We start from the raw sequence: 121,896 nt of genomic DNA, 5'->3' as shown, positions 1-121,896 counted from the left end.
CTGGAGGACACTACATAACTCTTGGATAATTGATCTCATGTATGTACCATCACTGCTGTTGCTGAAGGAAGAGAAGGATGAAATCTGGGCAAGGAAGCAATACACCTTGGGCTTAAACAGAGGTTTCTTATTCACTTCTTTTGGTGACAGAAGTCTGTGACATCAATAAAAAGCATGAAGAATGTAATTTCATGTGGTAGATGCTCAAATCACCTAAATAAGCCAACATTCAAAACAAAGGTAGCAGTGCTTCCACTTCAGTGGCTTCAGAGCTCTTCAAGGCTCCACTTACCAGGGTTTGTGAGGCTCTCTGGACACAAAAAATACTGGTTTTGTTCCTCATTATCCAAAAATAGCAGTTTAACATTATTTCCTCAGACAATATGTAAATATATATGTAAACACTACAGCATGTGTCTACACACAACTCCTTGGTACAGCATGACAGTGCATGGCAGATTCAAGTTGTATTCAAAACATTATGAAAAAGTGAAAAGAAAAGGCTCACAAAATCCAGACTATCTGAAGACAAGCCCTTCCTCCCTGATGCTGACACCGGGTTTCTGCAGCTATAATACAAAGACCTTTCACTTTTAATTAAGCAGGTGCAATTTTTCTGTTGTTCCTGTCTCATATATAATTTGTACCCACAGGGCAGATTCCCAAATGTAACATTTTGTGTGTTTAAAAAAAAAATAAATTATAATTGAAATTTAAAACACTGGAGGGAGTGTGAGATGTAGGGAAACAGCAGTCTTTAATTGGTTGCTCTTAGGAACAGTATTTGAAAATCTGAAGTACAAAATCTTTTCTCTTTCCAACAGAGTTGGAGTATTTCATCAAACTTATCTGCATTCAGCCAAGGTAAATGGCAGGTCAGGAGGCAATGGAAAAACAACTCTCCTTCCCAAGAAGCCAAAACACTTCCTTTATTGTAGAGCATGTGGCCATGAGAAGGGTATAAAAACTGGAAACAAATATCAAGCTTTCTGCTCATGAATTAACCTGCTAATTTTTAAAATTCCTGATGAGCAATATTGCTGCCTAGACAACGGCTCGTGGGACTGTGGAGGAAACTGTCTGGGTAATGATATAATCTCTTTTGGCTTTGCAGCATACTTTATTTTCTACTTTGTTTGGGAGAAAAGTATTGGTCCAAGAAAAAAGAGAGATCAATTTACAAAACACTTTGGAGAAGTGCAAGCTTACTGGAATTTTCTGAGTATGGCATGTTTTTCTCACCAAATCTTGAAATCTGTCTTAAAAACAAACATATTTCAGTGTGTGTAGTTTCTTTGTTCCTTTTTTCATGAAGTCTCTCACCTGGGCTTGACCTGCAGTATGTGTGGCACCTACTGGGGTAGAATTCCTTATGAGAAGGGAGAAGGAATGAAAATATTTCAAAATTATTATTAAAGATTGGAGATTTACTTCCATGGAATTTTCTCCTGAGTGGAAGGAATGTAGACTGGCAGGCAGGCGGAAGGAAGGAAGGAAGGAAGGAAGGTTGGTTTTATTGAAATGGTCTTTTGATAGTACCCTGATGAAACACTGGCTGTGATCAGAGCTATAATGAGTATCTAGTCCTTAGTCAACTTAATTGTTACACATGCAGACTAGACTGCACACAGAAAGGAAAACACTATCTAAAATCTGCTTCAAAAGTTATTTAACCAGAACAAATCATCTGGGAAAGTAAAAATTTTTCTAACTGGAAAAATATTTCTCTATAGCTGAGCTAGGCCTGACAGCAAACCTTAATGAATTATTAGTACCTTTATTGTTTTCTTTGGCCCCTGTGCACTATATTTGTAAAAAAAGTCAGTAAAAAAAAGAGAACAATTGTAAAAAGCAAATATTTTGTACAAAAATACAAAGTTTTAAAAGCTCTTAAAAGTATATTCCATATTATTGATAAGAGTTGGACTATATATATATATTTATATAAAATCTATATATTCGTGTATCTGTATAATTTTCCTACATTTGGGATTTTAGCAAATGAAGCAACTGTTTACACAGTTGCTTTATATGTTTTTCTATATGAGTGACCAACAATGTTACTTAGATTGACAGAATGTCTTAGAAGACACAAGCTGTTTATGGATGTGGTTACTGGTTGGGAAGAAAATCTAAAACAGAGTAAGTCCAACAGTATTTCCTGACGCTGAGGGTCGAAAGGCCTTAAATAATTACAGGATGGTGGAGAAGAGTTACTGCTGAATTCCTTCATGCTTTAAAATCAGTTTTCAGTGCTTGCTTTTTCCTGTTTTTTTTTTTTTTTTCAATTTTGGAAGTCAGTGTTGCTCTTTCCCAGGATTTTCTTCTTCTTTACATAAATTTCCTTAATATGAAGGTATCTGTAAAGTCACAGCCTATTACACTCCAAGAATTTGCCCTACAGTATGAGAGAAAAAAAGAAAAACAAGGTAAAAAAAAAAAAGCCTGTAAAAAGCCTGTGAAGATTAAACAAATTTCCAAAAAGAAAACTTAGAGTGATTAAGATATGTAAAAAATGTGAGCATACTCGTATTCAGATCCTTTAAGTCCTGGAGGACAAATATTTGTAAGCCTTGAAGTTTTCTTAAAATAACAAATGTATGTAGGAAAACCAGGTTAAATCATGTTTTTGCTTACACATGGTCCTTCACTCTGGACATCCAAACAGAATTATCATATATCATCCAAACACACAAAGCTTGTTCAGCACTTGGTTTTGTCTTAGGGGTCTATGGGTGGGATGTAATTTTGACTCTAGCTGACATTCATATCTGCCTTCACTGAAATTCAGCCGACAAGTTTCCAACTGCAGGAGCCAGGCACCCTTGGCAAAGCAATGTTTAAACAGGTTGTATGGAGGAGATAACATTTCAGGCAGAGCCCCACCATGAACACAAACACCAGCCTTGACCACGTTCTGTGACGATGGGGCCGGGCTCAAAGCAGCCATGGGAACCACCTGCCCTCTGCTCCTGCAGAAATGCCTGTGTCAACAGAAAGAGATGTTTGCCCTGTGGCAAACACCTGGCTGACTGCTGGGCCACACTGGCAGTTTATGAGTCCTTCACTCCAGCTGCAACAGATGAGATGCTTATGGACCCAGCTTCTCAGTCCCATGGGACATCTCTTGGCAGTGATGGGAACTTGAAGAACTCCTTAGCAATCACCAAGTGTCTCCTATTGCACAAACTTTCAAAACAAAGTATTTTTGGTTTTTGAAGGCTGGTTCCTGAACCACCCTAAGGCCAGCTTTCCCTGTTGTGTGGCCACTGACCCTATAAAGACAGCTTCCAGTGTGGGTAGAATCTGGACCATGTGCCAAATCATGCCCAAAATTTTAGGCATGTTTAAAGCCTACAGGAAATGGTCAAGATGTTGAGCATGCCATGGCTATAGCCAGTTTCGAGGCTGCTTTTTCCAAGAGCAGTAAATCCAGCACTTGCATCTGGATCCGAGCAAAAGTTCTCCACATGTAATTCCCCCTCTTCCTCAACAAAGCACTGCTGTAGCATTTAGCCAAGATCTCACCTCTAGCTGTGGGACATTTACTATGGGCAAGATGAAATAATCAAACCAAGGACCTTACTTACCTTTGTCCATGTCTTTTTCACAAATGAAATTGTTAACATCTTCACAGTAGAAGTCATTCCAGAGCCCAGCATAGATCAATCCGGCACAATCTTCCCCTGGCCCGTGCCCATGACTCCAGTTATCAGGCTGCCCAGTTTTCCAGTTTCTTTCCACAAAAAAGCAAGAGATATGATTGCACAACACAGCACACATGGCAGGTTTTCACCACAAGAAATTAACAAAAACATCATGAGATCTGTTCTGAACGGGAAATACACATTGAAACAAACAATACATGACTCTTGCTGAAAATGGAAAACAGATGTGTTACAGAGAAGGGAATCTATTCGGCCTCAGGCTGCCAAAACTCAGAGACCTAAATTTAGACCAATGAACTTTATTTTAGTTTCTGAGTGTACATGCACACACAGTAGGAGTGCTCCATGCTCCATGTACATTGCTCCAAGCCTGCAAAACCTGCACACTGCATTCCCATTGGCAGATGGGATTGAGAAGAGCCCATGGGTTCAGAGGTACTGCCAAGAGGGAACAGCCGGTCCTTGCTCACTGCAAAGGCACTCAGCCCTCTGACTGCACCAAATGTGCACATCTTGGGAGGAACAGCAAAGATCCATGTGTTTTAGGGCCACGTGCTCAGATGGGAAGGGAATTCTTTAACGACTTTTAAGAAATGCACATAGTATATTTATACACATCTTTTGAGATCATTAGCTTTGATGGCGAAGTTGAACATAGCAAGTAAAAAAATCTTGCAGCAAGTGTTTCCTCATCCTGCTTTTATTTAATGAGTGAGAAACGCTTCCAAACTCAGGACTTAAAAGCTCCATTTTCCTGAAGGAACAGGTTGTTGAAGGGAGCCTGTGATTGCTGGCTGACACAGTCCATGCTCAGCTGAAAAACATGCCTGCCTGACGTAGAGTGTCCAACCAGGCACTTGGGAGGACACACAGCTTTCCAGAAATAATGAAATACTCCAAAAATCTGTAACCAAGAGCTCTGAGGTTATGACAGGGCACCTAAAATCATGGTGTAGTGGAAATCTACTAAAAGCAGCAACCTTAAGTAGGATCAGTCACAGTACTGCCATAAAGAGGAAGAAAAATGAAAACGGGAAAGGAGAAAAAGGGGAAAATATTACGGCTCATTTGAAATGAATCTGACTTTTTCCATGTTTTTCATCTAAATGAACACCAGTGAGATCACAGCTAATCATTTCGTAACATCTGACTGACTGTGTAGCCTGTTTTTCTGAAGCACAGCATGTTCAGATCTATAAACTCTTTAGTCTACTCCTCAGTATTAAAAATTTGGGTGGTTGCAATCTGTTCCATTTAGGACAAATTAGGTGTAGCCCTAGGATTCCTGGAAAGCTGCCAATTCAATTCTCAGCTGGCCAAAGTATAGACGTCCTCATTTCATGCATTTTCCTTGTGTTGAATGCTTTCCACTTAGATTTGGGCTTTATCTAAAGACTGGTCATTTTTATCAGAACGAGTACTCTATTTATAGCCAGTTGTAATGCAAATAAGGAAAATTCAAACCAAAACAGTAAAACTGTGCTTTCCATCTCAACTTCATAATAAAAGTCAGAAGCAAAAGCTTTGGCAAGAAACACTGCGCTGCGTAGTTATGTGATTCTTTCATTCAACATTCAGTTTTCTTCCTGGCAAGGAAAGGAATCCTTGTGCATGGAGAAGGCAGAGAGAAAGAACCCCAGCACCTTGAGTAACAAATTAAATTATTGGCATCTACAACCTTCTGGATCTGCTAGATAGTTTCTAGATGCTGCCTTTAGGAGTGTCAGCAAGAGTGATAGCATTGATTTTTATTTACGTACGTGTAAACTGGTAAGGATCCATCCAACCATCTCCATTCATTTTCCTTCTCTGAATCTGTTAGTCCAATCCAGAAGCTGCCTTTCCCAAAAATCTGCCTTTTTATCCATTGCTGTGAAAGAAAGATCTTAGTCCATAACAAAGACAATGGTCTTTGGAGCCAATAAACTACAATGGTTTCATAAGCCTCTTGTTACCAGAATAGGGAGATCCAGAGAATTTTTTCTAAGCTAAAGATATGCTTCAGGACTTGGCTGTGGGACTCCTTGCCCAGACTGGAATTCCTTTCAGTGTTTGCAAGAAGGTAGAGATAGATAGGCATGAAAATTAGGTTGACATAAAGTCACAGCTAATATCTTATAGATACAAATTGAAAAAAACCCAAAGAATAAGGAACTGTATCTTGACATCCCCACTGCCATGTTGAATAGTATTAAAAAGTATAGTTAGATTAAAGATACTTTTAGTCACACTAGTCCTAGGTTGCATGTATTAAATCAGATAATTTAAATTATATTCACTGCTGCAAAAAATATTTTGATAGTACAAAAGGCATAATGGATTCCATCTTTAAAGGTTCAAAACTCCTACAGTTCTCAGCAGGTTTTCTGACTGCTCTGTCCCTACCACCTTCAGGGTCAGCATTCGTTCTGCTCACACTAGCCTTCTGCAGAGGGAGAAGCTGCTGATCAGGCAAAGGGTCAATCAATGTGTTTACTTCTACTATATGAATTAATGGTGCTCTAAGCTTCCCACTATCATGTGGTTTCCACATGTTAAACAACTTCAAACTCCCTCCTTGAGAAACAGTAAGAAAAGGTAATTACCTGCTCCTCTTTGTTATTGATGATAACCAAGCGTGATGCCTTCTCTTCACAGAATAACTTTGCCTCTTCAAAAATTTCTCTTTCAATTGAAAAGTAGTAGCACTTTTCCGTGTAGTTCTTCCAGTGGGGAGAACAACCTGTGATGTGAGTATTTTTGTGTTAAGCCTGTTACTGGTAACTCAACGGAGCAGTAATAGGGCCAGTAATAAATAGAGGAACCCAAACCCATCTGCAGCGTGCAGCGTGCTGATGGCTTACCATTAGCCTCGGGTGTGGGCGTAGGTTCACTCTGCAGTGCCATTGGCATCCCTGGACCTGGTGGCCCTGGTGGGCCAGGTGGGCCCTTTGGACCAGGCAGCCCAGGGACTCCAGGTAGTCCAGTTATTCCTCGCGGTCCTGGTAAGCCCGGGCTTCCCACTGTTCCTTGCAGGCCTTGGAATCCTGGTGGGCCTTGAGGCCCTGGTGGACCATCCTTGCCTGGTGGCCCTGGTGGCCCTGGGTCTCCATTTGGTCCAGGCAAACCTGTCTTGCCGGGAGAACCTCTCTGACCTTTGGAGCCAGGTGATCCTCTTGAACCTTTCCCTCCTTTTTCTCCTGGTGGCCCGGCTGGCCCAGGCGGGCCCTTCTCACCCGCAGGTCCTGGTGGTCCGGGCTCTCCTTTCTCTCCTTTTTGTCCTTTTAGGCCAGCGGGGCCAAGAGGACCTTGAGGGCCTCTGTCACCTTTAGGTCCCCTTGGACCAGGAGGGCCTGAAACAATGTAAGCATGCAGAATGGGGATATGCACAGAAAACAAAACAAAAATGATACGTGGGGTGGGCTTGTTTTAATATATCTCAGACCAGTGCCACTGGATATTTAACAACACAGAAACTGGGCTAACAGCTGCTTTCATCAGTGCCTGTAACAGTGCAGCTGTTTTCCAGGCTCTATATATACTGTTGTTCTTTCCTTGACCTTCACTCTGATACACCCAGTCATGTGAACTGGACAGTGACACCATGCCCCAGGTGACCACTCAGGGTGCCAGTCCCTGCAAAACTTTGTGCACTAGTCTATATGAGATTATGCACTAGTCCTGTGTATTGATGGTCCCGTTCACTCACTCTGCCATGCTCCATTCTCCTTCTAATTTCATCTCTCTGCTCTTAGACCCAGGACTTTATCTCCTGATCCTGTTTGTTGGTCTGTCAATAACAGGGTGTCAAAAAGAGACAAAATGATGGCTAGTGAGCAAAAGGCCAACTGTGGAAAAGACCAGAAGTTGCAAACTGGCCAGCTCTTCCAAGACAGGGAACAATAACCCATGACAGGAAATGGCAATGCTGTGACAGCAATAAGCAACCAAACAATTTGGGATTCTGTATGTAGATGAGTAAATCCCTTGTCAATACCTTCCCACCCCCGGCACCAATCTACATAACTCAAACTCTTCCAGAGATAGATTTCCAAGCTGGAATCATTTAGGCCGGGTTGAAATGAGAATGGTTAAGGTTACTGACATGTAATCTTGGCTCTAATGCAGCCTTAGTTTATTTGGAGCAATAGATTTATATTTGTGATTAGAGTTTTAGGCTGGTTCACATCTGATTGGAAATATGAGTGCTCTTTTCATTTGGGATAATATTTGGCTGGGAGAAACCTCCTAAACCTGATGCTGTTTATTTCTGGAGAAAATAAAGTATCTCAAGATTAAAAACTAAGCAAAGTAGGATGTTTTCTGGCAGACTAACAACTGGCTTAAAGTGAAATAGCAACTTGTTTTTCAGTAAGGGCGGACCTTTCTGGGAATAGGCCAACATATATTTTTTAGCCATTTCCTCCTTACTGGGGATTGGTTTCTTGAGGTTCCACACCTTCACTCGCTTATTTTAGAAACTAAATCAAAAGCAGATCCAGTCAGTCAGTCAGTCAGTAAGACAGAATAAAATTTTGCTAAGTCAGAACCTTCTTTCATAACATCTCTATTTTATCTATGTAAAAAAGGGATAGAAAAATTCAAGCTAGATGTACATATCCAAAGTTTAGGATTAGATAATGGACAGGAGTCTGTACCAGCATGAACTTCCACAGAACTAAAGAAGTCATGCAACCAGGAATTCAGCACACACACATTAGGGAAGCTGCATACCTTGTAGAATAGTGAAGTTCTTGATGAGCTGGCCATGTTTGGAATCCACCAGCTTCATTTCTTCCATGATTACTGACAAATTGGCAACTTCAACATCTAGCCTTGACCTCATCAAATCCTGTTGCACCTTGAGAGATGCAGAGTCTATGCGAATATTGGCTAGTGTGCTGTTCATAAAAATCAGCTCATCTGAGTGTTTACTTAAGGTGTCCGTACAAGTTGTCCTGACCTCATTGAGATTGCTCGTCAGTGTCCGTAGGTGATGAGCAGTGTAGCTGATGTTGCTAATGATATTGACTATATCGGTTTCAAAGATCTGGAACCTTTCTTCTAGATGGCTGAATTTGGCAGCAGTTCTGTTTTCATCTCCTTTATGCTGCTCCTGGAGATCCTTTAGACTTTGTTCGTTGGCTTGGGCAATTGTGGTGATGTTTTCCATCTGCCCACTGAAGGAGCTGAGCTGATTGTTCATGTCTTCAAGTGTATCATTGTTGGCTTTTGCCATTGCTGAGTTGTTGGCAGCCAAAGCCAGTAAATTGTGTACTTTCTCCTTAAGCCAGTCAGTGTCCTTCCGGGCCTGAAGGACAACTTGCTGCAGATTTTGAAAGTCATTCCTGATTCTTAGAATAGCTGAACTTGTATCTTCCACTGACTTCTGTAAGACACTGATAAGATTTCTTTGCTGTATTTGAGTCAGGTTTAAGTTGTTCAGGCTCATGATGATCACATTATGAGAATGCTCTTGGCTTTGCAAGTTTGTTTGTATATTACTTGTGTCTTGTTGAAGATTGTTGATATAGCCAGTATATGCCTGAAGAGTCTTATTGACACTGATGATCATGAAAGAGTTACTATCTAAGGCACTTTTCATTTGGTTCTGTCTATCATCTAATACATTTCCAGATTCTTGCAGCTTCTCCAGTGTATCTTTGTTTCTGGTAGTTTTCTCTGCAATGTCATGAAGTTGCTGACGAAGAGCCAGAATGTCAGATCTGAAGCTGGACAGTTCAGTGTTAGTATTCAAGGCTTTTTGTCCAGCTTGGTCATCTGTGGGACAGGGAAAAAAAAAAAGAAAGAAAAAAAGAAAAAGGAAAGGCTTTAGGTTTTTGGTTTTTTTAAAACACTGTATAAAACAGCACAGTATATTTTAGGAACAGTCAGGTTGTCAAACTGTTTAGTAGAACTTTTATACTATCTTTTCCAGAAAAGAGAAACCACTAAGCAAAGTTCTGCCTGTAGACAGAGAAAAAAAGCAAAGAGGGATTGATGAAGACCTTGTGTCTTGCTGAGGAGAACAAAACGGTGATTCTGTCATCACAAATGGGAAAAACTATTGTTAGAAACTGATGAGTATATGCAGTCAAGTAAAGCTGTGTTCTGAATGCAAACTGAATGGAAAACAGAATTCAAAACATTAAACAGGTATCAGCAAGTGTAGGCTTTGAAGTTAAAACTGGATTTTGATGAAAGCTCAGAAGTTTCTTTTAACTGTTAATGTTTTCTTCTTTCTTCTCATTGCAGGCAGAATACCTTCATTGTGATTTAGTGCATATAATTCCAATTTTTAAAATCTTGGGTTTAGTTTTAAGTAAGTTCTCATATTTATTTTAAAATCTTGGGTTAGAGACAAAAGCTTTGCCATCAGGCTACTTCAGATATGTCAGGATAAGATATATTTCTGGTTTTCTCTCTAATACATTACTATTGCTTTTAATGACATTTATTTTGCCATTACTGTTCCCTCATGTTCTTAGTTTGAGGAAGGCAAAACCTTTAATATTTGAGGAACATCTCTGCTTGTGCTTACATTGCCCTATGGAATACTTCTGGAAGCTTGTCCAAGTATGATAAAGCATTTGAGATTACACAGCCTATCATCCAGGACATAGAAACCAAGGAAATAAGCAATCAACACTTGCTTTCAGGGAAGACTCCCTTGAGTGACCTCAATCACTTCACTATCCTGCTCACAGTCCATATATTTTTGTCCTCATCTAAGTATAGCTATATTTATGAATTAGACAGTCTGAAGTCCATAATTTCAGATGATGCCAAGAGAGAGCAGTATGGTTTTCATAAATTACAGTGAATACAGCTGTGTATGGTGCTTTTGTCTGGTGTGATTGAATGAGTCATGATGGCAAATGTCAAATGATGGCTTGTGAGGCTTCAGCCTGAAGTGTTTATGGAGTCTTTTGTGGACTGACATCTTCCTGAGCACAGTTCCTCTCCTTGCCACTTCTCTCACTCCCAGATCTTCTCAGCTCTGACTCTCTGTTTACCTCTTGGCTGTAGCTCAAATTATACTGTGTTCATCACACAGCTCTGACAACTGCCAGGTCCATGTACAGCTAATCCCTGAAGGCCTGTCTTCCATTCACCACACACTTTTATCCTTCTGGTCCTACAGCACTTCTCTTACTCTTATGTCCCCTACTCAAAGCGCTCCAGAACTTCCCTAACTTCCTCCATGGCAAGTCCACTTACATGGAAACTGATGATCCTGAGCATCTCACTGAGCATCCATCCAGCAGTGTGTAAAAATGCGTGGGCAAGAAAGAGGCAAAGGTGCTCTAAGTTGTGAAAATTTAATCAGCATAATATAATAACCGAAATAGAATTCAAAAGGTTGCATGAGCTTTAAAACGTAACATTTTCTTCTGTAGTTGTGTCAGTAAAAGAACATTTCACTGAATTACCCTATGTCTTCAAACTAAATGCAGTGTGAAAATAGTTTAGAAACAAGCTCCTTTTTGAGCGAAAAAAATTGTAAAAATTTATAATCAAGCTGCAAGCAAGGAAGTTTACCTAAAAATATATGTCTCAATATATGGTTTATGAAACTAGACAAAATTTATTTAAATTAATATACACATTATTTCAATTAATCTACACATCCATGTAAGTGTATATTAATACTTCTACAGTGAAACGATATGTCCATGTATAGGAAGAAAAGTAAAAATATACACTTAGAGAGTAGAATCTTTATCCATTTTTTTTTACATCTTTCTGAAAATTGAGAACTTTGGTAGCACTTGGAGACCCAAACAGATAACAATCTATATCCTCTATTCCCATAGATAATCAAGAAACAATTTATGGAAGTAATACACTTACCTCAGACATAAGAATTTTGAATAACTGATTATTTGTGTACCTCATAAAATGGCCTTCAGTTTTGAATCTTAATTGCTAAAACAGCATCAAGATGACTGGGTGACAAATGCACATTTTATGTAGAATCTTTTGTGCTGTAGAACAGCTTCTGCTGTTTTACATCTCTACCTCAGAGAAGATTCTCTCCTGAGGACAATATTTAACTGTGTTTATTTAAGTATAAATGCTTTCAGAGTGACTTCAGTGAGAACTGTAAATTTTGAAGTATTCTTAAAATGCTATTCTAAGTAGAGCTAATCTGAACTATTTTTAAGTACTTTCCCAAGTACTTGAGAAACTGGAATGGAAGTGCTGTATCTTGTCATAGGCAGAGATTTTTCAGACAAATTTCCTGTCTCAATCTGCCAGGAGAACACCCCAGATTCATAATGCAAAGGGGCTTTGCTTGTGTGTAGATTACCTAATTTCTTCAGATCACTCTCCACTTCTGTGAGTTTTTCTGTGTATCTTCTGTGGGATGTTTCCAGGCCACCTGTCACATTGTCCATTTTTTCTACAACTAGGGAAGAGAGAACAGCATGTTATGGAAAGAAGAAAAGGGAAATGATGAAAAAAGACTAGTAAACAATAAAGCAACCAAAACCCCACACCACTGCCACCAGTAAAAAAGAAAACACCTTAAAATTGCCTTGCTTGCCATTACACTCTGCTGTTGCTCTGTGACATGTTGGAAGGATGAGCTCCTATTTGCTGGTGGACTCAGAATTCTTCCACTTCTTCAGTCTGCCAGCAGTCCCCAAACATTTATTTTGCCCATGAGCAATCTCTGTCCTGAATGAGGAAATCCCTCTTTGTGGGTTTTCCTCACAGTGTCTCTTTCTTTTAACAGTATTTCCATGCTTCAAGCACAGTGCTGTGTGGCAAGGAAAACTGATTGCTAAAGGCTCAGATGTGTGAAAGAAGACTTCCTTTAATTTTCCTACGAGCCATTTCTCCTTGAAAAGAACTTTTTCTTGTGCCTTTTCATCATTGAAAGTTGCCACCTGGACAGCAAACTCAGGACTGAGATAGTAACTACTAAACATTTCGGAGGGTTTAAACATATTGATAATGGTACAGATCACTCAAAACAGTCTTTAAACAATTCTGGCCCATTAAGATTGAAAGGATGGTCATTCAGGAAGTGAAGATTTATGACTGATGTGCCCTTTATTTTGTAACACCCAAGTACTTTTCTTGTCACTGAGATATTCAATTATTTGATGAAATTAATATGGGAATGGAAAAAGCAGAGCAACAAATAAACAGCCTGGGGTGGCTTCCAGTGGCAAAAATGTGAAATGCTTGCAAGGTTAGAGGTTAGCCTACAGATTTCACACCAAACTTTGTCTAATACCCTTTTGTAATCAAGCCACAACTAGGGGTAGAAATTGCTTCTCATAATGTGATTATTTAGTCCTTTTGCTACTCTGGGAGTGGAATGGGTCTGTAACAACCCTGGGAGAGGCTACATGAGTTATTGTGCCAGCTCCATCTTTCAAACAGAAGAAATGAAGTGTTTCCCATGTTTTGAGGCTCTGTAAACCTGTGTGGGGTAGGGGTACCTCTAACTCTTTCTGTCTGTGAAATGATCTGCAGCTAGGAAAGAGTCTCATAAAAATTGTTGCCATGTAAAGATTTGGGTTTTCACAAGAAGCGAAAATTTAGGGATCTTTTGCTGCTCATGAGTGACCACATGAATCTCAGACCTTTAAAGTGTAGTCTATCAGGTGCTCCTTCTTCATTAACTTCTGTATTTGTTTTTCTGATTCTGGGTACTGCAGTTACATAGGAGGCTTTTGCTGCTTCCCCAAAACCAACATGAGAAAAACAGATAAATGCAACAGCACCGAGGAGTTACAATAGAGAAAAAGTCTCAGGGTCTTCAGAGAGACCATACACCCTTTGGTGAATTACCTGCCTGCTCCTTTCCAGGCTGCTAACAAGCCAGTAAAACAGAGACTCTACTGTGTGTGCAGTCAGTCAGAGTGTGGCTTTCTGTATTTGAGATGATGACAGATTGCTTGCTAAACAGCAGACCCAGGCTACAATAACGGCTTTGCTTTTTCAGAGGGACAGTTGCTCAATACCTTCTGCTTTAGAAAGCATTTTTCTCCCCATTATAACACTAATTTTTCACTGGTTCTTCTGCCCATTAAACTTGTCAAAATGCCATATGCCATTTTTTCTAAATGAAGACAGAGTTGATTCTCTGATTGTCCTGCCTTGCTGTCTTCCAGGCTGGAGCCCAGAACAGCAAAGGTCCTTCAGCTACTTCTGACACTCCACTGATCCATGTATACACCTATGCATCACGTGCAGTGAGAGTGAGGACTTGGCTTTTCCTTCTGGCTCTAGGCAGCTCCTTGCTCAGTCTGTGCTGTTCTCCTTTGTCTACAGATAGTCACTGCCAGGGCATGGCTCACTCTGGGCACTTAGAGGGACCTTATGAAATCATCTGCATTTAAAAAACAGGCCTAATTCAAGTGTTTCTGCTGAACCTGTACCTTGACTAGCAATGTCACATCACCTATGGCTCTTGTTAAATCAGACTTAGTGTAATATTCAACTGTTTCCCCCAGTTACTCAAAATGCTTGGAGCTGGCAAATGAATATATATTACTGGTAATTAAATGAAAAATGTGATTTCTTCCTTTTGCTGTCTAAACTAATGCCAGTTTGTACTTCAGATCTCAAGTTTGTAAAACTAAACTACCATATAACAAGTATGTTTTCATGGTTGAACGAAATCTAACACTGGAAGCTTGAGTTAAAATATAACCCTGAAGAGTCCAAAGCAAATGAAAACAGCAGTAATCCTATCCATAAGTAGTTGTCTGGCAGTTAAATGAGACTGAACAGAAGTAATTATACAACAGCATAGGGTATTTTCATTCTTCAAAGTGAAAAAAAACCAAAAAAAACCCAAACCAACCAACTGTAGCAGCAGAAACAGAAGAGGTCTCTGCAAACATGACTGCAGGATTAGCTCAAGGGCTAAGCTGCCATCCCACAGATAAACCAGTGCATGTATTTGCTTTATACTGAGATGGGATCTTAGCCTCCATGGTCAAATAAATCATGGGTTTGCGGAACTTGATCCCCTGCCCAAACTCCTTCCCAAAGCAAGTGGTAGCTTATTTGCTTTTCTTGCTATTGCCCTGCAAGTGGAAAGGATGAATTTGTGAGAGAATGAATAGCAAGAGGCCAATGTTGGGTCACAAAATGTCATATGGACCTATGTCCTGTTATTGGGAATGTCTTTCCTTCCTTGGTAGTAGCTCCCACCACCACCTCTGGATGGAGCCTTCAGTAGTAGGTGAGCATGTGGAACACTCTCAGAAGTGAAAGTCAGCCTCTAGTGAGCGCCCCAGACTTGAACAGCCACTTTCCACCTTCTCCAGAAAAGGCAAACGGGCAGATCAGTGTAATATCCCACACAAAAGGCCACTCTGCTGCTCCCAACCATCTGCCTCCTCTTTGAAAAGGCAAAGTTGTATATGTCTTGTTTTTGGTTAACTTCACCTAATTCAGAGCTTAGTCTCTCTGCATTGCCATCTCAATTTCTGACAAAATCACAGTGGAAAACCCTCTAAAGGAAGTCAAACGTTTCAAGTAGTTGCTGACTAGAACAATGAGGACTGTCTGCATCTAAGCCACTATGACAAGATGTGCCATCTCACCAGGATGTGTTGGACCCAGGTAATGGCAGGCAAACTATGTCTGGGAGACAGATAAAAGAAGTAGATGAAAGTTGTGGTGGGCATTACTCAAGAAACTTAAAAACAAGGACTGACTAGAGAATAAAAACTACCAGAAATTCAAGCTGCAAGCATTCCCTTAGCAGAATAAGTCAGAAGAAGATCATTCATCTTTAATAGACTAATCTGACACTGGCTGGTGCCAGAAAAATTGCAACTTTGTATTTTTCATTTAATTTAATAAAGTATGTGCAAAAATTACAGATTGCTTCATTAGTGTTTTAGATAATAATTTGTCTTCTCAAAGCAGAAGAATACTAAACTTGCCTCATTATTCCTTCATGTTTTGTCTCTTTGTTATTCCTTCATGTTTTGGTTTCAGGTTTCTCCAACATACTGTGTAATTTTTACCACTAGTTTGGCGGTTTGTTCTGTGTTGACTTTGCCTCCCATTGAGTTACGTCTTTGCTTGCCATATTTAATCCTCTGATTAGTAGTTTTAACATTTTAAATCACAAAGGATATTTAAAAGCGACATAGGAAATGAAAGTTTTAAAAGTAGTTTTGGGCTTTATAAACATACGTGTGGGAGGCAAATTTAATGGAAACTTAGCTAAGAGACTGAAAGAATCCCTGATGCCAGCAGAATTCCTTCTTTCAGTGTAGTATTGCAGTTAAAAGGACAAGCCAAATTCCGATACAGAGAGGAGAGTTCAAGAACTCTATACTTGTATTCTGAGTTTTTTTCTTCCTTTAAGGCCTAATCCCTTCTCAACAATCAAAAATTGTAGTAATTAATTTGAATATGTACTGTCAGCTGGGGTTTTAGCTAACTTATGTTTTCCCTGCAAATTAGCACGTAGGTACCCTGAAGACAAAGCTCCTAAACTGCAGGTACAAAGGGCAGAATTAATGCCTGACATATGACCACTTGCTGCTTGGTGTTACAGAAGGAATACTTGAATTCAACAAGACTTTTATCTCTTTGCCTCTTTTCCTTGGCACTCAAATCTTGCAGTCACCAAACTAGTGAGCAGAGAAGCAGTGGTCACCAAAATAGCTTAGGGTCTGCGAGCAAGATATGCATCACCTACCTTCCTACAATTCCTTTTACATTTATTTGTGGAAGAGGGAATTCTTTTGTCCTTATCCTGGATAACTGTGATTTGGTACTGCTGTGACAGAAAGACTCATTGCTGGTGAATGACTGCTCATTAAAGAAGGAAGTTCAGAAATGAGTGAAGCAAAGCCTTCTTTCTTGAGCCTCAAGAATAGAGCAAAGCCTGGGGAAAATATGGTGCCAGGGGCTCCTATAGAGAAAGAAGCTTGAAAACTAGATTGAAATGAGGAAGACAAACTCCTTCTCCCAAAGTCTTCTAGACAGTTTCCTTAACTGCTACTGCTTCCTGCACACATGCAATCATTTGCCAAAGCAAGATGAAGAGCAGTAGTCTCTCCAACTTGATACTACGCATCTGATGCTGAGTGAGAGCTGAGTCCTCCGGGAAGCCCCAGAACTGACAGCCTTATATAAAACCCTTGAGGGAAATTCTGCTAAATCCCAGTCCTTTAGTGGCTGGGTTAAGTCTGGAAAGATCCCATTCTAATCTGATGTAAGCAGACCTCTGCAGATTTATATCTGCAAAAGGCCTCCACTAATCCATGTGACCAAATGGTCTTGTATTTATAGATCAATAAGAAGTTTTTGAATCCTGAAAGGCTTTTTGTTCCTCAAAGTCTGACTTTCAGAGACCAGTTACTTTTGGAGATGTATTCACATATATGTACTGCATTTTTTTTTTGTTTTACATTTGATGTAAATTTGCCACCTTCTGTCTGCTTTATCATGAAACAGGATTACTTAAGTCTCTTTATGTGTTCCTCACATTCTCTCTCTTCCCTGGATGAATCTTCCATCTAAACCAAACAATCTTCTCCCACTCAAAACTGTGCCAAATCATCTTAAATAATTATTTATCCCTTCTATTTCTACAATTTCCTTTTCTTTCCCTGGCAAAGGACCAGAGGTGATGTCAGCTCTGCTATGAGTGCAGCTGTTGGCAGCACAGGATGCACTGCATGCTAATCACATGAATATTTACCCAGCTCCTTAGAAGGGTTTTGGAGCTACTCTCAGAGCCATACTCAGACAGGTAGTTTAGAGCTAGTTTGGTTTTCTCTGCAACAAGCTATGATGCCCTGTTATAGTGCTCACAATGATGTTGTTCACTTTCCTTTTCATACCCGAAATCCACATCTTATTTATTTAAATTATTATAGCTGTAACAGCACAATAAGCAGGTTTTTACATTAAAAAAATTCTACAAATGCCTAAGTGGCTAAAGTTAATTAGTGATAAGAATTTATGGGAATTTTAAGCCATGTTTTTCAATGTGCCCAACCAATAATTTGCACAAATTAAATTCTCTCCATTACTGGGTTGGTCAACTACCAGAATATTTGAAATTGCTGTTAAAAGCATCTAAGTGGCTTTGCTCATCACAATTATTGTGGATAGTCAATACTCTGGCACCTCCTGGTTTAATTTTTCTCCTTCCAGATATTTCAAAATAATATTGATACTACTTTTTGTTCTTGTGATAAATATTATGTTACTAGGATATTCCTGGCTGTTGCACATGTTACACAGCTTTGCGTCTTCCAGTACTCCTTCTTGGTGGAGGAATGATCATTTTGTTTTAGCTTTCCTTTTAAGTGTCTAATCTAGTTTCAAAATTTCATGGTTGTTTGAAAGTGAAATTCTAAGGTTGCAGTTTGTTGTTACGTATGTACAAAAAGCCAACATTGCTCAAGTACTGATATTTAGGCTAAAATGTGACAAATTGCCTGGCTAGCTGATAAGTGACAATGTGTTTGGACGCTTGTCTGAAAGTGAAATGTTGGTCTTAATGCATACATACCTTTGTATCCCAGAATGGCTACTGTGATTGTTAATAGGGCACATAAAATGTATAATAAGATGATGGAGAACTTCAGTGCCCAGTTATTTTTACACTTGGTACATTGGCTCCCCTCCTGAATACCTGCAACAGAAGATTTAAAGAAATTTAAAACAATGGCAAAGAACACATTGCTGGGTTTGTCTCCCCATTTCCTTTCCTCTGTTTTCCAAAGAGTAAATTATTTATCTAAGCAGATGATGCTTACATATGGTGTGCCCATTTGCCTATGCTGCCAGGATAGAACACCATGGTGATTAAAGCATCTGCTCAGTGAAACAATCACAATTTTAGCATGTGTAAGAGAAGTAGGTTCTGCTTCACTGGAAAACCTGTGGCTTTCCTGAGAGGTGGTTATTTTCTGATTGTGCTAACAAGGCTATGGTGATCTTTGGAAATAAAATCTTTATTAGCATGTCCTCTGTCAGGCATCACACTGCAGCAGCTCTTTCTTAGCATTTGGTATCCCTTTGGAGGCAATAGGACACAACAAATATTCTGGCAGAAAAAAGCCACAGAAATAAAAGGGCATTGTGAAAACTTGTTAGGAGCAATTCTGCTTTGTAACAATCACCACAGATAGTTACCATGCAAGCACTTCCCACAACGAGAGAGACTTCTTGCATATTTTTGGGGGTTTTGGAGAACACTCTTTCCCCAGAAAAGAAGGGGTGCTTTACTGATACAGCCATACATTCATCCACAGAAAAAATGCTGGTGAATTTCTCTTTGTGGACAAGCTTAATAAAAATGGCCTCAAACTGATGAAAGAAAACAGAGCTTTACTATACTATATTTAAACTTTTTTTTGCAGAACACCTTGATGCCTTTGAGTCTATTAGGTAAACAATTTTCCTCTTTTGTGCTCCTTGGGAATAGCTTAAGAGCATTGGAAGCATGGATTATTAATTAGAAGCACAAATGTGTAAACACCTGAAAACTGGACCGACGTGCTAGAAGAAACAGGCAGGATTTATGTATCTTTCCAAGGTGCGTTAAGCAGGGCAGGATTAATGTAACTTTCTGTGTCTGTCAGAAAATGCATTTCTTTGATATTTCACTCTATTTGTATACTATTAGGGGAGTCCCACAGGACAGCTTTAAGCTCTAATAAATTCTGTGTACCAGATTACTTAACTAATCAAAACTTGCTCTGTAGCTTTTTATGAGTAACTTATATTTCTCCTGAGGCCAAACACACAGATGATTTTACTTTTCAAAATTCATGACCTTCTGCAGAGTGGTTTTTTATTTTTCATTTTTTAAGAGAAAAGCACAGGCCGCTTCCCTGTGATGAAGGAGGATGGGTGACCAACATTATGAGTTAAGTCAACTGCATTTCTCTCTCAAATGACATTGTCCAATGACTTCCTTTAAACCTAAAGTACTTGAAGAAGGAAGGGTTACCATACTGGAGCAATGGAGGAAGAGGATTTATACAAAGTTTCTTTCAACAAGGCATTTTCTTCAATCCTCTCTGCACATATACTCTTGGCTAAGGCAGAAATGTATCTTTTGCAGGTCTTTTCCACATTACATCATCACATGTTTTTGCTAAACTTTTCAGGTGTGACATCAACATTCTGTGCCATGTGATGAAAGTGATGTCACAGATTTGGTTTCCTCGTGGTTTAGGCATAAGACCAGCTGTGAACATCTGGTTCTTTTTTCAAGAACATTATGGGAAAATGAGACAAAGGCTTGTAAGCATAAACTCAAGAACATAAATTGCAGAGGCTAAAGGCTTCTCTTCTTTCTGCCTGTGAGCTGGGAAGGGAGGGACCTGGCATGGAGACATAGCCCACTTGCTGGTGATTTGGAAGGGTGGTAACTCCTGCACCACAGAAGAAAAGGTGAAGGGTCCATAATTCAGTCGTCAGGTTTACCTATGGATTTTGATGCATGGGCTGGCTTGCTTTCTTTGGTTTACAGTCTCAAGGTGTTTGCTGGTGAGGAATTTTTAACTGCTGAAAAAGCAGGGAAGGGGAAGTTCGGTTTTCAATAGGTATTCAGAGACTGAAATGATTTCACAGTGGGAACTTGGTGGTGTCTGGATCACCATTTTGCTGGTCTTAGCCAGTACTAATGGGCTCATTGAGCCCCTGTGCCCTATATGCAAGGTTTCTTCACTGAGGTGTTTAAAATTGAGATTCAGATTTGGTTGTCTTGAAAGTCCCACATATTCTAAAAGAAGCTCAGGTCAAATCACACATCATATTCACTTTCTAAATCCACAGATAAACAGAAAGCTTGATCCTCCTTATTTTAACGTTAATTGAAGCAGGCCTAGATCCTTATCTGGGAAGAATGATGGAGTGCAGTGGTACAAAACACAGAGAAAGGCAGAATTAAAAACAAAGCCTTTGGCAGCAATTGCACAAGGAAAAGTCTCACTTGATAAGTGTCTCATAGAAAGATTGCTCATTTTATGACATGACCTGCTTTCTGTCACTGTACTCCGGCTTCCTGGGTAGTGTAATGAGCTGAAACTTCACCGATGTCACTGGATGTACTGCAGTTCAGCATCAAGCATCATGTATGTTCCACTGCTTCACAGGGATCGAGTTTCACTTGTCTCAAGCCTCTCTACCTCTGGTTCAATAAAACAGCACTTTGGCTTTTCAGAACTTTTAGTTTCAGTGTATTTCAAACTGACATCAGAACAGCATCCCAACAAAAGCCAGACCTTTCCATCCTTTAACAGTCCAGCATGGTTGGTATCAATAACAGGCACATCACACTAAAACGAACATACAGGCTGGAGTGATTCCATTAACTAACTGGCCTGGAACTGTGTATTGCATTCCTTGCTGGGGCTTTCTGCCTGTCAGCCTAAAACTACATCTGATTGCCAATGAACCCCTGCTACCCTCACATGACCCAGGTCCAGGGCTGGAGTGAAAAGCCAGGGAGCTTTAAGAGGCTCCTTTGTTTTCTTTTACTTAGGATGCAGTAAAGTCTTCCAGAACAATTATACTTGCTCTTTATTGCAAACATGCAGCGCTTAACTATGCTGCTAGTAACACATGATTTTCTAGTTTACTAAACATATAAAAACTACTACAAAAATACCAAACATATAGGTACCCCTTGAAGAAAAGATTTGGAAGACCATTCTGATGTCTTTCTGAGCAATTAAATATATCAGGCTATATGCAAAGCCAAAAGCCAGGAATGCAGCTCTCTTCTGTATAGGGATGAACTACAGTAAACTCAGGGCTCCCCAAACTCCCCAGCACATATCCTGACTTCAACTTGCCCCGTTATTCTTCTTCACTACCTTGCTTACAGATCACCCTCAAATAAGATTGTTCTGATATAGGAGATGCATTTAGTCCATATTGTGAGGACACATTTTTATTCAAAGGTCGTTCTGAAAAGATGTGATAGCCAATTATTAAGCATGGGAGACAGAAATGCTTACTGTGATTACACAAAACCCAGCAGGCTGGCATAAAATCATGCAGGTTTACCACAAAAGCTGTGATTTGAGGCTTGAAGGAGCCCATGCTTGGGCTTTAATTTCACAGAACTTCCCCAATTTTATCCACTAGACTGCTTGCTGTTACGACTGAACTAAAATGAAAATTTTTCCAGGAGATGCATCACATCTCATCTAGAAAGCTGTGGACTAAATGGAAAGGGAAAGACCCTACACACACATCCCACTGACAGAACAAACATAAAACCTGCACAAGGACATTCTTGGCTGAAGTCAGCTCTTCTCCATTTGTTAATGATGCTCGTAGTGCAGCACCCTCCTCTTCTCTGTGTCCTGTACACGTGTTTTCAATGTTGGTCTGCTCCCAGACATTTGCCACTGACTTCCAAACCCAGGGAGCCGGGGTCACTTCTGCATGACGCGCATTTCTCACTGTCGATTTGATCAATGTTTAATAAATATCAGATGGGACACAATGTGCCGCATTTCACTGGACATATGCTTTTTTCCATTCCTTTCCCTCACTTATTTTAATAAGAGCACTGTTTTTTCTGCCTCACTGTTGGGAAGACATCTGGCCAAACAGACAGCAACCTAGTACAAAGAGATCCTGCTGGCTCACATGCTTTGGGGACCCCCTTCTCTGCAAACCAAAATGCTCACAAAAAATATGCAAGTGAGACATCCCCCTGTTACCAGGCTTTGTAGTATTTGTTTTTATAGCGTTGCATTCCAGTGACTGAAGACTTTGTTCTCACGCAGGGGGTATACATCTGCAGATTCCTTCTGGACTCCAAGAAGAGGTTTTGCTGAAGGAGGAGCTGGGTTTTTTGGGTTTTGTTTGGGGGATTTTTGTTGTTGTTGTTGTTGTTTCGTTCCATGGTTTTAATGGGAGACTAAATATCTTTGCTCTTTGTAACCACCTTGCAAAGTGCTTGACTCCTCAACTGTATTACTCTTCAGAAGCACATCTTTGAACACTGGAATATGACATGGACACACTTTTTTTTTTCCTGAATAATTCTCTTAAAAGTATTTGCCTCTCTCTTCTTTTCTTGGCTCTGGCTGCAGGATCATAGGTGGCCTCATAATATTTCTGCTAGCAAATCAATTTTGACAAAGATGCAAGGTTTTCTTCATAACCCTGACAAGAAATGTACTGATAAGAAAAAGAAATGTAGTGCAGGAAACCAAAATACATTAATTTGTGGAGGTTTTCCCCAGTGTGATTCACTGAAAAGTGATAACATCCCTTGAATTTCAGAAGGAAGACTGCAAGCCTGTTTGCAGCCTTCAAATGGTTGTTTTCTCAAAGCTAATGTTTTCGAAACATCAGTGGATCTAATACTTATATTTAAAGGGACCTGAGCAAACTACATACATCTAATTCAGGCCTCCTGCCCTGGAAGGTGCCCCTGCCCATGGCAGGGAGGCAGAAACCACATGATCTTGGAGTTTCCTTCCAACATGAACCATTCTGTGATTCATTGTGTAACTAGGGGTCAAATACTGAGAGGTACTCGACGTTGAAGAGTTGCAACAAACTCCCAGTGGTGTCTATCTCACTAGCAAAAGTAGGTCGTCACCTGAGGAGTCAACCTCTAGGTTTAAATACCTAAATGTTTTGAAAAACTTGGCTGTAAGTGCTTAAATTCAGGCACCCAAGTGTAAAATGGTAGATGTTCACTAATATGCATGACTAGCAATTATGGAAGTAAGTTTGTCTCATACAACAGAGAGGATTTTGAAGTTCAGACATATAATTGTTCTCATATATACAAACACACAAACACGTTCAAATAGGTGGAAAAATATGTGTATGTGTATTTTTTTTACAGAGAAGCTTCGGTAATGACAAAACTCCAGCATATTATATCAACACACTAAGAAAAAGCAGGCAGCAGCATCTTTGACAACAATAATTTTGTATAGGTTTGAGATTACTGGATCCAGCAAGCCAAAAAATGCACTGTGAGGTTCTTGTTTTCTCTTATGTATTGTGTCACAGGTTATTAACCTACCTCTCATGAAAAAAATTCCCACAATCCTTCAGGAATGGTTTTGTTGCAGTAAGAAAAACTGATGATTCGATGGTTTCATATGCTGGCCTACTTTAGAAAGCAATTGTTTTTTATAAAGGTCACAAATAGCAAAAATTGAAACTGCTTCATGCCTTTTAAAATTATTGTTTTGAGATAAAACTAATATCTTCAGTTTAGAGTCGATTCCCACACTGTAAAAGCCATAATTTGAACTACACATAAATAGACGCTCTACATATTTCCTAGCTAATGTGTAAAGGTCCACACCTTTTCCCATTCCACAGTTTTGGCAAGCCCTGTCTCCACCATGGCAATAGTCCTGCTCACCCAAATAGTGCAGTGCTGGCTTGTGGGCAGGTGGATTGCAACAGCCTGCTTAACTTAATAACCAGATTTTTACAATGCCATTGGAAAAATATTTAGCACAAACATGTTGTCATTTGTCCTGGAATTTGCTAGTTTTGCTTCTGGTTTTGTAATCAAATAGGGATAAATGCTTGCGTTGAAAAAGTTTCTGGTTATTTATTAGGAAGCAATTAAAGCAGCTAAACTTGAAATCTAGGTAGTGGGTACGTACTCATCTAACTCGTGCCAGTTTTCCTATGTCAGGTGGAAAATCATGAAGCATGGCAGCAAGACACAGGCTGAGACAGCCACTCTATACTTCAAGTAAACACTGCAAGACACAGAGCTTCTTTCTTCCAAAATTAATAAATAAATGGACCCAACCCAACCCACTCCATCTCCACAGGTTTCTACAGTGTTCAGCATAATCTGATTGCCCTGCTACACTGCTGGGACTTGTGCAAATAACCTCTGGAGAGAAGACAACACACCTCAAAAGCTCAGTGTGAGAATTTGTGCCTCGTGAGGCTGTACAACCCCTACCAGGGCCAGGGGTACCAACTCCTGTGATTTTATCCTGAACTTCACATTCAAGATTTCTGATTCACCTGGTACCCCTTTCTTTCCAAGTACAAGGTTGGGGCAATCCTTGGTATCAATGTTGGGGGTTGGTTCTTTCCCTTTTTCCCCTCTGTGGAATTTTCCCCATTGTCATGCTAAGATACCTGTTGACTGGGCCCTGGTGACAAGGGGGGAGGGAGAGAGAGGAGGGAAACCCCGCGAGTTTCAAACAGCCAGAAAAGGAAGCAGAAGGCTCTGGCTCGGCCCATTTCCCCCGTGGAGTTTGGACGAGAAGGACGATCGCCGCCTGTGTCCCATCCCTGCCATCCCAGCATCGGGAGCTATCCTCACTGCTGTCAGACCCTACCCTGCTGTCTTCTCGCTGTAACCTGCCACCATCCAGCACTCTGCTGAGCATCAGGATCCACACCGTGAGCGGAGAGCTCTCTCTCCATCTCTCTCTCCCCCTGGGACAGCGCTGCCATCACCCCCAGCCCTCCTGCGGCTCTGCGGGACCCGCCCGCCCCCAGCACCGGGAACTGCAGCTCAGGGAAAAGGTGCCTGCAGCCAAAAATCACTGGGACTGAGTTACTGTTCTGTTTGTGGGTAATTTCATAGCTGTTGTTGTTCTTGTTTGTCTTGTTAGATATACTAGTAAAGAACTGTTATTCCTACCCCTGTATCTTTGCCTGAGAGCTCCCTTAATTTCAAAATCATAATAATCTGTAGGAAGGAAGGATCACATTTTTCAGTCCAAAGGGAGGCTTCTGCTTTCCTTAGCAAACACCTGTCTTTCAAACCAGGACAATCAATATAGGCTGAGGCAGATCAAGATCATGAACAGATCAAGACCAGCCTTGCCAAGAAGGACTTGGGGATGCTTGTGTACAAAAGCTGCATATGGGCAGGCAGTGTGCTCTTGCGACCCAGAAAGCTGAACACATCCTGGGCTGCATCAAAAGCAGTGTGGCCAGCAGTGGAGGGAGGCGATTCTGATCTGGTGAGACCCCACCTGTGTACAGTTCTGGGGTCCCCAGCACATGAAAGACATGGACCTTTTGGAGTGGGTCTAGAGGAGGAGCATGAAGGTGATCAGAAGGGCTGGAACACCTCTTCTATGAAGACAGGATGAGAGAGTTGGGACTGTTCAACCTGGAGAAGAGAAGGCTTCAAAGGAACTTTATTATGGCAGTACTTAAAGGGGACTGATAAGAAAGATGGGGACAAATTGTTTAGCATGGCCTCTTGTGACAGGACAAGAGGAAATGGCTTTAAATCAAAAGAAGGTAGATTCAGATTGATTAAAAGAAAGATTTTTACAATGAGTGTGGTGAAACAGGAACAGATTGCTCAGAGAGGTGGTAGATATCCCATCCCTGGAAACATTCAAGGTCAGGGTGAACAAAGCTCTGAGCAAACTGATCTTGATGAAGATGCCCTTGATCAATGAGAAGCATTTGGACTAGAATACTAACTTTAAGGGTCCCTTGCAACCCAAACTGCTCTATGATTGTTCCAGCTATGTAATTATGTGGGACTTTCAGCTTGCACTCTAGGAGAACAACACATTCCTAGACTCCTAAAAAATAGAAGTGGGGAGGATTTGTTCCTCAAGGTTTAAGAAAATCGAAGACTTCACCAGGACTTTCATAATCCCACCTTTACAGAGCAATTCAACACTGACTGAGCAATGCTGGGGCTGGGGCTGGAAGGGCTCACCCTGTCCCTCATCCCATGAAGTGGAATGGGTATACTTTGCCCAAAAAGCCATGGGTATTGCAGTAAACGTGAGGGATTTCCTTCTCTGGGATGCCTTGGGAAAATCCAGCCCTTGATGATCTGCACACTGAAGTCCAAAGCTCTGCAGAAAGGGACCATCAAGCAAATTCTCCTCCACACACCAGACTGAGTCTGTTGGAGGCAGCGGCCACTTCCCATAAATCAGAATCCCACATCTGACATAATAAAGAGCCTCAGAGGGCCAACACTATTATCTCTGGAAAGCTTTCAACCTAAGAAATACTTTATTCTATGTAATGTACACAAACCCTTTCATTAAAGGCGGGGAGAACCCTCATTTTCAGCCTGACCATCATCTCTCACTTATTTATATAACCCAGACAGCATTTTCTCTCTGGCTTTGTTCTTCTTTGCAGCAGTCCAGAGAATCACAATGAATTGTCAGAAACCCTAATTATACACTTCAACAACCACCACCATTTAATTATATAGTATTACCAAACAATGTCCTACTGTGATTAAACACTAAATATTTTAATTGAAAGGATACAAAAAGCCCAACCACAACACAGGGTAAGCAAAGACTGCTGAGTATCTGAACTGTATGTTAGGCAAATATTACAAACAGAGCTGGAGAACCAGTGTGGTAAATTTTATGAAGAATCAAGGATTTGCAATAGCTTAAGGTCCAGCCATAACCATGTGGTAAGAATATCACACCAGCAGAGGGTCCAGCATCCCATAGGCTATTAGATTTAAAGACAAACTCAAACCAGAACAAACCTCAGAAAGTGCTGGTGCTTTTAAACACCTGTCTGGACTAAGAGAGATGTGTCTGTCCTCAGTTACTGAAAATCAAGTAAGGGATCACTCAGTGCATATATCTGGAAGTAAACCCAAAAATCTAATAAGGCTGTTCAAAAGATGAGAGAAAAACTAGGACAGTTAAAAGAAGATAGAAATTATGTATGAATTAAAGACCTGTTCAATGACAGGCATGACAGCCATGATACATGACCATAAAGAGCCTCTTTCAAACTCTGTCTCAATACAGAAGAATTTTGATTGACTTGCAAGAAGAAATATAGCCAGATCTATAAGGAGATCAAAGCCAGATTTCTGGTTTGTGAAACAGCTTCCTAAGACAACCTGAAGATATTCTATTCAATGTTTTAAATAAAACCAGAGGTAACAAAGCATTAGCAAGTCATGGAAGGGATCTGTCCTTCAGAGTTGTGCCAAATGGTGAAGTAATGCCATTTTTGTCAAAGACCAGGCCTTCCATTCTGAAATAAATATGGTTCCTAATGAAACATAGATCCTAATTAAGATTATATAATTTGATGACTAATGTAACATGATTTTCAAACTTAATTCAATTTACATTCGACTGAAAGGATGAAAAAAGCTAACACACCCAAAGTGTTTATTTTCCTTAAGATTCTCTAATGTTATAACACAGTATTTAGGTGTTAGGGACCCTAGTAATGGTAAAAAGTGGTGGCTTTTGAGATATATTTCTTGAAGAGGGCAACGGGATCCCCTCCATGGTTGTGAGTGTGGTAGGTGCCAAACCCACGGCAGTGCCACCTGTGCTGCAGGGCCACTCACCAAGGACATGATGAAGTCATCCAGAGCACAGGTGCAAAAACTATGCTCTTCACAGAAAGCTGTCACCTGCTCTCTTACCATCTTCTGCAACTTTTAAATTTAAGGGCAACGCTAAAAACATTGGATTCCTGTTTTAAAGAGCAAGAAACAATGGAAACTCTAGCCATGCGCAACAAATCAACATTTCTGTATCCACTGATGTTGCCACAAATGCTATTCCATTTAACTACAGAAATTAATTTTTTTTATGTGCCTTCACAAGTTAAGTATTTGGCAGCCATCTGTTCCATGTAAATTTCTGTGCACACATGCACCCCTGACATGGCTGAGGCGGGTCATTCATTTAAGAGCATTGTAAAATACCATGTGTCACAGCAAAGTGTGCTTTTAAACTCTTGTAGCTCATAAGAATTGAAACCAATTTTCACTCAGTAGACATAAGCACAACCAGCATGCCCTTCTCATCAGGATTTCTTCTCTCACCTACTACCCAGTGCAACAGAACAAAATAGGGTTTCAATCATATTTGATAGCAAAAAATGGTATTTACCTTTTTTATTAGGGAAAAATACAGAGATACTTTTGACGAGGTTTTCTGCAGGGAAAAAATAGCTTCCTGAGACTGATCAAGTATACCAAACTTCATGCAGAAAATCAAACCTGCAGATGTTATCTGTAACTAGAGGTTTTGTTACATTCCAGCTGAAATGCTGCAATAAATGCTGGCACTAACAGAATTGAAAAATATTAGTCAATATTTGATGCTCAAATTAATATACAGACATTTATACGCCTTTTTTTTCTGGATTTAGTGGTAATGCTCCTGTTGCCTTCATTAAGAGCCACCCTAATAGAAAAATTATCTCTTTTCCAACTGAAAAGTCTCTCTGAATACATTATTTGGAATTTAAAAGATTAATGTGCATGAAAAAAAGAAGTGAAAATGTTTCTATCCATGCTGGATACTTAGCAGTTACATAGACCTCTTATTTGGAAGCTGACCCTAATAATGAAGAGGGCCACAAGGAAGAATGCAGTAGGACCTCAAAAAAAAGTGAGTTCAGAAAACAGTAGGTATAAAGAAGCCTGCTCTACTCTTTTAATTATGCAAATCACCACATCTGATTAGCCATTTCCCTGTGATATCAAGAATGCTTGGCTGAGATACCAATATCAAACTGAGAAGAAAACATCCCCACAGGCACTGCACTGAACATAGCTCATGGTCACAAATCCACTGGCTGTAAATTCATTCTTAATCTCCTGAGGCTACACGTTCAACTACAGGAGAGAAATTACGTCTAGGTATAAACACTGTTCCTCTGGAAGTGTGCTGCCTTACTCCCCTCAGCTGAATTGAGACTCAGCACTAAATTACCTCCAAAGGAGAGGAGCTGTCAGAGCCACGATTTATTTTTCACCTCACTGCCCTTCTAAAACCACTTTCTAAAGGTAGGGCTTTTTCCACAGAAATATTGCAGGCTTGATGGCAGACACAATAAATCCTGTTTCCACCCTCCAACATAACCAACCTCCCCCTCTGCCTCCTTTTCCAGAATCTTTTCTTCTCAAAGTGGAAGTTTTTCTCTGCGAAGCTGAATCTCCAGGTTAAGGAATGATTATGACCCAAAGCAGCTCCCATCTTTCAGTTTTCTGATATTGTTCTTCCCTTTTCCCCCTCTCCTGTCTTTTTGTGTCCTGACTTCTGAGGTCTCCCTAACCTGCCTCATTCACACCTCACTAACATCCAATTTCCTGGATAAAAAGCAGACTTAGAATGAATTCCTCAGGCAACCAGAACATTTTTTTCAAACACTTGTGCCAATGTGTAATGACTGTGCAATGTAAGGAGGAAACAGCCCTGATAAATGGATTTTTTTTCCACCTAATACCATCACAATTTCTAGGATTTTTCCCTGGTTAATATTCACCCTTATCTAGAGAGGAAATTTTCATTCTGCAAATTACTATAAGTTTCCTGTACAGGGGTGGGAGTGCGGTTGGTGAACATAATTTGTGTTTTACTTTCTAATAAAACAATAAGCAGATATGCACTATCTTGACAAATGCTAGGAAATTATTAATTAAATCTGCTTGTTACAAGTGAGGAAAAGCCATGCAGAAGGACATCCAGAGCATTGCAGTCACAAAGACAAGGAATTAACCAACAATTAGACAACCAAACATTACCTGCCTACATAGCACCTACCCCACTGCCCTCCCAATGTCAATGCAATCACTGTGTTAAGTAGGTGAAAACTCAACTGCAATCACGGAAATACAGAAGCTGGCAAATCCATTATCTGTGAAAACATTTACTACACTTTCAACAGCAACAACAATAATAACAATACCTGCAAAAATAATTATCTTCCTGAAACATATATTCCTTGCTACAATCCTTTTCCTGACAGCTTATAAAATCATGGAAAAGCAAGTCTTTGCAAAATATTTTTTAACAGAGTCTGGCAATTTTAGGGTCTCTGTCTTCAGAGCAGTACAAGGGGAGGGCAGTTGCCATGAGGCCAGGGTCTCCTGAGATTCATGTGCAGATGGAGTACTAAGAATGTCAGAATCACAGAATCATTTTGGTTGGAAAAGACCTCCAAGTTCATTGAGTCCAGCCTTTGACGCATCTCCACTTTGTCACCTACAACATGGCACCCAGTGCCACATTCAGCTGTTTCTTGAGGACCTTCAGAGATGGTGACTCCAGCACCTCCCCTGGCAGTCCATTCCAATACTTGACAACCCGCTCAGTGAAAAATTCCTCCTGATGTCCAGCCTGAACCTCCCTTGGCAGGGGACACAGCTTGAGGCCATGTCCTCTTGTCCTGTCACTTGTTGCCTGGGAGAAGAGGCTGACCTCCAGCAGGCTACAGCCATCTTCCAGGTTGTTGAAGAGAGAGATAAGGTCACTCCTGAGCCTCCTTTTCTCCAGGCTAAACAACTCCAGCTCCCTCAGTCATGCCTCAAAGGACTTACAGGTCTTTAGATTTAAAGTCTGACTTAGGTCAAGACTGAGGCATGACTTACTAGTCTTTAGTGGGTAAGGCTCAATTCTTACCATGCATTTCAGGCTCATTGCTACAAGCTTTATCAGGGGATTGAAGCTGGCAGTGAAAGGCTTAAATTGAACAAAATAATTTTCTTACCCAGACTAAATGAAAAACTTACAACTTTTCAATATAAAATGCATGTGCTTTAATGGAGAGAAAATCCCAGGGCATTTAAATTAAGAGGTAGAAGACATAATATAAATCTATAGTTACAAGTAAATTTTAATTCAGACAAAAGAATTGTAAAGGAGACCTTGGGGTTTTTGTTCCCCTAATTAATACATAAATATATTATTAAAAGTTCTTGTGAAAGGAACAACCCTATGCAATAAAAAAACCCCAAACTCAAATATTAGCTTGTGTTTCAGTGAAAGCAATCCCAAGGCGACTGAAAATTTGAAGAACAACTATTTGGGGAAGAAGGAAACTGAGTGAACTCAAACAGTCAAGATGTCTAAACTCATTTTGAAAAAGTATTCTGCCTGAAGGTAATGCCACAGACTTTTGGACTGCAACCTACATATCTGCTTTAGAACTTTCTCACTGGTTTCTGATGTTCTTCTACACTTGTAACTTTATCACACTTTTAACTGTCTGAGGAATGTTGAAGTTCTCAAATAATAGCTGCAATAATCAGTTTCCTTGTTCTGATATGATATACCACTAAAAATACAAAGAAAATAGCCCCTTTCTGTGCTTTATGTAAAAGGTGGCAAGAACTTGGAAAGCTAATAGAATTGAGCATATTTGTGTCAAACCTGAATTTGCATTTTCATTCTTGGGTTTTGTTTTTTTTTTTTTTTGACAAATACCAAGATTTATTGGTCCTTGAAGAAAAAAAAAAAAAAGACTGAAACAAATCTGGGGTCAATATTTGACTTCAGGGTCAATATATCTTGCCTTTTCACTCTCAAAGAGGTCAATATCTGCTGTTATTTATGCCATACTCTGCAGCTGCTCTTTTGAACTCCAGCAGAGAAATACATCACACCCTTGACCCACAGCCTTTCCAACTAAGTGTGGAGACACTGTAATTTATTTGTTCAAAGCAAGTGTCAAATGTTTTTAGCACTAAACTGCACTAAACACTCTTGTTCCTTATCACAGCTTCAGTTACACAAGTGCAACTTCTCTGGTTTGCATTTTTTTTACATGCAATTTACATCACTGCAGGTGTATCACTCAGCCAGGGAGCTGGAATATGTTTTTTGTACCATGTCAAGCTAAAAGCATAAAACAGAAGAGCAGGTAAAGCAGCCAAACTGGCAGCTCAGTGGAAACTTTGTATTAAAAAAAAATTAACACACGGTACTATAACCTATTTAGGGAAAATCCAATAAAATAAAAAATAATTCTTCCTTGTGTCTTTGGAATCCACAGTCACTAAATCCCTGTAGTGCTCTGAGGTTTATATGTAATAGGCTGAAAAATAATTTTCGCGTATTAAGAGTAAAAATATTTTCTAAAAATTCTGTTTTGTAGCAGTTTTATTTGACTTAGTACATTTATTTCTTGGCTAGCTCCATGTATGGTAAGTTTCAGTCCAGTACAAATTTTTTTTCCATGGCTGTACTACTATAACCTCCTGAAAAGCAGAGTTGGAAATGTTGAAAACCATAAACTATAGCTAAAGGCACACATCACAAAAAGCAGAGTTCTCAGTGTGTGCAGAACCTTATTTTTCAATGAAATATGGACTTTGTTAAGCACACTTCATACCTCTTCATACTTTGAATCTTACTCCAGCCCCCAAAAGGAAGGATTATTTGAACACATTTGCTGTAGCCTTTTCACTCAAGAGACAGAGTTTTCACTACTTTTCATATAACTCTTGTTCTGCACTTCTTTCCCAATCCACAAGAAAAGATGGTGTCTTTTTTTGCTTGTTTGAACAACACATCACTCTATTTAAATATAGCTTAGCCAAGACTTTACAGCTGTGAAAACTAAGACTTTCAAAAACATTTTTAAGAAGAATTAATGTATTCAGTTTCTTCATATCCTACTATATGAATACTATTTTTTGCTGGTGATATAAATGTCTGTAAATTTTTAGATGAACTGTGTTGCACAGTTGTGCGCATGACCCTAACATAGATTAAACTGCTTGACAAATGTTCTGGTAGCTCTTGTGCCAAAAGATGAGAGAGGATATGCCCAGCAAAAACTGTTACACTCCTGTAGAATTTGGGTAGTATAATTTGTTATGCAGGTTCTTCTCTCTTCCACTCCTTGTTTTGCTGAGTGCTTCGTTAAAGGAATTGAAATGCACTTACAGAAATTTCCTCTCAATGTTCTGCCAAGGTGCATGAGCAAACTCAGGTCAAAATTTTACTGTACATGGACAGAAGCCAGAGGACAGAACAGCACTTAATTTTTAATCATTATTTCATTAGTTAGTAAACTGCTTAGCTGCTCCATAATATTTTGGATTGTCTGAAAATGGCATACAGCTTTGGAGGAAATCCTTCTTTGGCCTCTCTCAGTCACAGACACAGACCTTATAGGTTTTCCCAAGAGAGCACAAAACTTAGTGCATAGCTAAACATAACAATGAATACAGGGCAGCCATTCAAGGAAGCCGAGTCACAGGATAAGCCAGGACTACATACAGGAAAGTGAATATCAGGGTATATAGGAGTATGGTGGAAACAAAAATCACAAATCCCATGTGCTGTGTGTGGAGAGCAGTGGCTCCAAAAAAGATAATGAGTGAAATGACAAGAAGGCCACCAAAGCGTTGCCACCACGATGTCAAGGACGAAAGGGCAGAGCCAGCTTCTGGGCTTGCTGCAGTGAGCTGGCAGCTGGACCAGCCTCAGGCATCACAGCATGGATGAGAACTCAGCTCAAAACAGAGACTGGAAAAGCCCAACTCACTGCTGTGGCTTCCAGCCTTCTGATGCTGGAGACAGGACTTGGAGGCTGGACAGCCTTGGAGACCAACTCTACAGCTCAGGGCCAGGCCAGTCATCCAAAGACTGAGAGAAAAGGTCTCCAGGATCTGGTGACCAAGGGCAGCTCCTGATGGAGTCAGGAGTCTTGAGGACCATTGGCTCCAAGGCAGCATATGCAGGAGGGAGCTGCTATTGAGCTAATGACCTAGTGTCCCTTGTGGGGACACTCCCTGTGGAGAGGCTGCAAGTCACACCAGGTGTTTCCACCACTATAAGTCTTACCAGGAGCCTGGGGTTTACAGTGAGAGGCTTGAATTGAGCCAGATGCTTCTCATACTTGGAAGAAAACAGTAATTAAAAGAAAACCAGAAGACCTGGCTGCAAACCTGTGTGCTTTAATAGAGCACTGTAACTAAAGGGAACTCTTATGAAGAGGTAGGAGTAACATACGTTCCTGGCTGCAAGTTGGAGGCAGAGACCCTTCTGGGAAAAAAAGCAAAAACTGAAGTAGGGGGGGTGATTACAACTGGAACAAATTACCATCACAGGGGATTCCCTGTACTTTAATGCCTTCAGATCAAGCCCGACTCCTCATTTCAAAGATATGCTTTAGCCAAAAAACAAAGCCATTGGACTTTGTACAGGAGTAACTGGATAGAATTGCACAGCCTATTGTGTACACACACGAGGTCAGAGTAGTTAAGTGCCTTGGCTCTAATCCCTACAGATGGAAATACGTGTGGCTCTGCTCTGGCCCGCTGCACCGAAAATATCTGTCTCCAGGGGAAGTTCATGGTGATGACAAGATGCCTCACTGCCCCAAGGGGGATGTGTCTTTCAGATTCAGCTGAGCTCAGAATTAAAGCAGATAACCCTCCCAGATGTTTTATGGCACTGGATGGAGACAGCAAATAATAAGGTTCAGTGTATGCTGGAAGACAAGAGGGTTTGTTTTTTCCTTATAAAGCAGGTAATAAGTATGTTCAAGAAACAAAATAAAATTAATCCAAAGGAATAAAGGCTGGAGACTAATTAAAAGCCTGCTTCTATTAATACAGGGGGAGAAACTGCTCAGGGATAGTTCATTATATTGAATCATGGCCCTCTAATACTGCCAGAAAATGCTAAGGGCTTTGGTGGGTTATCTTGACCCGGTTTGTTAAACAAAACTACCATGTTGTTGCTTTTCCCCAGAGTGGGCACAGATATCAACCTTGGGAGGCAACAGCCAAGTCAAGTATTTGTCTCTTATGCAGGGGTGAAAAGACACATTTCTCATCTTGATCCTTTTTCTTGACCCTTTTATTTTTTTTTTTTTCTTTAAAGCTGTTTCTTCCAGTCTGCTGGACTTTCTTCAGAGCTCTCAGCCAAATTCTGGAGGAAAACTCTTTCTGCCCTAGTGCAATTTTTCCCTTGAAGAGTATAGCAAGTGTGGAAAAGTACAAGAGAAGAACAATATTTCAGTCAATTAATACAGCCTTGGAGAACATAATCATACTAAATTTTTACTACTTTTACTAGTATAATTTACTACTTAAACCAATGAAAATTTGCTGATAATGCTGATAATGACTACTAAAAAAAACACAGTAAAGAAAGTAAGGATTTAGGACCAGGATATGAAACAGAAACATTATCTAGAAAACTGTAAAGGGCTAACTTGGACAGGCTTGTAGAAGCTGTTTACTGAAGTACTACTTAAGATGAAGCTTACTTGACATTCACAGAAAACTTCTGAGATGCAGCTGGTCCCTGCAGTCCCTATCCTGAGCACCTCTTCTGTTGTATTGGCATCATTACTTCTAGAAATAAATTATATATTGCATTTTGGGGCAATTTAGTTACAACCAAAAAAGGATGATACAATAAATCAAACACTGGAAGATTGCTGGAAGTACTGGACAACCGTGCACGAAAGCTGAACCATTAAAACTTGTTTTCTTGCAAACTTTCCTTTAAGTTCTTGGAATTTGCAAGAGAACAGAGACAGAAATGGAGGGGGGGGGGTGCTGTTCAGCTTTTCATGGCATAGGTTAATCAACACATCAGCCTTTTACAGCCAAGAAAACTGCCTCCCTGTGAGCTGTAACTTGAATCACGCCCATGTAAGTCACAGCTTGGGGTGGCTTCTGCTCTGCTTCCAGCGGTGCTGGGGGAAGGGGTAAGGGAGCTTTTGGGAATCTGCAGCGATTCTGTCGTGGACAGGGGATGGTGACTGCAGAGAATGTGGGGCCACCTTCACTTCAGGGCACTGCTTGAGGGATGCTCATACTCATGCTGAATTTTTCTGCAGCCTGTAGGTATGTTACTGTTTTAGCACCTTTTTCCAGTAGGCAGCAAACTGTGGAAGGCTCAGCACCCAGATATTCTATATTATCCAGTTGGACACTTATTCACAGAGAAAATGCCACTGTAATACTGAGGGTGCTTCTTAAATGAGCACTATTACATTTCAACACTGTTACATTTCAGCAAGGATGCTTGATGTATTGCAAAAAGGATGACTGAGGGTCTGTGTTTTCTTAATTCATCTGAACAGTACCTGGCAATCTTACAATGAGAAAAAAAGCCCCAAACATTGCCTTGAATTTTCATTAAGGCTCAGTGTTTGGATTCAGTGCCAGCTCTCACTCACTCATCCTGTCTTCAAGGTAAGTTGCAGACTAATCTATTTTACTTCAATACAGCAGTGAGGCCAAATTACCTTTGTACCTGCTCCAGTGGAGCCTCACAGAGTTACTGTCATCACACAGATAAAACTCAGCCCAAAATTTGGTGCGCTGACTGATGCCCATTTCCAGGTTTTCCACCCTTTATCCAAAGAAAGAGAGCTGCTCATCCTTCTGCTGAACAGCTGTGTGTGACAACTAGCAAAGACACAAGTTCCAAAATTTGTATTTTTTACTTAGCTTGATTGAGACTCTTTAGCGCATGTACATTTATTTTAACAGACTGAATTTGCTTAGCAGCTACTAAAGACTGAAACTCAGCTCTAAAAGATTATTACCATGAATTAAGACAATTTTCTGTAGTGGAAATTCACCTCATAAATCAAGTCTGGTATTCATACGGCAGCACAGATGTGCCAACTCAACTTGCAGCTGTAGGCACTCAGAAAGCAGCAGAATTTGTCCCTAAATTTGCAATTGTTTGATGACAAAATGGATATATTTTGACTTTCAAGTGAACAGAATATCAGAAGATGTTTTCTAATACAGAATTCCAGGATATCTAGTCCAAAACACCACTGTTGGTAAAAATGAGGAGACAGTGGAAATTAAAGGGTTTTCCTAGTTCTGCCCATATTGCAGTTTTTCAAATATATGTTCCACTGCCTCTAACATGCTGGTCAGCAGGACAAGCATTTCTTCAGTATTGACACACCGTTAGGCTCTATGTCAAATATGGAAAAGAGTTGGTTTTGCCCCACAGGAATGTAAAGCACTTCCAGGTCCAGAGGAGTTACTAAATAAACAGGTTACATTTCAAAATTACCTGGGAACTCCTGCTGAAATTGGGACCATTCATCAAAGATAGAGTTTTAAATTAAATACCTGGGTTAACTGCAGTTGTTGGCAGTTCAGCTCTTCTGAAATTTGGTTTATTATTACTGTATAGCCAAGGTCCCTGTTTTGAAGACTCTAGACTAATCCCACTTACTTACTTATTTTTGTCAATCAAAAAGTGTCAGAGATCCTGATTTCAGCTGACTGGACGGAATAACACCAAAAGCTCTAGAAAAAGAAAATTGTCCCCTACATGTCTGGAATGAACATAGGACTCACAAGAAAAGAAATTCTGTGATTCAGCGGCCACAGAAAACGGAAGATTTTTTTCCTACAGTTACGACATTTTTTCCCAACTGAAAATTCTTTATTCACAATAATTTTTTCTTCAGATTTAGATTTTTAGCATAATCCAATTTTCCACCCTAAAATATGACACATTGGCCATTCTGTTAAGCTTGATGGTGAAATTTTGACTCTACTATTTTGTATCCCTAAATAGAGACTGCCAGTCATGCTGTTCACCTTAAATTGCACAGAAACAACTCCCATCAGGTAATAGTTTTAAATATGTGGTCCCTCCAGTGCTGAGACTGAACAAAGTCCTAATTGCAGATTTTCCACGGAATTTGCTGCCTTCCTGAGTAATTTTTTTTTTTTTACTTCCATACGAAAATTTCAACGCTTACATCAATGTGAATCCAGGATAAATTCAGTATAGTAACTCTAGATCTAAATTAGTACAAGTGAAAACAGAACAACATTAGAATATTATACTGCAATTAAAATGTTACTTGTTGAAATGGACTGTAGAAGCCATGTCCAAAATGCCTGGTTTTGTTGCCTTAATATATTTTGTGGAATATTCAAAGGTACTTCAAAAAAGAGGTCTCTAATTCAGAACAAGAACTGTGTTAAAAATCAGCTTGTATTTTCCCAGTCTTTCTGTAGCTCTTCCTGCTTCCCAGTCAAGGCAGTGCTTTCAAGAACACCCTCATAAACTCTGAAAACATCAATATAAAGCTTGGGTTGTGGGGAACAATATCATTAGGAGAAATTAATGCAAAAGGATGCCTTTTTGCAAATTCAACATGCACAACTGGAACGTCTCCTGTACGTAAAATTCCTGCTTTATGAAAGTGGCATATGAGGAAAATCTAAAAGCTCATTTAACAGTTTGAGGAAGTGATCTTCACTCAGAACATGTCATAATTAACACCACATCATTTACCCAAGTAAGGCTGAAGAGTAATGGGATCCTGGCTCACATGTTTCCATCCTGACAGCTTCCCTACTTCTCCTGTCCCAGGCCTCTCGTCTAACTCAGCTAGTCAGCTTGGTAGATACCAGACACTTAGGAACCAGGCTGGGATAAATTAACTCTCTGAAACCAATTTGAGTTTTAGCCAGATGAGGTAAAAACAGTGTGACTCATGTATTGTGCAATAACTCCCTCTTCAGCTATCTCCAGCCTTCTCCACACATCCCTATCTGCCCTCTCACAAACACCTTGAGAACTTTGCAGGTCTTGGACCTTTTACCTGCCATGCCTATCACACACCAAAGTTCCCCTGGACGAACATACATACACAGCTAGATATTACACAGTTCCTGTTGGTACTGCCCAGCACTTCCAGCTGTCCCCATGAAAACGTGTGGAATGTGAGGTTAAAACTGCCAGACAGCCTTCTATATGCACTTACAACAAAGTGTTATTTTTCCACATTGTCAAAGGGGTGCATATCAACAGTTCATTCCTTGCTGGTTTATAAATACATCTCACATTTGTAACTCAGGCTGAAGCTGCCATTAAGTTGCACAAGTTCTTTCTTTAGAAGTTTCTACAGTTAACTTTGTCCACATTTTTACTACTGAAATTTTGGACCCTAGGTTGGCCACTCCTAGAATCAAAGATTAAAATCCCTTTGCCACTGGATGCCTTACATTTCTTTTTCTGACCTCTTCCAGAAGAGCTCCAAAGCAGCTGCTACCTCCCTTTCCCCCATGTGACTCCTTCATATTTCCTGCATCCCTCTGCTATGTTCCACTTCCCCATCTCCACAACACACACATATGGTCTGTCAGTAACTCCAGATGTCCTGTGGAGGCATCCTTCCCTAATGTTCCTCTTTTCATACCCTGGCCTTTCCCTCCCTCCTCTCACCTGTAGAACTTCTTATGTACAAGGGAATCTCTCCATTTCTCAAGAGCCAAGCAGCACCTGGTCCTCGTGCAAAGAGCCCCAGACCTGTTCCATCACATTCTTCTCCTTCTGACTCCCCTGCAGAAATCCCTGGTGGCCTCAAGATTCAGTGGCTGCACTGCACATGAGTCTGCCACCTGGCTGCCTTCTGGGTCAGCTCATGTCAAACACCCCCCTGTCCTTAACCTGGAAGTGATTCTGGACAGGGACTGCACTGAATATGTTACTGTTTGAATGGTGTGACCTAAAAACGTATTACAAATTACTTGGTGAGTACAGTATTTACAGCTACTTTGCCTGGAGTCTGGTAGCGAAGGCTTTTGAAACACTACAGAACAGTTTTCTAAAAACCCACCCCTCTAAACTTCCTCCTCTCTCAGTCCCTGAAAAAGCAGGAGATACAGTCAGTCCACCCATTTTTCATGACAATACCACTTTAACAAAGGTTCAGAGGAGTATCTGCCTTCCTCATATAACATCGTGTCATGTAAGGAGGCTGTGACAGAAACAGATGTTGACTCTATATCAAAAGGAGGTTACCACCATGCTGATACACTTGTTATCTGAAGGCTGCAGTTGTCAGAAGTTTTGTACAGACTGCAAGCCCACCTGGCTATTGAATGAGGACACATCAGAGGTACTATGCCAGAAACAGCCTGATGTGAAGCCTGCATTCAGCATCACATCCTTGCAAATGGCAATATTATTTCCAAAAAGATGCATGAGGATATAGTGAATATGTCTGTACAGCATAAAATATCTGGCAGTTGTAGTGGGCTCACCTGTCTGTGAATCATGGCTGAAAAACCCACCAGAGGACACAAACTTTGGAAAACAAAGAGAAGTCAGAACTACAATGCAATTGTGAGGCAACTGGCTTTGCTCATCCAATACTGTCTTTCTTTTAAAATACTGCCAACAAAATATAAAAGGCAAGAGCCCAGTCATGTAGGAGGGATAGGTAACTGTGTCTTAGCAAGCAGGGAAGACAGTGTGGGTAACCACCAGAACCTGACAGGAGGAAACCTTGTAACTGAGGAAAAAGTAAATTAGGAGAAAGAAAATACAATGGCTAAGTCTGTAAGCAAAATTAGAGATATGGTATAACTGTGCCTGGTGATGGTACTGGAATAGTTTATGCTGTTTTGCATCCACTCATTGAGCAACTGAAATGCAACAAAGAATTGCACAGTACAGATGAAAGGATGATTAAAACTTTCCTTAAAATGAGGGGTTAAAGAAAACATAATTTTACTGAGTTTATCAAAGAGGGGACTAAGCTGACTTATTCATGTTTTGTTCATAAATGAAACCCTTTCTGACAATACATGGCTTTCAAACAAGCAAAACATGATAAGAGCCAATGTGGTAGACAGTGAAGTTAAACATATTACATATTCCAAGTAGACACAAACTGATAATTCTCTTAAGAGATGATGATTAACCATGGGAAACATTTTGGGAAAAATACATAAAAGGGATTTGCTGCTGCATGAAATGTTACAATTAGGTCTCATGCCTTTTATTAAGATATACTCTAGCTACAGGAAAGAAAAATGGCGATTGTTCAGTAATTCTGCTGTCTTGTATTTTGTAAAAGGCCAGGTTTCATTATCATAATGGTCCCCTCTAATGGTAAAGTTATGAGCCTATGCATTTTTAAAGCCATTAATTGCACCAAACTATATGACTATTAAAAAAGGAACTTAGATGGACGGGCTGAAGAGAGTATCTCACAATAGCCACTAACCAGCTGCTTGTGCTTATGGAAACCAACTCAACAACAAAGAGCAAACATATAGATGCCCCAGGGATAACTTCCTGAGTACACAGAGGCTGCCCAAGCCATTCTGGGATCATCTTTGGGTAGAAGATCAGAAAGGAGAGTAATAATATTATACCATGCTTGTTCCCTTAATGCATTTGAAGAGACGTTTTATCTGAATTCAGTTTTCCTGTTGCACCAGGAAAGTCACCCCAGGTACTCTGGCTTGCAGTACCTGTGCTTCAGCTGGCACTTGTGCTAGTGAAACTAGGTGTGTCAGGCCAGTCATGTTCACATTGTGCCCCACTGTACCTGAAGACCTGGCTCCTTCCACCCCCAGACAAGGGGCGAGCTCCCACACAGGCATGTACATCCCCAGGGTGCACCTTCAGCTTGGGAGCTCACGTCACAGGAGGAACAAGTGCATTTCCCTTGGGAAATCTGGGACAGAGCAGAAACTGAAGAGGCACCAGACACATATGGCAACTGATGAACCCCAGTACACTTTGGTGATTTCTTTTCATTTCTCTCCTTCTCTGGCCCCTCAAGGAAGGGTGGGGGAGACACGTTTCCTCTTCTACTGCTGTTTCAAGAAAAAAAAAAAAAAAAAAACAACAAAAGGGGGTTTTACAGTATCGTGAGGCATAAGAATAAGCTATTTAAATGGAAACTCCTAAACACATAGAAAAACTGTTTTTTAAAAAAATCCATCCCTACAACTATTCCAACATGTTTCAAAGAAGTCACTGTGGATTAATGATGTCTGCAAACACTTTTCTTACTAAATAGTTCACTTTCTCCTTGAACACTGAAACAGCTTTCATCTCACCTTTCAGTTTGATGTGAACTCCTATAATTAAGGAAAGAATACTGACACGGTCTTTGGCTTTTTAAGTAACGCCAAGAGATGCAGTTTCTTTATATTCTCCACTTGTGCAATATTAGCAAAACTCCAAACATCCCTGAGAAGGAATGGAGAACCTGACTGGGAAGACTGACAGATTTGCTCTGATGCCTCTCAAATGCACCATCCTGCTGCTCGTGTATCACTGCTGATAATTTGAAACACAGGTCTGGGAGCTCCAAGTTAGCCCTGAGCCTCTCTCTGCACTCCCAGCATCACAGCATTACTGCACCTGTACCACTGAAGGCAGGCACATCAGCTCAGCACCTTTGTTTTGTGTCCTCCTGCCTGGTATGATGAAATACATCCTTCAACACTTAGGCACCCTCTAAATAAATTAAAAGGAAAAAAAAAAAAAAAAGACTTAACCATATGCAAGTTTTGAGAAAGCTTTTAAAGAGGCACTCATAAAATAGGTTTTGAAATTATACAACATTCCTAATCCTGAAAAGTGAGGCGCCACTTTTGTCTTCAGGTTTAAGCTCAGAGAAAGCTTTGTCTACATTTATTCCACTAGCCCTGAGAAGAACAAGGTTTAAAACAGCATTACCTTCATCAGATACAACTGAGTTCCTCCTCCGAGGGAAAAGAAAAGGCTTTAATGATCTTCAAATATCAGGTTTTCTGAGGACCATAAGCCAAAATCTACTTGACTTTCCCCCTCAGCCTCCCTGTCTTAAAAAGCAAACCTCACATCTGCTTGTTATCAGTAGTTATCTCACAGCATGCCTCTGAATCATTTAGAAAACTCAAAGCACATGTTTATCCCTGCTGAGGAACCAGTCATTATGATGCTATTTACAGGCCCTTGGTGACCCAAGCTCACTACATGGTGTAGAAAACTGCCAAAGATTTTGTCTCAGGGGTTCTCACTGCTGCTAGGTTTAATTACTTACCATCAGCTTTCAGCCAGGAGGCTGCACTCACTCCTTTCAAGCTGCATTGAGGCATGCCTGTATGAGGACATGTGGGAAAGCTAAGATAAATCAATTAGACATATGAAGCATGTTGCATGTGACTTAAAGCACGTTAAGTCCTCATGTGGTTACTCTTAGTCAGAAGAATAAAAAGAACTTTCCTGTGCAGACAACTTCAAAGCTGCACCATTTTACAATTGTAGCGCGTAGTTAAAAGCAATGAGGGGCTAGGAAGAGATGCCAACAGTCTTGGGCAAATTAATTTAAACCTAAAAATGAAAACACTGGTTGTTTAGTAAAGTGGAAGGATGATATGTCCTTCTGAGACCAAATGTGCTTCTCCCAAGACATTGTGCACATAACATCTCCAGAGCCTTTCTGCCTAGATGGCCAGGCAAACCCTGCATTTGTCTTAGCACAAGGGTAAATGACTATGTCACTACAAGACACTCAAAATAAGCCTAGTTTTTTTGTGGGACGTCAAGGTTCATGCAAGTCTGCACTTCCCCTGGCTGTTCAGAGTCAGAAGTTTTGCTCAGTATTTTCAATATTCAAGAAAACAATATAAAGATCTGATCCCACAGCCAGCATCCAGTTTGCAAGTGCTCCTTACTATACCACAGGGGAAAATCCACAACATCAAACCCAAACCTTTGCCACTCTGGGACAAAAGGCTAAGAATACTGGTTCCTCCTTGTGCAAAGAGCAGAAATCTCTTAATACAATTCTTCTTAACCCTCTTGAAAAATCTGTGCAGGGCTAGTACCACGTTATTTTTCTTGATTTTGAATCAAAATGGAGCCCTATGTTTTTTGCTTTTCACTGAGTAATTTCAGCAGTGAGCCACATTTTTTATTTTTCTTTGGCTAAAACTGTTCCAACAAGTTAAAAAAAGGTCTTTCTAAAGCCTTAGAACACTTCAGAAACAGAGGAATGCCAACACAGCCTCCTTGTCTCATTTTGCTAAAGAATCTTTTGGAAAGGTAACAGCATCAGACGGGGATGTTGCAGCTTTGGCTGCTTTCAGAGAATGTCTCTGTGAGGGGACATACAGAGAAGTGACCTACAACTCCAAACCCCTCAAGTCTTACATGTGGAAACTCATCTGAAGCTACCTGCTGTGGCATATCTGTGTGAAGTACCAAGTGCAGACAGAGCCATCCACTATAAATTCCATGCTGTAAGAAGTTGTAAGGTGTCTGTCATCTTAATTAAACTAAACCCAAAAACAGTAATAAAAAAACCTAACCCCAAACAAAAATACCTCAGCAGACCAAAAACAGCTGAATGTCACCAGTATTTCCATTCCTGCATGTGGGTAAGTATCTGCAGCTGACAATTTCAACCACACATTCTGCAGGCTGCCTTGTTCCACGCTGTTGGGGGGATGTTTATATATCCACTCACATGCGTTATGTTCTTTAATAACATAATACACAGAACTGGGAAAATTTAAAGAGAAAGCACTTGGCTACAGCTAGATCCAAACCAAAGTTATGTTCAAACTAACTATGCCTCAATTCCTTGTGTTCCTGTCACCAAACTAGTATAAAATTTGACTAGACTTAACATTTCTGGCTTTATCTTGAGAAAACCATGGAAACCTGGAGTTGGATTAAAAAAAAAAAAGCTTCAACTGCAGTGCAATGTGACACTGGAAAAAAAAATCTAGAGGCTCTAAGTGTATACAAAATATATGCCCTCTAAATAGATATTAAAAGCTCAGTTAAAATTTCACTGTGGTTTGACAAGAGTCTTTGAAGAAATTAAATCAGAAGTGAAAAATATGTAAGCAATTTATTTTGCACATCTTAGTGCCATAGGTCCAAGTCATTAAGTGTGAGGAGCCTGCTACATTACTCAGAGATGAAATGAGTACTTCAAATCTGCCTTCATTTAAGCAGTGCAGTTCAGTTTCCTCTGATTCTCCAGTTTCTGGCTCACATTTGGACTGGACTGACTCTTTCTGCTGAAGTGTACCTTGACTTGGGATTGAGCTCCAGGTGTCTACATCACTGACACAGGAGGGAAAGACAGTGATGCCCTGGAAGGGGCTGTTTCTGCTGCTGCTGAAGACTGCCACTCTCTTCTCATGCAAGAAGGTAATGATTTTGAGGTGACACTAATCTTCTGGTTAGGTCTCAACACAGTATTTGCTTTGCTGAAGGCTTAAGAACCTTTTGTTCAGGCCCATGTCCTGGCACAGTTAGCCAAAGCCTTCTACTTCCATTTAATTTTTCTTCAAGATGTAATTACTGCAATGCACTCAGGCTTGGAGCTACCCTTGAAGATCAGTCAGAGGCAAGAGCTGCCACACACTGTGGCTTCCCACTTGCTAGGAATTGCTCACCACAGGCGACATGTCACAACAGCTCTTTCAACACACTGTACAGATTTGCATTTCTCATGTTCAAAGTTGCATTCATCTGGATTAGCAGTGACATGGGGACGCTGGCACCGCTGTGCTAGCTTGCTGAGGCTGGAAAACCAAGGGCTTGGTTCACACATAGATTAGGCACTTCTGGGTCCAATGTATTTCCAAGCCTTTTAAAGATGGACCTCATAACTTTTCTCCTGTCCTTTGCTGGTTCTTTACTCCAGGATCATCTTGGCGTCACCTCCTGCACTGACCTCATCAGCAAGCTCCTCTGGTACCCCTCTGCCATGGCCCTGTGTGCCTTGCTGTATCCTTGCCACACCAGGATGAAATAAATCAATGGCCCTGCAGAGCTGGCAATCTGTAACTCAGGCTGTGGGTACCTTACTCACCTTGGGAAATCGGGATACAACTCAGAGTAGGCACTGTCTCAGGTACTCAGCTACCACCTCAAGAGGTGGGACGTGGTTATCTGTAAGGTGTTGTGCCAGAACCAAAGAGCCAAAGCTGAGCCACAGCTTCTCAGGGCTGTACTCTAACCTCCAGTTCACCTTAACTGCAGCTCCTGACAGTAAACACCATAATGGAAGTCCTGGCATAGCAATGCAGGGATAGGGTCATTCCGACTACAAACCAACCTCTTTTGCATAAGAATGCAACCATAACTGTTTGAATTTATCTAGCCCTTGTTTTGATCAGAACGCAGCCTGTTTATACTCTTTAATTGTAGTCATTCCTGTGGCTTTGTTTGTTTGTTTACAACAGTACTCCAAAGTTTGGGAAAATGTTGCAAAAGTTTCAAATAGCAAACATGGTAGTCATTCTTAAACCTCATGTTTATCGTTTATGGGAGGACTTCAACATGCATTATAATATTGCAAAACCCGCATGTCTTTGCACAGTTTGTCAGTATCAATCTGGGGACAATTTATGCAGTGCTGAGAAACAGCTACTTCTGGTACAGCTGTAAGTTTTTGCAGACACACAAGACAAATCACCTACTCAAAGATGATGGAAACACTCCCAAGAGTTTCAAACAAGTTTACAATTAATTAACATCTACCATCATCAAAAATCTGTAAAAACAATTCTGAAAATAAAAAAAAAAAAGAAGAAAAGGATGTGACACCACCTTCCTGTTATGTCCCCACATAGTACTTGCATCAATGAAGGACTTACAGCAGCATTACATCCTCTTTTTTTTTCTCCAAAACAAATGTCCTGAGCTAAGTCCATATGTTGTATTTCTTGTGCTTTAGTATATATATTCCAAAAGTATCCCTTTTCCCAAGATTTGTCAGTCTTACTGATACATCAAGCTAAAGAATCTCAACCTTTTCATAGTCTGGCTGATGCTACACCTGTTCACTTGAAGAAGCAAAGGTCTGGCATCTAATTTAGCAAGGATCAGTAGGATAGTTCAGGAACAGGGAGTTTGAGGAGCTCTTTGAAGGCCAGGAACTCCAATCCAGCAGAATTTGAAGAGGGTACTTAACTTCTACATTCACTGGGTATATACACCTGAAAATTTTCCTTGCCTTCTGATGCAGGGCCCTAAAATGTACAATTCTGGTACCAGGAAACTGGAACAGTTCTTGAAGTGGGACATGTTTCTTTTAACAGCAGATAAGGGCTCTGAGACATACCAAACCACAGGATCTTTCTAAATAACCTCCTTGTGAATTCTTTCAGGTGAGATGCTCTTTTCATACCCTTTGATCTCCTCTAGCCTAAATTCTATATTTACACAGCGCAGACAACTTTTTGATGTGACACTGATGACATTAACTTAGTGTGCATGGTGTATTTTATATAAGGCATGAATATTTTATTTACAGTATCTGTTCTCTGTTGCCTGAACTGGGAATTTTAACTCAGAATTGCACTGGGGTTTGCCTTGCCTCCTTTTGCCCTTTATTTTGTAGAACCTCAGTGTGTTGAGATTTGCAACTTCATGTTCCCCCTCAGTACCGGGGATTTCACTGGCTTGTGGTGAAATATCCATCTTACATTTTCTTTCCTCTCTGTTCACATCTGGAGCGAGGCATGATGTCATCAGTATAGTATGTCATCTGCCTCATCTCCCCGGATAAAAATGAGAAAATTTGCTTGATTTTCAAGCATTAATTCAAGAGTCCGAATGCAACACGAAGCTGCTCGGAGTGGCCAACCCGTTCTGGTCAGTCTGATTAATCTGCACCATCACACAGCTCTCGGGGAGGATTTCAACAGCCACTGCCTTGTTCTTAGAAAAAAAACCAAAAAACTCACAAAGTCGTATTCCTCTCTGCCCTTCCCCTAGCCTCGAATCCCATTTCTGTGCCTTTAAAGGTGAATTATTTTTTTTTTCCCTTTCATTCCAGCAGAAAGATGACCCCTTTTCTGTTTCAATGGGACCCAGGCCTTCCTGCTGCAGCTGCTCCCTCCTGGCCAGCGGCCGACTGCCTCATCCGAGCTCAATCTTAATGTAGTTTATTTTTCTCCTCCTTAGTTGTTTTGTTCTTTGCCTTTTCTTTGGGTTGGACCTCTCTTAATCAATCTCAGTCTTAGCCCTTTTCCCTTTCAATTCAGCCTTTTTTGCTCTGCTGTGTTTGGGGTAAAGGAAACAAGGCTTCCTTAGAGTGATTTTCTTACTCTCCTTTTTCTTGATTTCCTTACCCTTCTCTTCCTCTGCCAGGGAGGTCAGGTGAGCTCTGACCTTGGGTAACAGTGCAAACTGGAACATTTGCGATTGCAACAGAAGCAATCTTTTAATTAATTAAACAATCCAGCAGTTGTAGAAGGAAGCCAGCAGGGCTCTCCTGCCTGTTGGGTCCCGCTACATGAGGTCCTACATCGCCTTCCAGGCTGAAGTTCACTCTCAGGGAATGAACTCATGTCTCTGATACATCCCTCCTTGTCAGTCAGCAGCAATACAAGTCAAACATCTTTATTTATGTAAATTTGTTTTTATCTCTAAAAAAGAAAAAAATAAAATTATCCCTTAAAACTCAAGTTGTATTGTTGTGAACCCTTGCTTTGCTTCATGTGACTTTTGTTTATAAAAGCTGAAGAGCCCTGAAAAGAGTAACAAAGACTCTTCAGCTGAAGAGTCACAAAGTCAATGAACTTGAAATTTATGAAAAATTCTGTAAGAAATTACAACATGAAACCCTAATTGGAAAAAAGTAGTGTGTTTGCTTGTTGCTATGGATGGCAGCAGGGCACATACCATTGAGTCCTATGCAAACAGAATGCAGCCCCACAGTTTCCAACTGGAATGTTTAAAACTGTATGGGCCTGAATGGGGTCTGAAAATTTGTCCTATGCATAAGAGAAGGAAATTGTTTTAAGAAGACTTTTTCATCTGTTTAACAGATGTTCATAGGGATCGAGACACACTTTCTAGGAGGGTCAGGGCCACTGAACCAAGTAAATGATACAGGGAAAATTGTGTCAAAACACCATTTGCTTTTATGGTGGAGGGTTATCTCACCAGCTCTCAAGCATCTAAGCCAACATTTTCAGCAATGCCAGCTGACATAGAATTTAGGGCTGACCATTCTGATATAAAAATGTAGTGACTGGAAATCATGAAAAATCCATGGAGAAACCCATGTCCTTAACTCACAATCACATTTCTTTAGATCCTCAAGTTTGCCATGTGGCGTTCAGTAGTCTCCTTTTATGAGTAGCCACACTTCATCATGCCATCTGCAGAAGAAAATAACTGCATTTAACAGAAGCCTCTCTTTATTTAGAGCTGCAGGGGGAACTAATTAAAGGTAACTGAAACCACAGCTGCTAAAATAATTATATGGCATCTAAACTATTTTGGAAAGCTCTCATTGATTCTCAGAATGACAAAGCAGAGTGAGATTGAAAATCTACCATCACCTTAAACAACATATTTGTGGTAAATCATGTACCTGGAACTCCACAGGATACTCCCTAACACAGGCATATGTAACACCCAGGAATGTTTTACATGTATGTATACACAAACACACACACATATTGTATAACTGGACATTTTTTAGTACTCTTACTAGCTGAATATAGTTTTCAAGACTTAGAAGAGAGAAAGAGGTACTGGCATTATAAAATTGTAATAAAGAGATGCCCACATTATTTTGCAAAGAAAAGCATTTTTAATCACATATGGAACTGATTGTTTGGAATTTAATAGACTAAATATTATTCAACCGGTCTTCACTGAAAAAACATTTATTTCAATAATTTTCATGTAAGAAAAAGACTTGAACTTCATATACATACACATACATACACAGAATGGCAGTACTGAAGCTTGGAAAAAGAGTTTCAGATGAGGTTTGAATTATTCCAAACTCAGGACTCAGTGGGGAGCTCAGATTTTACATTTGCACAGGGATGTCAAAAAGAAGAAAAAATCAATTGACAAAAAGCACCAGCAAACCAATCTGATTGTTTGTGCCATTTGGAACTTATTCATGAGAAGTTCTTTAAAATGAAATAGAGGAAGGATGTGCATTTGAACTCCCTTCTACTTCAATTTGTTTCTCTCCAAATGATGTTCATCATCACGGTGTTACAGTCTCTTTTTAAACTGATTAATACAAGCAAGTCTGAAAAAGGCAGGCATTATCACAGAGTGATTCAAAGCTAGACCTGGCTTTAATTTTACAAGTACATTCTTTCCAACACCCTTTCCAATGCTTATTATAGATCATACTAAATGTTTTGAGACAACAGTTTTCCCAAAAAAGCGTGGTGCACTCTCCTGATGGTGCACACACTCCCTAGCCCTCCTAAAATGAAGCATTCTGCTTCACAAAACCAAAGTATGAATAGTCTGTTATAGAAAAAAACCTCCTACAAAGCAATGATATCCTCAATGACATCTTAGAGGAAATACTACTTGGAAATAGGCATGGATACCAGATATTAAATAATTTCCACACCTTGGAAACAACATATTATCCCTCTGAGATGCAGAAAAGGAGATGAGGCCAACTTCTTTGATAGGATATCAATTGATAGGGCAACAGCCACATTTACCATCTTAAATAATATTTGGTTAGCAAACTTCTATTATTAAAAGACCAAAGTACAATCTCCAACTCAGATATTACTTCTGTCATCATATGTGGATATGAAAGAGGGAAATCTATGAAAATCACAGGCAGACTCTGAATGATTCTTTAAAAAATGCCTCAAAAAATACTAGGCATTAAATGGATTTCAGGGATAATATATAACAAGATATACCAGAGCATCCAACAGCTAGTTATGTCTTGAGTGAACTACAAAAAGCCCCTAATGAACAATGACAGGCAAATGGTGAGGAAATATGTAAAGAATGAAGCTGATTTGTTTGCCATAAGAGACATTGCATAGGCCAGTGGGTAAACCCTGAGAAGGCCTGACTGAAAGAATACCCTCCTTCGAGCCTGTTGAAGGAAGGGGACTGCACTTAGGAACACGCTCAGCGTGAAAGCAGGAATTTCAGTTAGTCACGGGCTGCAATGACTCTTAAGTTCCCTAAAAAATGTTGTGTGGCTCAAGAAAGAATTGGGACCCAGGTGTGACAACTTTCACAAAGTAATTTGCCTTGTTAATTTTTTTCATAAAAAGTTTGAGTTTTCCCATTGCCCTCTTGTACCTTACCTAGTTCCCTTGACATGGTCAAGCAAAGAGAGGCCAGGAGCCACGATGTTGGCCTTGAATGGAAAATTCCTTTCACTGGCTAGTACTGGGGCTCAGAGCAAGTCATGCAGGCACAGGCTACTTTAGGGCATGGTATCATCTAAAGATGCAGGTGCAAACCTCCTGTGACTTTAAAATGTTCCTTAGAAACTGAGTCTTGTTGATATCAAAGAGGGACTGAAGGGCAAACAAAAGCTACCACCCAGGCTTGAAAGCAAGCATGAATTAAAAATGAAAAATTTCTTCAGGGTCCTGTAGTCAAACAGTCTGTCAAAGCAAAATGTATTCTGCACGTTTTCTTTATTTTCCCCCAAACTTCTCTCTTGTTGCCACTCTAACGGACCCTGTGTGAAAGCAGGAAGCACAAAGGCCTAAAAGAGGTATATGGAAGCTCTAGATAGACTGCATGAGGCTGCTCTCAATTACAGCCAAGCTGGAAGGAGCACAAATGAAAACCAGACTGACAATCTGGCTATTTTATGTCTCAATGAGACCTGAAAATTTAGATAGTTTCAAGAATATCACATATGAAGAATATCATATATTTGATTGATAAACAGCTCAGAGACTGAGTGGTCCCAACTCGTAGTCATCATTTTGACCTGATTGAAAACATCCTCCCCTATCTCGGATGGTATGTGGGTCACATCAGTGGAAGGATATTAAGTTCACCCTGTTGGTGCCCTTTCACATTGAATGTGTTAAGAATGACCCTGACATGCCAGAAGCGTTGACTGACAGTCTCTTTCAGGCAGATGCTGGAGAGGTTATGCAAATCATGGTGTTTATGAGCTGCTACACAAGACCCGAGCCAAGTCTGGTAGAAACCACCCCTTCATTCTGCAGGCTTGTGAGCCCACCCAGAGTAGCTGAAAACCTCAGACAGTGCTCCTTTCTTATGGAATGAGAAAATACCGCACTGAATTGAAAAACTAAGATTGACTTGGACTTCTGTGCCAAGATCTTTATGTTTGCTTCAATTGCCTTTTTAATGGAACAGCAGATAGTTTCCATTTTCCGTGAGGCCATTTGCAAACAGGAGAAAGGGTCTGAAGAGTGAATTACAGCCTGTGCCAGCAGAGAAGATTAAAGTTGTCAAGATACTATGATAAAAATTATGTTACTTTTACACTAGGATTTGGGATTGAAAGTATTAAAAGAAGGCCCTTACAGAGAAACTTGGGGCCTACCCTCATTTCCCCTACTACACACTGTTCAGAGCTGCCCCCCTTTGTAACACAATGATGATTAGACTAGAGAAGCTGATGGTTTTAGTTTGGAAATCAAGCAAATATCAATAAAACACCAAGAAGATGTAGTTGAATACATTCTTTAAATTTCTAAATGTGGAGAAAATTTTCCATTAAGAGTGATAGCACTGAAATGAATGCATACCACTTGTGCAGAGGTAAGGACTGGCACCACTCAGAAAATGTCTGGCAGAGCACAGGCATTTTTTGCACAAAATATCTCATCACTCAGCTCTGTGCTCTCTCTATCTCATCTCATCTCATCTCATCTCATCTCATCTCATCTCATCTCATCTCATCTCATCTCATCTCATCTCATCTCATCTCATCTCATCTTGTCCGTCTTTCCTTGTATTTCAGCTACAGCCATACCAGTGCTGATCAGTGTAAAGTCTAACTTCAAGTGCTAGAGTGATAGCAAACAGTCCTATTTATGTGTCACTACATGAGACTGACATGGAAATATCTGGGCATTCTCCATGCTACATTAGCCATGCTCACAGGCTAATGGACAAACAAATTGAGGCACTGAAACAGACTCTGGTCTCAATCAAACTCAGACCCTATGAATTACAGTATGTGACAATGGTGCTTCTAAACTTGTATCTAAATGATGAAACAATTTTGAAGTCTCTAGAAAATCGCCTGCAAACAAAAAGGTATTTTCCTGTTGAATATCAAGCTATGAAGCTGGGATCCTGCCTGTGTGGGTAAATGATTAAAACAATCAAAAAGAACTGAACAATTCAACTATGCAGTCAATCATACAGCTGCTTGAATAACAAAAGCATTCAGAGAGAAATATTTCTGAATAAGGAGTAAAAATACTGTCAGTATTTCTGAATAAAGAATCTCTAATGATTAACTTAACCCATAAATTAATTCCATTTAAAAAGTGACTTGGAAAAGCTTGGAAGTCAAAGGAAGTAGAAGAAGGATGCAGAAGTTTGGCATTTAAGCAGACTGATAAATAGAAGACACGTGGCCTTGGATGAACAACGAATTCCCTTAAGATGCTGGTTTTCTAAAGAGAAAATAGCTGCAAGTATTTTAGATGTTTTCAGGACAGGCCACTATGGTTAGGGTCTTCAATTTTGCAAAGCAAAACAAAAAAAGGAAAAAGCAAGACATTGGCTATATGCACAGCATTATGAAGATAAAGCAGATCTAGGAGTGAAAATTCTTCTTGCCATGAAACCATTAGTGTCTTGAACATCAAGGAGAATATAATTTCAAAAAGCATGACCTCCCTGTGATGCAAAAGGTGCAAAACAGCTGGCAGGATGTGCCAGGCTGATTTGCCCCCCCTGGGCTCCACACCCCACAGCCTCACCCAGAGGCCAGAAGCAGCAATAAGCTAAATCCTGGGATCCTCATGATGCCTTCAACTCACACCTAGCCTTTCACTGATGACTTCCAGGCTGGCCCTTTCCAGCACCTAGTCTGTAGCCATGGGCTTGCAGGAGGGCACAGTCAGTGAGTACTTCCTGCACGTGTGCTGAGCCTCACAGGGTCAAGGAAGATGGGTCTTACCCAGCCAGATGAGCAGTAGGGCTAGAATGGGAATCATGAAAACTTGGTCCTTCCCAGCTGAAATAAGAGCTAATAAAGAAAGCAACAGTGGCTCTAATGTATGGTAATAATTAAAATGTATTCAAATGGCAAATGAAAAGGGTTGTTGAAGATTAAAGAAGTAAAATTGTAATTGTAAGTAGCTGAGCTTCCACTTCGTACAAAAACAAGAGAGACACTATGAAGGATGCCATATTGCACTTGGCTCCTGTCCTAAAATAATTCCACATTATAAATATTTGACACAGCACTTAAGACTATTGCCTCTACAGGATTTAATGCAGTATAATGTAACACATCTGTTAGCTACCCACATGGCATGAAAAGAGTGAATGGGGAAGACAGGAACAAAAAGTTCAAAAAACATATTGTATACTATTACTTCTGTGTTGGTGCAGATCATGCTGCATTCATTACCTATTGAACTAGGGTGACAGAAAATGCTTCACAATACCTGAACAGCACAATCTTGTCCATTGTTTTTTTGATGTGTGAGACTACATCAACCCTGTTCCTGCCTTTACCGTCTGCACTCCTGGAAAGTACCATGAGAAGTCATGACTTGCATGGATACTAGATGATATAATGTGAAAAATTGGAGTACCTGTATAAAAATGCAGCAGCATAAGACACGTAAGGTCAAGTAACCTGGGGAAATGCACCCACTTTTTATGTCTTCAATTTAAGTACTAAAAATCAATTGTCAACAGTTTACAGTACCTGAAAAACTGTAAATTTAAGAGATGTGTTAACCAAGTTAACAAACCTTTTTGTCAACCACATTGTAGCTAAGTAACACTTCCTTGCTCTACTTTGAAGAGTTGCAGGATTGCCATACTTTGACAGTTATCTCCTGTGCAAGTTCCTCTCCTCAGCATCCTTCTCGCTTACAGGGAAACCTTTCTTAAGGGTATCTTTCTCAGGAGAAACTCACAGAGTATCTTTTGTAAATTTTAAGTGCTGTAGTCAAAGAAAAACGTGTAAAAGCCACAGGTCATATTAACAAGTACACAATCAATGTGCAAACAACGCATAAGGGTTGACACGCACTTTCATTACTGCAGGTCTGTCAGTCTGCTGGTAACAAACTCCACACCACCTTTTTGTTCTCCTGACAGCAGCCTAGATTAGTTTTGGAGTGACCATGCACTGGAACAGATTGCCTACAAAGGTTATGGAGTCTCACTGACTGGAGATATTCAAGAACTGTCTGGATGCAGCTCTGTGCTGTGTGTTCTAGGATGGCCCTGCTTGAGCAGGGAGGTTGGACCAGATGGGTCTTTTCCAACCTTAGCCACCCTGTAATTCTGTGAAAAGAAAGCTACACTGAAAAAGTAATTACAGAACAAACCTTTGGTTTTCTCATGTTTCCATAATAGAAGTGCCAAGCTCTGTTCCCAAATTTAACAGTTAAAAAACAAAACAGAACAAAACAAACAAAAACTCCAACAAACAAACAAAAACAAACCAAAGAAAGTCTTACTGTGGGATAGAGTTCAAAATCTTTCCAGAGGATGGAGTTTATCTTCATTCAGGTTTTACTTTCATCAAAGCATTTTCATATGGTGGTAGACTGAACCAGGATTTTCAAAGCTGCAAACCAGCCTTGATGTCTTTTGTCCATTTGAAAAGGTCAGTGTTGAGCTTCAGAGAGACTATGCACAGTCTGGGCACTGCTTTACATGTGCTCCAGCTCTGCTGGGGGCAGCCAAAAAGCAGGAGGTGGCCAGGGGACATAGGTTCAGCCAGGAGCTACATCTGTGCCAGGCTCCCAGGTGCCACCAACACTGGCTAACCTCCTTCTGAGGATTCTGAGAACTCACAATGGGTGCACTTTGGTAAGCTCAGTATCTCTGTGACCATCTTTCTCCATGTCTAAACCACAACATTTTGTTTTCTCTGAAAGCTGCTGATGAAGCAAACATTAGCTTTTTTTGGGAAATTGCTTTGGCATTTGTCAGAACATCAAAATGAGTAAATCATTTAGCAGAGAAAAACAGATCTAGGCACAATTTTGCATACCATTATCTTGATTCCTCTGTATGACTTTTCATAACTCTGCCTCATCTGGGAAAAGTCACAAATCTGTTGTTTGTGGGAAGCTAGATAATTAGACACTCTAAATGACAACATACAAACTATAGCTAAAAGCTAACCAGACTGGTAAACAGGATGTGCAAGACTGATTTTGGTTCTTTACCCAGAGATTCACACAGATGAAATAAATGCTTAATTCAGCCCTTCTCTAGCAGCAGTTCACAAAACAGGGGTGGTTTGTGAAACCACACAGCTTGCTTGTGGGGCCATGTCATATCGTAACACTTCCCAGTTTTATCTGTTTGCAATAGTCATCCCTCCCAGACACTTGCTATGTGCTGGTTCATTCATCCACAACTTGGAGATTCATAGGTTTCAGTCAGGTCTAATGACCAGAAGTGTAACCAGTTGTTCATAAACAATTTCCCAGTCAAAATCACAAGAGCCTGACTAGGCAGCCCCTTGAGCCAACAGCACACCTCCTAAAAGAGCTCAGAAACCAAGGTAACAGCATCTAGAATAAAGTATTAATTTTTTTTTACAGTGCTAAATGTTTACATTTTCCCTAACAAATAACCCTTGCATACGTACTTGGTTATGAATTTCTGATTTCACAGACACTGTGGGCAAACCCTGTGGTCAGAGGTTGCTAGGAGCACAAATGTGTATAGCTGCTTGACATCACATCCTCCTGCCTCTGTAGAGAACAAAATTAAGACTGTATTATTCACCTCTTTAGTTTGAATTATGGATGGACCTGGCTGAGAGCAGCAGGAATGAACTCAAAACTTGGGTCACGAATGTGAACGATTAGAAGAAGGATCTCAGCTAGTATATTTGATCTCCTGAGCTTGGAGGACAATTAGAGCAAAACTGAATGGCTGAAGTTTTCTTTAATTAGCTGACAGTCTGCAGTGTATGGAGGTTCAGAGCTTAAATAAATTCTTACATAACTCAAGGTCCTCTTTTCTTTTTCCATCAATATTACTATTTCCATTGAAAAATATTTAGGTTTTAGAAAGGAGGGAAATGTGATAGTCATTTATTGCCCCCACACTGCTAAGAAATTCCATGCTTTTATGTGCAGGAAGCATTGTGTTGACGTTGGCTTCCCCATGAGTTAAAAATCTTGTTTAAATGTTGCAGAATCTAAATGCTCTTTGAGGTTTTTCTGTGTTGTTTTATGGAAAGGCTTCTGCCTGATTATTTACAGATGCTGTCTCTGAGAAAGCCAAAAATAGTTCTCTACTAATTCAAAATTTAAACTACATTTTTATTATTTTATTGTGTAACCAAGGAACCCTGCTCTGGGGTCCTCAGTTCAAAGAGGAGAACGAGCCCTTCGGCTCTCTGTTGGCATCACAAGCAGCGACGTTCCCGTCCAGCCAACAGCAGTGCCAAGCCTTGGCAGACCACACAGTCCACTCCAGCAGAAATGCAGCCTCCAGAGCATCCTGCAGCACAGACTCCCTAGGTTACATGACCATGAGGGACTCCCATTGTTTCAAAAGTTACTTCTCCTACAGTAGCCCAGGGTGCTTAAAGCAATTTTAGGAATTATGACAGCCGTTGAAGCCATGCTGCTTTTCCATGGCCACCTTGGCCAAGCATCAGTAAGGGATTTTTTTCAACAGTTCATGAAGTGCTAAGATGTATCTTGAGTTTAACACACAAGACACCTCACTCAGCCAGCTCAGCAAGGAAGCATTTCATCAGATGAAACACTTTCAAAGTTTCTCTTCTCCAAGGCTAAGGAGAGTGGTGAACACCAACAAACAGGGTGAGTAACCTTGTTAAAGAGAAGCCAAGGAGCTTGGATCTCATCCTTGCCAGTCTAAAGACAGATTTTACTCTTTATTCTCTCAGCAACCAGGGCCAGAGGAGTTGCACTTCCCTTGCTGCCTGAAGCTATGGCTTTTCCATCCTAAGTCCTAGATATACCTTGCTGGTGGGTGGTTTCACTAATCTGGAGACCACGTGCAAGACTTCTCCCATCCTATGGACATGTCAGTCTCAGCAATCCTGGGAAGGAACTGGGGACCAGCACAAACTCAGAATATGAGAGAGAAGTGGGTAACCAAACATTATTTCTGCCTCACAAAGAGCATGGTTCATAGCTTTCCTGACCCACATGAATCCCTCAGCTTCTCCAAATCCATGAATGGTGAGATGGTTAAGGAAGGAGAGTTATGTATCAAAAATACGCATTGCAATAAACAAGAAGCTGCATTACTGTTTTCATTACAAAAGGTTCTGCATAAGATATTGTTGATAAAACATTTGTAAATGTAATTTTCTGCCTGTCAGCAGGTACTCATACCAGCAGTAAGCTGCTCCTAACTCAGTCTGCACAAACACTTGCCTACTTCGATGTGGCTTTGAAACAAAATAGGAGCTGTTTGTGAACCACTACTTGTCTCAACCCCCAAGTAAACAAGAAAGTACCACACAGATACAGGACAAATCTGTGGACTTACATGGTAGATTTAATTGTCTTCTAACAGACTGGCCTTCAGTCTGGATAGCTCTCAAACACATGGCTTGGGAAGTTTGTGTTTATTTCCTATAGTTTAACTTCTTATCTAAAAACTAGCACTATGGATTTTATGAAAACAGCAGCAAACACTCCACGCCCTGGGGGATTTCGTTACAGATTTCTTTAGTTGGTACAGCATTTGTATTTAGATGTACTGTACTTTCACTAAAAAAAAATAAATAAAGAGAGAGAGAGAAAGAAGACTCAGCAACACCTATTTCCTCCACTGAAAATTTCCTTAATCTCAGAGAGACACAGCTACCAGAGAAGATTGGAGAACTTGGTACTGTGACAAATAAATTAGGTTCTTATTTACATGCTACAAAATATTATAATTTACTTTGAATAGCAGAAACCTCAGCATTTTAAGGTGTTGACTCTTTACAAACTATAGATATTTCCCAGACATGAAACCACTTGAGAATCAAGATCACATGGTCAAATTTGACCTAAAATTGAGTTATCTTTCTTTCCTGAAACACATTGGAGCTTGCATTCCTACTGGTTCTGGCTACTCATCTCTAGCACTGATAACAACTGGCATCAGCTCCTTCTAAATGTGGAATTCTTCTACAGGGAAGGCCTGTACAATACATTTAATTATGACAGGTTTCTTAGCCATAGCACAGCCTGGCCACATAGTTACTTCTCTTCCTTGCATCTACATATGGCAAGACAACTCATAAGAGTGGTAATTAGCACTGGGAATTGAGTTTGCATGGCCTTGTTACTTTTTATCCAATAATTTTACATGCTCTAGAAATGTCAATAAATTTTCCTAACAGTGCCATTTCCTACCATTGCTGCAATTTAAGAATCTCCCACAGCAACACTAAACTTTTAATAAGTGCCCAAAATTATTTTGGCACTTACCTCTTCAGTTATAAATCACTTGTTCAATGTGTTTTGCATTTTATTTCCATGCTGGGAGCATGGATCTAAAATGTAATTGGGTAAAGTTACCTGGATGCCCCCCACCAGACTTGCTTTGTCTCCAGTTCCCTCACTTTCTCCTGACATCTGTGGTCTGCTGTTCTCAGAGGCAAAGAACCACACAATCTGGAAAGTGTGTTTTCTCCTTCTTACTTTTTCAAATGGAGATTATGTGAATTTTCTAGCACAACACAGACATTTGCACTAGAGCTGGAAGAACATGAGGACTTTCCTCCTGTCTCGTATCAGAGCACAAATTAATTGCTCTCTACATGTTCCTCAGAAAGGCTGATCTGTCATGACCACAAGCAAATTTCTTGCCTTGGTTTCAGTCTCATCTCCATACCAAAAGGATGATGACACACATCTCCCTTGCTGAAAAGATCAGTGATGACTGAGAAATGACCAGTGAACCTCTGCTGTTGTTAAGGAAAATATTTTCATAAAAACCCTTCACCTCTCCTCACTTTGTTGATGAATATGCAGCTTATCCATGACAAGAAAACAACATAATTATGCTGAAGACAGTGTGATTTCTCTTTTTCTAATAAAAAAGAGGAATGACTAGCAAAATTTTTATTTGGCCTCCAATGTCTTTATTAAAGCAAATGGATGTACAAGATGTAACTACGCATCTTCCCCCGGTGAAAATTTTCTGAAATACAGTTCGATAAAGAAAACTCCTCAATCAGTTTGGAAATCCAGTTCTGAAAGAAAAACTGCAGTACAATGACATCTGATGAAATAATAATAATAATAATAATAATAATAATAATAATAATAATAATAATAATAATAATAATAATTCCCTAATTCTACCAGTATTATTTCCATCATCATTGCATTCAGTACTTGTGCCTGTTGGCCTTAATTCCTACAATATTTCACTGTGCTGGAACACATTGTGCTGGCTTGCAATGGGGGTAGAGCTAATTTTCTTCCTAGTAGCTGATAGGGGGCTGTGGTGTGGATTTCTGCTGAAGATAGTGTTGATAACACAGGGACATTTTCATTATTGCTGAACATCATTTATGCAGAGTCAAGGCCTTTTCTGCTCCTCACACCCCACCAGTGGGCAGGCTGCGGGTGCACAAGGAGCTGGGAGGGAACACAGCCAGGAGAGCTGATCCCAACTGACCACTGGGATATTCCATAGCATATGGTATCATGCTCAGCATATAGAGCTGGGGGAAGATGGGGGCATTTAGAGTATGGTGTTTACCTTCCCAAGTCACTGTTACACATGATGGAGCCCAGCTTTTCTGGAGATGGTCAAACACTTGCCTGACCAGGGGAAATAAATGATCTCCCAGATATTTCACAGAATATTAAGAGTTGGAAGGCACTTGCAAGGATCATTGAGTCCAGATCTCAAGTGAATGGACAGTGATCAAATATGTGACATTGGTGCTATCACACCAATGCTCTAACCTACTGAGCTAGTATCAGGTGGTGAATTAATTCCTTGCTTTGCTTTGCCTGTGCACAGCTTCTGCTTTCCCCTATTAAACTGTCTTTATCTCCACCCACAAGTTTTCTCATTTTTACTTTTCTGATTCTCTGCCTGATCCTGCTAATGGGGAAGTGAACGTGTGGCTGTGTGTGGCTTAGCTGCCACCTGGGGTTAAGCCACAACATTTAATATAAAGAACAGGAAGCTTCTTTTAACAACCATATCAACAAGGAAATTTTGCACAATTGACCAAAAGAAACCTGAAAACTGTATCCTTTTCATCATTTTTATGGTGGAATACAACTGCTACATTTGACCCAGCGTATTGCACTGATACCAAGAACATTAAGTGCCAAATGTAGTGCTTAGCTTCTGAGGGATTATCTCTCCCTGCCTTTCAATTTACACATTTATAGGTTTCCAGGTGCTAAGAGGAAATCTGTCCAAAATTAAGTACTTGAGCACGGTTGAATTGGCAAGACTTGCACCTAGCTAGAGGTGCTAAAAATTGATCCCTTATTAGAGCACCTCAGTGGACTGAATTTATTAGCAACCTGAGCCAGAGTGCAAGCCACAAGTCAGTCAGAAAATGGTCTTGGTGCTCAGTAGGGTTGGGGATTACCCAGCCTGCTTGGACTCTGCTGCAGAAACTGAGCCTCTCTGCCCTGGATGCTGATTGTTTACTCTGTGCCTGTGTGTCCCTGCATTGCACCATAGACACACAAGCAGACTTGTAAGTGCAGCTTCAGCCAACTGCAGGATGAGGAGCTCCTGCTGGGGTCTGCTAATAGTGGTCTGGCTGGCTCCTATTGTTTTATTACACAGGGTTAGAGGATTCCCCAGGACTTCACAACCATTCCAATGACAAAGCAGAAGCACCACCCTGAAATATTTTCTGTCTTATTTTGGGCATGTGCTCGCTACAGATTACAAAAATCTTCTGTGCCAGGCCAGGTATTATTTGTCATTAGTCATTTGTTTGTCATTGTCACTTATTTGTCATTTGCCTGCATAACCTCAGCATTTCTCTCTCATATCTGGAGAACATTAAGCCAGTATTAATGACACATGACTAACAGGCATCATGGCTAATGTGTCACCAAGACTGTATCTCCCAGAGCACCAGTCTCTGCTGAGCCTCAGTCCTTGCCTTCGTGACTTTGCTGCATTCCTCCATGTAGTTTACTAATTGAGATTATGTGTAACATCTTTTGTTATTTAACACTAATAGGATTCAGTTGAACAATGCTTAATTACACCCAGGTCTCCTTCAATGTATGGCTTGTTCCCCCTGTCAGTGATCTAATAAGTACTGAGACATACCATAAAATGGAGAATGAGTAATGCACACAGAGGTGATTATTATGCTGTGGTGCTCATGATAACAGCTGGAACCTGGAATCACTGGAATACTGAGGTTACATGGACTTTGGGATAGCCCCTGCAAAATATTTTCAAGAATTCAGAGTGTATCTCAAGTTAATATACCCATCCAGGCTGCTTCATCCTTCTTTCCAAATGAGTGTTTCCTTTACACCATTTAGTGCATCCTGAGGAAGGTTATTTAATCTCATTATGGATTTATCCTTGTGAAAACTGGGGAAAACTGGAAGAATTTTGCAGCTCACAGTCATTCTTAAGTAATAGTTAATAGTAGATCCAGGACACCAAATTCTCTTTTATCTCTACCTACTTAGTTTGGTTAGCCATACCAGAAGTCATAAATAGGCATAAAAACCATGATACCTTTTAGATTGGTGAGATGGATCAAATTAAATTTCCCCAGTTTGACAGAGCAGCCCCAAAAACATGGCTTCAAGGCCCTTGCTGTTGAACCCAGGCATGGGAGGCAGTCAATCTGCTGCCCACCACGTAACCACGCTGTTCTGAGCAGCAAACGGTGGACCATAACTCAGGATGCCTGAGGTATACACTGTGCAAGTTTCTGAAGTGCTGTGACCACCCCAAAAATGCTCTGGATAGAAAAGGAAATGGTACATGCCACCCACCTGAACTCATGAGCTGTCAACAAGGTTTTAATTTGCACAGAATTGGACCATGGGCTACATAACTCAGTATAACCTCCCGGCATGCACAGCCAAGGACAGCTTCCCTTCATTAGTGCTCAGCAGTTTACTATCCTTCTTACAATTCAATCTCTGATCCCCTTGGTGAGTCCCTAGCTCCTCCAAGTCATCCAAAAGATTTTGGATAGGAACACAACAGGCCAGCCAGACTCCTTCCATACTCAACCAGAAAAAGCAAAACACTCATTCTGTTTATATCACATGTTTTGGGAGCTGGGCTGCACACCACCTCAGCCAGAACACTGCGGCTCATGGAAGATCTGCAGCCAATTCCTGGACCATTCTCTAATGTGGAGCCCTCAATGGTGAGAGAAAGTGAATGCAGTCAGCTTCCACTTGAAAACACCCAGCAGGGTGGGCTGCAATTCTCAAGAAACCTTCTGAATAACAGTATGAAAAATTCTGCATCACACAGAAGCATGATCTGTCCGGTGGGCTTTCTTACTCCCTCCATATCACATTCAACCTAACTCAGACAAAAAAAAAAAACCCAAAAAACAAACAAGGCAGAGTTGATGGACTCAGCTGCATGAATAATCCAAGGAAAAACTTTCATCAGATTCAGTGGGCACCCTGCCTTCCTCCACAGTGACAAGACAAAGATTTAATTGCTTATAATGGATTTCTGTCTGGAAAATCTCACTTGCTCCTTCAGTTTGCTTATTTCTGCTGAAAACAGTCTAATTACATGAGACTTGGTAAACATACTACAGTAATGAAAAATGGCCTGTGCCATTATTTCAGATGACAAACCGAATAGGTTAAATATCAGAAAACACAATAATTTCAAGGTTGTTTTTCATTAAAAATATGTTTTCAGCAGATTCCATCTTCCTTGCCTTTAGAGTGCTTCAGGAAGAAACAGTATCCCTCTGTTCTGGACAGGCCTCACTCTTGTTTTATCACAGCTGTGAGCACTGGTTCCAGCCCTGGAATTTGTACAACCTGAACTGGTCTGTTTATATTTGCTTATAAGGAGCTGAGTTGACTCTCACAAGTGCTGATGTAGAAGCACAGTGATACCACAGAAGCCTCAAACTTGCCTAACTCCTGCCAGAGACATGTTGAACTAGCTGTAATACCTTCTGTGATGCTGCTGCAACAAGGAGTCTGTCAACGAACCCTTCTCCAGCATAGAACATTCCAGGCAAACACAGCCCCGGTCTGTGTGGGACAGCGAGCAGCTCTATAGCCACAACACATCACTTGAGTATAAACCTCTGATGAACTGAGCAGAAGAAATGGGAGTGTTACATCCCTCCCCATCCTCCATCCTGGTGCCCTATTCTGCAAATTTTAGAGAGGTTTTTATTCTCTAAAGCATAATTTGGATGCATCTAGAAATCATCATTTGCACTCTACTACATATTCTCTTGGTGATTTTTTAAACTATGTTCATTCAACTCACATTGCATTCTGATACTCAATGTGGAAAAAAAAAAATAACAGGAAATCTCTTAGTAAAATGCCCAGTGGTAGTTCCAGATTAAGAAGTTCAAATGAGATAAATATTATCAACACATAAAGACTCTCCCTGACCTGTATCAAAAGATCCAGAGGTGTTAAGACGAAACAACATAAACAAGTAAAGAAAAGCATTTATGAATTGGAGAATAGTTCAGCCTTGTGTTTACTAGCTGGTTATAAAAAGGGCTAGAAGCCCTTGCCTGTTCTCAATAATTTTTGTGGAAGGCAATATAGATGAAAATATGCTTTTATATGACAGCTAACAGATTAATTAATTTATTTATTGCTCATAAAGACTCAAGGACTTAGTCATCCAGTGGGGAAGGCTCTCCTGGAATCATGGATTCTCCTAAAATGCTTCCACTGTCTATTATTTTTACTCTTTGGATCTCAAGACTAGAAGCCAAAGAGCAGATGTGTTAATTTCTGCTGTTACATCCTTCCCTTGGCTTGCAGGTTATTACCCACTCTTTGCTCATCTCACCTGCTGAGACCACAAGATCTTGCATGATTCTTAGTATGAATTTTTTGTTGATGAATTTCAGATGCTATGAAATAAGCATCATGAGTTACAGCAACAGCCCATCACTGGAAAGGGTACAGTTGTTCACTGCAAGCATGCAACATTTTAGTCAGATCTTCTCAGATTTTCTGCAGATATTCAGTTAATAGTTTCTATAAATGGAGGGACAGTCTGCAATATATTTTGAGCAGGGCACTGCTGATGAGCCCACAGTGAAGAATGTGACACTTTTTATGTTAGAAATTAAACATAGTGGAAGTCTTTACTAGAATAATGTGTCTATGGAATAAGGCAGTTCCATTTGAAAGATTTAATATTTACAAACACTTTCAGATTTTCTTTAATAAAAGCTAAAATAAGCTGTGGGCAATGTTTAGATTCCAGAAAAAGCATAATGAACAAGCATACAAACATTCTGAAACAGTGAAAATTGCACTACTCAATTGAAATGTGTTTATTTTGAGGTAGCAAAAAGGAAACACTGGACAGTATTCCTAAATAAACCACTGTGATACCCCACACATTTCTGGCTGGGGAGCTCAGCCTCCTAGTGAAAACTGAGACTAATTTATCTAATCTGTTTTTCCCATAAAACAAATAAACAAAATTCAAAATCACACCAGAATAAAGTAGAATAGCTCAGTAGGTCAGGAATTCTGAAGCTACTCAGAACTGAGGTTTTCAGCTGAAGACCTCAAAATAAAGATGATCCTTTCTGCAACTGTCCCTTGTTGGTGGGGGAAGGTGGGTGGGAATCATATGGTGCCTTTATGCAGAGCAAGAAAATGAAAAAAAAAAAATTAAATGCCAGCATTATTTTTCTGGGACAAAAGAGTCAAAAGTTTTTGACAAGCTCTAATATTAGAGCAATACATCAGCATTGCACTAATTCTGAACAGAGGTATTTCTGTATAAAACCAAACTTATATACTTGGAATTTAACACCAAATTCAAACTCATGCAATGCAGTACTATTTGCAGTATGTAATCCCACAAATGAAATCTAAATGAAAGAAGCATTTGATGCTTTGAAACTTCCATATCACAAATAGATGACCCATGAATCATGGTGAAAACAGACAGGGAAAAAAACAAACCCTTTTTGGCCCAGCCTTTCAATAAATTCCTAATTCACTGCTAGAAGTGATTACCAACCCATCAGCCTCACCTCCACACCTGCTAAGATCACAGAACTGATCATCCTGGAAGTTATGTTGAAACATTTGGAAGAGAGGGAGGTGATTAGAAACAACCAGCATGTTTTCACCAAGGGCAAATCATGCCTGAGTTATCCAGTGGAATTCTATGATGGAATGACACAGGTGGTCCCTGGCCATAGGGAAGGGATGCCGTCTAGAGGGACCTTGACAAAGACTAAAAAGCAGACCCACATGAGCTTCATGAACTTCAGCAAGACCAAGTGCAAGGTCCTTCATGCAGGTCTGGGCAATCCCCAGTACCAGTACAGACTGGAAGGTGAAAGGATATGAGAACAGCCCTGCAGAGAAGGATTTTGGGGATACTGGTGCATGATAAATTTGGCATGAGCAAGAACCACACCCTGTGCTGCATTAAAGAAACATGGCCAGCAGGTTGAGGTGGGGGGGAGTCATTCTTCCAACTACTCCTCTCTCCTGAAGCCCCATCTGGAACACTGCATCCAGTTCTGTATGGCCATCCAGTTTCCACAAAAAAACATGGACATGTTGGAGCAGATCCAGAGGCGGGTTAAAAAAGTGGTCAGAGGACTGGAGCACCTCTCCTATGAAGGCAGGCTGAGAGAGCTGGAATTGTTCAGCCTGGAGAGAAGACTCAGGGGACACATTATAGAAGCATTCCAGTATTTACAGAGGGCTTATAAGAAAGATGGAGAGAGACTTTTTAGCAGGGCTTATAGTGACAGGACAAGGGGAAACAGTTTTAAACTGTCAGATTTATATTGGACACCAGGAAGCAATTTTTTATTATGAGAGTGGTGAGACACTGGGACAGGTTGCCCAGAGATGACATAGATTTCTCATTATGGGTTGTATTAAAAGTCGGCTTGGATGGGGCTTTGAGGACCTGATTTACTGAAAGATGTCCCTGCCCAGGGCATGGGGGTTGAACTACATGATCTTTAATGTACCTTCCAACCCAAACCATTCTTTGATCCTATGTTTCTATGATTTTAGACACCCCAAAAGAACCCAAGCACTCAGAGAGTGAGGATCCAGAGGGATTTTCATTACTCGGACGTTTTGTGACACCATGGCTGCAGACATAGCTTTTGGGTGCAAATTTCCTTCAAATCATGCATTACTGTCCATTTACAGTTTTCCTCTCATATTTGACTGGTAAGACAAGAAGAATCTCTGATTTTCCCAGCTTTACATAGAGGCACAAGATTGCTTTAGTCAGGCTTTGGAAAAACAAGATCCAAGCATGCAATGAATATAGATGAGGGTTACTGCACAGATGACAGGAATAATGCACATCAACATCCGGGTAAGGCAAGTGGCATGTAAGAAGGAATATAAAATGACAGTTTATTATTTAAATGTGAAAATTGCATTTTGTGAAAGTATTTTCAAAGTAGAAGCTAATCAGAGGTAAAGACCTCTGATTCTGTTTGCTTTCTCTAAAGCCTGTCATAAAGATATATATTTTGTTTACAGACAGACTGAGAGCATAAAGACCCTCCAAAACAAGACCTGAGTTGCCTGATGGGTGTCTGATGAAGACATCAGCCCATACGGCTTTATTTGTGAAGCCCTGATGTCAAGAAAGTGAAAAATGCAAATCTCCTCGAAGAACCTGTGGTAAACTGAAAGAATTTATCAGCAGTTGCCTCTGAAAAGCTTATGCATTTACAAGCACAATTTTCTCATTTGTTACAGTACTCTCTCCCACAGTTCACTGACCCCAAGTTATGCTCGAATGGTTTGATTGTAAAAAGGTGTGGTGTTTATGAGAACAACTTGGTAGAGGATTCACCATTTTAGTTGCATGTTATGAATAGAGGCTATTGAGGACCCCAATTTGTAGGCATGCATGAATATGGAGGTATCTTCCCACAGGTATGGTGTGGCAAGGGCACCCACAGAGCAGTGGGCATGAGGGGCTCTCTGCTATGTAGGCAGCAGGATGAGCAGTTTATACAGAATCTTCTTTGCCCCTTCTCATCAGCCACTTGCAGATCTTGCTCTGGGGTCCTGAAATTAGGTCAAAACAAATGGGGAGAAAAAAAGTAATCCACATTTTGTGATGGGGTATAAGGGAGATAAAATTTCCCTAGACATCCTCTTTCCATTAGCAGGCACTGGATACTGCTCACAGGTTTGGTATGTCAGACACGGTCCCAGCAGAGACTCCCCAGCACAGAGGCTGCAGGTGAGGCAGCTGTTTCAGGCAGGGCTGTTACCACTACAAACATGTTTCTCTTTTGCAATCTATTTGGTACTTGTCCTCATCTCACCAAACACAGGCAATATTACAAAAAAACCCGAAAAAATTCTTATTATTATATTTTCCAAACAAAGTGATTTATTGTGACCAAAGGCCTGTGACAAAGATTCTATTTGGCTAGCCCTGCCTTCATAGTTCTTTTAATTGCAGTATCACTAGAGGAAAGTACATCACACTTCCTATATTCTTGACCTCTTACATAATAGAGGAAAACAAGCTCAGCCTCAAAATAACCCAAGAACCCCATACCAGGGAGGGGGGAAAAACCAAAACCAGAAAAATTAACATTCCGCATGTTTCAAGAATGTAAACAACGTCATCACACAGACATGCAGAAAACTGGTGTTGCTCAAACCAGGAGCTGCCAGTTCTCCATCTAATGAGTTGTTGAATCCTGAGACAATCAGAAACCACTGGTGGGAGCTTAGTGGACAACACCATTTGTTTTCCCTTCTGATTTCTCCTTATTAAAAGCTACAGGGAAATCACTGGGCTAGAAAGACTACCTCAATTACTCTTAATTGCTGTCCATTCTGATTAGCCCAGGCCAAAGTGATCCCACAGCAACCAGCACAGGACACAAAGCAGGTGCTCTGTCTCTTCCCAGTCACTCCCTCTGCCTGCAGTGGAAATGCCACTGGGGGAATGGGTACAAGCTCACCCTTCACAGAGGCTGCTGATACCCATGACAGCATTCCGTGTTAAAAGGAAGTCTTGGCCTTCCTGTTTTGCTCAACTGTCCTTTTTCTTTTTTTTTTTTTTTTTTTTTTTTTTAGGCGGTGTCCCAAGAAATCTCATGAATGAAACTTCACCTTGCAGAGCAAGAGGGGTGCTGCAGCTTGGAGGGGAGGGTGAATGGGGCTGTGGCAGCTCACCGACAGAGCAGGGACATGTGTATGGCCCAGTGGGCCAGACACATAAAAGACAGAGCAAGAAACATTTTTCCAGAATCAAGATGAGGACAGATGACTGCCTCAAGGGAGCTGAGTGAACACTGAAGCCTTTCTGAACAAAACAGAGGAAATAAAATATTGCTTATTCCTTGGTACTTGTTATTTCTCCTTTGGCATAAATCTGTGAGACAGCTGGGCCACGACAACAAGTAACTAACAGGGTTCCTTGACACATAAAAACCATTGGAAAACAGAGGTGCAAGGTGGTAAACTCTGAGTTTTCAGTCTGCTTCTGATAAGGTTTTCCCCATTAAAGTATAAGAAAATATCAGAAACATACATACTGGGATAATATATATTCTATATATGGAGGAGATGGATATGGCTTCATAACATAAATTATAAAATCAAGTTTAACTATTAGCTGTTTTATCACCCAGTCATCTAGGACCACATTCAACACCTCTATTGTTCACTAAAAATTAAGACTACAGCAAAGAGAATGTTGGAATGTCCATCTCAAATCAGCCTGTAGTAAAGACCAACTTACTAGTTAAGTAAAAGGAAACTAAGAGTCTTTTAGTACTATCAATCAGTGAGGAGATCCAGTACTGAACAAAATGTTATTTTTATAAATACCATACCAACTTGATGCAAAACTACACGGCAGGACTAACTTTACTACTACAAAACTTTGAAAACTTCACAGTGAGATGCAATAATTCTTTGATGCTGAACTTTCTTAAACTCCTCTGACAAGTGTTAAAGGACTGCATGGTGCATACAACAACAGAGGAAACTAGTCTTGCTCACTGAGATCCTGGTTCTAATTCACTAAATACAATGAAAATAAATGATGGATCTTACTGAGATTTAAAGCAATATACTTATTTAGGCCTTTCAGCTGCCTGCACAAGTACTGTTTAACTCTCTGCCTCCTAACAGTGGGACAACACAAACCTACCCAAATCATTTCACACTTCGATACTGTCAGGGACAACACTGCTTTAGTCAATGGAGCTGTACCTATTTGCAACAGAATTGTATGTGGCCTAAGAAAGTAGCTCCTGAGAGATAGTCACAAAATTCTCCACTCTCCTCAGATTTCTAAAAGACATTTAAAATTACTGTGAGAAAATTTTGTTACAGATAGCTTCTGTGAATTTCAAAAAGAGCCTGAAGCAAGAAATCCCAGAAAAAAAAACCGCACAATGTTTTGCTTACTGTACTACAGCTGAAATGCATAATTAGAATTTTAAGGCCTGGGAAATCAGCATGGACAATCCCAAATTCTCATGACAAACCGTAACCCGACAAGAATGATGGTCTGCTGTGGGTATCTCATCTGCACTAGTCAGAGCTGCAGACAAATTACAGATCATCCTCCTCCCAACTCTGTCTTTCACCTAGGCTTTCCCCATGCCACTGTTCAAATATTTCAAATAAGCCACTTTGACTTAAATATCTAATTTACTGGAAATCTACTGGCAACATGTTATGAACTGGCTGAAAAACAAGCAAAGTAATCTGCAAAGCTTCAAAACCAACACAGTTTTAAATGGGGATGTTTGCTGACTGCTTTTTCTCTCTTAGAAGTGGTCAGCTCTGGCAGCGAAATGCTTTAAAAACATACAGCCTGTGCTAGAAAAAGATCAAAAGCAGATCAGATGTCAGCGCCAGCTCATGTCAGTCTTGCAAGAAAGAGGAAAAAACAAAAGTGAGAAGATGAGTTTTTCATCACTCTACATTCCTCATCTACACACCAGGGCTCCTGGCCACAGCACAGCATCTCTGCCAGGGGACCTGGACCCGCAGTGTGAGTAGGATTGTGGTGTCCTCCACTGCCCCACCCCTCTCCCCAAAAGAACTGGCAGAACCTTCCTGCCACTGCTCCCCCCCATTGGACTGGCAGTCCTGGGGAAGGCAAAGGAGCCTGGGCACTGGTTTGACTTGACATTGAACAGTGGTAGGGTTCAGGGTGAGGGCAGCCCTGCTCACAGGCAGGCAGTGGATGCCCACGCAGGGCCTGGCTGTCTCTGGGAGGGGGAGGTGAATCCCCTGGATTTGTGAGCAGCAGCAGGTTATGGCACCGCTTCCCTTCCCTCAATACATTACGTACTATTTTATCTGTTTGCATTTGCAAGGCTACACAGACTGTGCCCGGCTAAATAACTGCAGATAATGCTCTATTTCCTCTAAGAACATTAAGTCTTTTAAACATTTTGGAGGTCGAAGTGAAAGCAGAGTCCCCACCCAAGAGTCTTAAACGCCACACCCATTTTCTATGGGATTTTCCTAAAGGGCTGTGTTGGGGCCCATATAAAAAGAAGTTGAGTTTATAGTTGAGTTTATAGCCCTGTATATCCTTTGTAGACAGGCACTCAACGAGGACAGCATCCCCTTCACCCTGCCTGCCTCCTCTCTGCTCTGTTCTCCTGTGCCTGGAGCTGAAGGTAGTCGAGCACCCAACTGATTTGGGGGCAGGATTAACCTGAAAGCCAGACAGGGATTTTGGAGGCTCGCTGTGAGGTGAGCAGCAGCAGCAGTCCATGCCCTGCTGACGCAGCCGGCCCGGCTCGCTCAGGATGGTTGGTGGGTGAGATTGGGTTACGTGGCAGAAATCATAACAAAGGCAGGAAACAGAGCAGTACTCCCTGGGTTTAACTCCCTCTCTGGGGACCCTGCCTGTTTCCAGACTGCAGATGGTTTTAACCCTGTCCTGAAACGTGCCTGTGTGGCATGCTCTGTTCCGATGAAGTCAAGCCTGGTACATAAAATAAAAGCAAATCAAGGCAGCAGAGGAATGACCCCAAGAAGCACTGGTCAGAGAGGTCCACAGGGTTGTACGTTGCTTTTTGTGAATGGGCACAGAAATAAGAACCCTGCTGAGCAGTGGTCAAATCAGAGAATCCAGACTGACACGACAGAGTCCCTTGGCAGAGTTTTGGGATGATCCCCTCCATGCTGTTCCCTGCCAGCTCTGTGTGGCTTTGCCTCCCCACAGCTGCAGAGCATCTCCATCACACTGAGCTTGGCTCGCCTGTTTTTACTCTCCAGCATGGGACAGAAGGAAAACCCCAGCTGACTTAATGCAGCTTTAGTAACTCCAGTACCAAAAAAATAGTTGTACTCTCAACTGCTTAGTTTTGGTGGCTGAGTTGATGCAATGTGTCCATCGGAAAGAGGATGTCTTCCATAAAACCAGTCGACTCTGCAGGACTGTATTTTATTTAAAAATCCTCAAAGGAAATTACATGAATGCATTACTGATTCTCTTAAGAACTGATTTGATTTCAGGTGATGTTTTTTTTCACCTTACAGCAGGATGCTTAGGAACAAGTCCTACCTGTGATGTGTTGGTCAGTGTGGAGGAGCAGGGGAACAAGCTTTGCAATCTCCAAACTGAAGGTGTTTGGGAGATAAGAAGACATTTCTCATGAGATCATAATGACCACAGCACTACCTTTGGTTCCCTCTGGGAACTCAGATGTTCTGGAAACAGCAATCTTGAAAGGTGGAACATGCTCACCTGAAGGCTATGAATCCTTTTCATATACAAATCTGATAGCAAGAGGACAGAGAAGCGACTGCCAAAAACCTTTGCTGGGAATTTGCCTGAATGAAGGTTGCAGGACTAGGGTGGTATCATGGCTTACCTCCATCAGGACTGCAAAGGGGGTAATAGTCCCATAACACATTGTCCTTCAAAGCTCCCATAACTGGTGGAATAAGGAAGAGTTTCTGAATTTAGTTTTCCCTGTATTAAAAGCTTATGAAAACAATAAATAATAATCATAAAAAAGACATAGGGGTAGAGTATTACAAAAACCCAAACAAACCTCAAAACACACCCACCCTGGAAATGTCTCCCATTCACAGCTTCACCAAGTATTTTCTTTTAACTCACCACAAGACTTCCCAGAAGAACAACTGAAAAGACATTAGACATTATTTATTTTTCTTTCTAAAATGTTGTTTTAGAAACCTCCCAGAAGGGAGAAAAATAAAGTAAATTATTATAGTGCCACATCAGCACAATCACCAAGCTCAAAATGAAGAAGGCTACAGTGATCTGAGTATTCCTTTGACGTAAGATGCTTTTCAATAGTCAGCTGTTCTGCTTCCTTTTACAAAGACACTTCCACTTAATGTCTTCTAAGTCACCTTGACTATCCACTGGACATATACAAATTCTTGCTAGCCCTTTTGCTCATTTTGTGGGGTTTTTTTGGTAATCTGGTTTCATGCATGGGAAAGTTCATTCCCTGTAGTAAATGAAATGCTTTCATAAGGGGTCTTCTTTCCATTGGAGACAAGATTAGAGGCCAAATGCTATTCAAACCAGCTGTAATAAAAAGGGCTTGTTGTGAAGAACACAGCCCTATTTCTTTTTATTAAAGCACAGAACTACTCACAGTAACCTTTTGCGAGACAACTGAGAATAAAAACAGCTTCGCCATGCTGTATTTCACACAGCAGCTTGCCAAGAGCACGAGTTTCTCAGGAGTCAGAGCTGCAACAGAGGAGCAGATGTGGCTATTGCTGCAGTGGTGAGCCCCAGCCAGCACCCTCCTGTCCTTTGGGTCAGCATGCACGGTGGTCACATGCTGGGAAACGGGGTTCAGACTCATGCTGTGTCTTCATCTGCTCCTGGCCCAGAGTCAAGGCCTGCTGAAGCAGGAGGTGAGCTGTGAAGTTTACGGGGTTTATGGGGTGCTGACCGCCCTCTGACAAGGGCAGGCATTTCCTGCAGCTACCAGATTTCCCCCCTGCATCCTCTCGGTGGGCTCACTTCTGAGACGAGCTTTGCTTTCTACCTTCTGGACTGCTCCAGACCTAGCCCACATGGGCAGGGGGAATAATGGACAGACTTACAGCTAAACATGGAAGGGACAGGAGCCACCTATGCCCTGCTCCCATTACCTCTTAAAAAGCAAAAGCAGACCATGGCACCACAAGCCAGCATCTCTACAGAGCCTGCAGTTTTCTGAACCTTGGTGAGCTTGAGCTGTGAACAGCACACAAAGCACAGAGATCTTTCACAGGTGTGGCTTCATGTGCTGCTTTGGACCTTGAAGAAAGGATGGTTCTGATCTGAGACCAGCAGAGATGAAGCAAACGAGGGTTGAATGACAGGTCTCTGAAAAATGATCTTTACTTCGATGAGGCAAGAGAAAGCCAATGAAGACATGTTTACCCTTTTTCTTCCTCCTGCAGTATTTCAGCTGATTCAGACCCTCACACATACCAAACTCATTACTTTGAGGCCCCCAAGTGTTCTCCTAATTTTAACTAACCTTGATTAACTATTTAAACAGGTATCAGTATTAAAATCATCAACATACTGGAAAGTTTTTTCAACTCCTGTGTTATGAGCAGAAGTACGTGATGTTGGTTTATTTGCCTCCCCTTAAAACTGAGCTATGCAATGTTGATGCTTTCTGCAAGGTACCTAGAGTAAAGAAATTTTGTATAACACTGAAATCTGCACACGGTTATTTTTATAAATTTGCAAAAGAGGTTAAACATAAAATTATCATTAAACAAGAAGAAATCTCTTTTCTTAAGGAGACAAGTTACTTTGTTTGAGACAGCCAGAAGACTTATGACTGGGGCCTTGGAATACAGTGAGCACAGGAACCATTTTTCCAATTTTTTGCTTTCCAGACCTAGGAAACAATGTTTGGAGCACAAATTTCCAGATGGAACCTACATGCAATCTAGTCCTACAGGACTATTTTTGAAGTTGTGCTGTTAGGTAGTTCTACACACTGAGCCAAATCCAGCTGGGATGTATTCACACAAAGCACATAGGTTTAAATATCTGTGCATGCAACCAGGGATGTGTAGTAACTTCTGGGGACAAGTGAATTTAGCTGTGCACAGATGCTGTGCTGAGACCTGGACAGTGTGTTTGAATTAATCTGGTTTCAGATGGCGCAGTCTTAATTAAGGACAAGATCTCTTCCGCTCCAAACTTGAGACTTACAGGTCAGATTTAAAATTAAATCACCAGTTATGTGGGGCATTATACACTTGATTTCCACCCAAAGCAATTAACTTCTAGAAAATAATGAAGAAAAATATATTTTGGCTCTATGTATTATTATTGCTTGTAACCAGACTGTCCTCTATCACATGATAAAGCAGAAATATATGTAAGGAATCTTTCAATCAATGGTTGTCCCTACAAACACAGATGGTCTGAAATCATACCTTCATAACATAACAGAAAAAGCAAGCTTTTTTTCCATCACTGAGCACTACCAAATGTAGGGTATATTGCTCATAACAAGCCTGGCAAGTAAAAGCTACCGTGTTCATTCCTGAACAAATTAAAAACGTAAAATTTGGTAGAATTTTTCATCTTTTCTGACCAAAAGACCTTGAAAAGAAGCACACAGACACATGTTACATAATGCAAACCAATAAGCATTTTCCAAATATATAAAATTTCAGGTTTTGAAAAATATGCAGTAAAGCCCTGTTAATCAGACCCTCATGCCCAGATATCCTTAAAGGAAAACAATTCTGCCCCGCTTCTTTGAGGCATTATGAAACAGATGCCAGAGCAGACACAAAGTCCTGCTAGGTCTGAATATCTGCACACAACTTTAAATACAAAATCTCCTTACAAGCCTCAGTTGGGCTGAAGCAAAGTAGATCCCTGGGTCTTGCACTCCACCTACTACAGAACTTCAGCTGCCTCCACTAAGAGTAGCGAGCTGAATCACGAAAACACATTCACGTCTTATTTATTTAAGGCATCAATCTCTCTGTCTCTGGCTGAGTGGGTGGACTTTCCAGATGCATTCCTGACCGAGCTAAAAAGTGTCTGCAGGACACAAACCTCTCCACACACCCACCCACTGTGCAACTCTTGTCCGTGCTGGCTCTGGGCACTGAGCAAGGCTCCTTCCCACTCACACCTCTCTCCCAACCTCTCTCCACTTTCCAGAGTCTCAGCCCACTCATTTAAGCCAGGCTGAAACAGGACAAATGGAAATTTCTTGGCTCGTGGCTGCTTCACCTAAGGTTTATCCATATACAGAAGGCTCATTGAGACTGGGTAAAATTTTAATCCAAGCTTTATTTTGGCTAATCTTTTGTAGTGCAGCACAATGGAGTTTAAATTGGTTTTGACTTAGCAAAGAAGCATACTGTTTCCTTGTTAGTGTTTGCAATGGGAAAAATAATCCTAAAATGCTTACTCTGTTCTTCACTTATGCTATCCCTTATACTGCTCTCTCTCACAGGCTTCTTTAGTCCTTTATAGGCTTTCCCCAGCTTTTATATAAGATATATTACAGACATCTGGAGTTAGCAATATTATCTATGTATTAATTCAAACAGATCAGGATGGTGATGCTCTTGCTTAGCATGGAAGTCCTTTCCTGCAGCCCTGGCCTCTCCTTGTTATTGCTATTCTAAGCACAGGTGTCTTTAAAGAGGTGGTTTCCTCAGATACCTAAAAGTAGCTGATATGATTCCTAACCTAAGTCCTATATTCATATTTCATGTGGAAGTCAATCTTCAGACAGAAGATTTTTCTCTCTGAAAATTATTGAGAAATTTTTCAAGTACAACAACATGATGCAGTTGTGTTCAGGGTGTTACTTTGCCAGGACACTGGCTAGGCTCAGGGCTGCTGAGTGTGATGGTAGAGGACAGCAGAGATATTTAGGTCTGGGTCTAAGTCCAAGTCCCACATTCAGGTCTAGGTGAAGCTGGTTAAGTTTTACACCTTCCTTGTAGTGGCTCCCCCAGGAGCATGGGAAACCAGGCACCAACCACACACAGAGCTACAGTACAGGTTGAGGAAAATCTTAAGAGATAAAAAAGATCCAGGATATTACAGTAAGCAGCACATGACAGATATGTGTTTGATTTGTGTGTGTTGTTAGGTTCATCCAAAAAGATAGCCTCAAGGGAATACAGCACCCCCTTTCTCATGGCAAGACCAGTGTCCTTGTGTCACTTTCAGATAAAATCATTATAAAGAAGGTACAGGAAAGCCAAATAATCAATTGCAGACATTTGAGCACCTGAAAGCATAAAGTTAACAGCATGCAGTAAAGAGCAAAGTGTCATAGCAGATGGCAACAAATGCAGATTTGTATTTGGAATAAAGCTTAAGAGAAGCTCTAGAGTAATACTGGTGCATTGTACAATCCCATGGCAGTGCTGGGAGAGTCCATTAATGTGCATTTTCAACTATTTTTTCCTTCCATCTCATGATGGCTTCGTATTTGAAGTTTTCATTTCTGCCACAGTTTTCCGGAGTTACTCCTTTGCATGGAAACATAATGGTACCAAGTGCTGAAAACACAGTTTCCTTCCAAGACAGCAATTTCACAGGTAAATCTGCTACAAAGTTAAAAAGCCCAGAATGCAGCCTAGGCGTTCTGGCAGCAAGCTGATGTTACCAAACATCATTATTTGTCCAGCTAGTTTACAGGGAAATAAAAACAAAATCCCCAGGTGTCACTTACAGTGTAGCCAATGTTTTTCATTCCTCTAGTAAATACAACGTGCTGTTCAGCCCACACACCTATTTTATAGCTCTAATGAAAAAGACAGAGCAAAATTCACACATCATGGTGACCACACTGCCTTTCAATTCACCCCTGTAAAAGACAGAGATTGATCAAACAGGTATTGCTCCAAGCATGCAAATGCAATATATGAAGAAGCATGTCAAGAATTTTAATTGTACTAAATAGGAAAAACCCGTAACTAAGAGAAAATAGATTGCCTACATAACAACACACAGCTGGAATGACTTTAGTTCCCATGGCCCTGCAAAGAGGCCTCTTTATGGGCTTGGATTAGAAGTGCCTTTAGCCAGGCACAGCAGGACAGGTTGGAGAGGGGCAGCCTCAAACCCACAGACCCAAACATCTCGGCTCTTTCAGCTCCCGAGTTAGCGCAGGACACATAGACCTGGTAACTTTTTGGATCTTGCTGTTACTGCCTGACACTGATGGACTTCTCAGGGTCCACCAAATATTGTCTATCTTTACAAAGATAGGCAGTTTCAAATTTGTTGTTTGGATATTCCATTTATCACACGTGCCATTACATTGCAAGACGCAGAAGGCGCTGACAGAGGAAGGGGCACACTGGTGGTAAAGGGGCACCTTGACAGCTCCTGAGCATGTTCCTCTGTAATGGCAATACTGCATACATGTCATCATTCTTTATTTCTTTATTTATTGAGACTTCAGCTCCCTGCCAACTGCTCCAGGAAAAGAAAAGAAAAGAAAAGAAAAGAAAAGAAAAGAAAAGAAAAGAAAAGAAAAGAAAAGAAAAGAAAAGAAAAGACATAGAAACCATATATAGGTGGTCCCTCCCGTTTCAGCCTCTGATGCTGGGATTGAAGCCCCAACACAAACCCAGGACCAGGAGGGTGCTGAATTATCTCATCTGCTCAGGGCTCACCCTAGGAGAGGGCAGGCTCAACACCCTTCCACCTTTCTAGCCGTGGCAATTAAAAGGGTCATTTCAAATGAAATTTCTTGGCCTAAAATGAACAGCCACATGGGCACCGCTATTCAGTGGGGATTTCATACCTCAGGACACATGCAGGCAAAATCCTCATCTGTCAAATATGGCCAGATCAGTGAACTGGAAGCAACGTGCCTGACTTTCCTCTGGCTTTGTGAGTATGAGTGACCCTGTGACTTTTTATTAAGCCATATGATTACACAGTTCAGGCATACAAATAAAAGAATGACCAGGGATGTATGTGGTTGTGGCACCTGAAATCCTTCACTGGTCGTTTACAAGCCATAAAGAAAAGTAGACAAATTCCTAAAGCTTAGAATTTTTTTCATAGGGGCTTAAGGTTTGTGTGGATATGGCACACCACCAGGCTGATGACAGACTTTTTTTGGTGTTTGTTACTAGAGATATGAACAATGGCCTGGATTTCTTCAGAGACAAGGACTAAAATTATTCCATCTGTGCACTGTTAATGAATAAATGCTATTCCTGAACTGTCACAAAATTCTGAGCTGTGAATTTTGATCATTTGAACAATTATTTATAGGCACAAACTCCCCTGTATTTTTAAAAACCTTTTCAGAAAAAAGCTTTGTATCTTAAAGTTTTCATTTTTGCTGAAACCCATTCACAGCACTTTTATCAGTTGTACACTCCTAAAACTCCCTAGTTATATTTTATCAAAGGTGAAGAAATAATATATTACTTCTTACTGTACAAAACACTATAAAAAGTGCATGGCAAGAAAATAATTAAATGGATCTTGTTCAGCTGTTCCCAAGCCACTCATCAGGGAAAAAACCCCTTATTTTACAAATATGTTTTTAAACCAGATTTTTCCCCCTCACCTTTATTTTTAGTATAGCAGATTTCATTACTGCATGGTAGGATGATTCATCCATTTCTGATCCACAAATGGCTAGACTTGATTCTTACACCCTGAATCATGCTTAGGAGCTAGATTGTTGTAACTGCATGGAAGAGGTATCCTGACCCAGTTATATCTTATATACCCTACAAAAGAAGAAGTACCCTCCTCCCTTGAGGGGGTCCTCTGGTAATTTTTATTCCCCCTTCCCTGTCAGCTCTTTACCTAAGGGGTGTGGGGAAGGCTGGAGGATCAGTGCCTTGGTGTGCTCTGGACCTCCCTGGGGCTATGGGAGACTATCCCCTACTGACAGCTCAGCAGGGAAGAGGGGAGGTGACAGTGAGGGGTATCCTGACTCACTATCGGGAGCATGGATGTGACCAAGATGGGTGTTTCTGTGGAGAACAGGCTCAGTCTGCAATTCTGGCTGTGTTTGCCAAGGGCAAAGGGTAATTATCTTACACAAGCTGTTTAGTCTTCTACTTATCCACAGTGTACTGGTCCTATCTTCTGATTCCTTGGGAAGCTTCTCTTCATCAGCAGAGCTTTCAGCTCATTTCTTTGAAGTCTGTTCTCTCTACAAGTGTGCTTCACAACAGTTCAAAGACCATCTCCTCTGCTTTCAGCAATTCCATACTGTACCGTAGCTTTGAATTATGTAATCAGTAATTTAACAGGAAATTTCTACTTAAAAGACTCTATTAAAGCACAGATTTTAAGTTCTAAAACATTAACATAAGGGAAAAAAATGCACAATGAATTCTGCATCTATTACCTCAGAACGCCATGAGTTAGCAAGATCAGATCTTCTACCTTGGAGTCCATTTGATCCCTTCAATTCCTTTGCCTGTGGAGATGCCCAGAGCCCAAATCTCAGAGGAAAGAGTCAAACCCTGCCAGAAAGAGATCTCATCCTTCTGTCTACCATCTAGAAACTAATCTTAGCTCTCATGCCTGAGATTTAGCACCCCCAAAGTATATCATATTGGAAAGGAAGTTCTGCCCTTTCCTCATTCATTCTTTCCCAAAGTGAGTTGTGCATGAGGTGGTAAAAACCAGTAACATTGATTGATGAAAAGAGTTCATATTGGTGGGAATCTGGTAGAGGAAAACAAGTGGAGAGGCTTAGCTTGCCATGTGGGGAAGATAACTTTAAAACAGCCTGAGAAATTGGGCTGAAGATGAAGTAACTGGGATAAGAAACGCGCTTCCTCACTTTTTCAGTGCAGCAATCTGGAGGTGCTGCAGCTGAGCAACTTCTGGCAGCATCCCTGCACATCTGTAGCATCCATTGAAAAAAGGTAAACAGCATCAGTGAGCTGGAATACTGTTTTCCTTACTGACCCCCCGCAGCAAATCTGTCCCAAGCTCAAAGGAGAAAAAATCTGATGTGTATTTTCCTAGGTGGTGTCTGCATCTGCATTCATTGTTCTTTAATATGTTAGTGTGTTATACTTAGTATATTTGGCTTACTATGACCAGTTAATGTTCTACTGATGAAAAAATACAATAGCTTGACAAATTCTCAGAAATTAACTTATTTGAGAAGGAAGGGCAGAATGATTCAGAAAGAGAAGTGGTGCAAAACAGTGTGTATTCAGTCCTCTTTTCAAAAACTTCTTCCCCAAAATGAGAATTGTTGGAGAATGCCTCTCTCCTTCCCTCCTTCTGCTGATCCCTTCCTTCCTTGAACCAAACTACAGGCTCTGGCAACTAGGCAGATAATAATAAATTCCTCAGCTGAACTCTAGGAAAGCAGCTTGGTCAAGGTCTTGCCTGCCAAATGCTGACCAGCACATGTTCCCAGCTGCCAGCAGTGACAGACTGCTAGCCACGTTTCATTTTTTGCAAACCAGTTATACTTTGGCTTTCTGCCCCTCAGAGCACATTTTGCTCCAAACAAGAGCTCCCAATTTCAAGTGATGGAGTCAAAGGTACTTGACTCATCTACCATGTCTCATGTCCATGGAGCATACAGGGACTCTCCAATCATAATATATTAACACAACTACTCTTGCACTACGACTTCTGAAACAAAAACCCCACTGCTGTTTTTATCCCTGCCCACACCAACAGGCAGTACAGGAACAGTGCTGGCATCTCCACAGTGCCAGCCAACAGACAAACAGGACCTCCTTTAAAATTACTTTTTATCAAGGTTTGTGTAATAAAATTTGGTTCTTGCCTTGGGATTCCCCGTTATTTCCTTCTTTTACCAGGAAGGATGTTCCCCCAAGAGGGAACACTGAGACAGCAGAGTAACATTTCCTACTGATCAGGAAGGAGCTCAGCTGCATTTTGGCCCCAAGAGCAACCTCTGGTGCTCCACTTGAATTGCTGACCCAGCTGTCCACTGAGTTTGGAGTCTTAAAGTCATGCAGGTCACCTTTCTGTCTGGAGAAGCCAGGTGAGGCAGCAGCCAGCACTGCTGAAGGCACGAGGCTCCCGCTCTCTCCAGAGGCTGCTCAAAGGCTGCCTGGAAATGCAGCAGAGACTGTAGAGGTGGGAGCACACTGAGTCAGGTTTTCTGAAGAAGGGGACATAGACCCTTTCAGGGACACAAAAGCATGAACACCTACAGTCAAACACTATGTAGGCTGGTGCAGGGATGTGTGTAAACCAGGCCAGCCCAGCTCCTCCCTGAGCTGCCCCATGATGCTGGGAAAGATGATGAGAGTATGGGAGGAAGTTTGGCCTCCAAAACAGGATGGACAAAGAAGGTTCCTTGGATTGGGACTCTAATGAATTACACAGCTCTCACCAGTGCCAATGATCCCATAGCCCTTTAGTCAAGGCTCTTCTGTGCTGCAGATATTTGGGATACTTCCCTGACCACAGCAATGTTATTTTCCTGAGGCATAAGGCAGTTATGGTTGGTTCCTAAAGGTTTAGCTACCCTGACTCCTCCTCTTGTGGTGAAATCTCCTCCTACCACTTCCAGGTAGGAAGGACTGCCAGTCCTCTCTTCCCTCCATGCTGCCCCACTAAGCACAACAGCACAAGCATTTCTGGAAATGGTCTTGTATTTCTAAGGGGAGAAATAACTCACCTTGGTAGCATCACAATACCCAGGAGAAAGAAAGAAATTACAGCAAGTTTGTAGGCAAAAATCCCATCACGTCACAACAGCACACTTACTATTGGGACAATAAGGATAATGGAGTACCTACCCACTCCTCGCTGCAAGAGAGTGCTGACCAGGGATAGCCAGGATAACACCAAGGAAATCTATTTTTATAGCTGTTAATTAATAATAATATTTCCTACTTATTTGGAGGTGACAGAAATGAGCAGTTGGCATTGCTTCCTGTTTCTCAAGATTTGTTTTGCTTTTTTTGCTATTGCAGGGCTTAATCCACAACAACAACAACAACAAAAGGAAACAAGCAAAAGGAAAGCAATAAACAAAAAAAGGAAAAATCCCTGTGTGCAGCCTTATGGAGGACTTTCCAAGCCACAGATGCTGGCTCTGTGGTTGGCTCATCTATCCAAAATAAAGCTTAACAGCAGGGAGCAGTGGAGTAGCTCAGGGGGTAGAAAAGGTCCTGTGAATGTGATCCCCATCTCCCAAACTCCCCATATTCTTATGCTGTCTCCCCCTGCTTCTTCTGGGATGGAATGAATTTTGGACTTATTTTTCATTTTTATTTTCAGCCTGCCTTTCCTTGCCAGCTGGGGTCATTGAAAGAGACTCTTGCTGCAGCCACTTTCCCAGGACAGAAAAAATTGAACTATTATCCTGATGGCTTATAGGTGAAAAGGCACCAGCAGCTTTGATGATGATGATGATGATGATGATGATGATGATGATGATGATGATGATGAGCCCCTTTGGCTGTGTTGGGGGTTGGTGCTTTCCCTTTTCCCTCTGTGGAATTTTCTCCATTGTCATGCTAAGATACCTGTTGACTGGGCCCTGGTGACAAGGGGGGAGGGAGAGAGAAGAGGGAAACCCCACGAGATTCAAACATCCAGAAGAGGAAGCGGAAGGCTGGGCCTTGGCCCATTTCCCCCGCGGAGTTTGGACGAGAAGGACGATCGCCGTCTGTGTCCCATCCCTGCCATCCCAGCGTTGGGAGCCATCCTCACTGCTGTCAGACCCTGCCCTGCTGCCTTCTCGCTGTAACCTGCCACCATCCAGCACTCTGCTGAGCACCAGGACCCACACCGTGAGCGGAGAGCTCTCTCTCCATCTCTCTCTCCCTCTGGGACAGCGCTGCCATCACCCCCAGCCCTCCTGCGGCTCTGCGGGACCCGCCCGCCCCCAGCACCGGGAACTGCAGCTCAGGGAAAAGGTGCCTGCAGCCAAAAAACACTGGGACTGAGTTACTGTTCTGTTTGTGGGTAATTTCATAGCTGTTGTTGTTCTTGTTTGTCTTGTTAGATATACTAGTAAAGAACTGTTATTCCTACCCCTGTATCTTTGCCTGAGAGCTCCCTTAATTTCAAAATCATAATAATCTGTAGGAAGGAAGGATCACATTTTTCAGTCCAAAGGGAGGCTTCTGCTTTCCTTAGCAAACACCTGTCTTTCAAACCAGGACAGGCTGCTCCAAGAGAGAGCTGGCACTGTGGGAGCTCAGAGGCCACCATGTCACCTTCCCCTTGCCATAGGGACAGGTACTCTCCTGCCCCGGATGAAACTGTTGACTGCAGAGAATGAAATGCTTTCCCAACAGAAAGAGATCACAAGAGTCTTGAAAACAGGAGCCTTGAAGTCTGCTGACCCCTGTGCACAGATGTATGGTACTACCTTCCTCACGTGAGAAGACCATTTTGGGTGAACTAACATTAAAAAAAAGAGGAAAGTGGAAAAAGGAAAGAAAGTGAGCAACCTCATTTTAATATTTTTTTTTACGTCAGAATACATTCATACCATATACTTTTCCTTTGAGAGGAGCGCACAGCTTGTGTCATGGTTCAACTGCTGGTACAACTTCTGCAAGTCTACAGGACAACCCATGAAACCACTCTGGGGAAAACCTACAACTCTGCTGCACATCAGGCTGGGGGTTGAAGCAATGCCCAGCTGGGCAGAGAACATGTAAGAAGCATGGCTGTTTTTTTACACAGCCAGCACACTCATTTCTCTTCAGGTCTGGGCTTCAATTTCCTAATGAAAGAACTATTTTGGAAGCCTTATTCTTGCCAAGAGAATAAACCAAGTCTAAACATCACACCTTCCCCTGGGAGGACATTGGATGTCAATGACGGGACTGTACCTGTATGTTTCGATGCCTCGAGCAAGAAAGTTTTTCATAGCAAGTGTTTGATTTACCCTAAGCACTATGCAGAAGCAAGCTGAAATACTGCTGTCACTTACCAAACCTCTTGTAGCCGAAGGACTGCACCTCCTCCTCCTCTGCAAAGTCGTCTGGAGAAAGAAAGACACAGCAGCAGATTATTACTACCACCACTGGAAAAAGAGGAGAAGTTTTTACAGGTGCATGTTCATGAATTAGTGTAAGTTTACTTGGTTTGTTAGGCATACTACTACTCTTCCCCACTGCTGCTCCTATCCCACCTCTGTCTCCAAGTGCAGAAAGCGGTTCAGAGCCTTTCCCACAGCAAGAATGCCCAGCAGAACTCTGAATTACAAACTGTGCAGATTTATCTCCTGGCAGCTATCCTGAGGCCTGCTTGGCCAGCTAAGTGCAGACCAGAGCAGATATGTTACTGTCACCAGTGTGCCGCTTGGTCAAGGTTGCCTGGACCACAGCAGTCAGAGGGGGTGGTTGTCCATCCATCCACCACCTGCCATGCACAGTAGCTTGGCCTGAAAATGTCAGATCTGATAAAACATGGGAAATAGAACTGATAAACGCAGATGAGAAAAATAACAACCGAGATGAGGAAGTCTGTGAAGGGTCTAGAGGGGAAGCCATGTGAGGAATGGCTGAGGTGAGTCAGTCTGTTCAGCTGGAGAAGAGGAGACTGAGGGGACATCTCACGACAGTCCACAACTTCCTTGTGAGGGGAAGTGGAGGGGCAAACTCTGACAATAGGACTCAAGGGAATGGAAGTTGTGGGGAGGTTTAAGTTGGCTTTCAGGGGAGTATCAGGCTCCCCAGGGACATGGTCATAGCACCAGCCTGCCTGAGTTCAGTGAGTGTTAGGACAATGCACTCAGATACACGGTGTGATTCTTGGGGCTGGCCTCTGCAGGGACAGGAGCTGGATTTGATGAACCTTGAGGGTCCCTTCCAACTCAGGTTATTCTATCATTTGATGATTCCATCATGCTTTTTGTTCTCATCTTCAGAGTAACCAAGCAGTAATATGCTAATAATCACAAGATTATTTTGTCAGAAGCTGAATTTCACTCCATTTCCTTCCGTTAGCGAAGGAAAAGGTTGGCATCAGCAAAAATAAAATACACCCATGACTTTTTTTTTTTTTTAAGAATATGTTTGTGTTCATGTGTTGAGCCTCCTTCCTCCAAGACATCCCCTCGTTCTGCTGAGTCAGGAAAGGCCAAAGTTCTGCCTCGTCACCAGCATCAGCCTCTGCATCAACTGCTGTGTGGGCAGCATAGCTCAGACTGTTCTTCTCCCGCTTCTGTATTTCCCAGAGGGAACATTTAATGATTGGTGGAGGAAAGCAAGCTCAAAGTAGATAAACACATGTGACAGAGTGAGAAATCTGTGTCTATTTAGACCTTTTTTGCCCACAGACTTACTGCACGTGATTAGGCTGCTCTGCATCACGAAACTGGGCTAACTGGTGTCACAGCTAACTTGGGACAGCACAGAGCCTTGCGGGGGTGTATTCAAAGGTACAGATACAGTCTGCATCCAGGCTCAACAAAGCCTAAACAATTTGTGTGCATGTCACCAGCAGGAATTCTGACTTGTTTTTTCCTTCTGACCTGTGAGATGCCACACACAGAAGTCTGAAGGAGACTTTGCCTGAAGCAGCAGCAGTCCGTGAAACGCATAATTTTGCAGAACATAACACTTTACTCATACAGCACTATTGATTAAACTGCTAAAAACATATTCTTCACCAGGTAAGACATTTTGTCCATATTTTTAGCTAGACCCCCAATTCAGATGTGCATTTAAGAAGTGGAAGAGCCAGTGGATGCTCCTCAGGAAAAACAAACATCCTGGTTTTGAAGACAGAAAGAAACCTTAAAAAACCCTAAACCAAACAAACCCTCACAATTGTCCCAAATGTCTGAAGACAAAGCCCCCCAACTAAACATGACAAATACTAATAAACCATAAACAGTCAACAACCAACTTCTCATGCCAGCAGTGAGCCACTCAGGAAAGATTTTCCCCTCTTACACAAAAGAAAAAATGCTGCACAAAACAAGATAACAGCTCCAGAGACCTTAGCTTCCTGCCCTTTCCTGCTATCAGGCTGCAACACAGTCACCTCCTTTGTTTCTCAGGAGTGTAACCTGGCTTATCCCATCCATATCTGGTGTATACAGCCAGGCCACCTTTAAATCCCGCAGCTTCATCCTGCACCACATCTCCATGACCTTCCTCCCAGGCTGACAGCCCCTTCCCCAATTTTCTTGTTTTTCATGCTTACACCAACAGCATTGGCTTTTAGAACTTGAATCACATTTTTGTTTCTTTGGCCATTTTGGTATATGCAACATGTTTATATATGTACATTTTATACATTTCTATGCACACATACACTTAAAAAATAATAATAATAAAAAATATATATGCTTTTCAGTATTTGCAATGCTGCATGTTATTTGTTCTAGGTATGTTTTTTTTTCAAGTTTAGAATACATTATATTTTTTCATTCACCTCCTTATTTTGAGGAGCACTTGTGAAGTTTGAAACAAAGAAGTGGAGATGGGCAAGAACAGTTATGTCAAGTGGTGACTCGTCTTCCTGATTACTAAAATCTCAAACATCATCTCTGTGAGTTATCTTGCAACGGGCAGTCAATGTAATTTTAGGGGAAGTCTATGAAAATTAATTAACAGACAAAGCTCAGTGTTCTTTCTGTCACAACTACAACTTGCTGAAATCATGTGCAAATACAGTACTTTACAATATTAACTGCAATGTAACAAGTTTAAGGACAATAAAGATGGAAAAAATTAATAAAGCAGGCTTAGACTACACATTGATAAATCACAGCACTTTGGAAAAATAGACTAAGATGGGTTGAAAGTCCTACTTCAGAAGAAGTCTGCGTTTGAAATATTAAAAATTCAGTTGACAAACAAGCCCATAAATTTAAGTCCCAAGGCAAAGCCCTGCAGCCAGCCTGTTCTTCCCATGCCTGTTGGGCAATATTGTCCTCACTGGAGGCAGCAGAAACTTGATCCTCAGCTCCCTGTCCCAGTGCTGGAAATACTAAAATTTTGTCACAAGTTCTACAAAAATCTCAAAGCTTCTTGATATCTTCAAATCAGCAAAATAGTGGAGAACCTAAGTTTTCACTGAAAAGGTAACAGCTCTTCTAGTGAAAACTATGAAAATGTGATCTATTATGAATGAATTACAGAGGTTGAGAAAATATACACCAAGTAAGGAGGTAAATATTACTAACACCTCCAGTATGTTTTAATGACTTATGCTTTTAAAGGCAGATTCAGAAATTTTTGTGGCAGAAATTCATGGGCTTTGAGCACCAGTGACTGATCTTAGAAATGGAAATTCTGCATTTTCACATTAGTGGTGCCCATATTTGAGTGAGGCTGCAACTGGTGTAGGAGGGGTTTGTTTGACAAAAAAAGCCTTAAGTTAGAAATATTTTTCTTTAGTTTAAATCCAGTCCTTCTCAGTTGCAAAGAGGACTGGAATGAAGGCAGTATTTCTGTTACATATGCATGCATTAATATGCAGGCAAGGCTTATTTTCATAGGTGAAAAATATGAAGGACAGACTCCTCCTTGAAGCAGACAATCAAGCAGAATGTGTTGTTATGTCCTGCTCTAAGAACCAGAACCTAAGTTAAAGAATTAACTCTTTAGTATGGGGAAGACCAGCCCTAAATCAGGCATACGACACTCGACTGAGCTCTCAGCTGTGAACCAAAAGATAAGGAATCCAGAATTAGAAAGATGAAGAAACATGAAAAGCTGGTCTCTTATTCCAATGACTTGTACAGAACTCTGGCAGTAGGAAGGTCCATAAAAAAGGTGAACTTTGGGCAGAACAGAAACATATGTGAACAACCAATTGTATTTAACCCCATGAAGAAAGGGAGACCAGAGATCTCCTGTTTTATTGGGTATACAAGTCTCCTTGGATGCTAGAACAGATTGTCGTGGGGAGCTTACAGCAAACTGCTACAAATCACTGTCTCACTGTGGCTGAACAGCAATACATCAAATATTTTAGGGAGTCAGTGCAAAGTAAGAGTTCTGGTCCAAAAATAAAAAAGCTGTAAGGTATTTTGGCAATATCCATGCCCCATTGAGTAGCAGTGCCAAATGCCACTTGCCCTCCAGTTATAAGCTATTACTGCAACACCTCCAGTAAATACAGTTGAAGAGTTAAATAAGTTACAGTACAATGCTTCAAGGGAGTGGGAATTATGAAAAGGCAGTTCATCTGGGGATTAACACAGCGAACAGAGAGAATTCATTTAATCTAAAACACATTAGACTCTCATTTGATTAATTTGTTAGTGGCAAGGCAAATCTGTGGAGTAGAACTGTTTAATTTCTTGTCTTGTTCTTTAATCTTAAATAAATTAATCATGGATCACTTATGAGTCACTCTGAGGTCAAGTAAGAAAGAGCTGGCCTGAAGCCAAAATGGATGCTAAATCTGCCCTTGAGACAATACAGGGCATAAAACCACGGCACCAGATCTGAGGAGCCTTTGGTGCAAGGTGATTTTAGGGAAGTTGTTTCCATTTTAGCGCCTTCCTTTCACAGGTGTCATTGTTGGCATATGGAAGGTGTTAAAGAAAGCTGCTAATGTACGTGTCCAGCTGTCTCCTTTTAAGAGTACACCTTGCTTAGCCATTTAAACCTAATTAACTAATGAGGCAAACAAAACCTCAGGACCATTAGAGAGGCTGGGTCATATGGTGGCTGCAGACATGTGGCATCCAATAATTTCAAGAACACTTGTTTGCTGCAAATATGGATACAAAGTCCTTGTTTAAAGACCTCATCTGAAGTCTTAAATAAAAGAAACCAATATTCTACGTAGCATTTCAAAATCTGGGAAAATATATTCTAGGAGAGGAGAGAATGAGGCATCTGGGCTGAAAATTGTCATGCCAAGTTTCAGCTCAGATTTTAGAAGTTCCTTTATAACCCCCTGAAAACTCGAATTACAGTACATTAGAACTTACCCCTAAGTATCAGGCTGGGAACTCGGACTGTAAGATTAATTTGTAGTAAAAATGACATCCTGTGTAACAGTTTCCTCTAAAATAAATCTCTCTTTCTCAAGGGCTTTAGAGGCTGGAGCCCTGCCTTTCCTACTGACTTAATGGGAACTATAGAGTTATATCCCAGTGCAACTCTGTAAAAATCATTCTAATATTCTATCAAGAAGAGATTTTTACTTGTACCATTTGGAAAGAAAGATGCACATAAGTTGAAAATCACAGTATTCCACTCTTTAATCCATGAATCAGCATAGCTGAAGAACTCTGCTCAGAACTGTATAACAAGTGTAACAGTCTCCTTCCTGAGAGACTGCTTGCAGTGTCAAAAAGCTGCTTCTGCCAGCTCTCTCCATCTCAGCACTTTCACTGAAAGGCAAAACTCGTCCCCTTGTGAAGTTCCTGTAATATTAACAACTGCTCAGGCAGACAAGATCAGCGACACCATTATCTTTCTCATATCACATTTCAAAAGCTTTTTGAGCTGCCACCAGATTTATATGCATTTCTGCTCACTATTAACTGGGTCTACATCCAAACTGCTGACCTAGAAGTGAAATGGAGCCAGCAGAAGCACAGCAAGCAGCTGTGGTCTTCAGATGTTGATGACTTCATCAGTCTAATTGGTTTCCACTGGTTTTCATAGCTTTTATTCTGGACAGTCTCCTGCTTGTGCTAATGGGCTGCTCATTCCCAGCTCTCTTCACAGATGCTTTATTTCACTTGTCCTCTTGTTCTGCCTTTCTCCACTACTTTTTCCTTATATGCCCTTTTTATAGACAAGTCTTTCTACCTCTATTTTGATAAGCCCTCCCTCACAAAATCCTACCCCACACTTAAAGCGCTTGCTGGTTGACAGGATCCCAAGCTGACATGTCCCACTAACAGTCACTGTTGTTGGCTGAGTGTGTTGTGCCCATGTTATCCACCCCTTCCTTTGTCTGTCTTGTCACGCAGCAAGCTCCTTCGGACAGGGATTACACGGATTCTGCACTTGCAGAGTACCTGGTCTTTAAGGCAGCCATGAGAGAGGTTCAGCTGAGGCAGTGCTAGAAGACAGCCCACCTCCCTGGATCCCCAAGCATGCTTTGGGATGTTGTTCGAGCTTGGATTCTGGCAACAAAACTGAGGCTTTTCCTCACCTCTGTCCAAACAAGACTGCTGATCTGGGAATTTATCTGCTTATCTCAGTGACAGAAAGAGGCAGTGTCCTAGATCAGAGATCCTCCCTTGGTACTACTCTATGACTTGGATGGTGTCCCCCATCACCTAACACATGCGTAAAACAAACAAAATCAATAATCATGACAAATGGGTGCACTTTAATATCTTGGTCTTCATCTATTCCCCTACTGCTGTGCCAAAAAAAAATGTGTGCGCTTACGTTAAGAACATACAAAAAAAGACAGAAGATGGTGAAATTTAGAGGTGTAACAACAATAGATCAGTGTGGGTCTAGTTTTGCTTTTTAGGCACAAGATGAAGACAGTAAATTGGGGTAAATAAAGACAGTAAATTTTGTTTTTGAACAAAACTTGTTAGCCCATAAGTGCCACGGAGCATCATTACCATACCAGGGTCAGGAGCAACTGCATGATGTGAAGGATCAACCTTAGAAGTGAAAAGTTTAAAGTATATCGTATTTCAGAATAATGATTTAAGAGCAAACAGATATGTTCTCATTGGTGCACTGAAAAATCATGCCTCCCTGTCTGTATGTCAGAGCAGGTAATTAACAGCAGTATTAAAGTGCCATACATATTCCTAACAACACGTCTCTATTACCTCCCATAACTCATTCACTTTGTTCCCCACTGATGTCCCAGTCTGCACCTCAAATTTATGCACCAAAAAGGCCTGCAGTTTTTGGTGGAAATGGTCAAACTCCAAAACCAATTTATCTTAGGTTGCTCCCTCACTTGCACAGACCACACTCACATTGTGAGGAGGATCAGGTTCACTTTCCATGCCTTGTAAAAAGCGTCTTTATTTTGCTTTCCAAGGGGGAGAGCTGGAAGGAGAGATTCTCTGTTCTGACATACAGAACCTCAGGATAAGGAAGGTTTTGTGAAGCTGAAGATAACTGGATATGCATCCTTTGCAGGACTGAGCTGCTTTCATCCTTGACATTTCTCTCAGCTCTATTTTACTCTGTTTTATCTCTGCAAGGCCTGATCAGCTCTATCTCGCTGCAAGATTACCTTTCCCTCCTTATCCTAGCAGGCAGAAGTGTCTGAACCTCTGGGCACGACAGTCTTTCAGTGTGGATCTAAGTAAGCTGTTTGGTGGTTGTCACAAAAAAAGGCTCTGTTCAGTCCTCAGCTGTAGCAAAATCAGACTAAAATGAATCTACATTATCCAAAGGAGGAGAAGGAAGAGTCACAGGATATTTTAAACAACTCCCTTCTTCATAGGGATAGGTCTGTCTGCGCTATTCTTAGTCCTGTGTGCTTGGAAAACGTAGAATTGAACAATTATAAGTTCTTACTGGAAACACTCCTGTCATAAACGGCTTATACGCTAATTCTGCTCAATATCCTTTCTGGCTGTATAGTAATATTTCTATCTGTGCAATAAGAGATTTCTCTTATGATTTTATAGTTCTGTTTTTCTCTGTATTGTTAATAAAAACATGCTTTGACACACACTTGCATCTTTCTCATCCATATGTTTAAAATCCTCTGTGCTACCAATCAATTCAGGACACACACCGACTGTATAGTAGCATTGCTCAGGATTTGTTCTGCTTTTTATCACACATTTATTATAACTGCTCGTGCCTTTGAACTTCTGCTGTAGGGTCCTGTGGCATGTCCAACACACACCACTCAGACCTCCTGCACATGTTTCATGTTTATGTCACTATATTCATATAAGCTCTGTTATAAATGGACTAAGGAAAGGTTACTGGATCACTCTGCTTCTAATCCTTGGTTTTCAGATGCTTTCTGGCTTCTGCAAAATGCTCTGAACCGGATTTTTTTTTTAAATTCCTGGTTTGAAGTTTCTATCCAGGAAAGACATATTTGCAGATGACTGTTCATTTGATTTTGTGCACACAAAGGACAGAGAGAGAGAGAAAGAGAGAGACTTTTCTGCAGTGTTACAAAATTATAACTTTTATTCCTTTATTCTTTAAAATTAGCAGTGGCATCAAAACAGAGAGAAAGACAAAACCTGTCAAGAAGGTAAACATTGTATAAACAGATTATTTAAGACTTTTCAAGGCAGTCAAGAAAGAACAACTGAACTTGCATGCACAGTCAGGTTTTGCTATTGTAGGCGCTATTTCCAAATTACATCCAGGCTCTAAGTCCCACAGAAGGGACAATTTCAGCAATACAGGCTGATATGTTAATTAATTGTCTGATAAAGTATTCACTGCATAAGAAAAACTTGGGGTAGACTGAAATGGCATATCCTGTGGGAGCTCGGTATGCTCTTATCCCAGTGTGCGCGCAGCGCACTGAGCCGCCTGTGAGGTGCAGGGGTCGAGGCTAAGGAAGGCTGGAGTTCAGGCCAGGCTGTTCCCGAGGCACTGGGGGCTTCACTGCTCCAGTGGAACACAACCAACGACAAACCCGTTTCTCCCCCGTGCATCTTTTTGTATCAAACGAGAGGAACGGCACAAGACAGAGTATTTGGTGGCATCCTAGCTCTCAAGCACATCCTGGTACTCAAGCACAGGATCCCAGATGATTTGTCCTCCAGCACCATTGCTGTACAAGTGGTACACTGCAAGGTGCTTGTGATGGCAGAGGGGGAGGAGGAGGTGGCAGTGGAGAAGGAATGAAAAGAAGCAGTTAAGCTACTTTGAGCATCATTAATTAAGAGCTTCTACGTCATCCTGGAGCAACAATCCCAAAATGCCCACCTTGACTTCGTCATTGCCTGATTTTGGGCATGAGTATTAAGTGGTTATCCAAACCGTGTCCGTATTTCAGAGGAATATACTGATCACCAGCACTGCCGTGACAGTAGTGATTACAGATAGGGTTTAAAGTAGTAATTACAAAATATATTGCAGCTTTATGGGAAGAAGTTCTCTGTTTTAACAATGCTTGTCCCCATCTTAAATCAGGGCCAATGTTTTCAAACATGTGGTGGTGTTTGACTATGAGGAAGCTGTTTTCATTTGTTTCCCAGGCAACGACTGCTCCTTCATACCCCGGTAAATAACGATAACTTAGAAGTATCATTTGATAAAGATAAATCTGACCCTAAAGCAGTCAAATCCCTATATAAATCACATGAGTTATTACTAAAAAAATATGACAAAGTTTGTGAGCTCAGTGTTGTTTGCTGGAAATAAAACTGCCAGCATATTGAACATAAACTTCCATTTGTTTTACTGATTTAAAACATAACACATGACAAATGCCAGCAATGGGAAATATAATTTATTCCTTACAGATATTTAGTGATGTAATTATTTAGATATTCCTCCATTCTCTAGAGAGGGTAGATACAGAGACAGCTGCAATCAACAGATCTTTTCGGTTTTTTTATTGAGAAAAATGTGTAACTATACAAAGTTCTACAGTCCTACAATTACCACTACCATCAAGTTTAAAGAGAAAGTATGAAAAGCCAAGTCTGTACCCAGAAAATGAAATCACCGAGTCAAAATTTGGTTTGACTCTCTGACTTCTCTAACACTGGCACAAGCACTCGATGTGATGATTTGTTTGATGCTTTTCTTTTGCTATTAGCACAGTCATTCAAGTGTTCTTCTTTGCATGTTTTATTACCGATTTCTGTAACCGTCTGGAGGAAAGAAATAAGATGGCTGTGATCACTCTTAGGGCAGCCAAATGGTAAGGACTAGCACTCCCTCTTGATGGAGTGTGGGGCACCAGCGAGTGCTCCCAGGAGCAGGAATTACATCTTCCCTCGAATGCCACTGCTCTGCTTTGCAATGAGCAGTGGAAGCAGAATGGAAGGAGACACAAGTCACAGTACATGTTATTACCATGCTTGGTCCTTTGCATCCCACCTCTCCCCAAAACCCCAAAGAATGGAGTGTAAGGTTTTCAGTGGTAACAGGAACAAAAAAGGTACAGGTAAAGGCACACACAGGTTTGCTCTACCTGCTACCAGATCCCCATGGTTTTGGTTTGTTCCTACCCTTACAGCTGATGAAAAAAATTTTGGCATGAGCAGCCTATAAATAAAGAACATCATAAATACATTACTTTTACTATATCGCATGGCTGTAGAGAGACATCATGCTACAGTGTCAAAAAGTAACTTAAATAGTGTGTGTGGGCTTGCAAAATAAATGCCCCCAAAAAGCTTTTCCTCCCTTCAGGCAGCTACTCTGGCAAGTGAATAAATAATCACATCATTTGGTGTCCTAGACTCTGGAAATTCAATGTAACTATCATGAGGTTTACTGGCCTCCTGGCATCTGGAGTAAGATTCTGTCCAAAAACAGGCACAGTGGTGCACAAAAGCAATTTTCATATATGTGTGTCTTTTCCTTAAGCTTATTTGTGCCTCTGAAGAAAAACTGGATTCAACACTTGCAAAGTCCCAACTAACTACTCAGCTTTCCATAATGTCCTTTGATGTCTTCATACTTGCAATGGCAAGTATTCCCCCGTGTGTAAAGCCTCTGCCTTTTGCTGTAAGGCTGTCAATTTTCATAAACGGAAGGTTTTCTTGCACCCCCCATACATCTTTACTCGGTTACAGCGGAGCAATTTGGCAATCTGCTTCTTTATTTAATTTTGAAGTATGTGATACCTCTCAGTCACAGCTATGTAGGACAGGATCAAATGTTCCATCCATGTAAAACAAGAAGAGAAGGAAGGGAGAAAAAGAGAGAAAAAAGAAAAGAAACAAAGTTTCAAGTTTGAACAGATGCAAAGTAAAGACCAAAAATTTTCCAGTCGGTGGATGTAGAGGATAAATACGCCAAATACATTTCACAAGCCAGTTAAGCTTCTACTGGCACCTAATCACTGCCAGATGTTTAGAAGCAACACCAAGAACATCGCAAAACGCTGGCAAAAAGTAAACAAATCAACCAGGGAGAAACCCGAGTCTTCTTCTCGGGGCACCGGCGAGGGGGAAGATAAAAGTTGGGTGCCGAGAAAAACCGCGCTGTGGGGAAGAGCACACATACCGGGACACACTCCCACAGGGACAACCGCTGCCGGACCGGGACTGACGGACACACGGCGAGCCGCGGCGGACCCCGCAGCCCGGCGCGGCGGTGAGAGCCCCGCTCTGCCTCTCCCGGCACCGGCTGCCGTGCCCTGCCCGCCACCTGCCCCGCACCGTGTCCTGCCAACACCCTGCTGGCCACGGCTCGCCCCGGGCACCCTCCCAGCCCGCAATGTCCCTTGCTAAAGCCTGCGCACGCTCCCGCTGCCCGCGCCGTGCCCGCACGGTGCTGCCGATCGCGGGATGCCCGGCGCACGTGTGCGGGCGGCGGAGAGGGCTCCCCGCTGCCGCTCCCGCTCCCGCTCCCGCTCCCGTCCCTACCTTTCATCTTGGCGCCGGGGCGGGTCGCATAGGACGGACGGGGCGCGGCGGGGCTGCCGCCGGGAGCGCTCCTGCCTACTGCCGGGCCATGCCCCCGCCGCGGGCCCTGCTGCGCGGCCCCGGCCGCTGCCGCTCGCCCTCGCTCCTCGGCGGCAGCCAGCTCTCGCCGACGGCCCCGCGGAGCCCGGCCCGGCCCCGCCTCCCTCCCTCCGCCCCGGGGAAGGGGCCGCGGCCGGGGCCGGGCGGCGGGGGCTGGCTCGGGGTCCCGCCGGGGGATGGGGCTGGGAGTGTCGTACCCCGCGGGTGTCACACCCCGTAGTGTCACACCCCGTAGTGTCGCACCCCGTCCCGCGGGACCGCGGGGTTCCCGAATTGCGGGGAGTGGGCAGCAGGGGATGCCGTGGGGAGCAGCCCGGTTCGGGAGTTACACGGCACCCGTCCGTGAGCGGGGGAGCTCAAGCGGGACTTGGTGTTCCCGGCTGGAGAACGGACTCTGCGGTCCCCCTGCCCGTGCAGGCACCCGGGGGTTTCCTCGTGAGTGTGAGCTCTCCAGGCTCCCCACGCACGGATCCTGGAGCGGGGCTGCAATAGCTGTCTGCTGGGAGGAGGATGCGCGAAGTTCACCCTGGTGCTGAACGAAGGGCCACGAGTAGTCCTGCTGGATTCAATGGGACTGCGTGCGTTACAGGCTCTGGATAGTGTGTGTAAATATTTGTGGGATTAGGGATACAGAGACCAGTCATCTTTTATTTTTCTAGTTCTGGATATTGCCAGGAATAAGGGATCGTTTCCAGGCTTCTGTTTTCATGAGAGGCATGGTTTGTTTTTCTGCAAAGCTACCAAATTTTAGGCACTTGAAGACGGTGATAAATGTTAATGATCCAGCTTTGAGTTTTAACATTGTGCTGATGAGGCGGGGCAGGTGTAATGTGCACCACTTCATTCTGGGCATGAACAAAGTAGTGGAGGCACCAGAGAGTCCCTCCTGATGCGGTGAGAATATGCACACGATTTTGCCTCCGCAGTTAGAGGTATCACCACCTGTTGAATGTAGGGATTCCCAAAGAAATTATTATACTACATGGTCTTTTCAGAGGGTCTATAGTTCCATTAAGGACCACAGTGTCCACCAGAAAGGTTGTGGCTCAGGGTGACAGCATTAATTTAACACCAGGTCAAAAGGCATTGGAAACCTATCAAGTGTGATCTCGTATCAGCAAGAAATAGAGAATTAAATCCACCGAAAGTAGTCATTCTAGAGCAAAAATGAAAGAATGGATTCAGAAATCTGAATTCCTTCAGCTGATCTGATTGCATGAGTTGACATCAGCTTGAGAATTTTTCACTGGCTTGTAGGCAGTACCTTTAGTATGGGACTGATGAAAATATTGGAATACCAGATGCAGTAGCCATTTGCTGCTTTAAAGCAGGGCTCAGATATCAAAGAGACTTGACTCAGCTTTTAGTTTACACTCCAGCAGTTGACTGGAATATCATGAGTAAGCGCCTAAATCAGAATACAGTCATCAGGTAATTACAGGGTCCCTGTAGTGCTGTGTTGGATTAGTACTACGGTTTTTATGAGACACACTCATGCTTACTTGATGGTGTGATGCTCCTAAGTTAATTTACAATTTGTATTTTAAAGAATCAACAAAATTCTGTTTTCAAAACTGCATGCCATCGAAACTCTGATCCAAACCCCATGAGTATGTTTCCAAAAAGAAACCTTTCTGTCACTTTTCATTAACTGGATGAAAGCAATAATGAAGCCCCATTTCTCCATAGGAGGGTACTTCTTTTTGAAAACGCATTGCAGAAGGAAGGCTTTAAAAAAGACGAGGAAAAAGGAGTATTGCCTTAAACCTCTGTAATCAGGTGACATGCAAGGAGCAGGACTGTGCAGGAATTTGGAAAATTCCTCAAAAGCAGTGAATGATAGCACTTTTCTAATTTTTTATACAGTGACCTTAATGAACTGAAGGGTAGTAACCAAAATTGCAGAGCCTGATGAGTGAATTGCTGCTTCTGAGGAAAATATATTCCTTATTACTTGAAAGAAAAATTATTAGTATTTTGAATTCATATAGAGCTTATGATTGATTCAGTAGGCCTGGGGTCTACCTTCTTTCTTGTGACTTGTTAATATTTATTAATTTGTGAACACAGTGGGATACTTAATATTTCTAGAGTAAGCTTCTATATTGGCTTTTAATTATGAAAATTGTAATCCATGATGTATTTCTTATACATATGGTAGCAATGTGTAAGAAAGTATATGTAAAAATACAGTGATTTAAATGGCTGATGAGCTTCTGCTAATACTGCTATAAAAATCTAATGTTAGTAAAGAAATGCAGGAAACTCATGAACTGTTTCATATGTCAAATCTTTCCTTTAAGCCCAGGTATTTTATGTTTCAGTTTCTGAAGTGAGCATTCTTCCTTCCTTCCCACCGATCCATACCTGTCCACTGAGGAAGGTGTAGGTGTTAGACACCATCACCACCCTTATCAATCCTGGGATTAATGAAGGGGAAGACAGATTGTTGATGGATCATGGAGATGGGGTAATTGATCAAGCACACTTAAAGAATATCCGTGGATAATTGCTGTTACGGAGCATATGCATTATTGTGTATGTTCAGCTGAATGCATACATATTTAGGATGCAGTACACTACATAATACAGGTATTATGATAGGAAACATAACACTGGGTTGCCCAGTCACAGGCCTTCACAAACTTCAGCTTTTTATGCACTCTTACGTATTTTTCAAGTTTCCTTTAAATCCGTGGTGAAATTTGCCAAACACAGTTACTTTGCCTTTCTCCAGAAAACCACCAATCTTCTCAGAAAAACTTTCAAACGTATTTTCATATTCTTTTATTTTTAGGAAACTTTAGACCACATTCTAGGGAAACAAATTTCACAGAAATGCTTCATTTTAGGGGCTTCTTTGTTGCCCTAGTTCTGGACATAAATTATGAGGCCTGTTTTTTTCATCCAACAATAATAATTTAACAGCAGCTTACTACCACAACGGGCTGCCTGTCACAAAGCAATCCCATGTTGCAGCCAGATTCGGACTCAGAGAAGGACTAAAGGATCTAAACAAATCATCCTTCTTTAGAAATGTTTACATTTTGCCTTAATATGGCTTGTTTATATGGAAGTATTACAATTTATTAATCAGATGCTGAAATAAGGCACCCAAGTGAGTGCTTTGCAGTTGCTATGGCATGGTGTGACTTTAAGCACTTCCCAACCATATGTGCGTTGTTTATTTTTTTCTTGCTACAGTCTTTTCTTGAGTATCAAGGAAGTTTGTTTATAATGGGTCTCATTCACTTTTACTCTGCAAAATGTGTTCAAATTCAGCAGTAATCCAAAAGAGAAAGATGTAAGTGTTTAATCTCCCTGTATGCATTTTAGAATAAATTGTGCAGGGTGTGTGTGCTAAAGTGATTTAAACCCAAGTTAACGTGCTCAGTTCTTGCTCACTTTGATTCCACTTCATAATGGACCATTACCCTCACCTGGCTCATTCCCAGAGCCTAACCTACAAAATTTGTGCTATTTGGCAAGTCTTGGAGATACTGGAAGCCTTGATCCTTGCACATGGAGGCATGTGGCACTCTCTTTTGATTGGCACCTTTCTCATAGCTTGACTTATACAAGGATGATACGAAGGGCAAAAATCAAATTATAAAATGTCTAAAATAAATAAAAGCATGCATCTCCATCATTGAGGAGAACTGCACGTGACACGGGGACCATATGTGAAAGATCATTTGTCTGAAGTAAGTATCGTTTGGGTTCCATACAAAATGTGCATTTGAAAAGTAAGAGTTGAGTATTATAACATATTTTAATGATAAATCCTTTTCTGCACAACAGTTTCATATTGTTGTTAATGACCATTTTGGAGCTGTGCCCAGAGTGAAGACATTATCCTTGGATCTGGGTAATGAGTTTGCAAATGATCCTGAACAAATGGTGAAGTTATTTGCTAATAATTTTGTTAAATCTGCAGATGAGCCTGTTCTTAATCTGGGTAATTAGCATCATAATTTGAAACTATTTAGTTATCTAGACTTGTCCCTGGCAAGTGAGGTTGGTTTTTGTTTTTCCTTTCCTATTTTTGATTAACTGAGAGATTTAGGGGGATTCTGAAAGCAGCAAAACACCTGGTTGTCTTTTCAGTATGCCAGAATTACTCAGAGATATAGACTTATTCTAGCCATGGTTTGGATGTTGATCATGCAAAGGCTCATTTGCCAGTTCTCCTGTCTTTCAATTGCTGTGACCTTTTTATCTTGGAAGGAAAATAGGAAGACAGCTCTAGAATAGGCTGGAGAGTTACATTACACTAAATTTAAATAAAATCAAAATACTGGAATGCAAGTAAAAGTACGGCTATTGCAGTCATCTGTGGATGATATTGAGGGATCACTGTTTCATATTTTTGATATTTGGTAAAACACATCATTGTGGTGTTTGTTCATGTTTTGCATGAAGAGAGATTGTTTGCAGTGCAGAACGTTTGTGAAATTTTATTCTGGCAATTTACAGACCAATTTCCTTGCACAGTATTTTGTCAAAAATGCCTAAAACAATTGTAGCTGTTGTATCTGCTTAATATCCAGACCAATGAAATATTTGACATTTGCACTCCAAACTTTCCATAATGAAAAGTAATTCCATTACTGCTAGAATGCTTAAGTGCTGAAGACAGTAAAACCAAGACCAAATAATTAGTGCCAATTTTATTGGGATCCTTGCAGATGCAGAATTTTATACATTACTTGTGGCATTTTGTTTGCTCATAATATGTGTTTCTTTCAACACACAGGAAAATAATTCTGATTGCCTTAGGAATAGATTCTTATTGCCTGGGGTCTAACCAGGTCAGCTCTTCAGCTGGAGCATATCAAAATTATACTGGCCAGAGTTTGATTTATGTTGCTAGAAAGCAGCAAAGATCACTCCATGTTTTGAGGCTGTCCAAATGCCAATGACATTCATCTTATGGCTACCTTTAGTGGGAGAAAGCCAGCAGGAACCCAGAATTGGGCTGTGTCAGCTCAGAGAAGCATCAGTCTGCTGTCAATTACATGCCACACATCTGGGGTTCAGCTAGGTGTGTTTGGCATGCTCCAGTCTGGCTGTGCAACTTCTCCTACAGAGAAGTGGTGCACAGAGCTATCTCTGTAAGGGCACCTGGCACTAGAGGGAGTGGAAGCTGGTGTAAACTACTTACAGACACCAACACAAAGTGGTTCAGTTGTGTCCACACCCCAGATTTGCTGTTTATGTCAATAGAAACTCACATGGTAAGTCCAAATGCATGATACAATCATCCAATCATAGAATGGCCTGGGTTGGAAGGAACTTCCAAGATCATCTGGTTCCACCGCCCTGCTGTGGACAAGGACATCTTCCACTGGACCAGGTTTCTCAGAGCTCTACCCAACATGGCCTTAAACATGTCCAGGGATGATACATCCACAATTTCTCTGGGAAGTCTGTTGCAGTGCCTCACCACCCTCACAGTAAAGAATTATTTCCTAATATCAAATCTAAACCTATTGTCTTTCAGTTTGAACCCATTCCTCCTTGTCCTGTCACTGTGTGCTCCTGTAAAAAGTCCCCCTCCATCTTTCTTCTGGGGTTTCTTCAGGTACTGGAATACCATATGTGCTCTTCCTGACCCCTTGCCTGGCAGTGCAGACCTCAAACAGGGACTGAGTGTGGCTTGTATATTGCTTGGTCACAGGACAGCATCATAGCAAGAAAAGCGAATAAAAATACACTGAATCCTTCCTATATTAAATTAACATTATTGCAATGTGTTTTGGCTCCTCAGCCTGTGAGTTCCACCCATTAGGACTCCCTGATGCTTCAACAAGTGGGTGTAAGTAGGTCCAGGGGAATATTAAATTACAACTCCTCAGCTCTGACTTTGGCCCAAAAAGTACAGAAAAAACCCCTTTGAAAATCATGGAACATCATGACTGCAATTGTAAAGTATTTTGCATGCTATGTAGAACACATCTGTAAATTATGTGAATTAATATTTATGGAGAATATTGAACCCTTGAAGTTTTGCTTTTTGGGCCATACTGAAAATAGAAGATGGCCAGATGATTAGTATTTTTAGTAGCATTTACCAGGTTTACATTGATTTTTTTTTTTAACAGCAAATAGACTTCAAAAGGAACAAATGTATACCAAAAGCTGGTGATGAATAGTTCCTCAGCTATTGCTTCTGAGACCACATTATCAACAGTTGCTTCTGATGCAACTGATGTTCTGCTTCTGTCTTCTTTCAGGTAGATTACAGAGCATGAGATATTCACTGGAACTGTTAATGAAGGTTATGAAGAGTTACTATGGATTTTTCATCTTGTCAGGCATGCACAAATAGTTGTGGTGAAAAAACATTACTGAGGTGGTGAAATTGAGTGCTCACAAGATAGGAAATGCCAGGAGAAAGATTTCCCATGGGACTTCAATTTACCAGCCTATGTTTCCAATTATTGACAAGACGTATATTCCTACTGACCAAAGGTATCCATATGGACACTAGTTTATAATGGGGACTGAACTCATTAGGGAGCACCTATTCAGTATTTTATCTTTTCTTCATTGTTCCTATAGGTCCTGAAGGAGAAAACCCTATCTCCTATCCCTCCCCTTCCAACATAACAACTTTTGCTTGTATTTCCTATCAGAAGCCCCATCCTTGTCTAAAGATGAAAAGCATCTTCATCAGTGCTGCCCTCACTGCCACCAGGATGATCCTCACCACACCGCAGGTTGGCAGCTGGATCAGCCCACAACCCACCCATAATGTCTGGGTGACCTTAGCAAAGACATTGAAACAAGAAAATTTGTGTTTATCTATGGGCAACCTTGATTACCCACTTTCCACCTGTTTGGTAGGAATCCCTTTGGTAGCAGATGACTGGCCTGTTTATAACTCAGAACTCCTCCGCACCACAGGTAGAAGACACAATCCAGTGGACAATTGGGATGTGTGGACAAAAATACTGCCAGATGCTCCGGAAGAACCCCAAGAATTAGATTTGCTGGGGTCTGCCATGGCAGCATTTTGTGTCAAATTTTACCTTAAACGTCCAAAACAAAATTTACCCGATTTGGATTTGATAAAAAACACATACAGAAAAAATATTTCACCCATTAACAAAGCTTATAATTCTCATGACTGGTGTAATTACACTGCTCATACACTCTCTGAGTCCTCTCTTCATCCTAAAACCTTGCCCCGAGGAATGTTTCTTATCTGTGGTGATCGAGTTTGGGCCAGAATCCCCTCTCGTCTTCAGGGGGGACCCTGTAGTCGTGGCAGGCTTTCTACCCTCCCCCCCAACATTACCTTGTTGCATAATTGGAAAAAAGAAAGCGACTCAAAATGCGAAAAAAGATCCTACACTGCATTTGATGAAAATTGTGACCCTGAAATATATAATTGGAACAAACCCAAAAGAGTTGCTGTCTCCCTGTTTCTACCATGGGTAGCAGCAACTAAAGCCCTTGGCGAAATCAATCATTTGAGGTGCTGGCTTAGTAAGCAGGCCAGTGCTACATCTACTGCCTTGAGTGATCTCTTGAAGGATGAAGAAACCACAAGACAAGCTTCTCTCCAAAACTGTGCCGCAACTGACTTCCTACTGCTTGCCCATGGACATGGCTGTGAAGATTTTGAAGGAATGTGCTGTTTCAACCTCTCATCTTGTTCCACATCCATCCACGCCAACATCCAAATACTGAAGGAACTTGTGAAGGATTTAAAAGTGGAAACCACCCCCGACTGGGTCAACGAGCTTTTCAGTCAATGGGGACTGACGGGATGGGTTTCGTCTTTAGTCAAGGGAATTTTGTGGATTTTGATTGTAATTGTCATTGTATTATTATGTTTTCATGCTTTGTTCATTGTTTTAAGCAAGTTACTGAAAGTGCTTTTTTAGTAAATAGAGAGGAATTGTGGAGGAGATTAATCCCTCTGCAAACACCTCTATGACAGCCCTCTGGAACCTTCTTTGAGATAAGAAAAACTACTTGCTTGGAATGACTCATGTTAGAAAAATGTAAGCTCTTCTTATCTTTTTAGAATATTATTGGTTAGGTTTGGTTCTTTATAATTGGTTGTCCCAAACAAAGAAAGGTAATGTAGTTGGGCAAAATGCGATAACCCTGTTTTCCATTGGTTTACTTGTGATCCCCCTAAACCCTATAAAAGTACATGTGTGATCCTCCATCTCTGGATTTGTAGCCTGACCCCTTCACGGATGATAATAAAGCCTGAGCTGCTCTACCAGTCTTTTGATGCCGGCTGGAAACTACAGGTTTCTGTGAGAAACCATGAAGCTGAGCGCCTGAAAGGCCAGCACTCACAAACCTTGTAACTTTCCCCTGCCCGACAACAGGGCAGGGAATACAACAAAAAGTTACAGGTCCCATTCACTGCAATGTTCATGCTCTTCTCTGAAGATAAAATTATTGATTTCCTGTATTGATCTGTCATTAGGGTAGCACTCCACAAGTCTTAATTAAACTTTGCAAGCAATGAGGAGTATCAATACCTCCATTTTATAGGACTGAGCCACTGTAAGATTAAAGAGATTCTCTCATAAGAAGTGAATCACTTCAAGCGCAATGATTTCTTGAGATGAAGAAATGATTTCATGATTTCAATGAGATACCCAGTGTTGTTGTCAATGTTCACACTGTACACCTGAGGGCATTTCCATTTTCCAAGCCTGGCTAAAAGTCATAGTGACAACCCCACAAGTCTCAGCTACACACAGTGCTGCCTCTGAGCTTTCTCTCCCATCTTTCCAAACATGCAAAACCTGCAAAGAGCAACCCTGTCAGGTTCTGAGTGAACCCCATGAGTAGATGACTGGGATATGAGGACATGAGGAGTGCTGCTGGTTGCAGAAGACCGCCAATCTAGCTACAATCATGCACAGTGTTTACAGGCTTGAAGGCTGCATCCCACTGACTTCCATGTCAGGGGGTAGTGCTCAGTCCTTCTGCAAATGAAGCCATAAGGTTGCTGTCAGGATGGTTGAGAAAAACATGGGTAGTGACAGACCAGGATGAGCTGGATGTTGGTGAGTTGCTGGGGTGGGTCAAGGCCAGCTGGTGGCAGCTCAGCCTCCACCCAGTTGCTCACTCACTTTACCCCAGAGAGACGGGGGAGAGAGCTGGAAAGGCAAAAGTGAGAAAAACTCATGGGTCAAGATGAAGGCAATTTAATAAGTAAATAGGGAAAAAAAGATCCCAGCTGATGCAAAGGCAATCACTCATCACCTCCCACCAGCAGTCCTGTGCTCAGTCAGTCTTCAAGCAGCAGCTAAGCACAAAAAGTCCCTGTTTTATTGATGAGCATGATGTATATGGTGTGAAATATCCCTGGGCAGTTTGGGTCAGCTGTCTTCTCCCAGCCTCTTGCCTACTCCTTGCCTACTCCCAGCCTACTCAGGGGGCAGCAGAGCTAGAAACAGAGAAGACCTTGGTGCTGCGAAAGCACTGCTCAGCAACGGCAAAAACATGGATGTGTTACCTGCACCGTTTTGGTGACAAATCTAAACCACAGCACTTGAAGAAAGTCACCTCCACCTGAACCAGACCCAGTGTAGTTGGTCCCATCACATGGGCACTGCCTGACAGTCAGAGTCTTGTTCTCTAGCTACAGCTTTGAAAATCAGAAATTTCTTTTTCCCTGCCTCTTCTCTACCTTTACAGTAAGTGAAGTAGAACTCTTAAAAGACTTAAAATTTTCTTCACTGTACAAATCTGGGGTTGTCATCTTGCTTCTATGCTGTGCAGACTCCCACTGGGAAAGGGAAAATGTTATTCCAGGCAAAAAGATCACCTACCCACCAGATTTCAGGATTGTGATGCAAAGCCTGGGAAATGAGAGTTTTTAAAGGAAAACATCTACAGGCTTTTGACATAGACAACAATATATACATTTTCCCCTAGGTTCTTTCTTGGAAATGACTGAAAATTTCCAAAAAAAAAATTATCAAAAGAAGTCCAAACAAAATCGGCCAGAGGCATCCAGCCAGAAGGAGAAATTACAGCTAGAATGACTGAATTTTGGCAAGACTATAAGGTCCTTGTAATGGAAAGTATTGGGTAACTTTAAGAAAAGGCCAAAACTGGTTCAGGAATGCAGAAAGAATGACTATGGTGGCCAGTGATTTTAGTCTTTCATCTATCATGCAACCTTATAAAGGGAAGACATAACACAAAATGTGTTTGGAGATACCTGTGGAGAGGACACAGGGGAACAAACTCATTTTGATCTTTCTTCCTTCACTCCAGGCTGTCAGGTCTTTTGAAAACTCTACAAAGCTTCTCCCACAATAGAAAAGTCATTTTGTCTACTTGAGATATTTGTGAGGAATGAAACACAGGCATCCATACGTCTCTCAGATCCACATAAAACTACCTACAAGCCCAGCTGAGCAATGAGTTACAGCCTTTAGCTTCCAGGCTCAGCATCAGCCACTCAGACATCCCCAGGCAGACAATAGACCTCTTTTCTCTGCTTCAAAGATGACTGCTCAGCATGCAGCTGGCTTCCAGAGTCTCGTGTTAAGGGTATTCCAAACATTTCCGTTTAAAGTTCGGCACATAAGTGCTGTTATTAGCCCATTTCAGTGCAGGTGCTACAGCAGAGTACTGAGATTGAAGATAACTCCCTCCTGCTCTAGCAGAAGCACATCTGCTGTGGCTGACAGAGCTCAGGGAGGTCTCCAGCTCTGCCTCCCAGAAAGGGAACAGCGCAGAGAACAGGAGCAAAGATCTCCATTATTCACCAATTTTGTTGTTCCTGCAGGGATGCTTGGGATGGAAAGAATTCTGTCACACATTTATAAAATAGCCCTTTGAAGTGCAGAGTTTTCATGCTGTCATTTGTAATGCTGTTTTCTTCATGGAAAGAGACCAGGCATGCCTGTTGACAGAACAATTTTTGGTCAAAATCTGTCAAAATCAGCATGAAGCACAGAACAAGTATATACATACACCTGTTTATTCAAACTTTTCTCTTATGAGCTGCAGATCTCTGGGGTTTCTTGGGCAATGGATAAGTGCAAGGGCAGGGCGAACCATGAAGCATGGAGCAGCACTCTGTTCAGCCCATGTGTCACATGCAATACAAGCAAAAAACATTTTAATGGGGAATGAAAATGAAATGAGGCACCAGAGGCACCACCTGACCATTGTTCCTGGGGGATGTTTACAAGTTTAAGTGTGGAAGAATTTGCTTCTTCTGTTACCATGTATTTTTCTGAATTTTGGAGTATTACTGGTTTTGTTTTGTATTAGATTTCAGAAAATATACTTCAAAATTGGTAACAGGCAGCTGGTCTGGTCATAACATTCCTTTTTTTTCCCCTTGAGATACTTGCCTGTGTAATAATTTCCATTTTCTTAATTTATTAAATGAGCATACTCAAGGTACTTTTGAAGAAATGAATATCCAAATATATGCAGAAGTATCAGAGAACAAAACCCACTAGGATAGCAAAATTATAGCACAGAGTCATTTATGTTGGAGGGAGCCATAAGGAGGTCTCTGGTCAGCCTCCTGTTCCAAGTAGGGTCAGCTGTGGGACCAGACCAGGTTGCTCAGTGTCTTTCCTGTTTGGATTTTGAAAGCTCCAAAGGCAGAGACTTCACAGCCACTCTGGGCAACCTGCACTTCTGCCTGGGTGTGACTCAGGCTGATCACTAAGGCTGAAGAAGTTTCTTCTTATGTCTTGTTTGAACCTCCCTTGTGTCATCTCATGCTTGTCTCTCATCCTCCCAGCGTGGAGCGCTGTGTAGAGCCCAACTCCATCTTCTTCCCAGCCTCCCAGCAGGAAGCTGCTGTCACCTGCTGGGATGCTCCTCTGGTTCTTGTCCAGCTTGCTGTCCTCCACAGTCCCCATAGTCCTTCCTGTGGAGCTGCTTCCCATACTCCCACTCCCATTCCAGTAAGCTGGTCCATCCCAGGGGCAGAAAATTGTACTTGCTCTTCAATTTGAAAACATTTTGGTTTTCCCAGTCCTCCAGCCTGCCTAGATCCAGGACTGCTTCCAATCCCAGTGAATGCACTCCCCAGTTTTATTTCATCTGCAGACTTTAAATAAAGTGCACCCCATCCCCTTCAGATCAGGAATAAAGGTGTAAGATAGGACAGATATTGCTTGTAATTAGTCACCAGACAAGGTAGCAGGAATCATTAACCACTATCCTTTGAACCTCTTGGAACCCTTGGACAATCCCTATCTAGTTCCATCGACACAGATCAAAGTTTCACAAGGAACCTCTGACTCAGTTCTTTCTCTTTTTTTTTTTTTTAAGTTTCTCTCTCCCTCACCATCATGTTTAGGCATGAAGGTCTGAGACCTTTAACAACAAAGGCCTGTTGTTGAAGAAAAAGGTAAAGAAGCCATTGCTCAGCCTCGCAGCTGCTAGCACTGCTACATTCAGCAGTGGGTCCAGCTTGGGGAGTACAAGCTGCTCCTGGCAGTGTTCTTCTCTCCCTCGACTTTTCCAGACAAGTCCCAAGAAGACCCTGCTGGAGATAGGGCCAAGTTAATATACATTAGCAGAAGGGTGTTTGTGGCAATCAAGGATGCTTTGAGGCAGTTTGCCTTGGCCCAGCTCACAGGAGCAGTAGTGTATGTTGTCCCCAAGACAGGACATTTGCCATGGAGCCACTTTCTGTCCACCCCTGCAAGCCTCCATTGACCCAGCCAAGCAGCCTAACTCTATGTTATTATCTTTTATTTTACACATTGATAATATTTGTATTTGCAATTAAAGAAAGTTGGAACCAAACTTGCGACCAATTTTCCTGTTCTGTTGGCCAGATGCTACTTCTTTCACAGAACTAAAATGCAGAGTACAAAATTCTGCTGGTGGTTGATTTGGCCCCTCAGTCTCACAGGAAAAGGGAGGGAAAAGTTTTGAGTCATTCAGCAACAACCACAGGGAAATATAGTCCCATCCACATTCATTTCCAGAGAGGAATTTGAGGTTTGGATGACACAGAGGAAGCATTACTGTGGGGAAAGGACTTCCCATGCTTTGCTGGAAGAAGGGACTTCCAAAGTGCAGAGGATTTTTATAGTCTCTGTAATTCTTCTAACTCTGTGTTTCTCATTTTATGAGTGTGAGCTGTCTCCATTTCCCTGCCCTTTCCCATTGGGCTCGTTCATCTTTGTGTAGCCCTGATTCAGCAGAAGCTCGGTGCCTCATGGGATGAGGGTGAGAACTGGCTGTATTTGCTGGCCACAGGAACAAGCATTACCTTGCCGGAGAGGGACTGACTCAGCTGCTGCCAGCAAACAGACTCAGCTAGCAAAGCCTTGGCTGCAACTGTGGACACCTCTCACTTCCCCCTCCTACAGGGGATGAGCTCCTTGTGACCAAGAGTGTTTTCTGGTAACTCTTCATGACCTTTTTGCAACCTTGGCCTGAAGAAAAGGGACGTGAAAGTGTAGCCTCCAATTTCAGAAAAAGCGTTCAACATAGAGTCATAGAATCACAGAACAGTCTGGATTGGAAAAGACATTAAAGATCATCCAATTCCAAGCCCCTGCCATGGGCAAGGACGTCTTCCACTAGACCAGGCTGCTCAAAGCCCTATCCAACCTGGCCTTGAACACTTTCAGGGATGGGACGTGCACAGCTTCTCTGGGCAAGATGCTCCAGTGCCTCACCACCCTCACAGTTAAGAATTTATTCCTGATATCAAATATAAACTTACCCTCTGTCAATTTAAAACCACCCCCCCTTTGTCCTATCACTACATGTGCATGTAAAAAGTCCCTCTCCACCTCTCCTGTAGCCTTGTTTAGGCACTGGAAGGCTGCTATAAGGTCTTCCCAGACCTTATAGTTGTCCAGGCTGAACAACCCCAGCTCAGCCTGTCGTCACAGGAGAGGTGCTCCAGCTCTAGGGTCTTATTTATCACCCTCCTCTAGCACCTGTGATGAATTACTGGGGCTTAGCTAAATCACAAACATAAATTTTACATAAGTTTTTTTGGAAAATATGGAGTCTATAAACCTCACTGTCTTCTCAAAATATATTCCAGTCCCAATTCAACTTTGAATCCACAGAATATGAAAGTCCTCCACATTGATGGGAGGTACAATACACAGACCTGTGTTAAAGGCATGGCCATGAGCAAGCTTCTTTCATCCAGTTAGAAGCGGAATGCTCCTGCGAGCATTTGCTGCACTTTGGAGCTTCTTTTCTGACTTTGGTTGTTGCCCCAGAAAAACAATTGCTGTAGACGGTGATAATGCAGAAGAGGAATCAGTCCACTGCCATAGTGATGTGGGCATCTGGTCACCACACAAGAAATCTTGAAATGGATTTCTTTTATGGTGGAGTTGAAATGTGAAGAATGAAATCTTGGGACATGATCGGCTGTGCTAACTTAGTAAGCTGTAGCATTTTATACCACTGGAAGTTTTTTTCAAGGTGGTGGAAGCTCTTGTAATGGATTGCTCTTACCAAAACTTTGAATTTTAAGAGTCTTGTGAAGTAAGACTGCAACTAATAATTGCAAAGAATGAATGAGAAAACTGAAAGTTCATAACCTGTATGTGTCCAGGTGAGCCCTATTGAGTGGATTGTTTTGTGACATTTTAAACCCAGGGAATTGGTGGAATCCCCACCCCTGAAGGTATTTAAAAGATGTGTAAATGTTACTCCTGGGGACATGGGTTAGTGGTGGACTTGGCAGTGATGGGTTAACATCTGGACTCAGTGATCTTGGAGGTCTTTTCCAACCTAAATGATTCTTCATAAAATTAAATTCTAAATTATGCATTAAAGTCTCCGTTGCTCATTTTATGGCAAGTTCATTCTGGTCAGGCAAAACACTGTTATAGATTATATATTTAGGTGTGTTCACTCAGTTGTAGACCCCTGTATTACCAAATATTACAGGTGAAGAGCCTTGTGCATGGTCCTGTGCTCTCAGCCTTCTGCAGGAATTAACTGGTCATGCATACAACACTTCTGTTGATGTTTTTCCTTGGCAAGGGTGAGCTGAAATGGTTTGTATATAATTGCACAGCTTTACTTGGCTTGTGCTTCCTGATTATGTTGATGGACAGAATTTTTGGCTAATAAGAAATCTATATCTAATCTTACACTGTAAGATGGTGATGGTATATGAATTGATATTGGAACAATGACTGAATTCCTTCATGGTTTATTAATACCATTCTGACTTTAAACAGTTTTGATTAAATGCTTGCTCGGGCTCATGCTGTTCTATAACATGTGGCACTTTTAAGAAAGAAGAATTTTCTTTTAACTTGTCTAAATATCAGTCCTGATGAAAACATGGAACATTCAGGAAATTTTGCTGTTGAAAATTTGTTTTTATTGTGAATTAAAGGAGAAATTACATTCGAACCTATTTTTTCTACACTCCACAGTGCAAAAAAAAAAAAGCTATCTACTTAGAAGACTGTAAAGTATGGGCTGGAGTTTGAAATTCTGGTTTTAAAAAATTTAAATGTTTGATGTATTTTTTATTTTATGGTTTTGCGTTTTGATATTACTCTATGCCACTTTCATTGCTTTGAAATCAGTTTATGACTTCAGAGCAGCTATATTTTATTATATTACTTTAAATAATCATTAAGTCTGGCTTCTGTTTATTGCACATTAAAGCATTTTATCTTCTCAATATAGCTGTCTCCAATTTCTGTTGTGTTGAAAGAATTTATCACTCTTCAGTTCCAAAACAAACAGGAAATGCTTGGATGGGAGTGACATACCAGATCTTTGCAAAAAACAGGAGACACTGTGATTAAGGAAAGAGGTTTCATTCAGTGATGGAAAGCAGCACACAGTCATGATTTTAAAAGATAGTTAAACCCAGTAAGGGAATAAAATATTTCAGCTGTGATGATAGTTTTTATTGCATTGTGCTATGTTGTCATCTGCTAACTGCAGTATTATATAAATTGCCATAAGTTATAAAATTTATTTTAAAATTCATACATGACAAACAGAAACTTAATTTCAGAATGCTGAAATGAAGTTTCATAATGTATGCTGAAATCTATTTTCTTGAAATAGTGCTTTTCTTGAAACATTTGCGCTGAAAGACTTAGGGGGTGGAGTTGATTTGTATCAATATATTTTAAAATGTTTCAAATTTTGATGAAAAGAGCACTACTGCATTGGCAAATATTTTGATGAAAAAGCCTGTGTTTTAGGGACTGTTCTAAGACAGGATGGCAGTTTATTAAAACCTGCATAGGAAGGAAATGAACACGTTTCAAGAACATGTGCAGACGTGGATGTAAATATTGCTGCTTGTTTCCTGAGGGATGGACCTTAATGGGGAAGATTCTATTTACTTTTCATCTCGTACAGGAGTGGGTATTGTTTAGTTCTTTAAAAGCTGTTAAATATCTGCTTGAACTTCAAATGATCATTGAATAGGCTCCTTTTAGAGTAGTCTTACTGCTTTTGCTCTTTCTGATGGTGCTAAGTCTGGAAAGCCTGGTAAGGAGGTGCATTGTACGATGCAAAGGTACGATGACCTTTGCCTTCAGCTTTCACATTCAGCAGCTTGGAAGACTACAAGCCATTGCTGAAAACTTGGCCTTCCTAAAATCCATGGGATATGAGCCGCTGGATTCAGTGGAGTCAGGATTTCACTGCATGTTGAGATTGCCCTTTTTTTTTTTTTAAATTTGTGTTTTATTGGCAGAAAGGAAAACCATGCAAATATAATCCAGTTAAACAAACATCTGATGGGTTTGGATGTGTAACTCCTATTTTATGCTATTAGAGGCAAATTGTGTTGGAACCTGCCTGTGCTTCCTGCAAGCAGGAGGCCGAGCAATTGCTGATTCATAACAACAAACAAAGTTCTTTGAAAGCCAGAATTTCCCATATATCCGTAAGAAATAATGTTGAAGCACAACCAGTAATTTATCAAAGATCAAGGCAAGCCTTTAGAGAGAGAAAGGTGATTTTATTGGTAAAATGGAGTAAATTTCCCCCACACTCTTGTACCCGCACGCTGATGCTGACAAGCTCCAAGGCAAATCAATGCATTTAGGCATCCAGATATGAGTACCCAGGTAATCTGCCTGGGACTTCTTGGCAGGCAGGACAAGGGATGCCACCTAAGAAGTCCTCCCCACATGTCCTGGTTTCTTAGATTGGTTACAGTGATGTGGGTTTATATGTGCCTCTTTCATACCATCTAGAAATTAGGTCATCTGTTATTCAGCCTGGCCCACCTCCATGTCTCCCAGTCTGGGTGTCCTGGGAGGCTGCACACAGATCATCTGGGTTCTTCATGTGTCACCAGTCCAGGTATTGTCAGCAGATATTGCACTCATAAACCATCCTCTGCTACTTCTTTGGGTGGTTGCCCATCCTGATTTTTCCACTCCTGCTCCACTTGCAACACTCCTAAGGTTTTTACTGCAGTTCTCTACATGTTGATGCAAAATTCAACAGATTTCTTTTTGTTTGCAATTTTTTTCAAGTTCTCTGCAAAACTGTGAACAAATACAACCCCCTTTCACTTACTTTACTTTGAAAGTGGCTCTGTTCTGATGCTAAGAATAACTTTCCCTCTCAGGGAAAAGATCCATCTTTTTAATGGGTCGTTTGTCAAGATTGCAAAACCTCTCTGAATAATTCCTATGTTTATATATATTTTTTATATTACATCATATTGAGAGGTCTCAACAAAGAATATTTTTGTGAGTTTATGCTAAGAAGAATCATCTCTTTGAGCCTAAATGCTTGGCTTTGTGATTAAGAGACACACATTTGATGAGGCCCCTGGTGCTAAGCCCTCTAAGATGAGTAAAAGGCATTAATTTTTGTCAAAATGTAAACATCACATACTTTTAAAAAATACATTGGATAAAGAAGCAAGACAGTAAAGAGGTATCTTAAATCTGTTGTCTAATGGTAAGTGCTGCTTTTGCGTTTCATAGACAGCTGCATGTGAAAAACTGTGTGAAGTTGACCAAATTAGAACCAAAACAGATAGCATTCTATTGCAGGAATGAATGAAGGCTTTAAAACGAAACATAAGAACAACCTTCCACCCACAGAACCCAGTCCAAAAGCAAGATTTTGATTTATTTGATTCTACACATATTTTTGTCATTAAGCTTTGTAGCATATTCTAAACTTCTGCTGCGGTGTTATGCATGTTAAGACACCGATTCCCACATGGTGAGCTGATGGCAAAGAAAACACTTGTGTCACCAGGGAAAAGAGAAAGTCTTTAGCATGGACACAGATTTAAATGCTCTCTCAGAGATATTCCCCTACATGAAGATGACACCATACAGGATTTCTGAATTCTTCTCCCATGTCTTAGGACACCTAAATGAGCTCCTTTCAGTCACAACAGCAGAAAAGAGTTCAGATTGGAATGAAACCACATTAAAAAATGAAAAAAACAAGTTAAGATCTTTCATTTTAGATAGCTGGGCAGAGTTAGCTGCACAGTTTTGGAATAAATGAGTCAAAACCACAGATGGTCATGAAAAAGAAGAAAAGCTGTTGATAGTATCAGTAGAGTTGCATTAGCTGAGCATGTGCGTGTGTGCATGCAAACATCAGGATTCCCAGGAAAAGATCCCATGCCCTGGTTCAAAGCCCATTCGTATCTGCTGGAGTCCCACTACTGCTGGTGCTTGCTCTGGTGCCTCTCTTGGAAGGCAAGAGGCTCCTTGGACTTCATTTTTTTAGGAACAGGAACAACATAATGAGATTTCTAATGAATATACCAAACTGTTCTCATCTTTTGAGAGGCTCAAATGGTAATTTGTGGGTGCTATATATGAATTAGGAGTTCATTATATCAACATTTAATTAACTAATTTAGTTATTTATCTCACTTAAAGCTCAGTCATCCTATGGATTTGCTTACTGAGCTGTGCATGTCCTGGTTCTGAAGAGGTGCAGAGACCAAGACAACTGCCCTGCAGGAGCTCTTTTGAATTTTCTTCTATCTGGCACCTGCAATTTCCTTCAGTGGTGGGAGAGGAGGGATGAAGGGATCTGCTGCAGCACGAGTCCTTGACTATTGCCTGTCTCTTCTGTGCCCCCAAGAGGGACAGTTCATTGTATAATGTACCTGTCTGGTACAGCTTCTGGAAGAGAATCCAAGAGAGATGCAATTCCCTCCTAACCAAAATAAGTTGCAGCCACAGAGATGCCCATCTTCACTTCCAAGCACACTTATTTCATCAGCTCTGTCTACCTCTTTGTGGTGGAAGAGCCAGAGTTGTTGTGTTGGCCTATGGCTTTACAGAAAGGAGCATTAAAATAAGTACTCCCAAACTGACAGGCTTGTCCATACAAACTCTGTGTCTATTTGTGATGTTTTTCTGTGAAGTCTTTTTACTGTGTGAGCACAAACTCCATTTATTGGTGAAATCTGTGTCTACACTAAAGGAGTTTGCCAGTGTTATCACTCCTCCCTACTGAAGTACTGCTTAATGGGTTGGGGGAGGAAAAAAGAAATCCAAGGATCACCTTGCCATGATAGTTTTCACTATAGTCAAATACTAAGGCTAGACTCCATACAGGATTTTTATTTAGTTATATATGTTTAGTTTTATTTTCTCCTGATTTTGCCTGCTTGCTTGTTTGCATCTGTGGGAATATGTGTGTGTTTTAATTTTCTTTTTCGCAATAATTTCAGTCTCTCTGCTGATGTCTTGGAGACCACACATTAAGGAAGAGTGGGTGTAAACTAATTGTAAGACTTTCTTAGTAGCATGAATCTAAGCTTGAAATCCCTTCTGCTATCTTCTTTTTCTTCCCACAAGCAACATAAAAATGCCAACAGGCAGGGAGACATTATTAAAAATTTCATTTTTCGTATTTACCTTGCATCATCCAATGCATTCACATGCTGGAAGCATAAACCCATTAGGGTATGGAACAAGCCAATGAATTATTCTGAAGTGACTTAAGGGCTGTGTCCTGGTGATAGCTGCAGTTGCCTTCTTTTTTCCCTTCGTGTGGAGTAGTTTATCAGCAGTCACATCTGGACAACCTGCCTTCTGCTGGGCTGCAAGGTTGGAGCCTACTCCAAGTGGAACAGCAAGATCATGGCTTTGTGAATTTTTTTTCTGAAGTTTTAAAGGTGCACCACAGTGGAGACAAGATGAAACACACTGAAACACAGGCAAAGAAGTAAGGAAATGGAAAGAAAAAGGAAGATGTATGCGCTTCATTTAATAAATGCATCTTTGTGTCATGCTCCTTTAAAGTGAAGCAAATGAACACAGCGGAGAAATAGTGCTTCATGTTTCTTTTAGATGTAAGATATTTGTTAACATTGTTAGATGGACACAAAACCAGATGGCTTCATTTTGAATTGTAATATGGTGCTCTTTTCCCACTGTGCCTAGCAAAAATTCATTTATGAAGCAAAAAAACACCAAAAAAACTCCTTATATTACGTAACAGTTAATTCAGCCTCAAAAAAATGAAAAGAAAAAAAAGAAGAAGTCATTTGGGATCCCAGGGAAATATTATTGGATTGTTGCTGCAAATTTATTGCTTAAGACAAACATTGGATTAAATGACAACTATTATAATGGCACCTTTGTGGCCAGTACATGTATTCATGAGAAAGTGGTTAATATTCCCTGCAAAGCAGCTGAACTTTCCAGAGAGGCAAAAATTGTACAGCTTTTTTTTCAGAGGCAGCTGATGTTTTCTGAAAATTCACACTGCTGTATGTGCCCAAGAGTTCTGGATGACCGTGAAAATCTTCTGGTACCAGAGCTTTCCCAATGGTCCCCAGCACCCAGAGCACAGCCCAGAGTCCATCAGGAACAGCACTGTTGTGTGGGAAACAATGAAAACGAAGCAGAGAGGAGCTGTGCATCATGTAATGTGGTGGTGGCTGGACCAGGAATAAACCTAGACCTCCTGGCTCCCTACCTTGTGATCTCCCCACTAGACGTCTTCCTGTTTTCCTTTGAAAATGTTGACAGCTTACCAGAGAGGAAAATCTACAAACATTACACATTCCACTGTCAAAAAAGGGGCTTTGTTATTTGATATAGGAACTCTTTTAATTACTGAGATAACTTCACAGCATGAGGTCACAAAGGGCAAATTTGTTAGCAGCATTTATGAGTGATCTCTCCATGGGCAGCACACAAGTCCAGAACTGGCTTGACATGCTGGAGTTTCTTATGCAATCCCATTCAAGAACATTTTAAGAAAAAGCATCATAACTTCTTTGACTGGAAATAGTGAAATTGGTACTGATCCAGTAAGAAAACTGACTTGAATTCTCATGCACCACTTGAATCAACACCAAAAACTGTTCCAGCTCCTGATTCTTTGGATTTTAGTTTCAGATAGAAACACATGCACACAAATCCAAAGAGAAAGTTTTCCCTGTAGGAGCCAAGAAATTAAACAAAACTTTGTGCATTTCCATCACACTGACTGTATTTCAATAGTTTAACTTTTCGGACAAATACAAACTGGTTATAAGCAGGACCTTTTAGATATCTGGGGAGTTAATTTGAATGCTTTCATTACTCACAGAACATTTTTTTTTGTTTATTATGAATATTTCTATTAAATTTGTTCACAATAAGCCAGTTTTGTCTCTTCATTTTGATGGGAACATTAAAGGGGTTAGGACTAAAATATGTCACAGGCTAAAACTCTTCACTCCATGTATGCCAAATGCACAATAAAAAGAAAAAGTATTCAGCCATGTAAAAATATGATATGAAAACCTGATTGTTCTTGATCTGTCACCTTTTTGTCTTACAACGCTTAATGGCAGAAGGCACATTGAATTCAGCACTGTGACAGACTGGGAGAACCTGGAAAGTGTTCTTGAAAAACCTCAAACATCAGCCTACATCTAACAAGTCAATGCACACCTCTTTGGGAATTCTGCATCACGCTCAGAATTTTGTTAGTAAGGCTCATGGGTTTCATGGAGTATTGTGCTGGGGAAACTCTGGAATCACTGGAACTTGTAATGAGCTCTGCACCCCTTTTCTAGCAGGTCATACAGTGGCTGTGATGTTACAGTGACTGTGCTACAAAAGGATGCATTCTTTCCATGGCTATATTAAACAAGAGCTACAATGACCAGGGCTGATGCAAATGAAAACAGCAACTACAATGATGACATCATAAACATCTGCTCTTAAAGAATTCCACAAAGGGAGGTACAGATCTGTATCTTTATACTGGTGATGGAAAAACCCCAAACACACCATGTAGCTTCTTATGTTCAATCAAAGAATGAAAGATGGAAATTCAGTCCAGCATCCTTCCCATTTCTGGCCACAATATTCAGTATATATGTGTGGGTTATGTAATTCCTGGGGGTGATCCTGCACTTCAGAGTCCCCTCATCATCTGCCTTGTCCTGGACATTCGTAGCTCCTGGCAAGGCTCAGAGGTCTGCAGGGTTGGGGCCCTCAGGCACCACAGGCCATGCAGTCTGCTGTGCCATGTTGCTGCTGTGGTGTTATCATCCGTGATCACGATGAGTTCTTCAGAGCTTGTGCATATGCCAGGTTTCTGTGTCCTGGCTTGTATGGCCAGAGAAAGAGAGTTGTGACATCTCAGCCAAGAAAGCCCTTCTCTACATGCACTTGTGTTAGGGTCACAACTACAGCTATGGCATTCCATTCAAGAGCAGTGGGGCAGTTGATGCTCAAGTCCCCGTGTTATCTGAACCTGCCCTGAAAGAGTCTCAGAAGAACAGTGGTGGGCCACGCTCAGGCTGACCATTCCAGGCTTTGAGACTAGATTTCATGGCTTCATCTTCCCTTGAATATAGAAGTTAGGATTTGGCAGCCTCAGGTTGTAGGTGGTCCACAGGACTCATGATGCTCTTGAACTTTGACATTACAGTGGCACCAGTGTCCCTTTTAAGCACTTTACAGCAGCTCTGAATGTGGCTAGCATGTCCTCTCCTAGCAACATAATCTGTAAGGGTAGACCTTTATAAGCAACCTTCTACATTCCCAAAGAAAGTATGGAGGGCTGCACATGAGCCTAAGAGCCTGAGCTTTAAATATCTCACCCTTGGAAACCTTCATGGATGGTCCTTGTGGATGTTTGTGTGAACATAATAGTGCACCTTCAGAAGCTGGGCTTGTTTTCTCCCTTCACTGACCCGAACTTGTGAAATACTCTAGATCTTCTATATCATGTAGCAGGGTCAAGCATTTTAATTTATAGAAGGTCACAGTTGCTACTCCCCTTAAACACCAATGGAATTTTTCAATATCCTTGAAGTAAATCCTTTCTGCAAAACAGTAAATGCTAGTATGACAGTATGTCAAACACGGATTTGTTCTGAGATTATTTACTTACAATTAGACAACTGTGCTGGCTCTGAGAGAGACTAGTCAGCAAAATCAACATTATTTGAAAGAGCAGCGGGATGGCCAGAGTTTTAGAATCCAAGGAATGTGGTTTTCATAAATTCCACAGACTGGTGAGATGCCACAGAACCAGCTAATTTGTTCTTCAAAGTTTTTTTGGGGGGAGGTTATTTTACATATATCTACATTTAAAGGGTTTCCATTTTATGAGGAAAAAAGCTCTCCATTTTAAACCTTGTGAGATGGATATTTTGCCATTAAGAACAAATAATTTTCCACCCTTTTTTTTTTTTTTTTCTTTGACATATGTGTATATATACACCTACACAGATCTTGGACAGAGCAGGGCAGGACAGGTAGGGCAGGGCAGGACAAGGGAATCAGCTGTAGCTGTACAGGAGTGAAATTGCTGAACACTAAAGGACAGCCTGTTTGCAGCTCCAACCTGCTTCATGTCAGCACCAGCAATTTTGTATCTTGCAGTTTAGACTCTTCTCTAAAACGGCTTTTTCTTAATATGCATTCCTTGTAAATCCTGACTGTATGGTTTGCTCATTCCTGAGCTGAAAACAAAAGGTAGAGCCTATAGTTACATGCGTGCAGGGAGGCAGCTTTTAAACAGACATTCTTCCTAGTGTATGTTTTCAATAAAATTTTAATTATCTTCTTTGCTAAACTGGCATGTTTGTCTTTTGGGACACAGTGTAGTTCAGCACATACTTGTAAAGAAGGGCAGGGACAGCAGAGAAGCTGCAAAGCCCACTTGGGAGTTAAAAAATGGGTGTTTGGACATCTTTTACACACACATTTAGGGGCCAGCTTTTGATTTAGCACATCCCAACAGAGCAAAGGCAAAGCAGACACGGAGAGCTCTTTTCCAGAGAGCAGCAAAGAGCAAATGCAGAGCTACTGGGCAGAGCATCTGCATGGGAAAATAAGTGACTTTGGTGCCTCCCTTGCCTGGGTAACTCCTCAGGACACACAGACTTGCTGCTGCTTCTGCTACAGCCTTCACAGCAGCAGTTTTGGCAGAGCCAACCTTTCCAGGGATCCCTGGTGAGACCATTGTCCCTGCCCACCTCTGCTCTGCTGTCCCCTTGCTCCCCACAGCAGCCCTACTTCTCCTGCCTCCTCTTTGAGACCATCCCTGGCCTCTTTTTTCTCTTTTTGTGGCCACCTTGCAAATCCTCAGGGCCCCTGCTTACCTACCCGTACCACCATTCTTTAATTTTCTATGTAGAGTCAGGAGTCTGTATTTGTTGCATGAGAGGCTCAATATATGAGCAATATTCTTGGCATTGCCACTATTTTTTCAGCTTAATTGAAAATAGTCCTTGAAATCCTCCAAGTTTGATCAGAATATCCCAATAAGTTTTACTTGGTCTTTTCCAAATTTGCCTGACACTTAAAATCTAACTTCAAGATAGCTTCAGTATTTCTCTTTTACCTCTTAGTGATGAATTCTGTGAGGAACCACATTCCCTCTCTTTCTATATCCATCACAAACAGTGAGGACTTGGCTCAAATGGAGGAGAGCAGATAAATGTATCAGAAAGCAGTGCTTCACATCAGGTGTATCAGGTAAGGAAGTACAAAAGGGAGAGGAAATCAGAATTTTTTCATGTATGTTATAAAGTGCTTTTAAAGTTGATCATAAAGGATAAAAGGGTCAGTGAAAGAGACAGCAGATTTTCTCACAAATTTACAGATTTGTATTCATTTGATAAGCGAGGTACAGTCTTGCTGAAACATCAAAGACATTTTTTGCACTCGGTGTTTGCATAATGATGTGGAAACACATGCCAGAAATAGTCTCAAGGGAGGAAAAAGAAACG

General features: G+C 41.2%; 1 protein-coding gene across 1 annotated transcript; it reads right to left on the bottom strand.

Moving 5' to 3' along the window:
• Positions 1–2,213: 2,213 nt before the first annotated feature.
• Positions 2,214–86,511, bottom strand: COLEC12 (collectin subfamily member 12). Its single transcript, XM_062512397.1, has 10 exons — positions 86,487–86,511; positions 85,131–85,181; positions 18,163–18,285; positions 11,962–12,060; positions 8,382–9,428; positions 6,512–7,000; positions 6,254–6,390; positions 5,429–5,538; positions 3,591–3,736; positions 2,214–2,398 (listed from the first exon to the last, which is right to left on the bottom strand). Exons 1-10 carry the CDS (start codon positions 86,509–86,511, stop codon positions 2,379–2,381), a joined length of 2,247 nt encoding a protein of 748 aa, XP_062368381.1. The 3' UTR covers positions 2,214–2,378.
• Positions 86,512–121,896: the final 35,385 nt, after the last annotated feature.

Source organism: Cinclus cinclus, chromosome 1, assembly GCF_963662255.1.
Source record: "Cinclus cinclus chromosome 1, bCinCin1.1, whole genome shotgun sequence".
Lineage (NCBI taxonomy): Eukaryota > Metazoa > Chordata > Aves > Passeriformes > Cinclidae > Cinclus > Cinclus cinclus.
This window is presented reverse-complemented; position numbering and strand designations above follow the sequence as displayed.

Excerpts from the sequence above, each read along its gene's own strand:
- COLEC12 (XM_062512397.1), bottom strand. The coding sequence starts at position 86,511 with ATGCAGAGCAGCCTAATCACGTGCA. Across the intron at positions 12,061-18,162 it reads AGCCATTCTGGGATACAAAG|TTGTAGAAAAAATGGACAAT; the intron begins GTATGTATGCAT and ends TCTCTTCCCTAG. Across the intron at positions 9,429-11,961 it reads GAGTGATCTGAAGAAATTAG|ATGACCAAGCTGGACAAAAA; the intron begins GTAATCTACACA and ends CCTGTCCCACAG.